The 108,738-nt window shown below is 33.2% G+C and overlaps 1 protein-coding gene across 2 annotated transcripts; it reads right to left on the bottom strand.

Annotated features, from left to right (window-relative positions):
- Positions 1-46,799: 46,799 nt before the first annotated feature.
- LOC126884101 (zinc finger protein 678-like) lies at positions 46,800-101,890 on the bottom strand. Of its 2 annotated transcripts, XM_050649890.1 has the most exons (3): positions 101,080-101,211; positions 75,038-75,150; positions 46,800-51,501 (listed from the first exon to the last, which is right to left on the bottom strand). In XM_050649890.1, exon 3 carries the CDS (start codon positions 51,212-51,214, stop codon positions 50,177-50,179), a length of 1,038 nt encoding a protein of 345 aa, XP_050505847.1. In that variant the 5' UTR covers positions 51,215-51,501; positions 75,038-75,150; positions 101,080-101,211; the 3' UTR covers positions 46,800-50,176. The 2 variants fall into 2 exon arrangements, with proteins under 2 accessions (XP_050505847.1, XP_050505848.1); XM_050649891.1 differs by lacking the exons at positions 46,800-51,501; positions 75,038-75,150 and adding an exon at positions 91,312-92,018 and having other exon boundaries at positions 101,080-101,890.
- Positions 101,891-108,738: the final 6,848 nt, after the last annotated feature.

Raw genomic sequence — 108,738 nt, forward strand, 5'->3', positions numbered from 1 at the left:
TTTAACCGTAACTTTTTATTTTTTATCTGAGAAAGTTCGTTAAACAGAAATTTCTTAGTTTTTACAAGATCTATAAGGCAATTAATATTAAATCTTTTTAAAATTCTCAGTCACAAAAAGAGGTGGCATTGAAAGAGTTGGTAAAGGTGGTTTTTGCATGATATTACAAGCTTTAATTGTCAATAGCTTACTCAATTTTTGCTATAAAAAAAATTTTTACAAACCGAGTCCTTGGGAATTAAGTAAGCTACAATTTTAAATTTAAATATTTTTTCGTATCTCTGATGCTACTCTTTCTATTCTGAAGAAAAAGGCATTTTTTACCAAACTACAAAAACTCGTTATTCGCTTTTAACTCAATTTTTTTAAAAACTAATCATTCTAAGCCGATCAAACTTCTAGAACCTATTAACAATACATAAATCAAGAAAACCAAATCAGGTCAATGACAAATTTTAATTAGGGTGGTGATTAGGGGGTTGCTTACGATCACTTTTTTGCTGAAAAAAAAATAGGGACTGACATTCTTTTCATTATAAGTCACTTACATATTTTTAAATACTTTAAATTAGTTTCAACAGGTTATCCTCGAAAAATGCATAGTTTTCTCGAAAAATGCATACTTTAAATTAGTTTCAACAAGTTATCCTCGAAAAATGCATAGTTTTCCCGTCCTTTGACTTTGAAACTACAATATTTAGCATTTGACGAAGAAGAGTCAACATATAATAAAGTATAGCTACTATTGGTGTTAAAGAAAATAAAAAAACGGATTTGTTTATTTTTTCAATAGGTACATTTTTGTTAAGAAAAGTTGTTTTGATAAAACGAAAGCTTTTTGAGTTATTAGCAGAAAACTGATTAAAAACATTGATTTTTTCGATATAAAACTAACACTGTCAATAGCGAATAAATCGAAAACTATTAATTTTATCAAAAAAATGTATAGCACATTTTTTGCTTATAATGAATGTTTTTACCAACTCTTGCGGTCAAAATGTAATAAAAATTTTCACCCCCGAGATGGGGTGGCAACCACCCCCATGGTAAAAGCGCCTTTTGGCATGATATAGATTTTGATCCTTGGACTATCCACTACTTATTCTCAAATTTTCAAGCAAATTGATCCGTTCTGTAAAAATTGCGAGGTTTTGTCATATTTTAAGCTTCATTACATGGACTAGAACCAAAATTATTTACTGGTACTGCGATATACAGAGTGGGCCAAAGAAAACAGTCCACCTCGATATTTGGTAGTATTTATTAGATTTTAAGGAAATGACGAAACAGGTCGATTTTTGATCTAAGGTGGACACATTTTTACGGTACATACATATGTCATTTATGAACCCCCCATTTAAGTTCGGTAATAAAGAATTTTGTAGATTTTTACAATATCTATAAGGCTATTAATATTAAATCCTTTTAAAAACCTCAGTCGCAGAAAGAGGTGACTTTGAAAGGGTTAGTAAAGGTGGTTTTTGCATGTTGTTACAAGTTTTAATTGTCAATAGCTCACTCAATTTTTGCCGCAGAAAAAATTTCATATTTAAGCACTTTTTCGTATCTTTGATGCTAATCTTTCTATTTTAAAAAAAAAGGCATTTTTTACCAAACTACAAAAATTCTATATTCGCTTTTAACTCCGTTTTTTTTTAACTAATCATTCTAAGCCGATCAAACTTCTACAACCTATTAATATTACACAATTAAAGAAGACCAAACAAGGCCAATGACTAATTTTAATTTGGGTGGTGATTAGGAGATTGTTTCCGACCACTTTTTCGTTGAAAAAAAGTCACTTAATTTTTGGGCTATAATTTTTTTTTGTATTTCTGGTGATAGATATTTTTAAATGCTTTAAAATACACTGGGGTGCAAAATTAACCGGACACCTTAAAAATGGGTCATTTTTGATGTCTCGAATTTCCTAAACCTGTTGTCCGATTTAAGTGTTTTTTTAATATGTTATAACCCTATTCTTTATCAATATCGCTGTAATAATATTGTGGCTAAACAGGTAAATGTTCATTGCATACCGGGTTTACCAATGAAACTATGTTTTTTCTTAAACTTCGCATCACCCTGTGGAATATTCCAGCATTTATAAAATACTCAAATTAAAACCCAACTATAGCCTTATGTTTTCTCAACATTCTGTTTTTTTATTCATTCGCTTAAGTAGGACCATAAAAAAGTTAGGAAATTTAACAACTAGCCATGTTCTTTATCAATACAGGGTGTTTCTAAATAAGTGCGACAAACTTTAAGGGGTAATTCTACATGAAAAAATAATGACAGTTTGCTTTATAAACCTATGTTCGCAAATGCTTCATTTCTGAGATAGAGGGTGTTGAAATTTTTCTTACAAACTGACGACTTATTTATTGCTTAAAAACCAGTTTAGATATGCAAATGAAATTTGGTGTGTATTAAGACGTAGTTATTGTACATTTTTTGACATACAAGTAAGAATTTAATATTCACCATTGACGCGCATACGGGTAATATAAGCCCTCATATGCGCGCCAATGGTGAATATTAAATTCTTAATTGTATGTCAAAAAATGTACAATAACACTTCTTAAAACCTACCAAATTTCATTTGCATACATCAACCGGTTTTAAAGCAATAAATAAATCTTCAGTTTGTAAGAAAACTTTAAACATCCCTTATATCGGAACAAAGCATTTGCAGACATATCGTTGATAAAGCAAACTGTCATTATTTTTTCATGCAGAATTACCCCTTAAAGTTTGCCAATTATTCTTTAACGCTCTATATATGAAAAACATGGCTAGTTGTTAAAGTACCTAATTTTTTATTATCCAACGTAAGCGAATGAATCAAAAAATAAAATGTTGAGGAAACATGAGGCTATAGTTGGATTTTAATTTCAGTATTTTATAAATGCTAGAATATTCCACAGGGTGATACAAACTTTGAGAAAAAAACACAGTTTGATTGATACACCTGGTATACAATGAAAATTTAACTGTTTAGCAACAATACTATTACAGCGATATTGCTAAAGAATAAGGCTATAATGTATTAAAAAAATCACTTAAATCGGACAACAGGTTTAGGAAATTCGAGAGATGAAAAATGGCCGATTTTTAAGGTGTCCGGTTAATTTTGCACCCCAGGGTAGTTTCAAGAAGTTATCTTCGAAAAATACATAGTTTATCCGTCTTTTGACTTTGAAACTACGATATTTAGCATTTGATGAAGAAGAGCTAACATATAATAAAGTATAACTCGATTACTATTGGTCTTAAAGAAAATTTTATAAAATCGTTTTGTTTATTTTTTCAAAAGGTACATTTTTGTTAAGTACAGTTGTTTTGATAAAACGAAAACTTTTTGAGTTATTAGCAGAAAACTAATTAAAAACATTGATTTTTCGATATAAAACTAACACTTTCGATAGCGAATAAATCGAAAACTATTAATTTTATGAAAAAAATGTATAGAACATTGTTTACTTAGAATGAATGTTTTTAACAATTTTTGCAGTCAAAATAGAATAAAAATCATATAGATTTTGATCCTTGGACTATCCACTACTTATCCTAAAATTTTCAAGCAAATCGATCCATCCTGTAAAAATTGCGAGGTTTTGTCCTACTTTAAGCTTCATTACTTGGACTATAGAAAGGAGGAGGAATTATGGAGAAGGCTGGACTGATCAATACCAGTGCCGGATTAACCATTAGGCGGACTAGGCGGCCGCCTAGGGCCCGGGCACTTGATGGGGCCCGCATCTCACACAAATGCATTAATTAATATTTAATTATTTAAGCAGTTATTTAAAAAAAAATTTAAATGTTAAAAAACTCAAATAGGGCCAACTGAGACAAAAAAAAGAAAATGGTTAATTTATGATTTCCAATCAAACTCAGTTTTTTGCTTTGTCTTTTGTCAAATATCAGAAAAATACAACCGACTTCAAGACAAATTAAGCAGTTATCTTCAAAGGCATTTTTATATTCCATGTTCTACTCATTCCCTCAATTTGGTAATCAATTTTGCAAGCAAATTTTGATAAAAGCTAGTAATTATTTTGGTATGGTACGTTTTTTTTTTCAATTTCTACCCACCGATGTGCCTTATAGTCCATTCACTCACGGTAAAATATTGCAAAACCTCCGGATTTTAAAGAACCTTTGGATTTGAAACAAGAGCTTGGATTGACATGAAATTTGGTATTATAAGCATAGCTAACATGTCAAATAAAAAAGTGATATTGTGTCAATGTGTGTTTTTGCTCTACGGTTGAGTCCACCCCTTCTCGGAGGTGAAAAAATATACCGTCAAAATACGTCCGGAAGTGGATAAACTGACAAATTCTAAGCAACATTTGTTCAATAGAGTTTTTTCATCAAGTCAATACATTTCGAGTTATTTGCAAGTGAATATCTTCATTTTTTTAACAAAAAATAACACGTTTGTAGACGGTTTTTCGCAAATAACTCAAAAAGTAAGTATTTTATCAAAAAAATATTCTTAGCAAAAATCTAGCTTTTAAAAAATTGAAAAAATGGTGTATGTGTGCAGTCTGTAGACCCAATAGAAGCAGAGTTGTAGCTAATGAAAAGCAGGTTCTTATTCGTCAAATTCCAAATGGAATATTTTAACGTGAAATAATCAAAAAATCAAAAAATGAAGCACTTTTCATGGAAAACTCATCATAACTTGTTTAAATGTTTTAAAAAAGCATTATTCTCGTTTTTTAAAAAAAATTATTTCTATCATAAAAAGTAAGCAAGATACGCTCAGAATAAAGTTGATCCCATTTTTTGGGTAAAAAAAACTGGTGAAAATAACCCCCTAATTAGCATCCCAAATGAAATTAATCCTTACCGCTTCACAAGCTACTTTACTTATGTATTGTTTATATGCTCTGTAAGTTTTATCGGTATAAAAAGCTTATTTATAAAAGGCTGTAGTAAAAAGGGCTTGAACAAATCACTAATCACGAGTGTATGCAATTTTTTTATTTAGCATAATGCCTCGACAACTAATGGCCATTGGCATGGTACAGTGGATTTTTCCAATCAGGTACCTAGTGTAATGGGTAGTGTGTGTGTTGAGTAAATGTCTTGTTACTTAGCAAAGTCGTCATTGTTTTTGCAAAGAGACGCTAATTGTATCCGAACGTCTGCGGTCCCTCCGGTGAGTACCGATCCCACAAGGATAGAAACTATTTTCATTTATTAATTTTTAATAAATAAAAAATTCTCTACCCAGGGTATGCAAATTTTGAACAGTCATATCTTAACCAATTTTTATCTTCCAAAAAAGCAAAAATCTGAAATATTCAGAAAATCAAAACCTATATTTTTTACTCTTTAAGATTTTTGGTACCACTAATAATTTTTAAGTTATTAAAAAAAAGACATTTTTTTTTTCAAAATTTCAAAAAAGTTTTACTTTAAATCCCAATGTTTTGAAATATAAGCACTGTGAACCGGTGAAACTTACAGATCATATTATAAATAATATACATATAAGTTTTTTCAAGATTTTCATAAATTTTCAAGATTTTTGTGCCAAAAAAAAGGAATCAACATTATTTTAAGCTTTACTTGCTTAATTTTGATACTTGAAACTTGTTTAAAAAAAAAACAAAAATAAAACTTTTTTAACACTTTAAAAAAGTTGTGATGATTTTTCTCACCGAAAAGTGCTTAATTTTTTGGTAATTTACGTTGAAATATTTGATTTGGAATTTGTCGAATAAGAATCTACTTTTCATTAGCTAAAGTTCTGCTTATACTGGGTCTACATACTTCATACATACATTTTTTTAAATTTTGTATACGCTATATTTTTTCTAAGAATATTTTTTCGATAAAATACTTAATTTTGGAGTTATTTGCGAAAAACCTTTTAAAAGGGTGTTTTTTATTTGTTGAAAAATGAACATATTCACTCGTAAATAACTCAAAAAGTATTGATTTAGTGAAAAAACTCGATAGAACAAAAGTTACTTAGAATTAATCAGTTATCCATTATTTTGAATCAATGTTTTTTCACCCCCGAAGGGGTGGCACTCATACCCAGGGCAAAATCACATATCGACACAATATCCCTTTTTTTCTTTGGTATATTAGCTATGGAATATTAATGAGAAGTTGTTGCGAAATGTAAAAAAAAAGAAAAATGATCTTTTTTACATTGTCGTAATTTATTTTTGGAGTAACTATGTACTTCCCAAAACAACATAAATATCTGTAAATTTGTTTTAAGTAAATGGTCGATACAAAGGGGCCTACTTCTTATTGCCGCCTAGGGCCCCATGATGCCTTAAACCGTCACTGATCAATACAGTAAAATACAAACCACTAAAGAGTAAAAGAGGTACTGCCAACCATGCAAAAAGTAAGTACAGTCACATCTTCCATATCGGATGCCTCAATCCTGTAGGTATCAATCAGTCAATGAACATAGCCTGATTGCTTATTGAGAGGAAGAAAAACAATCGTAAAGTGCTCATTGATTATTATGCGATAAACATAAATATTCCTGAAGTAATAAATTCTTATTTGATTGCATTTAATTCATAACACAGTCAATGTTAAAAACGACAAGAACTGTCTCATAGTCAATTCCATATTTTTTAATCAAGATATTATTATCGACTATTTATTCTAATTGACAGTTTTAAAGAACCACTCAGGTATACTAACCATAATAAAAATACAAGTCCCCATCGTTTTGCATCTAATGAGAAAATGCATTAACATGATAATACAAACAACAAGAACTGCTCCGTTGTCTTTTAAAGTTGTATTTAGATTGGGCCAATGTACAGGAATATTTCCATGGAATTTGGAAAAAACAAAAATAGGCAACATTTTACAAATCATATTTGCTTTAATATTGTGTTTATTTGTTACTTCAATACACTACCAATTATATACGAATATTAGAATTTTTAACACAGCAGATGATTTCTTTTTGTACATATTTTGTGTCCAATTTGAGTTACTATCTCTCTCAATTCTATATTTCTTATTTAAACGAGGTGACTGGAAAGAATTATTAGCTCGAATTCATTGGGATCTAATGCAACAAAAGCAGAAGTTTGTTTGGAAATTCTTACAGTACTTCTTGCTAGTCATCATTCTTGGAAGAATAATAGGAAAGTTACATTTGGAGAAACTGAATTGGACGACTTGTATATACGCGAGTGTCCAAATGTTTGTATATTTCGAAGGAATTATTCCAATTGTTGCTTTTTTGGAGATGGTCGATATTATTAGTCTAAATCAGACATATTTGTTGATTGAACTTAAAAACCAACTTAAAAATCAGCTTCGTTTTAGTCGTTGCGATCTATATGCCACCATAAAACGAATCAAAGTTATTTACTGCGATATATATTTTGTGACTAAGAAATTAAATAGAATATTCGGGATATCTGTCTTGAATAATTATTCTGAAACTTTCTTCGATTGTATAGGAGACGCTAATTTTGCTTTAAATTGTTTATATCAGAGAAATGACGGAAGACCAATGGCGCAAGGTTTCCGAGATCAAGTTGAAATTGCTGCTTTATTCATGATGGTTAATTCTGTAAGTAATTCTCAGTTTTTATACAAACGCTACATTCACATTATTATAAACATTAACCCGTTAAAGTGCACGCTCGAGTTAACTCGAGCAATCTAAACTGTCCAAACTGTGCACACTCGAGATAATTCGAGCGGCGTTGTATTTTATGTTTCTATAATCTTTCACACTCGAATGAAATCGAGAATTGAATATACGAGTGTGAAGGCAAAAAAAAATATATCCTTTTTCTACATACACCGGCAAAATTAGCCGAACACCTTAAAAATGGGACATGTTTGATGTCTCTAATTTCATAAACCAGTGGTCCGATTTGAGTGATGCTTTTAGTATCTTATAGCCTTATTATTTAAGAACATCTTTGTAATAATATTGTTGCTAGACAGGTAAATATCATTTTATACCGGGTGTACCAATCATACTGTGTTTTTTCTTAAAGTTTGGAAGACCCTGTGGAATATTCTAGCATATTTAAAATATTAGAATTAATACTCGATTGTAGACTTAGGCTTGCTTAACATTTTCCTTTTTGATTCATTTACTTATGTGAGATAATAAAAAAGTAATGTGCGTTAACAACTATCCATGTTTTTCATCAATAAATCCTCATAGTAGGGGAGGAAAGTATACTAAATTTGCAGTTACTCGAGCGTTATGCGGACCTATTGGATTGTGAAGAGTATGTGCTAAAATCAGAAAAAGGTTAAGTTAAGTTTTCCATACAGTGGGGGACTTATTATTTTTTAATTTAATTTTCCATTTGAAACAATCATTTTTCTCCGATTATAGCGCTATCTATCCATAATTCGAAAAAATGTGTCTAATAAAAGTTGCTTATTTTTACGTAAAGAATCCAAATCTGCAATAAAAATTTGGGGCTCCTGTTTAAGATTTTAAATTAAATCCCCCACGGAGGTAGGGTGTAAATTAAAAATTATAAGTACGAACCCTGCGATATTTTGGGAAATGAACATCAGATCGTAAAACTGCAACATACACCTATTCAATATTTTTCAAAAATCTATCGAATGGCACCAAACACGACTCCCACGGAGGTGAGGTGGGGGGTTACTTTAAAATGTTAAATAGGAGCCCCCAATTTTTATTCCAGATTTGGATCCTTGACGTAAAATAAGCAACTTTTATTTGCAACATTTTTTCCTATTATGGATAGATGGCGGTACAATCGGAAAAAATGATTGGTGGAAATGGAAAATTAAATTAAAAAATGGAGAGTCCCACACTTTATGGAAAACTTAACTTAACTTTTTTTGCTTTTAGCACCCACTCTTCACAATCCAATAGGTCCCAATAACGCTCGAGTAATTGCAAATTTAGCATACTTTCCTCCCCTACTACGAGGATTTATTGATAAAAAACATGGCTAGTTGTTAAAGCACATAACTTTTTTATTTTCCAACATAAGCAAATGAATCAAAAAATAAAGTGTTAAGAAAGCATAAGTCTACAATCGAGTTTTAATTTTAATATTTTATATATGCTAGAATATTAGAAAACTAACTCTTGTCAAAGCAGCAATAAAAAACTCAAAATATATCCCTTTTTGCAAATGAAGTTTTTATGTTTAAATTGATTAATTCATGAATATGGTCAATCACCATTGATTAGCCCGAAGTTTATACATAATTAGTTTTGGTGTTAAGAAAGTTTGATGTGTATATAAATTTACACAATGTGCACATATGTGTAAAAAATTTAAAAAATTAAATTAATAGTGTGAATCTTCTTCTTTCATACATTTGTAAAATTGTCAAAAATGACTTATTTGAAATGTCACATATAAGTATTTAAATTGTAAAATTTCTTCTAAAAGTGGATAAAAACATTCAAAAAGTAATGATAATTCTCTTAGAAAAGGAAATCCCACCAGAAGAGTCCCATAGGAAGTGTTTTACCATACTTTCCTGAATTTTACGAGATATTTTTGTAGGTCCGATAAACAACATCTAAAAGTAACTAAATTGGTAAGAAGAGGAGCCCAAATTTGGAGACCAATGAACGAAAAAGACTTTATTTATTTGATTCCTTTTTGTAAATTTTAAAATTAATTAGTGTTTAATACTATCAAAATTTAACTCTCACGCACAAGTTGTATCTACAACTTCAGTGAGAAACTGAGTTTATTTTGTTATGTACAATTTATTTGCTAGGAATAAACTCCATTATTATTATTATTATTATTATTATATTCCACAGGGTGTTCCGAACTTTAAGAAAAAAACAGTATGATTGTTACACCCGGTATAAAATGACATTTACCTGTCTGGCAACAATATTATTACACCGATATTCTTAGATAATAAGGCTATAACATACTAAAAGAATCACTCAAATCGGACAACAGGTTTAGGAAATTCGAGACATTAAACATGTCCCATTTTTAAGGTGTTCGGCTAATTTTGCCGGTGTGTGTATTTATCACGTACTTGTGAGCCGCTTTCCGACAAATGTGCACAATGTGCACATATGTGTAAAAAATTTAAAAAATTAAATTAATAGTGTGAATCTTCTTCTTTCATAAACTATCCAAAGTATTACTGTAACCTCATAATTTTCTGACTTATATTATAGTGTTGCAAAAAAACATGAACTTGGGATAAACAAATTAAATAACTTTTAAACTATTTTACCAATTGCTTTGAAATTTAGGGTATGATTTAAGCACCAGAAGTCTCAGCATTCCGTGTAATAAGAAGGTTCTAAGTTAATTTTTACATAAGTTATGAATACATATTTATAAAAACTCAAAATTTATGATTTATTTTGCAATTTTTTATACGATTTATGAGTTTCTTACTTTCAAATTTGTTTAAAGTGCTTAACTTTTTGGTAATAGACGAAAAAAGCGAAAATTTACCGTTTTTTGATCTTCATTTGTTTATAACTATGTATATCATCAAAATCGGCTGCAGGAAACATATAGGTTATTAATATAGATGTCCATACTACTCAAAAAATTGGTTTCGGCCTGGAGGGGGATGTGTCACGAGAAAATCTTATTTCTCTGGACTATATAGGATATACGTGTAAAATTTCATAAAAATCGGCCACGCCGGCCGTTGCGGAGTAGTCTGGTAAGGAACATTGGTACAGGAGAATTTTATCTATATAGAACAGGGGTGGGCAAAGAGCGGCCCGCGGGCCGCATGCGGCCCTTTAGACATTTTTTTGCGGCCCGAGGAGAAAAAGTGAATTATTTTCATTTCAAGATTTTTTTCTAATTATTGCTAATATTGATAATTAAATATAGATAGATAATGCAGATATTAATATTATCACTTTTGCAGCGGGTGATTTTTCCGCAAATTGTCAACATAACGCGGGCAAATTTGGGATTTGGCACAAAGATTTATCGGCTCCCTCAATGAAATCCATGAAATTTCAACAAATGAAAATGATATTTTCGAAGTAGTCAGGAACTGTGTGGAAAATTTTGAATTAACCCGTAACCACCTAGTAAGAGTAACAAATGACGGATCACCAAATTTAAGAGGAGCAAATATTGTAACGTTGAAAAAACTTAAAGATTACGTTCAACAGTTACCAAAACATGATTTATTATTCTTCACTGCATAATCCATCATCAGATATTGTGCAAAAATGTTTTGCAAGTGGACAACGTCATTTCAATTATAACTAATATTGTTAACTGTATTAGTTCAATAGGATTAAATCATCGTGAATTCAAAGCTTTTGGAAGAGTTAGAGACAGAACATACTGATGTCTTATACCACAATCAACAATCATATTCGATAATTAAGTTTAGAAAAGGTTCTTAAAAGATGCTGTGAATTAGGGGAGAAAATTATTTAAAAATTAAACACTGCTACTTTGCTAAATTTATAAGTGTTGATCGCAAAATGAAACTTTTGTAATGAAATTCAAACTATTCATTGATCATATAAAAAAGAAAGAATTAGTCCAATTATTTCCCAATAATTTTGTTTAGTCCGGATCTGGATTATTCTTGTGATTAGAAGTTGGGTGGTTTGGATTTTAAATCAGAGGTATCTATGTCAAATATCAAAAAATAATACAAGGTGGTTCTAAAGTTATGCTTCCAGAAAAACATGGGCAAAATCGATAAAACACCCTGTAACTCAATTATAAAAATCATAGAGGTAATAATTGTAGTATATCTAGAACCACCTTAGTGACCTCTATTCACAATTTAAGTATTCCCGTTTCTCAATGAAACACTCTGTATATTTGCGGCAAATACCGTGCTTAAATAAGTGCGAATGTGGTATAGGGGGTAGGGATATGGTTTGAAAATTTTGAAATTTTCGATTTTTTTTTATTATTTTGTATGAAAATACATAATTTCAAAAATATTCTCGGAAAATTTCAGTTTGACCGTAGGAAAACTACCAGAAATACAGCATATTTAATATCCCTACCTTCGATTCGCTTTGCAGCGGCTTGTTGAGCGTAGCGAGAAACGTTCAACAGCTGTTCCATTTTCTTTTGTAAATTACTCTGCGATTTAAAAACATATTCCGGTGTACATCACTTTACGATTTGACAGACAGAAGAAATTGAAAATAAAAGTTGTCAAAACTAAACGTGTTTTTCTCAAAACTGCTCAACTGCTTTTTATAGGCAGTGGACATTGTAACTCAAAGGCTACTTGGCAGATCCACCTGAAATTTTTCATTTTAAAATTTTCTTTGATATTTCGTGAGGTAACAATAACAAATGTGTTGATTTTCACTATTTCGGTATTTTCACTTCTGAGAGATATCAAAAACGCAAAAATCGTCAAAACTAAAAAAAAAACTCAGCAGTGTTATGTCGAGAAACTCATAAGCTAATAAAATATTTTTGAATTTTTTATTTCATATGATCCAATAACGAGTTCTGATGTCTAGTGAAAAATTCATTTTTTTGTTTAGGTGTCGGTAAAAATTTGCAACCGTTTGCCTATTTTGCAATAGTTGATCTTGAAACATTTTTTTCGGATATTCTTTGAATTGTGCTGAATATGTTTATTTAATTTAAAAATAAAATAATTCCACCATAGTTGCTAAACATCCCCCCCCAAGTTAAAAATTTGAAAACATTGCGGCCCTTGGTAATAGACCAAAAACCTTTTGTGGCCCTTATTAAAAAAAAGTTTGCCCACCCCTGATATAGAAGTAACAGTGAATTAAATCATAAAAGTGGCTAACTTTGACCGGAATTAACCTAGGCAAAATTTTTTTTTGAAAATTTGTGTAAAAATACCAGCTTTTGAAATTCCAAAGTATATTTACTCTAAATTCAATATTAACAAAGCTATTCAAATTGTTTATAAGCCAAAAGTGACTACTTTAGTAAAATGTTTTCGGGGTGATAAAAATTACTTTTTAATGATTTTCTTCAATAATTTGAAAATATGACTAGTCTTCTTTCAGGTGGTTTTCACAGAATTGCTATATACTCTGGGCTAATTAGCAAAATTCATGGAAAAGTTATTTACCAGCAATTTTATTGCTGGAATCGAATTATAAGATCCTATATATTAATAATATAGGTATGCAAAGTCCGCAAATAGTGTGCTACTTTTTTATAAACAAAATGGCGCCGACAAATCGTATTTTTTTCAAATATTGCTCTATAACTCCGAAGATTTTAACTTTACAATAAAAACACCCAAATAAAAATTCACCGCAATTAAATTCTGCATAGAGATATGTTTCTCACGATTTGCTCCGACGAAAATTTTCCTCGAAAAATGCGGGTTTTCCTAACAAAAACTCTAATTTTCAAATAAAGTTTTAGGTAAGTAGTTATTAATCAATAATTAAATAACTTAGTGACATCAAAGCTTTCTTGGTATAGATTGTAATTCTAGAAGCCGGTGAAAATTAAACGAATATTTTAGCAACAATTAAATTGTTAATTAACAATTTATGATCGCAATAATAACCAAAATAATCATGATACATTGATCAAACTTATAAAGATTATAAAGATGAGATGCTTATTTAATATTTTATCGACAAAATATAAATTTTTCTTTTTTTTTGCATAATCTTTAAATTTTGAAAGAAAATAGTTATAATACGCTGGTCTAGTTAGTAAAGTACAAAGAAAGGTTATTTACCAGCAATTTTATTGCTGGAATCGAATTATAAGATCCTATATATTATTATTATAGGTATGCAAAGTCCGCAGATAGTGTGCTACTTTTTTTATAAACAAAATGGCGCCGACAAATCGTATTTTTTTCAATTATTGCTCTATAACTCCGAAGATTTTAACTTTACACCAAAAACACTCAAATGAAAATTCACCCCAATTTAATTCTACATAGAGGCATGTTTTTCCCGATTTGCTCCTACGAAAATTTTCCTCGAGAAAATGTGGGATTTCCCAACAAAATCTCGAATTTTCAAATAATTTTTTTGGGCCAGTAATTATTTATTAATAATTATATATCTTGGTGAAATAAAAGCTTTCTTGGTATAGATTATAAATTCAGAAGCCGGTGAAAATGAAACGAATACTTTAGCAACAATTCAATTGTTAATTAACAAATTACAGTCGCAATAACAACCAAAATAATCATGAGACATTGATCAAACTTAGAAAGATTATAAAGGTGTGATGCCTATTTAATATTTTGTCGACAAAATATAAATTTTTCATTTTTTTGCATAATCTTTAAATGTTTAAAAAGAATTGTTATAAACAAATTAACATTTCTCAGAAATTGTTTATTATATTCTACTTTTAAAAATACTTAAAATGCTTATTTCATAGGTCTTGAAAATGAATGCTTTAAAAAAAATTTCCAACCATTTGCAAAAAAGTTATGAAACAGCAAAGTAAATATACGATTTCTCCGTTGTTTACAAATTGTTTTAATTGTTTCAAAGCTTAAAAGTGAGTCTATGGTACAATCTAATTACTCACAAAGAATGTCAAAAATTAGTGCAATGGTTATATTTTAATCAAATATTAAAAATACTTTTCTTTGTAATTTTTAGCGCAAAAGTAGGCCTGATACAGAGTCGGAGCTAAAATGTTCACTCGAAGCGACTGACACGCAGCATACATTATTTATTAAAAGTGTACGTCGCGCGGCCGCCGGTCGTCGCTCCGAGTGAAAATTTTAGCTACAGTACTGTATTATTCTACTTTCGCGCGTGTAAATTACAAAAAAATATATTTATAATCTTTAATTAAAATATAACCATTAAACTTATAACCGATATTTTTTTGTAAATAATTAGCTTGTACTTTAAACTCACTTCTACGCTTTGAAGGAATTAAAAAAAATTATAAACGCCGTAGTAATCGTATCTTTACTTTGCTGTTTCATAACTTTTTTGCAAATGGTTGCAAAAAAGTTTTAAAGCATTCATTTTCAAGATATTTGAAATGCGCATTTTAGCTATCTTTTAAAATTATAATATAATAAAATCTTTCTGAGAAACGTTAATTTGTTTATAACTATTTTTTTTTAAACATTTAAAGATTATGCAAAAAAATTAAAAATTTAATTTTGTTGACAAAATGTTAAATAGGCATCTCATTTTTATAAGATTTCAAAGTTTAATCAGTGTATCATAATTATTTTGGTTATTATTGCGACCATAAATTATTAATTAACAATTAAATTGTGGCTAAAATATTCGTTTAATTTTCACCAGCTTCTGGAACTAAGATCTAAACCAAGAAGGCTTTTAAGTCACCAAATTATTTAATTATTGGTAGATAATTACTTATCTAAAACTTTATTTGAAAATTAAAGATTTTGTTGGGAAAATCCGCATTTTCCGAGGAAAATTTTCATCAAAGCAGATCGGAAAAACACGTCTCTATGCAAAATTTAATCACGGTGAATTTTTATTTGAGTGTTTTTGTTGTAAAGTTAAAATCATCGGAGTTATAGAGCAATAATTGAAAAAAAAACACGATTTTCGTGCGCTATTTTGTTTATAAAAAAAGTAGCACACTATCTGAGGACTTTGCATAACTATATTATTAATGCATAGGATCTTATAATTCGATTCAAGCAATAATATTGCTGGTAAATAACTTTTCCCAAAAATGGCCTATTCTCCGATAATCAGCCCAGACTAATATCATTATTATTTTCTGAACAATAACATTGCGAAAAAAAGCTCTTAGGGATAAACAAACTGAATAAAATTTAAACAAATTGACGAATCGTCTTAAAATTTTTTGTGCATTATATGGACTGTTTAACTCAACTTTTTGTCCAATATAAAAGTCTTAAGGTCATTTTCGCAAAAGTTATAGCAAATTTTTTATTTTCGAAATTTTAGTCTTATTTTGCAATTTCCTGAGCAACAAATGATCGGACGAAAATTAAAAAATTGCCATTTTAAACATTGGCTTATCTACTAAAAGAAGAAAACTCTAAATAAGATATTTAATTACCCTATTTTTAGCTGTAGCGATTTAAACGAAAACACTGCCATTTTTGACCCTTACTTGTTAATAACTAAAATTCTCGTCCGAACTGTGACGGGCATTTTTGTATGTATAATTTATTAGGTATATTATGGTACCCAAAAAACCCATTTGCAACCTGGCTGCTCAAGTGTCCCGACAAAAACCTTATTTCGCTGGACTAATAAGTTTGGTTGTGTATTTATATAGATACAGTACTTGACACTACCTCCCGGGCTATAAATATCTACCTACATAAACAAATGATATAGCGATGTTTACTCGTTCGGTGTCTAATTAAATTAGGCATGATGAGAGTGTCTCATAATTAATTCAACAGTTAAGTTATTATTATTGACTATTTTAACTGACCGTTTTAGACAACTATTCAGTTGTAAAAAATGTAATAAAAATATATGTCTCCCTCCACTTTTCATAGCTAAACAGGAAATAATATTATGTTGGTACAACGAACAAGAACTGCTCCGTTATCTTTTAAAGTTGTATTTAAATTGGGCCAATGTACAGGAATATTTCCATGGAGTTTGGAAAAATCAAAAATGGGCAACATTTTACAAATCATATTTGCTTTAATCTTGTGTTTATTTTCTGCTACAATATATTACATATTCCATAAAGATACTACAATGTATAACATGGCAGATAATTTCTTTTTGTGCGTATTCTGTGTCCAAATTGAGTTAATACCTCTTTCAATTCTGTATTCCTTAAATAAACGAGGAGACTGGAGAGAATTATTAGCTCGAATTCATTGGGATCTAATGCAACAAAAGCAGAAGCTTGTTTGGAAATTCCTAAAGTACTTCCTGCCTGTCATCATTCTTGTAATAATAGTTAGGAACTTACATTTGGAGAAGGAGAATTGGAGGACTTGTATATGCGATAGTGTCCAAATTTTTGTATATTTGGAAGGATTTATTCAGATTATAGCTTTTTGGGAGATGGTCGACAGTATTAATCTAAATCAGGAATATTTGTTTAGTGAACTTACAAACCATCTTAAAAATCAGCTTCGTTTTAGTCGTTATGGTTTATATGCTACAATAAAACAAACTAAAGTTATATACTCTGATATGTATTTTGTGACTAAGAAATTAAACAAAATATTCGGGATATCGGTCTGGAATATTTGTTTTGGAACTTTCTTTGATTTTATCGGAGATGCTAATTTTGCTTTGAATTGTTTATATCAGAAAAATGATGAAATAGCAAAAGATTTTCAAAGTGAAGTTGAAATTGCTCTTTTATCATTGATGGTTAATTCTGTAAGTTATTCTCACCTTTTCTACAAACCTATTTAACACATTAAAGCACACTGATTTATTAGGAGATTAATCCTTTTTCTTCTCATTCATTTTGGTTTGCCCATCCTGTTTGCTTCCTCTGTTTCTTCGATATTCTACCTTTCCTTATACTCCCAACAGTTCCATAGTCCCCGTTCATCTAATTATCTGGCCGAACTAGTTTAAGTATGCTCGGTTTACTTTTTATACTTCTTTGAAAACTAAAGTAACGTTTACACGTATCCAGTAACTGGCGCCAGTCTCAATGGAATGCGAGTGCTTGACTAAGACAGCGCTGGATAGGTTCGTTTACACGTATTCAGTAACTGGCGCCAATCTCACTGGCACTCTTATTAAAAATCCTAATACTGCCACTGAAACCAGAGGTACGACAGCGCCAGCGACTGGAACGCTGTGTTTACACGTGTCTACAACCACTGGCACGACGTTAAAGAGGACGCGGACGAGGACCACTGGCATGAAAAATAGACCAGCTTTCTATTCGAGACAGCGCTGGCAGACAGCGCTGGACTTGAGCAAAAAAGCGTTTACATGATGCCACTACCATGCCAGCACTGTCGTTCCAGTGCGACTGGCACCAGTTACTGGATACATGTAAACCTGCCTTATGTATTCAACATTCATTCAAATTTTTCGCATATAAAGAATATTTAGGCGGACATTAAACGTTGAAGGCACCACGGGTATTACGGATAATAACGCTTTCAGCCAAAGTATATCCCATTCACCTCAAGCGTACACACCATTGATCTCAAGCGTTAGGTATTATCCTTATAATATTAATAATAATAATAACAATTTATTCAACAATAATAGGTACAATCTTTTTAGATATTTACAGCTAAAGTGAATAAATTAACCCGAAGGTCTCCGAGAGGTGTGGATACACCTGTTTCGGTAAATATGATATAAAATAATAAATAATAACATATTAACGTAAATAACATAAATAACATAAATAGCAACATAATACAATATAATATAATACAATAAATAGATAGGTACGTTTTTTTAATTGTAAATACACAGTTATGTTTTAGTAAATATGATACGTAGAATAAATAATATAATGAAAACAATCAAATAAATACTTAGTTTAACAATAAAGCACGAATAATTAATTTTTTTTAAACAATTATGTATGGCTCAATTAGTTAGTAATATTAAATTTTTGAAGAATGGTGTATATACGCATGTTTTATTAAATATGATAAAAATAATAAGCGAAATAAATCAGTTTAAAACAATATAAAATTTGAAATATAGGTATAAAAATTGGTAGTGACTCTAGAGTTTCATTTATTTTTTTTTTTTTAATGTATGTAAATTTAAGCTACTATAATGATGTCACAAAAATTTCTTGTTTGTTCCATCAGAAATGATTTTAATTTCTTTTTAAATAGAAGAAAATTCTTAGTATTTTTGATATCATTGGGGATATGATTATATATTTTTGGGGCTAGAAATAGAAAACTTCTTTGACAGAAGGACTTTGTCATTTTCGGAATCATATAAAGGTGTTTGCCTCTTGTATCATGCTCATGTGATGGTAAATTGTTATCCGTTTTCATGGTCTGATATTTTAAAGACACACAAAGAAAGTATAACTGTTTCACGTCAAATATATTACTATCCTTATATAATCTATCTGTAGAGTAGGTGTATGGTTTAGACATAATAATTTTCAGAAATCTTCTTTGTATGATTTCCAGTGGGAGAATGTGTGTTTTTAGGGCGCTTCCCCAAGCCAGTATACCATAACGGAGATGACTTTCTACTAGTCCGTAATATAGTGTGCGAAGGTATATATTAGGTATGTGTTTTTTAAGATGTTTAAACTTATACAGGATAAATTGTAGCTTTTTAATGATATATTTAATGTGAAAGTCCCATTTTAGATGTGTATCTATAAAAACTCCTAGATATTTAACATTTGTTACGGGTTTAATATAAAAATTTTGTTTATTATGTGATATTTGAAGGGGTTTGAAAAGATCAGTGGTCAAGTTAGAGTTAAATATTGGTAGATAAACAGTTTTCTTAAAATTGATTGTTAGTATTTTGTAGTCAAACCATTCTTTTATTAGTTGTAGATCACATTCTGCTTTTGTTTTTAATTCACACCAATTCTCAGCATCATAAATAATAGCTGTATCATCAGCAAACCCAATTATGTGCCCTGTACTCTGTAATTAAAATAATCCATTTATATATAGATTAAACAGGACAGGACCTTATACTGTTCCCTGTGGCACTCCATATGTTATACTTCTTTGTCCGCTTATTACTTTGGAGACCCTTACTACCTGTTGTCTCTCAGAGAGGTAACTTCTAAATAATTGTAAACAGTTGTCTCTTATACCAATTTTCTTGTCTTCTCTAAGGTTTGTAAGAGGTTATTGTGACTAACAGTGTCAAAAGCTTTATTTTTGTATGGTGAAATTGTTTTCAAACATTCTGCATTAATGTCGTCAATACCAGTTGCCTTTTTACACTTTAGTTTATTTATTATTGTTTCTATTTCAAATGTATTTGTAGGTAATAAAATCATTGAGTTTGTTAAGACAGTATTTTCATATATTTGGCGGGGATTAGTACTAATTTTTTCAGCCAAACTTTTGCCCATCTCTGAAAATGTCTTATTAAATTCATTTGTAATATCAGAGGGCTCAGTCAACATATCTCCCATTTGGTTTTTAAGACTCTCAATAGGTACTTTTCCTTTTTTTGGTCCACTTAAATCTTGTACTACACTTCATAATTCTTTATTGTTATTTGAACTGTCTAGGATCTTATTTTTATAAAAATTCCGTTTTGTTTTGTCGATAAGTGAATGCAGTTTATTTCTATATGTTTTATATTTTTGTAATAAATCGTGATCATTTGGATGAAGCCTTGTAAGTCGATATAGTCTGTCTTTTTCACTAGTGGATTTTACTAGAGCTTGTGTAATCCATGGTGTAATTTTTGTGTTTTTTCTATTTCTTGCTTTATAATAAGTACATTTGGCAATATTTTGTTGTATAATTGTTATTAATTGATCTGTTGCTAAATCTGGATTGTTGTATTTCAGAATACAGTCCCATGTTTGTTTAGATATATCATCCACAAGTTTCTTGTAGTTAATGCCTTTAGTATAATATTATATTTATTTATTTATAATTTAGTATAATACCCTTGGTACCTTAATAACTAGATATATTAAATTAATTATTGATAATGTGCTGATTAAATATACCAACCATCACAATATTAGAATTGTATTGTTATTTTCTTTGTTTTTTAAATGTGATCGATACAAAATCACAAAAATTTAAAAACAATATTGATTAAGAAACACAGGGACTGGATAAGTCCGGAATTGGATGAACTAACTAATTCTAGGCAACTTTTTTTCTATACCGTTTTTTCACTTAGTCAATACTTTTCGAGTTATTTGCGAGTAAAAATGTTTATTTTTTAGGCGGGTTTTTCGAAAATCACTCAAAAAATAAGTATTTTATCAAAAAAATATTATTAGCAAAAATATAGCTTATAAAAAAGTGAGAAAAATGGTGTATGTATGAGCGAGCTCGCATACCGAAGCGATATCCTACATCGCATGTGGCATGCATTGCGAAAAGATACGCACTGAGTGTCACATCTGGTTTTCGGTGAATCTTGGGTGACTTTCGTTGGAATTTCGTTCACTGAAAACCAGATGTGACACTCACAGCGTATCTTTCCGCAATGTATGTTATGCGATGAGATGTAGGGATATTGCTTTGGTTTGCGAGCTCCCTAAGGTCTGTAGACCCAGTAGAAGCGCAGTTGTAGCTAATGAAAAGTGAGTTCTTACTAGTCAAATTCCAAATCGAATATTTCAACGTGAAATATCCAAAAAATCAAGCACTCTTCGGGGAAACTCAAATTTTTTAAAGTATTCGAAAAAAGCTTTTTTTAAGTTTCTAACATCAAAAATAAGTAACTTACGATCAAAAAAATGTTGGTACATTTTTTTTTGTTGGTAAAAAAAATCGTGAAAATCACTCCCAATTAGCATCAAAAATTAAATTAATCGTTACCGCTTCAGAAATTACTTTTTATTTTTTAATAAACATTAAATTTTAATGTTTATTAAAAACTTTGATATACAATGTGTGTTTTATTGGGCGAGCGGGTCCGCATCCCAACTGGAACCAGGGCCCGCTGATCTATCAGTACGCCACTGGCAGTAGCAGGCATTCTAGCTATTATTCCAAATTCCCTTAATCTGTTTCTAACGGAATTGACACTTTTTCGAACATGGAAATATCATTTCGCAGTTGTCTAGCCTAGCTACAACATGACGCGAACGCAAAGTCTGCAGACGTAAATAACGGTCATCTGGAAGGTTCGTGCACCTGGGATGTCCTGGAGCTGGTCTTCTTGTGTAAGCACCCATTTCTCTATACTTTCTTAAAGCTCTTGAAATACTGAATTGGTGGATTCCCATAACATCAGCAACATATTGCTGCGTTTGTTCATCTCCAATTAAAGCTACGTTTGGGCTGTTTGTTCTGACATTTAACTACTCATTTTTTGTAGGAATGCACCTCAATAAAAAATCAAGCAGACTTAGTGCACAGATCAAATTCTCAAACACATATTATGTCCAAAATAAATTAATAGGTACCCTCTCTTATCAACGTTTTATTTACTTTTTTCGACTGAACCCGCTTTAACTTGAAATGTTACGGGTGTTCGAGCCATTTTAAATATCATGTTAAGTTTTGCTTGTTTTGTGTGCACCCTGTATACAAAACCGTTAGTTATTGAGAATTGTTAAAAGCGCTGGGTAGTGAATATTTTCGTAATATGGGCACATCAACATTCTTCCACTTGTATTGGGATACACTGCATCTCAGTAATCATCTTATTAAGACAAATTCTTTAATAATTAAATGTCTTTGGTAAAACAAATACGTTTGTTTATAATAAATACGATTGACCTACATTACCACACCAATGCATGCGGTTTGGATACAAGGTCAGTTTGAAATAATAATTAGTATACGTTATTTATAATCTAGTCGATTCAGCAGTTTTAGTATCAATCTCACTTTTTGTTTATATAAAAACAATAAACACGGCGATCCACTTTTAGTTATACTTTCACGGAGAAAATATTAGTCAATTAGTATTTGAGATCCCAGCGGGCAACATCACATCTATTAAATATTATACCACCAGCTCCTTACCGTTATTACTCCAACGTACAAATAAATGTATTCACAGTGAGTATTGTTACTTCATCAACCCTTATGGTAGGGGGTAACCACCCCTTAATTATCTGAGGTGGCTCAGAAGCTAGGAGCCACCATATGGCGATCTAAGACCAGGGAAGAACACAGGACTGGTAAACGGGACGAGTATGGAGAAAAACGTCAATGTTCTGGCACCTCGACCACCCTAGATAACAGTGTGGTACTTATATAAAAAGAATGGAGACATCAGGCCGACGCGGAGCTGAGGATGGAATGGTATGGAGATGGAACTTCGTGTGGACAATGGAAAATGGACAATGGTATGGGACGTGCAGCGAGGACTCTTGGTGATACGAACACAGACGTGTAAAAGTGGTAAGTCCATATTGTCTGTTCTTATGCTATTTCCACGATATTAGTCCTGATTCGTATAATCATATAATAACGTAATATAATCGTAATTTAAGATGCACATAATCTTTTAAGTTTTACCTATTTTTATCTACCTATTCTATTTTAATTACCTTATTGGTATTATAGGGAATTTTTTTTTCACAAATATTATGGTTGTTTATAGGACGCAATGATACATTTTTATATGATTTTTATATACATATTTACTAGCATATATTTTTATCTTTACCGACTTTTTATCCAATTATTATTTTACCTACTGATTTTTATTACATTTTGATTGGTTTACTGATTTTTATGGTGATTTATATTGATTGATATAATGATTTTTTATTGCAATTTACTATATTTTTACTATTTTTGACATAATATTATATATATATTTACTATACCTCGTAAGACTGTCAAATGTATGCGTTCGTTACGAGTACAGGAATAAGGATAGGAAAATTATGAATAAATGAGTAGCAACAAAGTTACTTGGGAAGACTTCGTCAAAATAGTTGAGGAGATTACGCAAGAAGTAACAAGACAAAGTAGAAGGGTCTTGAAGAAGAAAGTACCTAAATCTAAGGATATAAAGAAGAAGTAACGACACAGTTAATTAAATTCTATAACCAATTCACACACTTAACGAAGAAAAATTGGGAAGCGCTATCGGACAGACAAAGTGAAGCGTGCAACAAATATTTCGGAAGACTAAGAGACAAAGTTATACGCTCATTTCAAGCTGGAAACTTAAGAACAGTAGTTCCAAGTTCAATACATCAGCCAATCGACAAGGAAGTAGAAGAAGAACAAAGTGACGAAGAAGTAGAAGAGGAAAAAAGTGACGAAGAGATAGAGGAAAAAATTAACGAGGAAATAGAAAAGGGAAAAGGCGACGTAAAACAAGATATAAAAATATTAAACATGGCTCTGACAATTAACGAATTTTTGAATATTGCAAGCAAGGTATTGCCGAACGAGTTTGATGGAAGCGCAGGTAAACTACAACCATTTTTAGACGCATTAGAACTACTAGGAAAAATAGCAGAAAGACATGAAGAAACAGCGATAACATTAATAATAACAAGATTGACCAATAAGGCTAGAAACCTGATAACTACAGAGGATACGATCCCACTTATAGCCGCGGCACTGAAGAAAGAATTAAGAGGCGACAATCCGAAAACGATAATAGACAAGTTAGCAAAGAAAAGGCAAGGAAACAAAGATGCAGCAGTGTACGCATCTGAAGTAGAGGAACTAGCGGAACAGTTGAAGGTAGCATACATAGCAGAAGGAATGCCATTGGAATTAGCGAAAAAATACACAACGGAAACAGTTGTAGCAACAATGAAACCAAACGTTAATACGGATAGAGCTAAGTTAATACTGGAGGCAGGTAACTTCACAACACCGCAGGAAGTAGTATCTAAATTTTTATCGATTGATACGACAGAGGAGAACACACAGGGAAGAGTGTTCAATTATAGGACGAATTATGAAAATAGGAGAGGACAACAGCAATACCGAAGAGGATACCATAACAAATACAATAGAGGAAGAAGAAATAACTTCGGACAACGGAATGAGGGAGAAGCAACAGAAAACCAACGGAATTATTCGAACAGAGGATATAGACAATTTAACAACCAAACTTACAGAGGGAACCAGAGAGGAGGACGTAACAGAAACGTAAGGCTACTGGAGTTAGAGGACAGCCAAGAGGAACCAGAAAACCAGCAGTTGGGGTTTTGAATGAACGAAACAAGGAAAGTACACAGTCAGAAGTGGAATATAATATTTACAACTTCGACTTAAACCTAACGAATTTTGTACGAATGAAAACAGGAATCCTAGAAAACACAAATACCTTTATCATAGACACAGGAGCTGATATTTCAATACTGAAATGTTCACAAGATTTTATGAAGGAACATGTGAAACCAAACACAAAGGCGAAAATAAAACGAGTAACTAAAGGAGAATTACAAACAATGGGAGAAGTTGAAACAACACTAGAAGTAAAAGGATCTCGATTTGAGCATATCTTTCAATTAGTTGAACCTAGCTTTCCTATTCCAACCGACGGAATCATTGGGAGAGACTTTATTTCAAACTTTCAATGCATACTAGACTACGCTAACCTTAAAATGCACATTAAAGAGGACAACGATTGTTACATTAGTACGAACATTTTGGATAATATAGATAATGACACGATAATAATACCGCCCAGGTGTGAAATTTACAGAGTCGTAAAAATTTTTCAAACGCTGAAGAATGACAGGATAGTGGAACAACAGGAAATACAACCAGGAATATTCATAGCGAGAGCAATTATTTTAAGTAATAATCCGTACATCAAAATTTTGAACACAACCTACGAAACAGTAAAAGTAGAGACAAACGCAATCAAAACATTAGACATTAAATTATTCAACATATATAGACTAACCAACGACAGCAAGGACAGGAAAAAGGAATTACGGGAATCATTGAAGTTAGACATTCCAGAATACATACGCGATAAGTTAGTATCTTTATGCGAAGATTATTCAAATATATTCGCCCTAAGGCATGACATGCTAACATGTAACAACTTCTACGAGCAGAAACTGAGAGTTAAAGACCAAACTCCGGTATATATTAAAAACTATAGGACACCTCATGCACAAACAGAGGAATTAAACCGACAAGTACAAAAACTGAGAGACCAAGGAATAATAGAACCGTCCACATCAGAATACAACAGCCCAGTAGTGCTGGTACCGAAAAAAGCGATAGATGGAAATAAAGCATGGAGATTATGCATAGATTTTAGACAACTGAACAAGAAAATAGTCACAGACAAATTTCCTTTACCAAGGATAGACTCGATATTAGATCAACTAGGAAGAGCAAAATGGTTTTCAGTTATAGACTTAATGTCAGGTTTTCACCAGATACCATTAGAAAAATCATCGAGAAAATACACATCGTTTAGCACGGAAAATGGAGCATTTCAATTTACCAGATTACCTTTTGGATTAAATGTAAGCCCAAATAGCTTTTCAAGGATGATGTCAATAGCATTTTCAGGATTAACACCGGACAAAGCATTTCTTTACATGGACGATATAGTAGTAATAGGAATATCTGAAAAACATCACCTAAACAACCTGAAAAAGACATTCGAGACATGTCGAAAATTCAATCTGAAACTTAACCCAGGAAAATGTCAATTTTTTAGAAGAGAAGTAACATATTTAGGTCATGATCTTTCCCATGAAGGAGTATCACCAGACAAAGCGAAATATGCAACGATTGAACAATACCCGACACATAAGACAGCGGAAGAAACAAAAAGATTCGTAGCATTGTGTAACTATTATAGACGTTTTATTCAAAATTTTGCTGAAATATGCAGACCACTCAACAGATTATCAAGAAAAGGAGTAGAATTTTTTTGGTCAGAAGAATGTGAAAAAGCATTCAATAAGCTTAAATCATCTCTGATGAAGCCACCGATCCTAAAATATCCAGATTTCAATAAACAATTCATCCTAACAACAGACGCATCCAACGAGATTTGTTCAGCAATTTTAAGTCAAGATTATAACGGAATAGACCTACCAATAGCATACGCATCAAGAAGTTTCAATAAAGGAGAATGTAATAAACCTATAATCGTTAAGGAATTACTAGCGATTCATTGGGGAATTAATCATTTCAAATGTTATTTATATAGAGCACCAACATTTTTAGTTAAAACGGATCATAAACCACTAACACATTTATTCGCAATGAAAGAACCAACTTCGAAACTTACAAGAATCAGATTAGATTTAGAGGAATACGATTTCGAAATAAAGTATATAACAGGGAAAAATAACTATGCAGACAGTCTTTCAAGAATAACATTACATCAACTAAAGAACCTATACATAGACAATACCCATATATTAGCTATAACACGAGCTCAAGCAAGAGAAAAGAAGAAGGAAGCAAGGCAAACGAAGGCAGAAAGTGAACTCACACTACAGCCAGAAGCCCCCAAACAGACAGTAAGAAAGGTACTAAATAATTTAGAGGCGCATAGACTACCAATTTTGTCTTTTGGAGCAGAACTAATCTCACCAAGACTGAGCATTAGGGTCAAAAACAAAATAAAGTGCAGCAAGAGCATAGCCACAGGATTCAATCATTTTGATTTAAACCAAATGTTGGCACAGCTTGATAAACTGGCGGTAGAGAATGCAGTACGTAAAGTAAAAATATACGTAAACGATATTATTTTTAAAGTGTGCACAATTGAGGAATTTATTAAACAAGGAAACGAAATATTGAAGAATGTAGAAATATACATATGTGAAGTACCAGAAACAATAGAAGATGACAAAGAAAAACAAAGGTTAATAGAAGAATATCATAATCATCCGATGTTCGGAGGACACTTAAGGAAAAATAGACTAATAAAGATTCTAAAAGCAAGATTCAGATGGAAAAATTTGGAAAAAGACGTAAGAAAATACGTTAAACAATGTCATGAATGTTAAAGTAACAAACCGAAAAGAACACATGTCGAAGAATTCGTGATATCGGGACACTTCTTCCAAACCATGGGACATAGTATACATAGATACGATAGGTCCATTCACTAAAAGTAACGAAGGTAATAGATACTGTATAACAATGTTATGTGAACTTACTAAATACGCGGTCAGTATACCCGTGTGCAATAAAGAAGCAGAGACAATAGCCCGAGGAATTTTTGATCATTTTATACCAACATACGGACTCATGAAGCAAATAAGAACAGACCAAGGCACAGAATATAAAAATGAAGTAATGCAGGAACTAACAAAGCTACTAAAAATAGAGCACAACTTCTCAACGGCATACCATCCACAGTCCATTGGAAGTTGCGAAAAACTGAACAGAACATTAAACGAGTACGTAAGAGCATTCATAGACGAAGACAGAGAAAATTGGGATGTGTGTTGCAGGATGTTCACATACTGCTACAATACAACCCCTAACGCGTATCATGGTTACACACCGTTTGAACTGTTATATGGCAGGAAGGTTAACCTACCAGAAGACCTTACACAGGAGATTCAACCATGTTACAATATAGATGCTTACTACAATGAGTTACGCTACAAACTACAAAGCGCACACGAGAGAGCTAGAACCTTCTCACTAAAACACAAAAAAAGAGCGACAAGAAAATAACAAGCTCAAAGCAACACCACAAGACTTTAAAATAGGAGACCTAGTCCTGGTAAAAAGGAAAGAGAATGGTAAGTTTGATAGTCTTTATGTAGGCCCCTTCACAATAACAGAGGTAAATAACGTTAATTGTAAGATCAGATTGGAAAACAATAAAATCAGGGAAATACATAAGAATAGATTATATGCTTACAATCCGAGAACACAGTGAGTGACAAGTGGAACGGGAACAATGTTGATAACGAACATTTTTATTTTTTTTTTTGTATTTAATTATTATTTATAGGAAATAAAAAATGTATATATTGTATTTATTAAAACGCAGTAAGCAGTTGGTGGTACTATTCGAAAATTTTCTTCCTTTTCCGTAGTCAGAAAATTTTCGGAAGGAAAGGAAGATGTATTGGGATACACTGCATCTCAGTAATCATCTTATTAAGACAAATTCTTTAATAATTAAATGTCTTTGGTAAAACAAATACGTTTGTTTATAATAAATACGATTGACCTACATTACCACATCAATGCATGCGGTTTGGATACAAGGTCAGTTTGAAATAATAATTAGTATACGTTATTTATAATCTAGTCGATTCAGCAGTTTTAGTATCACTCTCACTTTTTGTTTATATAAAAACAATAAACACGGCAATCCACTTTTAGTTATACTTTCACGGAGAAAAGATTAGTCAATTAGTATTTGAGATCCCAGCGGGCAACGTCATATCTATTAAATATTATACCACCAGCTCCTTACCGTTATTACTCCAACGTACAAATAAATGTATTCACAGTGAGTATTGTTACTTCATCAACCCTTATGGTAGGGGGTAACCACCCCTTAATTATCTGAGGTGGCTCAGAAGCTAGGAGCCACCATACACTTAACGGTTTGTTTTGATAATAATTACGTCAGATACATATCATATTGTTTTGTTCAATCAGCAGAATCGCTTATATGATGGGAAGAATTTACCCTTGAAATTTTTAACGAGAATTTCGAAAAGTTAGTGACATATGAGCATGCCCCGGAATCTCATATGGAAGAATTGGGGAATTTCCCCCACCACTTCCACACCGGTCAGCTAAATAAACAGAAATGACAGCCTTTCTCGCTCACGAAGACTTTAACCAATCATTTATGTTAAAACACCATGCCTGAATGTCACAAATAAAATAATCAAACGAGGCTTAACTCGACAATGTCAATTCTGTCCTGCCAAAAGTAATGACAGTTAGAGTTAGTGGTTAGTGCAAATAGAAATAATTTTTTATTAGTTTACAGTTTTTATTGTATTATCTTTAGCGATTTATTCTTAGTAATTTCAATTTCAGTTGGTTCCTTATCCTTCGTTTATAAAGTGTAGTTTTGTTTTAGTTGCGAAAGAACTTTGGTGTTGTGTTAATAAAAAAATAAACATGGTTTATTATTGTTGTGTACAAATCATAGAAAAGTTAGAAAAATGCATAGGTAAATATTAATTAGTTTATAACTGTTTTATCTGAAACAACAAATAAATACACGTACCTATATTTAGAAAAAAATTGTCTAACTTTTTTATATCCCTTTTCCTTACCAAATTTGACAGCAAAAATAACATACATATTTTGCAACTTGAGAATTCCGAATAATTTATGAGTATTACTTAGATATTATTTAAATAAAATACTTTAACAAGCTTAGTAAGTTTTGGTATTTTATTTTAATAATATAGGTGAGATTATTTCTTGTAAAATAACAAGATATTTTAATTAGTAACGAAATTGCCCGCAAGAGGCGCTAAACGGATAAAATTAATGCTTGTCCATTTGAATTTCCCGCCAAATGGTGATTAGTTAACACATCGGTCGCAAATGGCGTAAGGAACCAAATTTTTACAGTGAGTTGCCTATCTATCCGGTAATACCATATAATATATATTATATAGTATATTATTTATCTATGTCGTATGAGTATGTGAACAGACAAGACAAGATACCGAACGAAGAGTATCACAGATCACCTACCTCCTCTAGATGTTTCACGATAACGCTTTGGTTAAATATGAAAAACAGCGCTCCATGCCGCTTGTATCGGAACTAATGCAAGCGGGAATTTCAAAATGTATTTTTGGTGGGAAGAAAATGTTAGGTTAAAATATTTGTATAGTTGAAAAAATGTTGATGTAATATTTTTACTCACATTAACAAAGTATTCATTTAGATTTTCAGGGTCTGGAAGGGAAAATGTTTGAGCAGTGTGGGTTTTATTTCGAAGATCGTTTATTATGGACCAAGTTTCTTTTGCAACACTTTTGGAGCTTCCCAGACGGTTCTGGTAGTAGACTTTTTTAGCTGATTTTATAAGTTTAAGATAGGTTGCCCTATACTTGGTGATATATTCAGTGATAGAGACGTTGGTAGTAAATTTCTTGATATAGAGAAGAGAACGCATATTCTTGGAAGATATTCGGATACCTTTAGTAGTCCAGGGTTTGTGATGTTTTGGCTTAATTGCAATTAAAGGAAATGCTTTAATGAAGATACAAATAAGCTTATCTAAGAATTCACTGAAATTGTTATTCACGTCCATGGCAGGAAAGCGCCACTCAGAGGTTAAGCATAAATTTTGGAATTTACGAAAGTTCCGGGTGGAAAAAATCCTGCCTAAACGTCGGGTTTTCGAGGAGGGTTTGCTGGAGATATTAAACTTCGTATAAACTGCTTCATGATCAGATAGTACAGCATTAATAATTGTAGAGTGGACATCAAGTGGTGAGAAATCTGAGACTGTATAATCAATTATGGTAGATCAAGTTTTTGTAATCCTTGTAGGAGAATCAACGTGCATTGTTAGACCATACGATTCAAATATGTTGACCAAGGATATTCGTGTAGCACAAGCAGCAGCATAATCAATGTTAAAGTCCCCGCATAAAATTTTTCTACTTTTATGGGGCAGGTCATCTAACAAATTTATCAGGTTCTGAAAAAATAGTTCCACGGAAGAAGCAGGTGATCTATAAATGCAAATAATATAAAGATTAAGATTCTTATTGTAAACTAAGGAAAACTCAAAGGAGGCTTCACTTAACAGAAAGTCATATTTTGTTACCAAAGAAAAATCATTACTCGTAGACAAAATTAGTGTCCCCCCATAAGCTGAGCTTGGACGATCATACCTAGCAATTGTGGTGTATTTATCTATAAACAAAGGCTCGTTGACTTCAAGCCAGTGCTCTGTAACCGCAACTACCGGGGGAAACCCTAATTCCTCTAGGAACAAAAACAATTCATCAGTTTTGTATCTTATAGAACGAATGTTAATCAGAACCATGCTAAAGTTGTTATCACTAAAACAATTTGAGGATTCTAGTCCCTCAGAACACGTCGTGATGTTTAAAAATTTCGTTTTGGAGAGGCAGCGGAATAGTAATTCCGGTGACATTCCCTTGATTTTTGCAGGTGGATAATTCTTTCAGAAATGAGAAAGGACCTATAAGCATTAAGATCAGCTTCCACCTCATCTGGACCAATTCCATAGGCATTGTTGAAGTCTAGCAGAATTTGTCGTAGATCTTCTGTCTTAGTGGGAAGTCCCTCGGAAGCCAAAAAGAGTTTAACGCTTGTGTTGGTAAATCCATCGTAAAACACTGAAGCTGGTTGGTCATGTAGATAAGAAAGATGAAGTTTAATGGCTTTTAAGATATCCGGTTCCCTTAATCTGGCTAGAAGATATCGACTATTAGAGTTATTGGTTAATCGAACTCTTGGTGGGGTCAAAGGATCCAGATTTATCGATGGTTCTAAAGTATCCTTCTTAACGAAATTTATTGGCGAATGGAACGGATTCTTAGATTTACAAACTTCGATGGCTTGCTTGTCTGTACGTATGTTTGTGTTTTCTACTTCATCTTTGTTCTTGCGAGAATTGGTAATTGGATTTTCCAAGGTGACAGGGCTTCTGAGATTCTTCGGATTCTTATGTGACTGAGATGAAAGCGTTGGTTCAGAATAGGAAGATTCTATAGACCATTTAATGTTAACACCATGTGGCCAAATTTCCTTATTAAATAATAAGTTAATAGATGTTTTAGATTTTATACCTATTTTGAACGAAGAGCCAGTTGTTTTGTCGGCATCTTTAAGGAGTGCGTAACATCTAATATATTCCTTAATGCCTAGCCTCTCTTTAATATAGTGCACCACTTGTATAGGGGTGCACGTTGGGGACAAGTTACTAATAACTACAAAGTGACATTTATCTTCTGTACTTTTTAGCTTTTGCTCTGGACTTGGTTCTAAATGTCGGGACTCTTCAGTTTGGGTACTTGCGGTGGTATAAAATATATTTTTCTTCAATATCTCTTTTTTAGTTGGTATAGTATTTTTGAATCCATTTTATCTAAATCAGGATTTTTTATTATTGCTAACAATCAGATAAACATTTTTACTGACATAAAGATAAAAGTGATAAAAGATAAAGGCATACTGACAATGATGACAATTGACAAATTATAATGACACTCAGACTCAGTGATATAGAAGAAATCTTCACTCCAGGTGCATGGCGACATCTCAAAAAACGTATCATTACTAAAAATGACATTTAGTTTAGTATTACCTTGGGATACCTGCGTGAAACATCTAAAGAGAGTTAAGTGATCTGTGAAGAGTATTGGAAATATTTCCGTGTCGGCCAGTAAAATATAAGTAAGTTCCGAAGATACTGTAATACACGCCGAAATTCCGGATTACGGTACAAACACTTTAATTATACGCAGTGTGTTATAATTATCCATTTTAGAGATATACTGTTTATTTTTTCGCTTTAATATTTTGCAAGCTGTTAACTCTTTTGACTTAAAGCTAATTATAGAAGATAGAAGTACAAAGGCTTTTATTTAATTTCGAATCTCGGGGGTTTGTCTTAAGATCGGCTGGATTTTTAGAGGCTCCCCACAACGGGTTTATAGACACCTAAAGGAGACCATAGACGAGTATTACCTATAACTTTCTGCTAAAAATTAATAATTACTTTTAATTTTTTTTCTGTTTGAAAATTATGTAATACTAATTGTGATTAGTGTATATATGTATTTATTTTTAATTTTTTTTTTTTTTTGTTTTAGATACTGACAATTATCACAGCTATGTCCTGCGATAAAGCAGAGAAGGGTGCAATACGTCTCGCAAAATTATGTAGTACCTTACAGGCAGATGTCCAGGATCCAATTTTAATCGAAGAACTTAATGGACTTTCGGAATTTATCATGGAACTAAGGCCTAAGTTTACTGTTTATGGATTTTTTAACGTAAACCAACAAACTATACCAATATTTATATCGGCTCTTACTACATATCTGATAATTTTGATTCAATTTAAGGTGCAAAAATAATATATTTCTGAAATGTATTTAGAGCGCTTAAATCTTCATTTTGTCCCATGTACAGGTGAACCAAAATAGGAATATACGTTGCGCGCTATGGTACATTCATTCAAGCAATTCATCTCGCAATTCTAAAGGCCTTCATGGATTTGGTTGAAATTTTGACAGTAGCTCAAAAATGATGCAAATAACAAACCTGGCCTGGTGCCAATGTATGCTTCCATGACACCGGGAATCGATAGAGAATTGAATTTTATGAAGAAAATGTAGAATATAATTTTTTACTTAACTTAATAATTTCTGAGTTATTCGCGATTGAAGATTCCAAAAAAACACGTTTTTCAATAGTCCTTCGCGAATAACTTGAAAATTACGCATTTTCAGGAAAAAATTATGCTTATTAAAATTTAAGCTTATAAAAAAACAAAGAAACTAGTCAGTTTTAGTTAAATTTTTTAGATAATATTAAGCAACTTATGAGTCATTGAAAACGAATTTTTTGTTTTTCGTAAATTTATACAAAGATTTGAGCTCAAATAACCGAAAAAATGATAAATTTTTCATAGAAAATGGTAATGTAAACATTTTTAAAGTGCTTTTTTAGACCTTCAAAATAAGCTTTGATAAAAGCCTCTAGCATGAAAATTCAGGCCGTTATGAAGAAAATTAGTCAAATACCTCGAATTTATAAAAGAAAAAATGACGGTAAAAGTATACCATGTGCGGCAAAATTAATATTAATCGTAGGCCATGTAAAATTAACTTTATTTATGTTTCGACAACACGCTCATCATCTTATAGCTTATGAAATTCCCTACAAAATGATGTGAGAGTGAATGCAAAAAGCTTAAAGGGAAGCCGAGTTATTGTTAAAAAACCAAATACATTTTTCTAGAGATAATGTTTGAAAATTACGGAGCGTCTAAATTTTGATGTTTTTGGAGTATTAATTAATTCAGGCAGTGCCTGCTTTGTATTTGCATATCGGGCAAAAAAACTTTCAATTTTGCTGATTGGGGATGGACAAAAGTGAATGGCACCTTGGTACCAAACAAAATGACGCGATATTTCTGCACCAGAAGATTACTTAAAATGATATTTTGCAATTGCAAAAAAGGATGTGGCTTAACTTTTGAGCAAACTTGGATTATATTGCAATCAATCTTGCGGTTCTTGCTCTTGTGATAGCTGCCAAAATTGTCCTCCTGTCGACCAAGAAGAAAAGGAAGTTGATGCAGAAGAAATAGACGAATTTGGAATTTGAAGTTAAATTATTGATATATACTTTAAAAATCATAATAATTTTATACTTAATTTAATGTTGTAAAATAAATATTTTTCATTATCATTAAAATGTGAAGTTTAAAAAGTTTAATTTCCCTCAAACGTATATTTTTATGGGATACAAATTTTATAAATACATATATCATTATATCATAAGAAACAATTAATTTTCATTGTCTTAACGAATTCCATTACTTCAAGCTTTCAACAAGATTGTTTCCCTAGTTTTTATGATAAGGGGTAGTTTTTAGGGGTTGAAGCAAATTAAAAACTTCTAGGTATGTATCAGGTTTCTTATATTTAAATAATAGATATATATTTTCCTATTTAAGATCGAGAATAAAATGATTTCATAATCTTAGCCATTTTTAAATAACTGTATGAGGGGTAGTTTTTAAGGGTAGTTACATATAAAAATATCGAACTATTAGTTACATTGTAAAAAAACAACAAAAATGTAATATGTTTAAACATATTGATGTGTCTATAACTGCTTCCATTTATTAAATTTCAATTTCTTCCTAAGTTTCATTCTTAGGGGTGGTTTTTGGTGGTTGCATTATTAAAAAAAATTAAGTGTCAGATTTCTTGTACTTGAAGGAAAGAAATTCTCCTATTACGATCCAAAATAAAAAAATGTCATGTTTCTTGACCACATTTTTGAAATAATCTTTGTATGAGGGGTTATTTTTAAGGGTTGGTGAGCTGTAAAATATCAAAATATTAAAGTCATGATTCAAAACAATCAACACTTAACATATTTGAACATATAGCCCAGTAAATAATGAAGGGGAAATACGGCGATACCGTGTAATTTTCAGGGGCAACTCCGCATTGCATGAAAATTTGGATATAGGTTCTACTTACCCTCCACTTCAAAGTTGAAATTGTGCCGTTGGTTTCTTTTACTTGGGGGGTGACAGTCACCCCTTCTCGGAGGTGAAAAAATATATATTCAAGATAAGACCGGAAATGGATAAATTTAATGATTTTAAGCAACTTTTGTTCTATAGAGTTTTTTATGTAAGTCGATACTTTTCGAGATATTTTCGATTGAAAATGTTTATTTTTCGACAAAAAAACTACGTTTTCGGACGGTTTTTTGCAAATAACTCAAAAAGTAAATACTTGATCGAAAAAAATATCCTTAGCAAAAGTGTAGCTTATAAAAAACTGAAAAAAAAATGTGTATCAGTAAAGTCTATCAATCGAGTAAAAACAAAGTTGTAGCTCATGAAAAATACATACGGTCTTGTGCATCTAATTCCAAATCGAATATTTCAAGGTGAAATCACCGAAAAATTAAGCACTTTTTGGGAAAAACCTATTAAAACTTTTTTAAAGTGTTTATAAAAAGCTTTACTAGAATTGTTCATAAAAAAGTTTCTAGCATTAAAAATAAGCGAGTTACGCTCAAAATAAAGTTGGCCCTCTTTTTTTGTAAAGAAATCATGCAAATCGCCCCGTGTTTAGCTCCTCAAATGAAATTAATCGCTACCGCTTTACGAACAATTTACTTACTTATCTATTTTTTATATGATCTGCCAGTCTGATCGGTTTAAAGTGCTTATTTTTGAAAGGGTTATAGTTAAAAAAGCTTGAACGGGTCACTAATCACGAGTGTATGCAAATTTTGAACAGCCATATATTAACCAATTTTTGTCTTGCGGAATAACAAAATGAAACTAGCACATTTATAATAACAAAACCTATATTTTTTTACTCTTTAAGATTTTTCTTATCACTAATACTTTTTAAGGTATTTTGAAAAAAGGAAATTTTTCAAAAATTTTTAGAAAATTTTGTTTTACTATAAAACCAATTTTTTTCAAAAATAAGCACTTCAAGCCAATCAAACTTACAGATCATATAAACAATATATATACAGTTTAAATAAATTGTAAAGCGGTAACGATTAATTTTATTTAGGGTGCTAAATAGAGGGAGGTTTTCACAATTTTCTTTACCAAAAAAGGGGCCAACTTTTTTTTCAGTGTAACTCGTTTATTTTTGGTGCTAGAAACTTTTGTAGAAAACAAGTATAAATCTTTTTTAGGTACTTTAGGTACTTTAAAAATGTTAATAAGCTTTTCCCGAAAAGTGCTTAATTTTTCGGTAATTTCGCGTTGACTTATTCGATTTGGAATTAGATGAATAAGAACGTATTTTTCATGAGCTACAACTTTGCTTTTTCTCAATTTATATACTTTACTGATACACCAATTTTTTTGTTTTTTTATAAGCTACACTTTTGCTTAGAATATTTTTTTCGATAAAATATTTACTTTTTGAGTTATTTGCGAAAAACGGTCTGAAAACGTAGTTTTTTTGTCTAAAAATCAACATTTTCAATTGCAAATAACGTGAAAAGTATTGACTTACGTAAAAAACTTTATAGAACTAAAGTTGCTTATAATCGGTCAATTTATCCATTGCCGGGCTTATTTTAAACACGCGTTTTTCACCCCCTGAGAAGGAGTGACTGTCACCCCCCAAGTAAAAGCAACCAATGGGACAAATTCAACTTTTAAGTGGAGGGTAAGTAGAACCTAAATCCAAATTTTCATGCAATTCGGAGTTGCCCCTGAAAATTACACTCCAAAACGGTCATTTATTGGGCTAATAATTATAGCCCATTACCGCTTTAATTCATTAGTTTTCAATTTATTGGAGTAGGGGGTAGATTTCGCTCCTTAAAAATAAAAAACATACTTTGCGACCAAGTCAGGTTTGAAGAGGAGGGTAAAATGAACTCAATTCCAAATTTTCAAGAAGATCGATGAAGGCAATTGGAATTGCGAGGTTTGGATTTATTTTAAGCTTGAATGATTGTACTACATATTCTTGTTCTCATGATCATTTTTCAGTGCGTCACAGTTTTTCGATTTCTCTCAATGCATTAAGTTAGATGAGACGGAAAAAGCGGTAGCTCCGTGATTAAACACAAAAATAATGCAGCATTACAATGGTTATATACATAAGATGTCTATTCCTAACCTACGTTTGATTCGTTGATATTTAGAATGCGCGTTTTTTCTAGCCAATCAAATACACGTATTACGAACATTTGACGAAAACTTCGTCCATTTGGGCCATTTTTTAGAAGTGTCAAAGAGTCAAGTGACGGTTATTATTCAGGTCAGTATTTTGTGTACCTGTCATTTTGAAATTTCGAATTCGACTTCACTTGTGTTTCACACAGTTCATTGGTTTCACAACGTCTTTGTGCATTATTTTGTGTTTTGGTTTAGAATTTAGTTCGTTAAAAGTTAGTCATTGACGTGAGGAGACTAGAGACATTCGAGATGTACCGAAGAGTGCTAAATATCTCATGAATAGATAGAATAGCCAACGTGGAGGTAATGAGACTTACGCATAAGGAACGAGAACTAACAAATAAGAAGAAAACTGAGATATATGGGACATGTGATGAGAGATGTATAATACTCCAGGTCATTATACAAGAAAAAGATCCATAGTAAGGAGACGTAACTCATGGCTGAAGAACCTTAGGAACTGGTTTGGATGTAATAACAATGAATTATTTAGAGCCGCTGTTTCAGAAATAAAGATCTCTCTGATGATTGCTAACTTTTGAAGCAGAGACAGCACCTAGAGAAGAAGATAAAAACACAGTTTATGGATAGTTTTGTGTCATTTTTTAATGTGTCCATATTTATAAATTTAATTAACAATATTGTTTACTTTTTAATTCTATTCCCCTTTATAAAAAATACCTACATGTTAACATATTGTGTAAAAATCAAATCTACTAAATTACTAATTCTACAAGCTTTTCACCTATGGCTAAGTACGATTGTGGCATCTGTCAGATTTGTCAATAATTACATGAAATAAGTCTCGACACAGCCAATACAGTATATGACGTCATAATTAATGACGCACTGAAAAATGATCATGAGAACAAGAATACTAGTAAAATTTCAAATTATGGCAGGGAGCGTTCATAGGCGAGCGGCAGCAATCCCTAAAATTACATTATACCGGCTACGAAAATAAACTTTAAGGTGAATGACCAATTTTAGTCATTCTTTATGTTTTCGAGGTCGCTGAATCCGAATATGAAGTCTATTTTTATCTAGAATTGGTGGAACATGTTCAAAAATCAAATTTTATGCAAAAATGCGAAAAATCAATTTTGATCATTTTTCAGCTTTACCTCAATGTATCTTTGGCCGCTGTCAATATTTCCTTTTGAAAATTTTACTGGGTTATCTTTGAAGTATTTAGATAATAAAGACATTTGTCCACAATGATTAATCACATTAAAAGAGGAGTTGTTAATTTTTAAACATTTTGTCGTTAGATTTCGTTAGTTTCATGTTTACTTAAAAAAGTTTAGTGACAAACTTTTTAGTTTATAATTTTAACCAACACATCAATAAAACATAATTATTCATGAGGAAGTTTTCTGGAAAATTTTAAGTCAAAATATACAATAGGAAAAAAGTTATGTGACTTTATAGACGAGTGGCACACCCGAAAAAACGCTTATTTCTCGAGATACTGACCACGGTGTGGTGAATGGCTAATTTTGATCATACTTTATGTATTTGATAGTACTGAAAACGAAAATTAGGTTAATTTTAAATTTTACGTGGGGGAACATTGTCAAAATCGCAATCTTACCCTAAAAATAAACAAAATGAAATCACGCTTTTTTCCGTTTAACTCGCTACAACTCTGTTCCATTTTAATATTTTTTCTGAAATTTTTATAGTATATATTTCTTACCTTTTTGAAGACAATGGGACCTGTTTGAATCTTTTTTGTCTTAATATAATAAAAGTTATGTATTGTTTAAAGTAAAAGGTGCAGATTCCTGAATTGCAAAGTTTAATCGCAAAAGTTGAGTGACAAAATTTGAAATTTAGCTTTTTAATCAAGTTTATGTTAAAACATAGAGTACAAAGAACAAAACTTTTTATAGAAAAATAAAAATGGTGCAACTTTTAATTTTAAGAAAAACGTGATTTAATTTTTTTTTATTTTTAGGGTAAAATTGCTATTTTGACAATGTTTCCCCATCTAAAATTCAAAATAAACCTGATTTTCGTTTTCAGCACCATCAAAAACATAAAGTATGATCAAAATTAGCCATTCACCACACCGTGGTCAGTATCTTGAAAAATAAGCGTTTTTTTTTGTGGAGTGCCACTCGTCTATAAAGTCACATAACTTTTTTTCTATTGCGTATTTTGACTTGAAATTTTCCAGAAAACTTCAATCATATAACTTATGTTTTAATGTTGTCTTGATTAAAATTATAAACTAAAAAGTTTGTCAGCCAACTTTTTTACGTAAACATGAAACTAACGAAATCTGATGACAAATTGTTTAAAAATTAACAACTTCTCTTTTAATTTGTTTAAACATCTCGGACAAATCTCATTAATATTTAAATTATTCAAGAATGATACAGTAAGATTTTCAAAAGGAAATATTTACAGCGACCAAAGATACAGCGAGGTAAATATGAAAAATTATCAAAATTGATTTTTGGCATTTTTGCATAAAATTTGATTTTTGAACATGTTCCACCAATTATAGATAAAAATAAACTTCATATTCAGATTCAGCGACCTCGAAAATATAAAGAATGACCAAAATTTGCCATTCACCTATCATGGTCAAATATGAGTCACCTGTGAGTCAAATATGGACAACTTTGGATCAAAATGGTTTGAATGGATTAATTGAGAGTATGCCTAATAGAGTAAGAAGTTTAACTCGTTCCCGAGGAGGTCCAACAAAATATTAGATACATACCTACATACATAATACATATAGTTCGTCCGCCATAACTTTTCCCATGCGTCACGATTCATTTTCAAACAAATTAAGTCAAAACAAAGTGAAACGTACGCCGATGTGTGTAGTATATAGTATACAGCAGAGCAGGGGTCACCAATTAGCGGACCGCGGTCCGCATCCGGACCGTATGCTAGTTTTGTGCGGACCGTGATTAAATTCAGAATATAGTGTTTTCCAATTTTGAAAATGTTTGGCCGTGAAATTGTGTACTATGTTTGGCTCAACTTATATGTGCGAAGCCGCTTTTTCAAGAATAAACTTTATTAAAAATCGGTGCAGATCTCAGCTAACAGCTAAATATCAACTCCCTAATGAAAATCAGTTGCACTGTTGTACTAAACTCATTCCGGACTTGAGACAGGTTGTACATTTTTTTACATAGGAAACAACTTTTTTAAATAAATTTAAAATTATCTTTTTGTCCCGAAAATGTATTTATTGGTTATTTGGGTGATTTTAAACAAAAAAGGCCTCTAGTCATTTTTATAAGAAGTTAATAGTTTTCGAGTTATAAGCTATTTAAAATGTGAAAAATGCGAAAATCGCATAGGTACGCATTTTCGAGGCTTGAAAACGCATGTGTAAATTATTAGTGCTCCGGTTGATAAGTGCCTAAAGTTAAGCTTATACATTATATTTCAAGATTCACGGCTTATTTCAATATAGACCGTTGTTTTTTAATTGTTAATTGTCGGGCGTCGCACTTTATGATTCTCTGTCGCATGTATACATTGATGTACTTATTCGAAAAATTCCCAACAAATATTTGACATTTATTAAAATTTTATGATATATTATTAACATAATTTTTTTTATAATTTATTTATTTATTCAATTAATTATTGCCAATGTGCTAATTAAATACGCCAATCGTGTAGTGCGATACGCACCACACAGTGCGACGCGCCACCGCGGTAGATTAAGGGTCCAGGACGCGCATTAGTAACAATTAAAACAACGGTCTAAATTGAAATATACCCTGATTACTCAGCAGAATCTTGAAATTGAATGTTTAAGCTTCAATTTAGGCACTTGACAACCTCAAAAATATTAATTTACACATGAGTTTTCAAGCTTCAAAAATGCTTATTTTTGCATTTTGCAGATTTTAAATAAATCGCTTAAACTCAAAATCTATCAACTTTTGAGAAAAAAAGATGATTTTTGTTTAAGATGGCCCAAAAATGCTAAAAACATGGGTATTTTCGGGGGCAAAAACGTGATATTTTGAATTTGTTAAAAAAGAATGTTAAACAATTTCTCCCTAAAAATTTCGCCCGGTACCCTTTTGATTTGTTATTATGGTGGGATGATATTTTTTAACAAGAATCCGCAAAGAAACCGAATCAGCACAATCGGACACAGGTAGCAGTAAGTCCGGACCCCGGAAGTGTCATAGGTTTTCGAAACGGACCCTCAGGGAATATAATTGGTGACCCCTGGTATACAGTATACAAAATGTATATACACATCGACGTTCGTTTCATTTTATGTTTTGACTTAATTTGTTTGAAAATGAATCGTGACGCATGGGAAAAGTTATAGCGGACGAACAATAATCGGAAACCTCTTATACCCGTCGGTGTCGAGGTGTACACGCTCTCTTAAATTTTGTCTACTTTACGCCACTCTTTTCTGTCTCTAGCTAGTTCCTTTGGCTCACTCCATGTGTTCCCTTTTTTCGAGATTCTCGTTTATGCTTTTGTTCCATGTTTTTCTTGGTCGTCCTCTACGGTTTTTCCCTATTTTTCTCGCTTCCCATATCTTTTTGGCCTGTCTAGTTTCGTTCATTCTGATCATGTGTCCCCACCATTTCAGTGTCTCTTCTTCTGCTTTAACCTTTAGCAATTTCGTTCCTAGTTCTTGTCTAATATCTTCGTTTCTTCTTCTGTCTGTTCTTTTAACACCCAGCACTTTCCTCAAGTATTTCATTTCGCTTGCTTGCAGTCGCTTTGTTTGTCTTTCGTCAAGTAGGGGAAAGGTAGGTAAAGTGGAATAATTACCGATTCAAGCTTGTATCCCGGTAGAAGTATTCGTCTTAAAAGTTTGAGTTTATGGAAGAAGCCACTTACGTTATAGCCCTACGTAGTACTGTTAAGAAATTAAACTAATATATCACCACTTCGGAGAAAAACGTCAAAAGTAAAAGTGGTGTAATATTCCACTTTACCCGCCATATTGGAGGTAAAGCGGAATACAAAAACTTAAAATGAATTAATATTATTTATTCAACTAAGCATATAAACAGAGCTCAGGAACATTGAAAAACCCTCGTCTTAACTGTTTTGGTTCATTAATAATCATTTTAATGTCCTTAATGTTGTAATCTAATACATCATCTTTATTAGGCCATTTGAAATATTTTTGCGTCCTTTCCATACACTTTACAGACGCTGATTCACCTGATTTTGAAATTACTAAACCGGGAAATGTTTGTCCGTTGTACTCTACAGCTACATATATCCTTTCCTTAATATCTTCTGTTTTTATGGTAGGAATTTGAACTGGTAGGTCCAACTCTGAACCGCTGTCGGTGTCACTATAAATGCTGATGTTTGCATCATCTTCTTCTTCGCTGTCGCTTTGAAATAGTTGCTTCGTAACTTTTTTGGTTAGATTTTTTGGGGTCGGAGCCTTCAAATTCTTTAACTCTTCAATAAAAGGGGTAGAAGTTGCTACTACAATTTTTCCTGATCGAGCCCTTTTCTTCGTTGGATTTTCGATATTTGAAGCGACCCGTGGGATAGGTAAAATATCCGCAGGACTAACAATAGTCTTATGGAGGAGAATGTCATTTGACACTGGAGTGGACGCTGATGGCAGGTTAGATGTAGCGAGTAGAGGCCCAGGACGATCAGTTGTATCTGCAGCCACGAAAACGTTTGGATCAGGTCTCTCAAACGGCCAAATACCCGTCTTCTTAAATCCTGAGATAGCTGTTGCCATACTAGCTGCCTTCAAGTAAGCTTCTCCGAAGAGAGGACCGACATCATGAATCGTCACAACTTTCCCCGGGTGGGTTCGCAGCCAAACTCGCACTGCCTGTTCATAGAAGGTCGACATGGGATACATAAATGATACGTCCAGTGGCTGAAGTCGATGTGTGCAATGTGGTGGTAGCACCAGGATGTCTACAAAGTTTTTCTTAGCAAGCTCTAAGACTTCAATGTTTTTTATGTGGGTTGAATGGCCATCTAAAATTAGTAAAACCCTGTCCTCGGAGGTAGGCTTCGCAAATTTAATAAAATGGTGAAACCAAGCCGTAAAGATTTCGGTCTGCATCCATCCAGAAGCATGCGTGAAAATTTTGGTATTCAGAGGAACTCCAATGTCGAATGTCAAGTGATGTCTCACCCGTGAAAAAATAAGAGCAGGGGGGATGTATTCCCCTGCAGCGTTGAAGCAAATTTCTGCAGTTGTAAGCGTACCTCTTTCAGCTGATGATAAAACTCCTACTTGCTTTTTCCCCTTTTTTGAAATAATCTTTGAAGGCTTATTTGGCACGGTAGAGATTCCGGTTTCGTCACAATTATAGATGCGGTTAGGTTTGTAGTTGTGTTTTTGGTATAAGTCTTCCAATAAATCAAAGAACTTTCCGACACTAACTGCGTTAAATGCTGACGCTCGCGCAGCTGACGTTTTTTCTGGAAGTCGAAGTGAAAGAACTGGGTGCCGTTTCATGAAACCAAGCAACCATACTTTACCAGCTTCTTTCTTCTCATTATTGAATCTATGTTCAATGTTATTTCGTATGGCAAACTCGTAGGTAAGATATTTTAAGTCAGAATTTAGCCCAAACAGGCGTTCTTCCATTTTAAGAATATAGTCTACAACATCATCTCTTGATCTACCGTGAACACGCAACGGAATCGTCCAAGTTGCTTCACTAAACGTTCTTCTGGTGGTCGCTTTAATCTTCTAAAAAGAGTTGTCGATGGAATGTTATATTGTTTTGCAGAAGAATGAATTGATAAACCACCTTGACATGCAGTTGAGAGCCTCAGCCATTGCCTTCTCGTCCCAACTCTGCTGCGAAGTCTTTCGTTTGTAAAAATTAGGCATGCTAAAAAAATGTTGTCACTTAATAACATTGTTAAACTTTTAGGAGGTAAAGTGGAACGTCATTCCGCTTTACCCGCATACGTTTCATTCCACTTTACCCGCATCAACATTTTTTCTGTACAAACACGATAGCTACTAACCAAACGTGCTAATAAGTTAAAGAAAGAGTATTTATGTCCACAAATAACCATTTTATACAATAGATAATAAATACGGTTAGAAAAACTTACCTGTTGCTGATAAGAAATTTCGTCTTAGTCACCAAATATTACAACTTTTTGTTAAAAAACAATGATCTTGTTTAACTCACATGAACATATCAATGAAAGTGCGCCATATTGAAGTAAATATTGCCAAATGTCAAAAGGTATATTGTGGTAGGAGTTACAACAAAAACCGCCAATTTTGAAATTAAATTTTAAGCTTATTCCGCTTTACCCACCCATTCCACTTTACCTACCTTTCCCCTAGGTACCCAGTTTTCTGCCCCACAGGTTAATACAGGTTGGTACACTGTTTGGTATACGATCATTTTAGTTTTTGTTGTTATTTCTTGTCGGTTCAAGAAGTTTTTGTATAGTGAATGATATATTCTAGTTGCCGAGTTTATTCTGGCACCAATCTCGTCTTCTTGTGACCCTTTATTATTCAAACTTATCCCTAAGTACCTACTTAAATACTTCTATCTGTTCGATTACAATTCCTTCAATGTTAATGTTTATTTTTGTGTTGGTTTTTGTTACTACCATCACTTTAGTTTTCTCGGTGTTTACTCTTAAGTTGTATGATTTTAATTCGTCTGTCCGCATTGTCATGTTCTTTTTAAGGTCTTTTTCTGTTTTTGCTATAAGCACTATGTCATCTGCAAATACGCATGCTTCTACTTTGACTACTTGCACGTTTCTGTATCCTGTAATATGTATATTTTTTTTTTTTTTTTGTTTTTGGCCAGCAAGCTTTTATTACTTCGTCCATAACGCTTATAAACAATAATGGACTCAATACACCACCCTGTCTGACTCCATCGATATTTTTGAAGATTTTTGAACTCAACAAAATATTAGAAATTTTTATTAAGTTTTGAAGGCCAATTATCTCGTTATGTTGAATTTTGTAGAACACAATTTTATGTTATTTTATTTAAATAAATTGTTTTTCTTGTTAAATTATTATGTTTGTGTTATTGATTATTTATATTTAAAAAATATATCTTTTTTAACTATAACCAAGGAAAAAATACTATGACGTCAACAAACTTTTAACATTTTTGAAATAATAATTATGATCCTTATCAATTGTCAAGCAGTGTATTTAGAATACTTAAAAAATTATCTCACAATAAAAACGTTCATTCTTTATTTTACAAATTGACCGTTCTACATTGGGAAAGAAAAAACCGGAGACGATCACCTTCTATAACAGCAAACGGCACTAAAGCGGGTGTTGATGAACTATGTGCTACTTATGATGTTTCGAGGAATACAAAAAGATGGCCTATGGTGGTGTTCTATGCCATGCTAAATAACTGCCATCAATGGGAACATTATCTATCGCTCAAATAAACAAAACACAAATAGAACAGCGTTCATTACACAACTTGGATTGAGTTTGATAAATGAACAAATATAAAGGAAGAAAAATGTGAAACTGCTTAGAAACTTGCGTAAAATAATAAACGAGCACCTTGGAGAACCACCGTTCAACCACCACCTAAACCTAAGATACCAAGGTACAACTAGGTGTAAGGATTGCCCATCAAACAAAGACAGAAAAACGAAACGTACCTGTTTATCTTGTAACAAGACGATCTGCATGGAGCGCTCCAAATTCAGCTGCCATGATTGTGCAGAGTTAGTTAAGCTAAATGTATGCATATTTAAATTTTTAAAAAGTTATGCCCAGTTTCAGAAATAATTCTCTTCCGTTTTTTATTACTATTTCTCTTAAAAAGGACATTTTTGATAAAAAGTTTCTTGTATCCATTACTATTATAAAATATAATCTCATATTTTTTACAACTTTCTGTATTTTATATAAATGATTAGGTAATAAATGCAAGTATTAACAAAAATACAAATATTTATGTAAGTAATCGATTTTTATTTAATTTGTAAAATAAACGTATATAATAGGTATCTTCGGGTGCAAGATATTCGTCTAGGCAGGTGACGTCAGTTTTTTCACCAGGCATGCGCCGGGTTAACATCGAAATTATTACTAAGTCAGTTCCACACAAATTCTCTTATATACCAGTATGCCTCTGATCTGGAACCTTCGATTTGGTGGCGACGATCTGGCTGGTACGGGTTCCAGTATTTTCAATCCTGTTTCATTCGAACGCTGAATATTACGGAACAGCTATAGAGAAATTCACATCGAAAGTGCAGTACAGCTAAGATAGGGCAATACATTTCTTATGAGCAATAAACGTACAGGGTTGTCGTTCTTCACCAGTTGTTGATTGCTCTCTCAAGAGCTTCGCACAGGACTGGCTTGGATAAAATGCATCTCCCGGCAGTACGAGTATAATATTTTATATTATCTATACAGTAGAATAAAAAAAAGGAAATCCACGAAATGTATAAATAGCTTGGGAAGTACTATTTTTTTTATTAGTTTGTACTTGCAGTAGCGATTCTTTTATATAAAGCTTGAAAAATTTCGAAATAGATTTTTGAAATCTGAGCTATTAGAAACAGTGCGTGCTTTTAAAGATCAACACGATCAGTATAATCTTGATGAATATGTTTTACAATGTAATCATTTATAATGTATCATTGCAACTTAAATCCTATAGAAATGGTGTGGAACAAACTTAAGCGATATGTAGCTACCCATAATACTATTTTTAAAAATGAAGAGGTGCGCCAGTTGATCCAAGACTGTTTCGCACAAGTAACAAAGCAAAAATAGGTGAAAGTAGCGAAAGCGAATCCGACATCTTGGATGCAGAGGGCGACATTAGTATAATTGATTACCTGTGACTAACCTCGATTATTCTACAACCAATGAAATGCATTTATCAGTCCAATCACAGTACGAGCTTTTCGGGTATTGGGCTGAGTGCAAAGAACTTGAGTGGGTATTAGGTATATTGGCTGTTGGAAAGCTTTTCGGTAGCTTATGAAAAGTTTAAATAGGAACGTGCAAACCGTTTCGATCTAAGTCAAACCGTTTTGATGTCATAACTGTCCAAAATGTGAAAATGGCCACTTTTCAAACGTTAATAACTACAAAACAATTGAACTTGGATATAGGATATGGTACACGAAATGAGCCCATCAAAATCAAACCCTGCTAAATCCAAAAGTTTTCGTTTTCTCTTTTTTTACACATTTGTAATGTTATATTAAGTATATAAGTATATATTAATCTACAGGAATAAGGTTTCGGCTCAGAACCTTCTAAATCCGCTTTAAAATACCCGTGGAATGTTGACACGTTAGAATCAAATCCTGCTATGTCCATTACTTTATGAACAATAAAGCAACGGCGTAACCAGGATTATCCTAAGGGGGGTTACAACTACTGGAGGATTTCTGGGGGTATAGAATACCGCCAATTTAAGCTCAAAGTACATTCCAATGGGGTGAGGGGAGTTGTAACCCTCAAACCCCCCTGGGTATGTCACTGCGAATAAAGTACTTCGTTTTCTTGTATATTTTGTATGCTTTCCTGTCAAAATGGTTCAATACCCACTTTTAGTGCATTAATTGCCCCTAAAAGCAGTTGAAAATGAGGAATTTGGACAATATTATGTGGGCTTAGAATCAAAATCTGCTAAGTCCAAACAAAAAGAACAAATTTCTGAAAATGTAAGCGGCATGCAGAAAAATGACTCTATACCAAATTAGTGTGCCATTTTATAACATTTATTGATGCCCCTTTGATTGAGCCATGCCGGATACTTTTTGGAAAATTTACATTTTTAATGTTTTTTTAGTCTCCTGAAAATTTTCAAAACATGGATCTAGTAGGTTTTGATTCTATAGGCAAATATATTATGTATATACCTAAAATATCGAAATTTTACTAACCATAATTTTTCCATAATCGATTGATGCAGTTATCAGAGGTCCCACCTTGTATCCTGTATAGTCATCAAAAATGGTATTTTAAAATATATTTGTTAGTTCATCAAAGTAGGTAGGTATACAATTTTAAAATAAATTTCTCGCTAAAAACTTCTTTTTTGTTTTTATTAAATTATTTTATCATTAAAAAAAAGTCTTTTTATTAAAATGCATGCTTCTTATTTGATCCCACCTTGTATCCTGTATAGCCATCGAAAATGGTATTTTAAAACATATTTTAGTTCAATAAAGTTGGTAGGTATACAATTTTAAAATAAAATTCTCGCTAAAAACTTCTCTTTTGTTTTTATTAAATTATTTTATTATTACAAAAGTCTTTTTATTAAAATTCATGCTTCTTGTTTGATCCCACCTTGTATCATGTATAGCCATCGAAAATGGTATTTTAAAATATATTTGTTAGTTCAACAAAGTAGGTAGGTATACAATTTTAAAATAAAATTCTCGCTAAAAACTTCTTTTTTCTTTTTATTAAATTATTTTATTATTAAAAAAAGTCTTTTCAATAAAATTCATGCCTCTTATTTGACTTCTTGAAGATAATTATTTGTAAATATCTAATAATAATCTTATAATAAATATCTAATGTCTCTGTGTTTTATTCTAATTTGCAATATAAATTAAAATCAAAACAAGATAGTTTTACCCATAATACAGCCCCGCCGTAAAACCCTTTGTACGGTTCTGTACGTGATTAGTACTTCGACCTGTTTGTGCTGCCAGTCGCATGGCGTGAAATTCGGCAAATGCGCATTCCTATCTTAACCGTACTGTACACCCAGTGTGAATTTCACAGTAGAACCTAGTAGTACCTGAAAACCTCTAGGTCGACGGTGTGTTTACAAGAGGGTTCGATCTAGGTCATTTAAGGTGTAACCATAAATGCTGTTTCAAATGTCCATACCGACTAAAATGCTTAGAACAAATTTTGCACTTGTAAGGCATTTCTCCAGTGTGTACCATTGAATGCCTTTTCAAATCTCTATTTCGACTAAATTGCTTAGAACAGACTTCACACTTGTAAGATTTTTCTCCAGTGTGTACTCTTAAATGGTTTTTCAAATATTTATTTTGACTAAAGTGCTTAGAACAAATTTCACACGTATAAGGCTTTTCTTCAGTGTGTATCCTTAAATGCCTTTTCAAATCTCCATTTCGACTAAATTGCTTAGAACAGACTTCACACTTGTAAGGTTTTTCTCCAGTGTGTACTCTTAAATGGTATTTCAAATGTTGATCTTGACTAAAGTGCTTAGAACAAATTTCACACGTATAAGGCTTTTCTTCAGTGTGTATCCTTAAATGCATTTTCAAATTTCCATCCCGATTAAATTGTTTAGAACAAATTTAACACTTATAAGGCTATTGTCCCGTGTGTATCCTTAAATGCATTTTCAAACTTCCATCCTGATTAAATTGTTTAGAACAAATTTCACACTTGTATGGCTTTTCACCAGTGTGTATCCTTAAATGCATTTTCAAACGTCCATCCCGATTAAATTGCTTAGAACAAATTACACACTTGTATGGCTTAACTCCAGTGTGTATCCTTAAATGCTGTTTCAAATTTCCCTCCTGATTAAATTGCTTAGAACAAATTTCACACTTGTATGGCTTTTCTCCCGTGTGTATCCTTAAATGCATTTTCAAACTTCCATCCTGATTAAATTGTTTAGAACAAATTTCACACTTGTATGGATTTTCGCCAGTGTGTATCCTTAAATGCATTTTCAAACTTCCATTCCGATTAAATTGTTTAGAACAAATTTCACACTTGTATGGCTTTTCGCCAGTGTGTATCCTTAAATGCATTTTCAAACTTTCATTCCGATTAAATTGTTTAGAACAAATTTCACACTTGTATGGCTTTTCACCAGTGTGTATCCATAAATGGCGTTTCAAATGTTCATCATGACTAAATTGCTTAGAACAAATTTCACACTTGTATGGCTTTTCTCCAGTGTGTATCCTTAAATGCTGTTTCAAATTTCCCTCCTGATTAAATTGCTTAGAACAAATTTCACACTCGTATGGCTTTTCTCCAGTGTGTATCCTTAAATGCCGTTTCAAAATTCCACCCTGATTAAATTGTTTAGAACAAATTTCACACTCGTATGGCTTTTCTCCAGTGTGTATCCTTAAATGCTTTTTCAAACTTCTATCCTGATTAAATTGTTTAGAACAAATTTCACACTTGTATGGCTTTTCACCAGTGTGTATCCTTAAATGCATTTTCAAACTTCTACCGTGATTAAATTGGTTAGAACAAATTTCACACTTGTATGGCTTTTCTCCCGTGTGCATCCTTAAATGCGTTTTCAAATTTCCCTCCTGATTAAATTGCTTAGAACAAATTTCACACTCGTATGGCTTTTCACCAGTGTGTATCCTTAAATGCATTTTCAAACTTCTATCCTGATTAAATTGTTTAGAACAAATTTCACACTTGTATGGCTTTACACCAGTGTGTATCCTTAAATGCTTTTTCAAATTTCCACCCTGATTAAATTGTTTAGAACAAATTTCACACTTGTATGGCTTTTCACCAGTGTGTATCCTTAAATGGTTTTTCAAATGTTCATCCTGACTAAATTGCTTAGAACAAATTTTGCACTTGTAACGCTTTTCTCCAGTGTGTGTTAATAACTTTCTTTCGGATATAGTTTTAATCTCGTTCTGGCGTAAACCTAAAACAAAAACCAAACTATAAAACTTTGCATGCAGAAACGGCAGATCATAAACAAAAGCAACAACTCTATAATAAATGAACCAAGTAAAAAACCAAACTAAGACAAGAGATCAGGTGATGGTGATATCAAATTGGGGTATTCCCATCTCGGCCCACTATAATCCTTTAATCCTTTATGATACCCCAGGTACATTTTAAAAACCCCCCCAGGTCGGCTCGAAGATTAACAGGTAGGTATTAGGGGGTATTCCCATCTCGGCCCACAAATTTATCTTGGAATTATAGATTAGGGAAAATATACTGTTTGGGTATCTGCTACGCCGCTGCTCATGTATCCAAATTAATTAGAAAAGAATTCAATACTGACAATAATTTAACCAATTTGACAACAAATGATTTACATTGTGCAAAAAAAATCTGTATTATGCTCATCGGAAGTCTCAACCAGCTTTACCAAAATCAATTTTTGAAGTTCATGAAATTTTAAGAAAATTAGAACCAAAAACAAATAGAGGGGAGAACTTTTTGTTAGTGAATGACTCGATCGAAAATTTAGTGATATTTTCATGTGATAGTAATTTAAAATTTTTATGTGAATCGAAAATTATTTATATGGATGGTACATTTTCGTACTGTACAAAGTTTTTTAAACAAATGTTTACAGTTCACAGCTATTTTAAGGGTCATTATATTCCGTTAGTATTTTGTTTACTGAAAGACAAAAGCGAAAATTCTTATAGACAATGCATTATGAACATTTATCAATATTGCGTGAGTAGAAGTTTAACATTTTCGCCACAAGAAGTAGTCATTGATTTTGAAATTGCTATTCATAATGCTGTAGTAAAAATTTGGCCAAATTGTAAAATTACCGGTTGTCGATTTCATTTAACACAAGCTTGGTTTAGAAAAATCCAAAGCTTGGGTTTGGTTAGTTAATGAATATAAAGATAAAAGTTCAGATATAGGAAAATGGCTGCGTTACTGTTTTGGCCTTTTATTTTTAAATCCCGAAGAAATTGATGATTTTTATTTTTTTTAACTTTATGAAATTAAACCTGAACATCCTAAATTGGAAGAATTTTCTGACTACCTTTTACAAAACTACTTAATATCTGATTCAAAATTTCCGCCAAAAATATGGGCAGATGCTTCCGCGGCTTTAAATAAAACTACAAATGCATGTGAATCTTTCCATTCCCATTTCAATAATTCAATGTATCAAACTCATCCTTCATTATTTATATTTTTAAATTCAATTTTAAATATACAAGCTGAAGTTCATGTTAAGGGTCGTGTCATATTATAATGCACGTTGCGTTTTCGGCACGTAGCGTAGCGTTTCGAAAAAATATAAAAACCTGATTTAACAAAGTGTATGACACGATACGCTCCGTACAGTATGAATTGTTCATATTTAAAACCATAAAAACAATATTTTTCGGAAACGCTACGCTACGTGCCGAAAACGCAACGTGCATTATAATATGACACGACCCTAAGTGTAACAGTATAAATACACCCCATAAATTTATAAATATACATTCAAAAAAGCGCCATGATTTTATTAACACAAAAGTTAATGAATAAACAATTAGCTTTTATTTTTATTGGACTATGGATATTTATATATATCTATTTAATAAAGTTATTCTATAAATGTGTTTTTTTCCATTGAGATGTAAAATTATTTGATTGTAACAATTAATATCTCATCTCATGAGCCGAGCTGGGTATATTTTATATCGGGCAGTTTTAATCTTTGCGCCGACTTGGGACATTTTTAAAAGACCTACCTGTTTCTTGGGCCGAGATGGGCACTGCCCATCAAATTATATCAGTTTATAGCGGACGGCGTATTCTTCACCAGACAGCAGCGATATCTGCACTAAAGACTTATATATTTACGAGGAAAACGAAAAGCCCCAGATACAAAGTTTACTACCTTTTAAACAATTAAATAATTGAAATAAAAATGTAATAAACAATATTTTAAATCCAAGACTTTTCGTTAATAAACTGCTTTCTGGCTGCATCCCATATCACCGGATTTCACAATATATAATCACAGAGACGACGAAAATAGGAGAAAGCAAATAGAGGACACTTAGGCCACGCATTTACCTTCTCTTCGTCTAGGAAAAGGACCGAAAGACAGTTTCTAAATACTCAAAAACTGAGTAAAAATGAAAAAGATGAAAAAGATCAAGGCAGGTTTTGTTTATATTCGATTCAGAGTTGGACCACCATCTCCATATAGCCATTTCAGCATCCTTATGCGTCATCAGTGAAGCTTATGCAGTCACAACTCTGAAAGGAACATAAACAATCTGCCTATTTAAGGCAAACCATCGCAATGCAATGAACCCACCTTTTGAGACGCAATACAGCGACATCTCTCGTATTACGAGGAAAACGAAAAGCCCCAGATACAAAGTTTACTACCTTTTATCTGGGGCTTTTCGTTTTCCTCGTAATACGAGAGATGTCGCTGTATTGCGTCTCAAAAGGTGGGTTCATTGCATTGCGATGGTTTGCCTTAAATAGGCAGATTGTTTATGTTCCTTTCAGAGTTGTGACTGCATAAGCTTCACTGATGATGCATAAGGATGCTGAAATGGCTATATGGAGATGGTGGTCCAACACTGAATCGAATATAAACAAAACCTGCCTTGATCTTTTTCAACTTATATATTTATACAGATAGGCCTGGATCCCGCTTGCCAAAAAAGTTGATTAATAGCAAGCTGAACATTTGTTAATAGCTTAAGGGCAGCTAAAGTCCGAAAATTGAATTTTTTAAGTTTTTTGGGTTATGATTGAAAATTATTCTCTGAAATCTTTTCTTTCCAACGATATATAACACATTATAGTATAAAATATCCATGGTTACAAAACTATTTGTTTTCTGAACGTCTGCACTCAACTTACCGTGTACCAGTAGCTTTATAGCCTATCAGAGTGTTTTATGTTTTTGCAATTTCCCGAATACAGTGGAACCCCGATAAGTCGGCCTCCGATAACCCGGAACAATTTTCATGAGACAAAACAAACATTTTTTCACTTTGACGGAGTTTTTTACCAAGAAATAAACAATACTGTATACAACTCTACGTAATTTAGATATACTGTGCATATGTATTTCATGTTTTTGCAATTATAATGTGTATTTGTTTATTATATGTATGTATTTTATTAATTTTTACCATATTCTCCGGTTAACCCGGATTTTCGATAAGCCGGATCGACCGCGGTCCCGATTAATCCGACTTATCGAGGTTCCACTGTACTAGGTTTTTAAGATATCTCTGGATTCTTAGATGATATAAGGTCCAAATGTTTACAGTAGTTGTAGATAGATAATATCTAGTCCCGCGTTAAGTTTTATTGAAAAATGTACAAAAACAAGTAAAATAAAAAATAAAATCTAAACTTTTTTCGGTTTTTTTGTAAGAGTACCTATTTTAAAAAAAATTAAAAGAAATGTTTCTTTCACTTTAACTTTACAAAAATCTACGCGGGACTAAACAATGCATGTAGTTTCAAAATAAAACAAAAATTAGGTCTCTAAGTGCTTTGGTTACAGAGTACAGAGATATGTGACATAATGTTAACATTGTCGATAAATGGGACTTTGGGTGCCCTTAACGGTGTCTAGTCAGACAAACTTTGATGTGTGGGAACACTGGAACAGGGGAAGTTTTAATTGTGGAACGTGTCATCCTGACAAGTTTATGACTGTGAAAACTAGCATGTTCTTTTTTAGTTTATTCAATAGCAAACTTTATATAATATATGAAAAAATGTTTGTCCGACAAAAATGTTGGGCATTTTAATAAGTCCGACACGCAGAACATGTCAAATGCCAGGAATTATATTGGTGGTAAATAGCAGTCTGATTTTTGCATGAGAGTTTAATGAAAGGGTAACAAATCAATTGGAAGTTCTGTCCGACAAAATACATGGGACGTTTTCGTAGTCGAAACGTTCGACTAATATAATAAAATAACGTTCGAAACCTGTAACCTTTTCCACAATTCAAACTTCCCCTGTTACAGTGTTCCCGTACATCAAAGTTTGTCCGACTAGACACCATTATACTATTAACAAATTTTCAGCTTGCTATTAATAAACTTTTTTTGGTACGCGGGATCCAGGCCTAAGACAGAGTGTCATGTTGAGCAAAGTGACATCATTATTTTTTTGGATCAGTGCTGTTTGACTCTTACACATAAAGCTGCGACACTAGTCTTCCTCTACCGTGCCTATACCCCTACTTAGTTTCGTGTTAGTTTCTCGACACAATAGACTAGTATGGTAGTAATAAGAGTGAAGTACCCTGGTAATGGGGTTGATTAACTTCAACACACTATATACTCATAACTACTTTATTTTGGTGAACTAATTGAAACGGGCTGTTCTATTCTAATTTCTTGGGGTTGAGAGCGGACTGTATTTCTAATCGGTTGGAACAGCCACGGTGAGCAGACCTAGAATCACTATTCGGTGTAGGTATCTGCTCGTTTGGGGTAGAATTAAAAGGATGGCTAAATATTATGCCGTTTAATCAAGCGAAGAAAAATTATGACAATCAAATCCATTTACACCGCGTCGGCCAAGGTTTTTGTTTTTTATTGAGCGTTGCTATGGGACTAAAGCCGCGTTCGCTCAGCATGTAGGGACAACGCATTAACCATACCGCCGCCTTGAAATAATCTTGGATTATTTCAATACATTAAGTTATTAAAATAATAGATTGGACAAAGTCTTGGCCGAGGCTATGCATATCAACTATAAAATAAATAGAACAAATTGGTTATAAGCATAAAAACAAGGTACGTTTACAAAGGAAACAAAAATGAATAAAATGAATAAAAAAGTTCGTTTGATATAATTTAGTTATTAGAGAGTTTTAGTGTCCATTTCGATGGGTAGAGGACAAACTTTAGTTACACTGCGTTTAACTATTCCATTTAAAGTTAATACACTAACAACGCGCACAACACCGTCCTTGCCAGGATGAAGTTCACAAATACGGCCTCGAGTCCATTGATATACAGGAGAATGTTCGTCTTTTAGAAGAACCATGTTGCCTAGCAGATTGGGTGTGTCTTTCTCAAAGCGCCATTTGTAGCGTTGCTGTAGTGTATGTAGGTACTCTGTTTTCCATCTAGACCAGAAGTTCTGGAGCATGAGCTGCAAGTGCTGGTAGCGGGATAATCGGTTTATGGATCCTTCTAACTTTAGATCAGAGACCATGTTTATAGGATGCCCAATTAAAAAATGTCCGGGCGTCAAGGCTTCCATATCGTTAGGATCATTGCTCAGAGAAAACAGAGGCCGGGAGTTCAGTACTCCTTCAATTTGCACCAACAAGGTATACAATTCCTCGTAAGACAATGGATTAGTATCAGTTAGGATTCTACGTAAATGAGTTTTTATTGACTTTACAGCACTTTCCCATATACCGCCAAAATGAGGAGATTTTGGGGGAATGAAGTGCCAATTAATTTTGCTTTCTTGGGAGAAGTTTTTAATATTGGAATTTGTTAAAATATCATGAATGTTTAGTAGCTCGTTGTTGGCTCCAACAAAATTACTACCGTTATCAGAATAAATATCAGTGCAAAACCCGCGTCTAGAAGTAAAACGCCTTAGAACACTAATGAAACATTCAGAGGTTAATTCGCTAGCTAGCTCGATGTGCACCGCTTTTGTAGCCATGCACACGAACACACAAATATATGCTTTACTCAAGCGACGATTACGAAACTTTGATTCTCTCAAGAGAAAGGGTCCAGCGTAGTCTACGCCAGAGCGGGTAAAGGGATGAGACATAGTGATGCGAGAAGGGGGTAAATCTCCCATTAGGTTTTTGATAGTTTTAGGGCTGGACTTAAAACAAGGAATGCATTTATGTAAAACCTTTCGAACGGCATTTCTTCCATTCAGGGGCCAAAATTTTTGACGAACAAATGATAACGTTGCTTGAGCTCCTGAATGAAGGTTTCGTTTATGCTCTTGGGAAATAATGAGTTCAGTAAAGTGGGATTTGTCCGGAAGTAAAATCGGGTGTTTGGAATAGTATTGTAGATCGGCATTTCGCAATCTACCACCAACTCTTATAATATCATTTTTGTCTATAAAAACATGCAAGGAGCTAAGTTTACTGGAAGGCATCACTTGACCTTGCTTTTTTAGGATTTGAATATCTTCAAGAAAATTGCGAGATTGAATGTGCTTTATAAGAAGTATTTTTCCCTTTTCGATTTCATGCTCGGTCAGATCACCAAACATTCTAGACTCTTTGGCAACCTTGAGGTTTGATATAAATCTTAGACAATATGCGGTTACATTGATAAGTCTAGAATAGCTGGAGATTCTTTCGATAAGCAGGGAAACTATATCAGATTTGATTTCCTGGGTGGACAATATAATAGATTTTGGATTTATTTCTGGTAAATCCTGATCTAAATTTTTTGTAAAGTTAGAAATGTGATTAATTGTGGACCAGGTCTCATTTGGTTGAGATAAGAACGTGGGACCATGCCACCATAATTCAGAATTATGTAAATCAGTGGGAGTGGCTCCTCTGGATAAGATATCAGCGGGATTAGAATCGGAGCGTGTATGATACCAATTGTCAATGCTTGATAATTGTTGTATCTCCGATACACGGTTACAGACAAAGGTTTTTAAAATACGAGGTTCAAGAGATAACCAATTTAAAACAATTGTGGAGTCGGTATAAAGGTAAGTTCTTTGAATATTGAAATCCAAAAGATCAGTTATCTTTTTAGCAAGACGAGCAAGAACAAGAGCGCCACAAAGCTCAAGTCGAGGTAATGAAATCGCCTTTAAAGGAGCTACGCGTGATTTAGCGCAGAGTAAATTGCTGAGTATATAGCCTTGTGGACTAACGGATCTTATGTAGATGCAAGCGCCATATGCGTTAATCGAACTATCTGAAAACCCATGAAGCTCAAAGTTTGAGGAATTTTTTGAAACAACTTGTCTTGGAATATTATATGCATTTACAAGTGAAAGATTATCGATAAAATGTTTCCAAGTCTTATAAATCTCTGAGGGAACCGGATCGTCCCATGCAATTTTAAGGATCCATAATTTTTGCATTAAAACTTTTACTTGGATAATCATGGGTCCAAGGAACCCCAGAGGATCAAAAATTGATGAAATGGTTGATAAAATCGTTCTTTTTGTTACTAGAGTTGAAGGAGGTTTTATTTTAGATTTAAAATTAAACGAATCGGCTTGAGAGTTCCAAGATATGCCAAGAGCCTTATTATTGGGTGAGTCTGATATAATATATTCAGCGTTAGAGTTTTCTAACTTTAGATTGGGCAATATAGCGTCACTATTTGAGACAAATTTCCGTAAAACGAAACCAAATGAACCTAAAATGGAGGTTAGATTTTTACGAATTAAGATTAATTCCTCCTCGGTGGAGGCACCAGTCACTACATCGTCAACATAAGTATCGAGTTCTAATATGTTACTTTCAATTGGAAAATCGTCTTTTACCAAAATTGATATTTCTTTGAGACACCTTGTTGATAGGTAGGATGAACATGCCATGCCGTAAGTTACGGTATTTAGCTGATAAGTGGAAAGTGTTTCCGTAGGAGTATTTCGCCATATTATGCGTTGAAGATTACGTTGTTCAGGATCAATCAGTATTTGGCGATACATTTTCTCAATATCGCTTGTTAAAACAAAATTATGTTGTCTAAAACGCAGTATTATAGAAAATAGATCGCTTTGTACAGTAGGTCCTATCTTGAGTACATTGTTCAAAGACAACCCTGTTGAGGTGGGAGATGATGCGTCAAACACGATACGGGTTTTGGTAGTTATACTTTCTTGCTTCTCGACAGCATGATGTGGTAAATAATAAGATATTATCGAACTCGATTTGTCCGTCTGTAGACCAATGGGAGACATATGTCCCAAAGTGATGTATTCTGACATAAAATCGTTATATGCTTTATTTAGCAAAGGCTTTCTTTGAAGTTTCCTTTCAATTGACAAAAATCGTTTTACAGCGGAATTATAAGATTCACCAAGTTGAGTAATTTGAGGTTTAGTGGGCAGGCTCACTTGAAAACGACCCGTGTTGTCACGTATTGTGGTAGATTTGAAGTAAGTTTCACACTCTTCCTCTTCCTGAGTATACTTAGAAGAAGAAGACAAGTTATAATTTTCTTCTATTTTCCAGAAGTTTTCAATGCTAGATTGGAGCTGGTCATTAGAAGATGTTAATAAGCAAGAGTCAATAGTTGTGTTCAAAGAACAAGCACTCGGAGGGACGGGACCGCTAACAATCCATCCCAATTTAGTTTGTTGCAAAATTGGTTGATTTTTATTACCCCTGATTTGACTTGAGCTTAAGATATTAAAAAACAATCCTGCTCCTATGAGAATATGTACTTCAGAGGGGTCATAAAAATTGGGATCAGCAAGAACAATATTGTCAGGTATATTTAAATGAGTAGTGTTGATATAATGTTGAGGCGTTAAATCGGTAATACGATCGATAACAAGAGCAGGCATTTTAAATGTATAATCACCGCTTAAGGATTTTACTTCTAAATTTACTCTTTTGGTTAAGGAAGTAGTTGATAAATTAATTCCCGAGATTGGCAAGTCAACATGTTCGAAAGTAAGATTTAATTTTTCAAAAAGTTCCTGCGTTATAAAGTTGGATTGACTACCACTATCTAGAACTGCTCTGGTTAGTATAGGTTGACGATTTTTGTTAAGTGTTTTCACAACGGCGGTTGATAACAATATAAACGAATTAGGGCTTTGATTGGTTGAGTGCAAGTTACAAGAGGATTGGGAGGATGTGGAATTATTTGGTTGGAGAATTGCATTTTGCGAGGTGGATGCAGAACCATTAAAATTGTGGGTTGGCGAGGTTTCACTCGTGCTACTGATGACTTTATTTCTATGCAATAGGCTGTGATGTTTACCCTGGCAGGTTTTACAAAGGTGGGTAGATTTGCATTCACTAGATTTATGAGAAGATCGTAAACAGTTGGTACATAAAAAAGCCTTTTTGGCCTCAGAAAATCGATCAGGTACAGACATGCTATGAAACTTGGTGCAAGAATAAATGAAATGGTTGTCGGCACATAAAGGACATTTATTTTTGTTTTGAGCTAAAAGTGAATGGCTATTCGATTTAAATGATTGTTTAGGAATTTGATCGTATCTTTTATCATTTCCCCTTGAGTTTAGCTTACATTCAATAGACTCCAAAAATTTACATCTATCACTTAAAAATTCAGTGAATTGACTAATAGTAGGTGATTGAATATTTTTGGTAACCTTTTCCCATTCTTTACGAGAGGTTAAATCTAGCTTTGAGGTTAAAAGGTAAATCAAAATAGCATTCCATTCGGAGACTTTTTCTCCTAGGTTCTCTAATGATTTGTAGTGATTTATAAACGTGTCTGCCAATTTTCTTAGAGCGTGAGATGATTCATTCTTAACAAGGCTTAATTCAACAATGGCCTTGATATGAGCATGAGTAATGGCTTTCTTGTTCTCGTAGCGCTCAGTTAGTAATTTCCAAGCGACATCGTAGTTTTCTGCAGTAGCAGAAAGGGACTTTATGATTTGAGCTGCTTCGCCTTTTAAACTACCTTTGAGATAATAGAATTTTTCAATATTCTGAATATTAGAATTTTTATCGATTAATGCTTCAAAGGTTTGTTTATAGGTTACCCAAGTTTCATAGCTTCCTTGAAATTCAGGTAAAGGAATTGGGGGTAAATAGGTATTTACATGATGATTAGGAGGAGTGATTGAAGAAGGCTGTGCTAATGGTGGAGCTGGGGGCTCAAGAATGAATTTTGCTTTGGCCATAGAGGCATAATATCTGGTTTCGAATTCATTTCTTTCATCTTCTTGAAGATTAATTTCAGGAAGATCACTTGTTAAACAAAGCTGTTCAATATCACCTTGTATTTTTTCAAATTCTAGAGGAAGGTTTTTTAGAGTATCCAAACGAATTTGTAAGTCAATACGACTGGTGCATGATAACGGAGTAACGCATTTTTTTACAAAGTTATCAAATCTGGTTAAGGAGGCTTTAATTATACCACGACGAGCTACTAAATATTTAAGCTTATCTTTAACGTCTTCTTCTGCCATGGTTTGACTAATTTAAAAACGTTAAACAGTAAGCGTTAAGTCGTAATATATAACTTGATGACCCTGTTTATACAAATCAGGTACGCCAATGGCAATCAAATGTTAATTTAATATTACAGTTTTTATTAGAATGGTTTGGAATTAAAATTAAAATATTTTTACTAACCTTGGGAAAGTTTGGTTGCGCCTATGGCGAGGCAAAATGAATTAAAATACTTTAATCAATTTTAAAGGAGGTTGGTTGCGCCTATGGTGAGGCAAAATAAAATTTAAATATTTTAATTAGCTTTAAAAGCGTTTGGGTGCGCCTATGGTGAGGCAAACTAAATTTAAAATATTTTAATTAATTTAAAATAATTTGGTTGCGCCTATGGTGAGGCAAAATAAAATTAAATATTTTAATTAGCTTTAAAAGCGTTTGGGTGCGCCTATGGTGAGGCAAACTAAATGTAAAATATTTTAATTAACTTTAAAATAATTTAGTTGCGCCTATGGTGAGGCAAAATAAAATTAAAATATTTTAATTAGCTTTAAAGCGTTTGGCTGCGCCTATGGGAAGGCAAAATAATATTTAAAATATTTTAATTAGTTTTAAATGAAATTGGTCGCGCCTATGGTAAGGCAAAATTAGATATTTTAATTATTTTTAAAGAATTTGGTTGCGCCTATGGTGAGGCAAATGAATGTTTAAACGAGTTGTAACTTTAAAATTATGTTATCCACGCCAATGGTAGGCTTCAAAAGCTTAAGTATAAGCTCAGAATGGGTAAAAAAGGCTTTATTGAAATTTGACGATTATTTTTCAGTTAAAATGTATGTCAGGAACCCGAACTGTCATCCATTGACTTTAAAAAATGTGTATCTCACGCTAATGCAAATTAAAGTTATACAATGTGAGGAACTGACCTGTATTCTTCGCTCTGAGTTTACCTGACGTGGTGCTAACTGGGTATCCTCCTCGTAGTCTAATGGACTAGCAATCCGGCTCGAAGATGACCATGAAACGGGCTGTTCTATTCTAATTTCTTGGGGTTGAGAGCGGACTGTATTTCTAATCGGTTGGAACAGCCACGGTGAGCAGACCTAGAATCACTATTCGGTGTAGGTATCTGCTCGTTTGGGGTAGAATTAAAAGGATGGCTAAATATTATGCCGTTTAATCAAGCGAAGAAAAATTATGACAATCAAATCCATTTACACCGCGTCGGCCAAGGTTTTTGTTTTTTATTGAGCGTTGCTATGGGACTAAAGCCGCGTTCGCTCAGCATGTAGGGACAACGCATTAACCACTAATAACATATAAATGTGTTCAGTTGATAGGTGATTACATTATTCGGTAGCAAATCCCCAAACCTAACTAACTAACTCGTCTGACCCGCTATTGACTCAAATCTGATCTCGAATCTAATCGTGTTCATATTTATCAAATACTTCGTTATGTAAATATGTTTGTATAAACAAATTGTCGAAACCCAAAAGACTCCATTTTCAAACAAATAAATGTTTAAAAATAATAAAATCTTTGGAATTCTTAGTTCGGAAACAGATTCTCTCTTATACCTATTCCCCATCCTTCTAAAATTTGCAAGGAATAAAGGGTGATGAATGCAGAGACATGGGTAGTCTATATAGTTGCACTCCACAACACATCAATTCACCGAGGCAAAGATCAACAAATCTGTCTCCTAGTACTCAATACGTGAGTAAGAACGTAGGTAGATAAAGGCATTATTTTTATTTTCGATTCAGAGATCATTACCATCTTTCTATGGACCATTTCGATCTCCTTAGTTCTCATCAGGAAAGCTACCGTAATGATGCTCTATCATCTAATGATGATACCGTAATGTCCAGAGCATCATTACGGTAGCTTTCCTGATGAGAACTAAGGAGTTCGAAATGGTCCATAGAAAGATGGTAATGATCTCTGAATCGAAAATAAAAATAATGCCTTTATGTTTGTATAAATTTTTCGTTACTGTGTCAAATGAATAAACAACTTTGTTGATGTAAGCAAAACGTGCACTTTAACTACGGTGTTCTACTTATGCAATTATAACATGTGCCTGATATTTCTTCTTCTTCTTCTTTTGCCCTTTAATTCGTCCAATTTTGAACATAGGCTTCCCCCAGTTTCCTCCATTCGCTTCTATTTAGTGCTTTCTGTTTCCAGTGCGTTCCTCCTATATTTTTAATGTCGTCTCCCTATCTCATCTGGGGTCGTCCCCTTTTTTTTCCTCTGGAAGCCGTCCGTGCATGCACCCCGGTGGCACTGCAGCTTTTCAGCTTATTGTGCTTTCTTCCAATTGTTCTCATGACACCCAATCCAATATAGCAGTGCCCTTTACTAGCCTGTAAAGGTCCATTGGGTTAGTGCCATACACTGTCGGACTTGGTTTGCAGTCTCCATATATTGCTTGTCTCTTACGATCCAGCGCCTCGCAATCGCACAATAAATGTCTGACTGTCTCGGTCTCTCTATTGCATAGTCTGCAGCTGAGATCTCCGTTATATAGTCCTATCGTGTGTAGGTGTCCTTTTACTGGAGAGTGTCCAGTTAAGAAACCTGTAGTGATTTTGAGCTGATTCCTGTTCATTTTGAACAGTTCTTCAGCTCTTTTTGCGCATGTCTGAGATATAAATCTCTTCGCATGCTTTTGCGTGGGAATTTCTTCCCAGTATTCTTTGTGCTGTCTTCGTATCCAGCCTCTTAATCGGTCTCTGATTGTGCTTTTGGGCACTCCCAGTGCCGGTTCTGGACCGAAGTATCTTGTTGCTGATCCTCGTCTAGCAAGTTCGTCAGCTTTTTCATTACCAGCGATCCCTTGATGTCCAGGCACCCAAATGAGTTTTACCTCATTATGTTCCGCCAGGGTGTCAAGTTCTTCGCGGCATTCCCATACAAGCCTTGAGGTTATCCTTAGGTTCTTTAAAGCCCTCAAGGCCGCTTGGCTGTCTGAACAGATATTGATTCTCTTATTAGTATAAGTCCTCAATCTGTTTATCCATGCACAGTGCAGGATTGCATATACCTCCGCCTGAAATACAGAGGTATATTCTCCTAGTGGGATGGAACCGTTATAGTTCCTATCCTCACTATATACTCCTGATCTCGAACCATCTTCTGTCTTGGACCCATCTGTATACCAGGTGTGGCCCTCATACTTCAGATGTCTGCCAGGATCTTCCCATACCTCTCTGGAGTGTATTTCCTCTTCGTCCTCTTGCTCTCTTTCCTGTCCATGGTCTCCATTGTTGTGTCGTGCTATTCCACCTATTGTCCGTTTGTCTAGCGTTATGACCTGCGAAGCTCCATTTTAGCCTGGCTATATGTTGGCCTGCGTCTTTGACTTTTGTTCTATTTCTGACCCAGTTGTTTTGCTTTTTGTCTGTCAATTTTACTCCTAGCATTGCTCTCTTCATGGCTCTTTGTGTCTTCATTATTTTATCCATGTTTGCCTTAGTCAAGGTCCATGTATGGCATGCGTATGTGAGAATTGGGAGAATGCACTGGTCAAACACTCTTGTTTTTAAGTATTGTTGTATTTTTTTATTCTTTAGGACCCATTTTAATTTTCCAAATCCTGCCCAGGCTAATCTGACCCTTCTTTTTACCTCCGCTGTTTGGTTTTCCTTATTTATTTTTATCATCTGTCCCAAATATATATGTTATATCCGTTTTTACCAACTAACCTTAATAATGAAGTACCTACTTATTTCCCATCAGGATATATCAGGTGTCAGCCATCTGAATCGACGCATCCAGTTTCAATGCCAATGTCAGCGAGAACTACTACGTCCAGGCTTTCTCACAACCTCAGCATTTTGTAAATCATATAAAACCATTTGCCGGTGTTTAATATTTGTTCGTAATAATTTAGATTTCATTCATGTAACTTTAATTCTTGATTTTCAAAATAAAATATTTTTTAAAAAGTCTAAAAAGTTTTAAGTGATATAAAAATTGGCGCAGTCAGTAGGATCTGGAAACGTTGTTAGAACACGGAAAGGCCTAACTAACAACGGTGGATTCCAATCCTTTGATTCAGAAACGAACCATCCAAAAGGCAGAGCCGTCATCACTTTGCAGATATCTACGGATTAGGAACACCTGGTGAAGCCCCTGGTAGAGACGCTGTCGAGAACAAGACGACTAGATGTTTTTGGATTTAGTGTAAGTCTAATATTGAATCATCTCGTATATTATTATTACATTATTTTACAATATTATTATTATTATTATTATTATTACTGAATACTGTTCGATATTCCAATATTGATTATACTGAAAATCAATAAAGACAACTACATATTTATTCTCATTACTTGACGTTTATACTGTAAATCGTCAATTTTTATTTATTTATTGTTGTTATAAAACGCCGGAAACACGCACTTTTCGCTCATCGGGCGGTTATTATAAGAACATTTTTTTTAAATATTAAATACAACCACTAAATATTTTCTGATTATCTTTTAACTATTTGACGTTTATTCTGTTAATCGTCATTCCTTTATTTTCACTATTGTTCTTATATACACGTCTGAAACACGCACATTTCGCTAATCGGACAGTTGTTATAAAAACATTTTCTGATATTTTTTATTATTTCTGATTATTATTTGATATTTAAATTGATTTATTTGACCATTTTTATTTTTACTATTTGATATATTGACTATTCCATATTTAAATTGTTTTATTTGACCATTTTTATTTTTATTATTTGATATTTTGATTATTTCATATTTAAATTGTTTTATTTGACCATTTTTTATTTTTGATATATTGATTACCTGTTTTATTTAAATTTATTTGATCATCATGACTGACAACAGTAATACTTCTCGTCCCGCAGTCCCCGTATCTCATATCGAGAATGAACCCGAAGTAGAACCTTATAAACTATCCGAAATATTTTCGATCGTACCCGAATTCGAAGGCGATCAAATATTTTTACAAACCTTTCTAAATGCTTGTGACTATGCCTACAATATGTCTACGCGTGATCAAAAACAACTATTAGTAATTCACATAAAAAATAAACTTCGCGGAAGAGCAGCGCAACTCATAAGCTCTAGAAATCCCTTATCATATGTAGAAATTAAGCAACTTCTTAATTCCCACTTTGGAGACACTAGAGACCTATCTTCTCTCATACAAGATTTACAGAGAGTCAAACAACTTCCAAATGAATCGGCTCTTATATTCCTCAATCGTGTCCAAGTCTTTAATGCAAAAATGCATGCCAATATCCAGAAATCTGGCCTCACTCCTGAAGAGAAACAAGCCCAAATCGTACTAATCGAATCAATGGCGCTCAATACATTATTGACCGGCCTCGATCCAAAAATTGCACATATTGTTCGTGCTAGTAATCCAAAAGACCTTCTTCAAGCTCAGATCCGCATCAGACGAGAGCTACAATTATCCTATTTCGAAATACAGAAAACCAATCGCCCCAATCCTCCCAGACCCAATCAAAATAATCAACCCATTAGAAGACCAAACTTTCAACCACCTAGATGCACCTTTTGTGGACGCATTGGCCACTCAAATAACGAATGTCGTTCTAGACAGAATTCCCAAAACAATCCCCAGAATTTTAATGATACTCGAAATTTCAGTAGCTATCAAAACTTCAATACCGCCCAAAACAATGGCTTTCTGAGGCCAAACTTCAGCCCAAATAATAATTACCAAAACACTAGACCTAATGAACAACAAAGATCTCAATTCACACCCAATCAAAATAATTCACAAATACGCCCTTCTGTAATCCATAAAAACCCCAATTATTCGAACGATAGACACAGAGCTCATTTCGTTAACTTTGAACCTGACCATGTTAATGAATATACCCCGGTTCCAATACCCGGAAAACTATCAGTATGACGATTTTTTCGAAAATAATTATCCACCTCCTGATTATTACCATTCATTCGATCAATCAACCGATTTAATTAATAGCCAAGACTATCAGGATTTTCTCACAGTTCCAAATCAGAACCACCCACCAGACAATGCCATTTCAATAAACGAACCTTTGTCTCAAATAAAAAATCAGATTCAAACTCTAAATTTGGACGACATGAACCCGTCTCTAAATTTTCCAGAACAGAAATTTTTCTAAGCCCTCCTCTTGCTGTAAACTCTAAAAATCCTTATTATATAACAGACGCATCAAACAAGTTTAAACTAATTATCGATACCGGTGTTTGTATCTCTATCTTTAATGAAAATACCGCGAAAAATTTCAAACCACGTTTTCCTGAAAATATGACCATACAGTTTAATACAGACCAAACAATTCATATCAACGAATCTACTTTATTCCCTTTCCAAATGGGGAACCCCCATAAAGTATTTATCTATAATCTAGATACAGATTTTGATGGAATCTTAGGCCTCGATTTTTTTGAACATTACGAATGTGCAATAGATTTCAAGAACAAACAACTAATCACAAATTTTCAAACATTACCTCTCTACAAAGTAGAAACTGATTCGCTTAACAATGAATCTCCTAATCAAATTAAAATAGATCCCAGATCCGAGCAAATATTTAATCTAACATGTCATCTGTCGAATACAGATGCAATTTTGCACAAAAATGATAATGATAAAGTCCATACTCCCAACGCATTAGTACACGTGAATGAAAAAGAAAAATTTCTGACATCTATTATAGTAAACTCAAACACAATCCCCAAAATTACCGATTTTTCTGATACCGCAATAATTGAACCCTATTCAAACTACACGATTCTAAATTTCCAGTCAAACGATAACTTAATAAATTATTGCTATGATAAAATATACCGAAACGACAACATCAAGTCTCGACTTCCAATATTAACAAGGAAGAACGAGAACTAGTAAAAAATCTTTGCTTAAAATATAAAAACAAAAGAGCTAATCAATCTGAAAATTTCGATGAACATCCTTTCAATATCCTGCCTTATGCAATTATTTGTCCTAATAACACAAAAAACAAAACTAACGAATTTACACCGTACAAACTTATTTTTGGATATACTTCTATTAGACCACCCGAAATATTTTATAATGCGAAAACTCACGGATTTATGCCCTACGAACTCATTTTTGGATATACTTCCATTAGACCACCCGAAATATTTTATAATGCTAAAACTCACGGATTTATACCGTACGAACTCATGTTTGGGTATACTTCTGTTAGACCACCCGAAACATTTTATAATGTAAATTTGCTTATATCAAAATACTTTAGGAACTTAGGTAATCCTAAAGGAAAACCCAAATTAAAATTATTGTCCCTTTCGAAACCCAAGAAACCCACGTAAAGTTTGTTACTTTATTAAATACCAAATCCAATAGAACAATCAAAGTAAATTTTGAAAATTCATCTATCATGAATTCTCTTTCAAATTCCTTAGACTCATTTCAGTCATCCACTCCCAGTATATGTTAACCCTAATCAACAACACCATTGGAATCTACTTTGATGAAGAATTTATTTTATTTATTAAGCTCAAGAACCCTTGAATGCATAGAGCTGAGAAATTTAATTTTCCCCACAATTAGTATTAAGTTATTAAGTACATAATAATATTACACTGTACTACTATAATATAGACTATAGACAATATTACATTTACTTTTATTAAATACTTAATATTAAATATTTACAATGTACAAATTTTATTATAGTCTTTCCATACATCTTTTCTTAACTACTTGTTTCCATTGCTTTCTGTCTAAAGCTTTTTATTACTTTTTCGCAAGTCTTCATATACTCTGACATTTAATATCCTTCCTGTTCTATCTTTTCTTCTTGATGTATTGATTTTCGTGATAGTACCATCTTCAACATTCTTTCCTTTCCCATTCTTTCAATTTGTCCTAAATATCATATTCCATATGCTCTGATTGACATCATTATTTTTGACTCGTTATTTAAGTCTCTTATTCCATACAAAAAAAAAAAACAAATAGTCTGGCTAATTGACAAGCCAAAGCCAAAGCCATTATAAAATAAAAAAAGTCTCTTATTATTCTTTCTACTTTATTAATAATTTATTTTCACACCTCTGTATATTGCTTTTGTATTTTCTCTCCCATCTCTCTAAAAAGTCTATTTCTGATTTTTGTACCCATGTTTCAGATGCATATGTAGCTGTATGCCTGATAACTGTTTTGTAGATTATAATTTTTGTTTTTCTTGAGACATATTCGAATTTCATTAATGATCGCCACACTCCATACTTTTTGTTTGCTTTTGCTATTTTTGTTTTATCTTTCCTTCCCCGTGTCCCTTTTCACATAATTTCAGACTCACCTGAGTAAAATTTGAAACTCATTCGAATAGGCATTTTTCGCATTCTGTCTAAGGAGAAATTATCTTCCTTTTTATCTCTTTCTCCCATTATCATGCATTTTGTCTTTTCCTTATGTATTACTATTTCCTTATTTATTAGAAGACTAAACCTTTACCTCATTTCTAATATTCTTGATTAATCCTCTTAGTTCTTTCTTACTTCTCAGTAATAGTGTTAAATCTATGCATTGCCATACATTGATGGCCATGTTAAAAGGAAATATTTCCTGCACCTTTATTTCACTTTTTCTGATTATTCCTTATAGTATTAGATTAAAAAAAAGAGTCATTGATAATTTTTACCCTTACTGTAATCCTTCGTTTGTTTCAAAATTGCTTGGTTTATGCCCCTTGTTTGCTATTTCGTTTATTTTGTTATCTATAGGCATTTTTTTTTTCATCATGACGATTTTAATTAGTAGGCTTATCTCTTTCATTAGATCGTATATCTGTTGCCACTTTACCTTATCTTAGTCGTACTTGAAAAGTCAACGAACAGGACATAATACTGATGTTTATATTCGTAGCACGTAGTGCGGATTCCTTTTAGCGCAAACTTTTGGTCTGCCGTCGACCTATTATTTCTAAATTCTGCCTGATATTCGACCAACATATTTTCCTTATATTGATTTAGCTTTTCTTATGATTTGTGTCAAGATTGTCTAAACTAACTACTTATAACAGCGCGATATCTCTATTATAGTTGTCTCTACTATAATAGTCTTCACCTTTCATTTCGTCAGATTTTGTGTATAGGACATACCCCTGCTATCGCACACTCTGTTGACATTTTTCTGTTTCCCATGTGCTTTTATCAAGTTATGTATCTCTTTGGGTAGCCTTTTCTCTCCTACTTTTATCATTTCCGCCGATATTTCTGTTATTAGTTGAAAGACTGATAAATTTTCTGCTATTTTATTTTCGTTCAAATTTCCTAGACTTTTATTGTTTTCTCCCTTTATATCATTTTCTATTTCTTCCTTTGTAGAAGTTTCTATTACTATAAGGTCATATTCAATTTCATGGATTATTCTCCTTTCTTCTTCATTTTCGTATAACAGTTGCATAAAGTAAATTTGCCAATTTCTCATTAACTCCCTGGTTCATTTATTAATGTACCTACCTTCATCATTTTTCATAATATGGGATATTTTTCTTATATCCTTTTTCCATTGTTCTTGTTTCCTGGTAAAAGGATTTAATGCCTTTTGTTTGGAATCTTTCTTCGACCTCTTTTGAGTTCATCTTCATTGTATTTTTTTTGCCTTTCACATTATTTTAATCATTGTCCTCAATTCTCTGTATTCTTATCTACTACAGTCACTATTATTGATTACCTTTTTATTCTTATTTTTCCAATTGCTTCTACCATTTTTAGCATTTCTCCATCACATCATTCTTTTGTTTTTGTTATCCATTTTTAACTATTAACTAATTAATTTAACTAAGATAACTTAACTAATGTTTAACACTGCTTCCTGTATGTTTCCACTAAATCTTTTCAATCTCAAAATTTCAAACGACAAATGGACCCTCCTGGTATACAAAGACATGCTTCAATATTCAATCAGAGATGTTATCGACAAAAACGACAGAATCTTAGACAATTTATTAGATACCACTAAATAAAATATACCTCGAATCATTCAAATCTGAATTCCAAACTCACATAAGTCTCCTCAAACCTCTAGTTCCGTTAATCTTAAAAATACAGAAATAATGGCTGATACGAAACAATACGCTTTCCGAGAAAAACTTGAACTTATTAACGGTATAGGTTCAATATGGAAATCAATAACAATAACCGGAAACTCAGATTCGTCAGATGGCGAATATTTCAGTGAATGTATAAATTTAATAAGATACCTCGCGATGAGTATCAGATCGAAAACCTATTAAAAATTCAAATATCGGTTACCACCTCTTTCATTAAGAGTTTCAACGCGACAATCCGAAAATTACAAATAGATGAGGAAACCTTCAACAATAATATTAAAGAAATTAGAAAATCAATAATGAATATCTCTGACCAATTCAAATTCTATAAATCTCAAATCGATATGCTGAACTTTTGTGAATTGCTAATGGAAAGCTATTCATTTATCGAAGATTCGTTAAATGATATAGTAAATGCTATAACTTTTGCTAGATTAAAAATATTACATAGTTCAATTATTACCCCGTTTGATTTAATTGAATCGCTTAGGCATATATCACAAGCATTACAGAAAAATAATCTTCCCCTATCAATCTATACTTCAAATCTCCCTCAATATCTCGATATTATCGAATTACAGGCCTATCAATTAGACACAAGAATTGTGTTTGTCTTAAATATTCCTTTAAATGATGCAGAACAATATACTTTATATAGTCTCTATCCAATACCAATACTGGATAATCGAACAGGTTTACATTCAATTTTAACAAAAACACATAAATATATTGCGCGAAACGATGATTCTTTGTTATACCCTACAATAAATGGTCTTGAGTCATGCAAAACACTTCGAGCCAGAACCAAGATCTGTTATCCAATCGACAGCGACGCCAAATGCTAAGCCCAACTTCTGAAGCGACAAGAACGCCTTCCTAGAACATGCCAGACTTCCGTAATATTTGCCAAAGACTACACCGTTCAGAAGATCAGCTTGAATTTTTGTAATGAGCCCATTACAATCAAATGCTAATTCAGAGAAGTCAAGTCAGAAATCATCAAAACTAACCACGTGCTCAAACTACAACCCACGTGCGATGCCCTTATTGGTAGTACAAGAGTACACTCCCAGAAATTGATCGACGCTTACGACAATGTTACATACTAAAGTCATCCAGTTCAAATACCATTCAGTTGCTGCAATCACTTCTCAGACAAAATCTTTCCAAGACAAAAACCCAGTATCCATCTAAGCGACTCCATAGACGAAGAAGAGCAAATCGCACTGAATACCAATAAACAGACACTCTGGAAGTTGCTGCCACGCGTCAACTTCCTTCTAACAAGGGGAGCTGTTATATCCGTTTTTACCAACTAACCTTAATAATGAAGTACCTACTTATTTCCCATCAGGATATATCAGGTGTCAGCCATCTGAATCGACGCATCCAGTTTCAATGCCAATGTCAGCGAGAACTACTACGTCCAGGCTTTCTCACAACCTCAGCATTTTGTAAATCATATAAAACCATTTGCCGGTGTTTAATATTTGTTCGTAATAATTTAGATTTCATTCATGTAACTTTAATTCTTGTATTTTCAAAATAAAATATTTTTTAAAAAGTCTAAAAAGTTTTAAGTGATATAAAATATATAATCATTAACCGCTTCTATTGTGGTGTCGTTTAGTATTACGTTTCTATTATCTTGTGTGTTTGTCATTGTTTTTGTTTTGGCAAAATTCATTTTTAGACCTATTTGTTCGGATTCATTTGCTAGTTCGGTTAGCATGGTTTGTAGTTCTTCAAAACTTGATGCTATGACTACTACACCGTCTGCATATCTTGGGTGGTTTAGTTTCTTTCCATTTATGTTTATTCCCATGTTTGTCCATTCCATTGTTTTGAAAACATCTTCCAGTGCTAATGTAAATAGTTTAGGAGAAATAACATCTCCCTGTCGCACTCCTCTGTTAATTGGTATGGGTTTTGTGGTTTCTTCCAATTGTACTGTCATTGTTGCTTTCTTATATATATTATGTATTAGCATTCTGTATCTGGAATCTATTCTACAGTTGTTTATAGCTTTTTCTATTGCCCACATTTCCACGCTGTCAAATGCTTTTTCGTAGTCAACGAACGCTAAGTGCAGATCTATATGGTATTCGTTAGCTTTTTCTATTAGTGTCCTAATTGTTAGAAGATGGTCAGTGGTGCTATATCCCTTTCGAAATCCTGCCTGCTCTACTGGTTGATACGAATCCAATTTGTGTGTTAGCCTGTTGTTGATAATCCTCATGAATAGTTTATACGTTTGCGACAGCAGTGAGATGGGTCTGTAATTTTTTATGTCCTTTCTGTCGCCTTTCTTAAATAGCAGGATTGTAAGACTTTCGTTCCATTCGTCGGGTATTTCTCCTTTATGTAGACACTGATTAAACAGATTTCTTAATGTTTGTAAGATTTCTTCTTTCCCTTCTTTCAACATTTCAGCAAGAATTCCATCTGGTCCTGGTGCTTTGTTGTTCTTTAATTGTGATAGTGCTGCTTCTATTTCATAATTTTCTATTTTTGGTAATGTTTCTGAGTTTACATTCGTGATTGTTTTCGTGATATATTCCTGAGTGTTGAAGTTTGCGTCTTTCTTTGAGGTGTATAGTTCTTTAGAAAACCTTTCTACTTCTTCTGATATCTTATCTTTTCTCCTCTCTTCCCGTCCTGTTTCATCCTTTATTGAAATGAGTAGTGGTTTCCCTAAATGGTCGTAAGCATTTTAGGCCCTTATTTCTCTCAATTACTGTTTACTCATTTATTGTTTTATAAATAGTCGAGAGTTTGAGTCGATAAGCCAAGGAGTACGGACGTGTGTGGCCCAAGACAGCGGCGATATATAAATTTCGTGTATCGGAAAATATCACGTTTTGTCGAGGTCAAATGTAATTAGTGATTTGGATATCGGAAACAAAAACGATAAATCGATTGTTTACAAACTTAAATAAATTGAACTAGTTAAAAAATATATTTGGGGAATAGTGTAATATAAATAGTATTATTATAGTATAGTGAATAAATAGTAATAATTATAGTGAACAACGTAAGTAACAAAATTAACAAAAAAGGACTAAGGTAAGATTTCTAGTATAACTGCACAGTTCAGTAAAAGTCTCTGAGAAAAGTTTAGGCCTCTGCAGGGTGGCCCTGGGAATAAGCTTTTAACGCGGAGACTGTTGAATAAAATTAATTTCAGAAATGAAGGAAGTAACGAAAATACTGGAAGATATGAGAAAGGACATAAAAGAAGATATAAAAGAAATAAGACAGGGGCAGGAAGAGTACCTGCAAGTAATTCTCTCTCTCCTATGGCGCTACAGCCCAAGTCGGGCCCTGGCCTCCCCTAGCATCCGCCTCCAAGTATCTCTGTCCCTGGCTGCTCTCCTCCAGTTGTCAACCTGCAAGTAATTATGCATTACCTGCAAGTAATTATGGAACTGAAAAGAGAAAACTCAAGCTTAAAGAAAGAAATATTGAAACTGAATGAACACGTCAAACAATTAGAGAAAGATAAAAGGAAAAATAAGTCTACAAAGCACAAATCAAAAAGACATGAAAACTGAAATAAAGAATTTCATAAGAAATGAACTAGAAGTGGAACCAGAAATCAATCAATAATCTTTATTTCATCTGACTTTTAGAAGTATTGAAATGCGTCAAATACAATCTATCAGTAAAAAACTATAAGTACATAAAAACAGTTAACATAAATACATATAAAATATACACAAAAGCATACAAATTGTTAAAATAAAATTGTGATAGTGCTGCTTCTATTTCATAATTTTCTATTTTTGGTAATGTTTCTGAGTTTACATTCGTGATTGTTTTCGTGATATATTCCTGAGTGTTGAAGTTTGCGTCTTTCTTTGAGGTGTATAGTTCTTTAGAAAACCTTTCTACTTCTTCTGATATCTTATCTTTTCTCCTCTCTTCCCGTCCTGTTTCATCCTTTATTGAAATGAGTAGTGGTTTCCCTAAATGGTCGTAAGCATTTTAGGCCCTTATTTCTCTCAATTACTGTTTACTCATTTATTGTTTTATAAATAGTCGAGAGTTTGAGTCGATAAGCCAAGGAGTACGGACGTGTGTGGCCCAAGACAGCGGCGATATATAAATTTCGTGTATCGGAAAATATCACGTTTTGTCGAGGTCAAATGTAATTAGTGATAATAGAAATAAAAGAAGTTAAGAAAATCAGCGAAAACAAATGCCTAGTGGAATTGTTAGATACAGAAGGAAAAACGAAAGTAATAGAAAATAAACATAAATTAAAGAAAAAGAGAAATCTAGTCTATATTAGCAATGATCTCACCGCAAAAGAAAGGGAAATAGAGAAAGAGAGAAAGGGAAAGAGAAAGGAGAACTCGAAGTCAGAAATATGAAAAATTCAAAAAACTGATATATGATAATACGACGGAAATAGTGAAGACGAAAATGGCAGGAATAAGGACAAAGAAAACAAACAACGATAATAAAATAAAAAATATTAAAGGAAAACAGCAAGGGCGTGAACTAATAAATAACGAAACGATAGAAATAGGTATTTGGAACACAAGAGGAATAAATGGTAAAGAAGAGGAAATAGTCGAAGAAATGAAAAAACTGAAAATTGACATATTAGGAGTCACAGAAACAAAGAAAAAAGGAACAGGAATGAAAGAAATAAAAGACGGATACAATATATGGTGGTCAGGAGTGGACCAAAGTAGCACAGCGAAAGCAGGAGTAGCAGTAATTGTAACTCCATCCTACATGAAAAACATCATCGATGTCCAATTTACAAACGAGAGGATTTTAACAGTTGAACTAAAGATTAAACAAGAAAAGTATAGTTACATCATAACATATGCACCAACTGATAATACAAACACGAATGAAAAAAATGAGTATTTTGAAAAACTTCAAGAAATAATAGACAAGACAGAGAATAACAATTTAATAATAATGGGCGACATGAATGGAAGAGTGGGAAAACAAAATGCTGGTATAGAAAAATGGCTAGGAAAAGAGGGAGAAGACACGAGAAACGATAATGGAACAAGGACTATAAATGTATGCATCGAAAAGGATCTGATAATAGGGAATTCAAAGTTTACACACAAAGACGTCCACAAATACACAAGGTGAGAGAGGGGTAGAGGCGAGAGATTAATAATTGATTATTTCCTAATTAACTCCGAGATATGGAAAGCAGTAAAAAATATTAAGGTAAAAAGAAGCGCAGAGATTGGAAGTGACCACTATCTAGTCAAAATGAGCTTTAGAATAATACAAGACATACAAAATAACAAAAAGAGAAAAATAATAAAAGAAAAAATCAGAAGCTACAAACTGAAAGAAATAGAAGTTAAAAAGAGATACCAGAAATGTCTAGAGGAACATAGGAAAAGAGAAAATAAGTACCAAAATATAGAAGAAAGATGGAAAGATTATAAACATAGTGTATTAGTAGCTGCAAAAGAGAGCTGTAGAGTAGCAAAAATAAGTAATAACCCCAAAAAACGCACGGCATGGTGGACAAAAGACTTAGAAAAAATAGTACAAGAAAAGAAACAACTGTGGAAAAAATACTTAACAGACAGAAAGCAAGAAAGCTATGACAAGTACAAAGAGAAAAGAACAGAAGTTAAACAAATGGTTAAAAATAACAAAGACAGAACGTGGGTAGAATTTGGAAATAAATTAAAAGAAGCATTCGGTGAAAACCAGAAATTGTTCTATAACACACTTAAGAGCTTGAGAAAACCAAAGCCAAATATATTGAAAAACATGAAGGATAAGAATGGAACCATACTCACAGAAGAAAATGAGATTATGGAGAGGTAGAGAGAATACTTTGAAGAACTGTTGGAAGTGGAACAAGTAGAAGGAAATAAGTTAGAACAAAACAAAAATCAACACACCCACAAGAGCAACAGGAACAGATAGAAAATATAACACAAAAAGAATTAACAAATGCAATCAACAAAATCAAGCTGGGAAAAGCACCAGGACATGACGATATAACTGCAGAAATGGTCAAATAAATGAATGAAAAAAGACAACAAGAATTATTAAACATCATGAACCAAGCTAAGAAAGAAAAGAAAGTACCACTAGACTGGCAGATAGGCATTATAACACCATTGTATAAAAAAGGAGATAGCAAACAATGCTCAAACTATAGAGGAATAACACTAGGAAGCACAGTAGGAAAACTTTATGCTAGTATACTAGAAAACAGGCTAAGAGAAAAACTAGAGAACACCTTTGAGGAGAGCCAGAGTGGTTTCAGAAAAGAAAGAGGGACGAACGATCAGATTTTCATAATCAGAAAAATAATAGAAAAAGCTCTTAAAACAGAAAAAGAAATACATGCATGTTTCATAGATATGGAAAAAGCTTTCGACAGAATTAAAAGAGAAGATATTTGGAAAATACTAGAGAAGAGAAAAATTGAACAAGGTCTAATAGGATGCATCCAGAGTTTATATGAAAAAACGAAAAGCTATGTAAGGACAAGAAATGAAAAATCAAAAGTATTCAACAGCAACATTGGATTAAAACAGGGTTGTGTCCTGAGCCCACTACTCTTTAACCTAATACTAGATGACGTAATAAAAAACTGCAAACACAAATGGAGAAAATATAATGTAGGATATTGGAAGTTGAGAATGATACAAATGACAGAACTATGCTACGCAGACGACCTGGTGATCATTGGGGAGTCAGAAAAACAATTACAAGAAAATATAAACATATTGTGACGCCTCACAACCCGGCCTAATTATTCTCGATGCTTCCCGGGGTTACGAGTAAAGGCCAGACCTTCCACGGCGATTCGAGGCGACCGCTGTCAGAGTATTTAAGAACAGGAATTCGAGCACAGGCCAGTCAGTCAATGAACGAGCCGCGACGCGTGATATAATTGTATTCGACTCGGATTTAGTGAAATGTATTTATTAGTTATCGTAATTATTATGTTGAGTTAATTAAATCATAAATTTGAGTTTGTAAATAAATTAAATGTGTTAGTTGGTGTTATTTGTAATTATTAAAATAAATAAGTGATGTAAATAAAATAATATAAGTAAGTCTTCCTTTATTTAAACTAAACTTAGTGCCTAAAGATATAAATAAATAAAATAGTAGAGTCAACCGCGTAAAAAGACAATTACACCACAAGTGGTCAGAAGTGGATAAAAAATAAATAAGTAAATAAGCTCGGTTTAATACAGTGTGGAATCTTTAATAATAACTAAATATAAATCGTAATAAATAAAGTGTGTGATCATGCCTTCCTTGTGTAAGCTAACAATTGCAGACCTGAGACTTGAATTGGAAGAAAGGGACCTGAGTTCTACTGGCAAAAAGGCTGATCTAGGTGAACGTCTGAAGAACGCACTAAAAGAAGAGGGTCATGATCCAGAAACTTACGTGTTTGAAGACAAGCATGCTGCTTTAATTTCGTCAATAACATCGTTAGAGAGCAAAGTTTCTAGTGAAATCTCCCAAGTTTCCTCGGATGTTTTGAAAGTTTCTACAGACATTACATCGTTAGAGAGCAAAGTTTCTAGTGAAATCTCCCAAGTTTCCTCGGATGTTTTGAAAGTTTCGACAGACATTACGTCGTTAGAGAGCAAAGTTTCTAGTGAAATCTCCCAAGTTTCCTCGGATGTTTTGAAAGTTTCGACAGACATTACATCGTTAGAGAACAAAGTCTCGACAGACATTACATCGTTAGAACACAGAGTTTCTAGTGATATTTTGAAAGTTTCGGGTGATATTTCATCCCTTGAAAGCAAGATGACTGACAAGATCTCTAAAGTCACTTCGGATTTTGACGACAAGATATCGTCCATAAAATCTACTTTTGAAGAAAAGATCAAGGAAATAGAAAAGAAAATGGAGGAAACTGAAAAAGTAGACAAAGGGATGGAACCCATCTTAACAGACATTAAAGATGATGAAACCAAATACAAACTGGAGCCACGGTCGATAGTTGAAGGGAGTGTAGGTCATGCCCGTGTTAAGGTGCCAAATTTCGACGGAAAGTCATCATGGAACAACTATATGAAACAGTTCGAATCGGCGGCCAGAGCGAACGGATGGTCCGAAAAAGAAAAAGCTGTAAACCTCACTATTGCTCTTCGAGGCGACGCTTTGGATGTCCTCCAGACCATAGCCGTAGAGGAGACAGATGACTTCGAGCAGCTTAAAAAGAGACTGAATATGCGATACGGGCACGAACATTTAGAGCATGTTTATCAGTCGCAGTTTAAAAATCGAAGACAAAAGAAAGATGAAGCTCTTGAAGAATACGAGGTCGATATTGCCAGGTTGGTACGATATGCATATCCAACAGCTGCCGAAGACATGATGGAAAAGTTGGCTGTTCAAACATTTATTGATGGCCTTCGTGATCATGAAATGCAAAGAACACTGCGATTAGCTCGTCACAAGACGCTGGTCGATGTCTTGTCTGCCGCCCTCGAATACGAATCAGCTACCCAGGCCTCTGGTGGGTACAGTAAAGTGAGGACTGTGAAAGAGGAACAGGATGAGGACAAACTTGACCAGCTTGTTAATATGATGAAAGACATTGCATCCAAGAAAACGAAGACCATAAGGTGCTGGAACTGTGGGGAAATGGGACACGTACGGAGTTCATGTAAGTACCCTAGGTACAATAACAATAAAGAGACTCACCAGCAGGAAAACTAGAACGGGTCGGCCTTAGGGGGGCAGCTTCGACCCGCAACTTTTCCAAAGACCCTCTCATACTAATAGCTTCTTTGAAATGTCGTGAAGATAGTGTATATGTGGATGGAGAAATAAATGGTAAAAAGTATACGTTGTTGGTGGATACCGGAGCGACCAGGACCATTATACGACCGTCAGTTTTAAACAGCCGTAAGAAACTCTTACCAACGAGGTTGCGACTGCGGACTGCCACAGGTGAAAACGCCAACACCCATGGAGAAATCCAGATACAATTAGGGATTGGAGCAGAAAAGTTCGTCCATACTGTCATAGTTGCAGACATCGAAGAAGATGTTATATTAGGAATGGACGTAATGAATTTGCATGGATTTCAATTGGATTTTAAGAATAGGGTAATCAAAGTTGGCAACGAGGAGGTATTTCTTCATCCACATGATGACAGAACTGTGCTAGCAGCCATTAAAGAAGATACAGTTGTGCCTGCGAGGAGTGAAACGATCATCGTAGCGCGGCTACAGGGAACTGTAGAAGAAGGAACGCCTGTTATGATGGAGCCATGGAACCACGACGAGGAGGTTGGCCGAGGAATCATAATTGGAAAGGAATTGGTTACTTCTGCTAAAGAAATTCCCGTGAGATTGATTAATGTCAATGACTACCCGGTGACCATCAAGAAGGAGACAAAAGTAGGAACTTGTGTACCCGTGACGTCCATAATCCGTCAGACAACAACATCAGATAATTCCAACGACAAGTTCGACCAAATGGTTGCAATTGCAGGCCAATCTCTGAATCAAGTGGAGAAAAGGAAATTAAGGGAATTTCTTAGGCAATATCGTGACATATTCGTACCGAAAGGAGGAAAGACAGGAAGAACGACAGTTGTCAAACATAAAATTGACACTGGTACCGCTAGGCCAATTCGTCAATCAGCTCGACGATTACCACAGGCGAAGAGAGAGGAAGCTGAAAGGATTGTTCAAGAAATGAAGAAAGACGGGGTGATAGAAACTTCTACGAGCCCATGGGTCTCTCCGGTGGTCCTGGTCAAGAAGAAAGATGGAACTACGAGGTTCTGTGTGGACTACCGTTTGTTGAACAATGTTACCAAGAAAGATAGTTATCCTCTGCCTCGGATCGACGACACGTTGGACACATTAGCTGGAAGTAAATTGTTTTCTACGTTGGACTTGAAGTCTGGATATTGGCAGGTAGAAATGGATCCAGTGGACAAAGAGAAGACGGCCTTTACGACAGGATCTGGATTATGGGAATTCAACGTTATGCCGTTTGGACTCTGTAATGCTCCTGCGACATTTGAGAGGCTGATGGAAAATGTGTTGAGAGGGTTATCTTGGAAAACATGCCTGGTGTATTTAGACGACATAATCGTTTTGTGGGAGACGTTTGAAGACCACCTGAAGAATTTAGAAGACGTTTTTAATCGACTTAAAGCTGCCCAGTTAATGTTAAATCCCAAGAAATGCCAGCTATTTCAAAGTAAAGTCAATTATTTAGGCCATATAGTCAGTAAAGAAGGAGTGGCCGTGGACAAAGGAAAAATCGATTCCATTAAGGAATGGCCTGAACCAACTGATAAACATCAAGTAAGAAGTTTTCTGGGACTATGTACTTACTACCGGAGATTCATTAAGAAGTTTGCAGATATCGCTAAGCCATTAACGCGACTTACAGAGGAAGCAAGGGATTATTGCTGGGATGGAGACTGCCAAACGGCCTTTGAAACTTTGAAGAGGCATTTAATTACAGCGCCAATATTAGGGTATCCACTGCCAGAAGGAGAGTTCATCTTGGATACGGATGCAAGCAATGTGGGAATTGGAGGAGTGCTGTCGCAGATCCAAGGAGGACAGGAATGAGTCCTTGGATATTTTAGTAAAGTGCTTTCAAAACCTGAACGAAATTATTGCGTCACGAGAAGAGAACTTCTAGTAGTAGTAAAATCAGTGGAACACTTCTATCAATACCTCTACGGAAGGAAGTTTCTAATCCGAACCGACCATGCCGCCCTTAAATGGTTAATGCAGTTTAAGAATCCAGAGGGTCAGATAGCCAGATGGATTGAACGACTTCTAGAATATGATTTCAAGATCGAGCATCGGGCCGGAGTTAGCCACAGGAACGCTGATTCTCTATCTAGAAGACCGTGTCCAGCAGAATGTTCCCATTGCAACAAAACAGAGTCAAAGGAAGCAGCAGTACTAAGAACAACAGTGGTCAACGACGAGTGGACGCCTACCAAGATCAAGGAAGAACAAGAAAAAGATCCAGTTTTACAGAAGATTCGAAAATGGAAAGAAGAAAATCGTCGACCATCTTGGCAAGAAATATCAAGCCTAGGCTCACTAGTTAAGACGTATGGGGCCCAGTGGGACTCATTTATCTTGGAAGACAGCTTGCTTAAACGAATAATAGAAAATAATGATGGTTCGGTGAGGAGAACACAGTTGGTCATTCCAAAGAGCAGAGTAGCCGAAGTACTTCCGTCAGTTACACGACAGTCCATCAGGAGGGCATTTTGGTGTAAAGAAGACCCTTCAGAGAATTCGGGAACGATTTTATTGGATGAATAGTTCCGACGATGTGAAGGACTGGTGTAAGAAATGTACTACCTGTGCTACAAGTAACGGGCCCTACCGGAAAAGAAAGGCTCCTATGAGACAGTACAATGTTGGAAGTCCGTTTGAAAGAATAGCTTTGGATATTGCCGGGCCATTTCCAGAAAGTGACAATGGATGCAAATATATGTTGGTGATAATGGATTACTTCACGAAGTGGGTGGAGATCTACGCAATTCCAGACCAGAAGGCCGCCACTATTGCAGATGTGTTAATCAAAGACTGCATCAGCCGATTTGGAGTACCTCTGTAGATCCATAGTGACCAAGGAAGGAACTTTGAGAGCGATCTATTTCAAGGAATCTGTGATAAACCAGGCATGAAGAAGACAAGGACCACGGCCTATCACCCGCAATCGGATGGAATGGTGGAGCGTATGAATAGGACAGTCGGCAAGTATTTGACAAAGATGGTGTCCAATCATCAACAAGACTGGGACCAGTACCTTCCGTTCTTCGCAATGGCCTATAGATCTGCTGTTAATGAATCAACTGGCCAAACACCAGCAAAAGTCCTATTTGGACGTGAGATGCGTCTACCCTGTGATCTAGAGTTTGGATGTCGACCTGGAGAAGATGTTGCTGGTGAGGATTACGTGAATGAATTACGAAGAAGAAGAAGAATGGACGATATACATGAGTTGGTCCGGTCTAACCTTCAGATCGCTAGCGACCGCATGAAGAAACGATACGATACCCAAGCCGAGAAGGGATGTTTTAAGGAGAACGACAAAGTCTGGCTTTACAATCCAAAGAAGCGAACAGGTTGTTCTCCCAAGTTGCAGCAGTTCTGGGAGGGTCCGTACCTCATTGTCAAAAAAATCAATGACGTTATCTACCGAATAAGCAAGATTCCTAAGGGAAAGCCGATGATAGTCCACCATAACCGGTTGGCGCCGTACGAGGGAGACCACGACGTAGATGAAGAAGTGGAAGTCAACCAAATTCGAGGAATACCTGACCTTACCTTTGAAGAGTTCATGGGTGCCTACGGAGGTACCGGTAAAGCAAGACATGGTGTTACCACTGAAGAAAAGCGAGATCTTCTCGCACTTCCCGATGACTATTCGCTGGCCCATACCATCCCGGCCAGTATCAAAGACGCACGAGGGTTGGCATCCGCCTTCCGAAGGAAGTTTGGTCGAGTTGCAGAACTTCAATGCCAACTGCCAGCTCCTGGCAAAGCATTGAAACTCCAAGATGCATCACGTTACCTATTCTATCTGGTAACAAAAGACACTGTCCGTGACCAACCTACCTACCAAGATGTATGGGATGCATTAATTCAATTGAGAGAGCACGTGTTGGAGTCCGACGTGCAAAAGTTAGCCATGCCAAAGTTAGAATGCAGCCAATTAGACTGGAGAGTTATCCGAAATATGGTAGAAGAAATTTTCCAAGACACCGAGGTCCAGGTGTTAGTCTGTTGCAATCTGCATGGTTACTGATGCGGAGAGAAGACGATACCTTGCCACTTTTATACAACTAGGAGTTGTACAAGAGGGTTCAGTTGCTGATACCAGCATCCAGTTCCAGTCCAGACAAGGTTCCAGGAGGAACCATATTTTAAGGAGGGGGCAATGTGACGCCTCACAACCCGGCCTAATTATTCTCGATGCTTCCCGGGGTTACGAGTAAAGGCCAGACCTTCCACGGCGATTCGAGGTGACCGCTGTCAGAGTATTTAAGAACAGGAATTCGAGCACAGGCCAGTCAGTCAATGAACGAGCCGCGACGCGTGATATAATTGTATTCGACTCGGATTTAGTGAAGTGTATTTATTAGTTATCGTAATTATTATGTTGAGTTAATTAAATCATAAATTTGAGTTTGTAAATAAATTAGATGTGTTAGTTGGTGTTATTTGTAATTATTAAAATAAATAAGTGATGTAAATAAAATAATATAAGTAAGTCTTCCTTTATTTAAACTAAACTTAGTGCCTAAAGATATAAATAAATAAAATAGTAGAGTCAACCGCGTAAAAAGACAATTACACCACAATATTGTATGAAGAGCTAAAAATCAGGAAACATGAAAATAAACAAAGAAAAATCAAAAACAATGATAATTGGAAGACAAAACGGAAAACACAAAATAGAAGTAGATGGCAAGCAACTTGAACAGGTAGACAGATATAAGTATTTGGGGGCAATCATAAGCCGGAATGGAAAATTAGAAGATGAGATAAATGAAAGAATTGGAAAGACTGGTAAGCTGTACAACAGTATTAAGAGTAACTTTTTAAAAAAGAAAGAAATACCTAAGAATATAAAGACCGAAATAGTAAAAAAGATTGTGAAACCCACTCTAACCTATGCCTGTGAATCTTGGGCATTAACAAAAAGGCAAAAGAATAGACTAATAAGCACAGAACTGAGATTTTTGAGAACAATAGAGGGAAAAACAAGGAAAGATAAAATTAGAAATCAAACCTTTAGACAAAATCTGAAAATACACCCAGTTACAACAACAATCGAACAAGGACAACTTAGATGGCTCGGACATGTACTGAGAAGAGGAGAAGAAAAAATAGTAAGACAGATATATGAAGCGAGAGATATGGGAAGAAAGAAGAGAGGAAGGCCAAGAAAGACGTGGACAGAAGAAGTGAGGGAAGCGGCCACAAAAGAGGAATAAAATGGGAGGAAACAAAAGCACTGGCCATGGATAGAAGGAAATGGAAGGAAATGTGGAAGAAAACGACGGAGAACCTAACTCCGTAACAACTCACACCGAAAGGTAGACGAGTTCTGGATTAAGTAAGTAAGTAGTATAAATAAATATCTAACGAATACTTTAGTTAATTTAAGGACCTTTAAAAAATCTTAATAATGAGATAAATCCCATTACACTAGAAAGAGATAGTTATTCCACTCTATCTTTGCCCATGCATGAAATTATTCACGAATTACTTTTTATACTAGGTCTCTTTTTTACTCACAGAAACTAGTATCGCAAAATTAAGCCACTTGTCCATAGAAACATCAATAAGTTTCACAAGGATAAACAATATGGCATGTCGTTGATACCTTGTTTATTATGAATATTAACGTTTATGATTTTAAATGACAGTGACATTAGCGCATTTGTTGGTTATTATTTGAATTTATTGTTTATTTGGATTTTCAAATTATTTAACTTTTAGTCTTTAGATATATAATGTTACTGTAATTTTTATTTTCAAACATAATTATTGTTAAAACGACTAACTACTGTCCTCTCTTAATTTGATTACTTCCTGTAAGTACCTATTTTTTTTTACTCAATAAACGATAAACGTGACAAGTAATATTTATGAAATCCACAAGGAAAAGAAAAATTTTCCTGTAGTTGGGCTGTATACCAAAAATCGGAAAAAAATCCTTTGTAAAAGGTATAAAATTTTTTATTAAAAATCTCTTTAAGGGCCGCATCACAAAACGTTTTCGATTTCATAGAAAAATCATCATCAGTGCTAAAACCTAAAAGTAAGTATAACCGTTTTAATGAATGCAAAGTTGATATTTAAACTTTGACTAAGGTTAAAAATTTAATGCAACTATACAGGGTGTCCCGAAAAGATTGGTCATAAATTATATCACAGATTCTGGGGTCAAAAATAGGTTGATTGAACCTCACTTACCTATATAAAATAGTGCACACAAAAAAAGTTACAGCCCTTTGAAATTACAAAATGAAAATCGATTTTTTTTTATATATCGAAAACTCTTGGAGATTTTTTATCGAAAATAGACATGGCATTTTTATGGCAGAAATATCTTAAAAAAAAATTAAAGTGAAATTTGTGCACCCCATAAAAATTTTATGGGGGTTTTGTTCACTTAAACCCCCCGAACTTTTGTGTACAATGCCAATTAAATTACTATTGTGGTACCATTCGTTAAATACAGTGTTTTTAAAACATTTTTGCCTACTAGTATTTTTTCGATAAGCCAGTGTTTATCGAGATATTTTGAATATTTGTCGAATCCACCACATATTTGTATATTGTTAAGTACGATTATAGAGACCTGTTAATAATATGAAAATTTATTTATAATTTACAGTTTTAGTGAACTATTTTAAATGGGAAATAAGCCACAATTTTATCAAAAAAATGAATTTATTAACGTTTCGACGCCCAAGTCGGGTGTCATTGTCAAAATACAAAATAATACTAAATAAACAAAAATGTTGTTGCTTAGTAAAAAATTCTTCTAATAATTTATTTAATCTGACTCATTTATATCGGCAATTCAGGCATGTATTATACATTTTAAAGTAGAAGACTTTAAAATGATATTGCCAATATTGATGAGTTGCGTTCCTGGGACGACTTTACTAAAAGATAGTTCATTCGATTACATGAAATCAACCCCAACTTAAGAATATAACTCAAGATATTACAATTTTTCTTCTACCCTTTGACTATTTTCTTCTAATTTTTGTTCTACTTTTTGACTATTTTCTTGTAATTTCTGCTCTAATGATTTATTATGTTCTTCTGTTTTTTGACTAGTCTCATCTAATTTTATTCTCATTTTCTTGTTGTTTTCATCTAAGTGAATTAATTTTCTTTCTATTTTATTATTATTTTCTTCCATCTTTGTTAATATTAATTCCATGAATCTTTCAAGCTCAGATTTTTCTTCTTTCTGTTCTTCTTCTTCCTTTGTCGTCTTCGAAACAGATCTACGTCCATCTGCCATTTTGTATTATATATCAGACTCAAAATTTTAATATGTATTATTTAATATGTGACAATTTTGCCCTATATTTATCTTATCGCCCCACGTTGGTTGTGCCAATTATTATATATTTTTATATGTTAATTACAATTATTTATTTTATTTTAAATTTTATTATTTTTTTATTTTTAATATGTTACTTATAATTTATTTAATTTATTATTATTTATTTATTATATTGAATTATAATATTTATTATTATTGATTTATAAGATTTTAATATTGATTTTGCCCGGCGCCATCTATTAATCACTTACCTAACTAGCTCAGATTTAATGTAAAAACCTGCATGAAATCTCCTATCTGTGGAGGTGTGGGGGAAAAGATTTCTGAAATTCTAATTGAACAAGACGACACAAAAAATAAAGTCATCATCTGAGATATGTTCCAATCTCTACTGCAAAATGGTGGATAAAACAAAACACTGTCAAATATGTACGCAAAATCTTGAAAATACATATATTGAAAATTGAAAAGGCTTTGTTATGCAACATCAAAAATACAAGGTAATTATACAATAATATAGATCAGATCAATATGATATCAACTTAAATATATATGTTGATCTATCTAACGCTAAATTATTTATTTTAGGTTATCTCGTCGAAAATCTGAATAAAGAAATACGATGCAATGAATTTGACTATGAAATAAACTAGAGTATTTGACAAAAAACTAAGTCTAAGATAACCCAAAAATTATCTTGAATATTCAAAATTTGTTATACTAAAGCTAGAAAATGAAAAACATTGATTTTGATCATGATCGATTAAAAAATCTGTTCAGTACAACCTTTCACGACGAAATATGAAGAAAAACCAACGAATACTGCTATGAAGTCTCTTCGGATCCAAGAAGAAACCAATCCATTCTCCTTCACAGGAACAATGTTCTAAATTCTATGGTAGATACCGGCATATGCAGAATACTTTTTCACTTTTCTTATTAAATTGAGTGTCATTTTTGAATAATTTTGTTTCACTATGAAGATTACTTATACAGGTTAGTAGAATAAAAGTTTTTGAACTTAATTTTTATGATTTACCGCATTTTTCTCCAAAATTTGCGGAGCTACTTGCAACAAGCTGTTGCCTGTTCAAAGGTCTGCAACACTCTCCTTAAAATGGATTCTTTTTGGCTTGGCGTCCCTTCACAGCCAATGGAAATTAATTATTAATAACAATCCTTGCTATGAAAATTTGAATCCACCAATAAAATAATTCCAATAAATTTGACATTTCATCAAAATGATAATTTTGATGAAAATTTTGGAAATATGAACCCAAATTGTGATTCTATTCTAATATTTGGGTATAATCTAATTTGGGAATTGAATAGATTAAACTTTCTATTTTATTTTGATATAATGTCCTTCTTCCTAGGTGCCCTTATTAAAGTTCTATTAGGGTTCACTTCAACGTCCGACACTTCATTTTTAGTTTCTTTAACACTTACACTCACATATTAAAATTCAAATATTTACACAATTACTACAAACAAAGGATTGAAATAACTTTCAATTTACACAAAATTAAATCAGCAATTGAATATGCATAAGACACTTGTCAAAGCTATGATTCTATTGAACTACTTTCCACATTTTTGGTAAAATTTCTACTAATAATATTAATATTGAACTAACTATTGTTCTCAAATTTTAAATTGATGTCTATTTCAACATAATTTCATAAATCCACACATGCAGCTAAGTGATGCAAGACATATCACCTTAACGAAGTTCCTTTCAAAATGAGTTTTGGAAAAATGGAACCTTTTGATGATTCTTACAAATAAATAAGGCTATTGTGTGATACAACTACAGTGGAACCTCGATTATCCGTCAGGGCACAGGACCAAGGGTATGACGGATAATCGAAAAGACGGTTAACAGAACATTAAAAAAATTCATAGTATTATGGTGACACACTGAATTATGGTGATATACAGATATCGACTAATTAATGCTTATAATTATTGTGCTGTGCGTTTTCATTTTCGGCTTGCGATTCAAAAAATAGAACTCTAAAAGCACGGTATCATTTATCCTTACCTATTTAAATTGCAATTTAATCCAGAGCCCTGGATAACAACAAAAATTATTTACATAAAAAAATGCGGTGGTGGCATAACTGTACATGTACATTTCAACGAATTTCGTTTGGCATATCGCAATGCTCAAACAAAATGAATTGATGACTAAATTTTTACTTATGTATACAGTGGTACCTCGATATACGAGCGCCCCAATATAGGAGTGTTTTGAGATACGAGCCGCCGAGCGAGCGATGTTTTGCTTTGAGATGAGAGCAAAATTTGAGAAACGAGGAACCGCTTTTTATTAAAATTCATGCCTCTTTTTGACTACCTACTTCTAACTTGAAGGAGGTGATAAAGGGTATAATGCCAGCTAAGGGCGTTACAATAATTTCCAAGCTCCGGACTTCTCTCCATGAAAAGATGGAGAAACTACTGAATGTATGGGTGACAGAGAAGCAGCTTCAAGGAGGAACCTTGACACAAAGCATCATATGTGAGAAGGCACGAGCGATTTATGAAAGGGAGGAAGAAACAAACCTCTTTGGACAGTTTTTTTAAACGAGCTGCAGATGAAAATGAGCAAAGTGTGACGAAGAAAGCGAAGACCACTGACGAAAATTAAGCGCTTCCGTAAGCACCTCACTTTTTCTTTTGTTTTTACAGAATATGTATGTATTTTTTGTTACTTATAAATAAATGTTTCTTCTTGTAAAAACATTTTTCTTATTTAAAAACACTTAACAAAAACAACTAAGGTGGTTTTTTGGGAATGGAACGGATTAATGACATTTCGGTTAATTTCAATGGGGAAAATTGCTTTGACATACGAGCAATTTGACATACGAGCAAGGTTACGGAACGAATTACCCTCGTATGTCGAGGTACCACTGTACAATATAACTTATATATGGATCCTGACGGTTAACAGAGGTGACGGTTAATAGAGAGACGGATAATCGAGGTTCCACTGTATAAGCAATTCTCTGGTAAAACTCAAATTTCAAATTATTATAGGTTCTAGTAACAAATTTCTATTTTATATGTCATTCAAATATCATCTTTGATATGGGATTACCTATTTTGATTTCTTATGTAATTCTACCTTTATAATCTTAAATAAAATCATCTTATAACTATTTAATTATTACTAAGTGCTCTCATAACTTTAGTTCTTTTTATAATTCTTATTCTTCTCAACCTTCCAATCAACGATACCCCTCAAAAGTGGCAATAATAAAAATGATTATCCATATACTTTGGGCTGTACTAAAATTACTAAATTATCTATTATTTTAACTATTCTATGGTTTGGGTATCTTAAAAATCATAATAAGTATTTAAAATCATGACAATATATTATATAAAATTTATATAAATTCATAACCAAAATTTATATATAGGTATATATACTATTTAACACATTGACGGACAACAACGTCTATAGACGTCTAATCTCCATTAATGTAGCTTATACATTTGACGCAGTGTCTTTCAATGTGTTAAGTAATATTGATTGGCCGTAATTTTTTTTAAATAATTTATTTAAGTAGGTAATATTGATGAACCATTTGCCTTGGCTCTAATTCTGATCTTAGGATCACGATAAACAACAACTGATTGTAAATTCATTTCATTTGTGAAAACAAAAATTTCTTATTTTCATTTAATACAATTAATTTTTAAACTGTTTGCCATATAAACAATTAAGAAATAATTTAGTCTAATAGTAGGTACACATCGTAAATTTTATTAATTAATAAATCTAACAGTATTTTTTCTTCCTATAGATACATACATATTATTTTTTAAAATAGTTTAAAAGTACTATCAATTATATAATATAAACTTTCATCAATAATTGCAGGACTTACAAGTATGTATTAAGCATAATATGGGTTAAGAATATTTTTGGTAAAGGTTTATTCGAAGAATAAACTTTTACGAATATTCCAAGACGCTATGTACACGAATGTGTTTAGTATAATTAGTCCAAGAATGCAAAGAACATGAAATTTAGAATGTTTTTATGGTACATCTTATGCTTCTACCAGCAGTGGCGTGCTGGCCATATAAATGAATCGGTGCAATCACCGAGAGGCCGCGGCCTCTTGAGGCCGGTCAGATAGGTTTTTTTCACAAACATTTTTAGATGTACCTAACAAAAAAAATATTTTTTAATTTCAAATCGAATTTTAATTTTGCTAATAATATTAATAAAACATTTCAAAAAAATTTAAATTTTTTTAATGTTAAAATGTTACGTATACATTGTACTATACTATGGAGTGGAATCATGGACGTTAAATGTAGAGACAATGAGACGACTTAACGCCTTTGAAATGTGGACCTATAGAAGAATTATTATGAGGGTTTCCTGGGTAGATAGAGTTACGAACAACGAAGTACTGAGAAGAATAGGTAAAGAGAAGGAAGTTGAACTTACAATTAAAGAAAGAAAACTACAGTATCTCGGACATGTGATGAGGGGCGAGAATTATGGCATCCTGCGACTCATAATGCAAAGAAAGATAGATGGCAGAAGAAGCATCGGAAGAAGACGAATTTCATGGCTGAAGAACCTGAGCGAATGGTTTGGATGCAGCTCAAAATAACTATTTAGAGCTACTGCCTCAAAAATTAAAATAGGTATGATGATTGCCAACCTCTGTAGCGGAGATGGCACCTGAAGAAGAAGAAGAATGGTAAAATACAGTTATTTAAATAAATACAGTAAGTAAATGAATAAGACTCTATATACATAAATATATTGCTACAGATAATATTTATTTTCATACATACATATTTATGGTTTTCCAATTTCCTTAAAACATGTATGTACTCTTCAGAATAAAAAAATGTCTTGCACATTTTTTCCGAATTATTGGAAGTATTAAAAAACGATTTGATCAAGACAAATCGTTTTATGATGTTATAAGCACTCTACATCATAGAAATTTGCTGAAAATCATTTACTGAAAAATTAAGAAATTTTTATCCTACCATATCTGCGACTGCAATTAAAAAAAGAAGTCGTGGATTGTGCTGATAAATGGATTGTATTAAAAAATAGGATTTTGCAAAATACTGAAATTATGTATGGTAGGGGAGCAAAGTACGCTAAATGTGCAGTCACTCGAGCGCTTTGGGGACGTATTGGGTTGTGAAGAGTAGATCCTAAAACCAAAAAAAGTTAAGTAAAGTTTTCCATTTTAGTGGGGACTTTCCATTTTTTAATTTAATTTTCCATTTCTAACAATAGTTTTTTTAGATTATAGCGCCAGCTATCCATAATTCGAAAAAATGTCTCGAATAAATGTTACTTATTTTTACGTAAGGAATCCAAATCTGCAATAAAAATGGGGCTCCCATTTAAAATTTTAAATTAAACCCCCACCCCACCTCCGTGGGAGATCATTCTGCACTGCACTCAGTGTTTGGTGCCATTCGATAGATTTTTCAAAAATATTGAATAAATTTATTTTTCAGATTTTCGATCTGATGTTCATTTCGCGAAATATCGCGGGATTCGTATTTAAAATATTAAATTTACCCCCCACCCTCTCCGAGGGAAGTCGTGTTTGGTATAGTTCGATAGATTTTTGAAAAATATTGAGTACATATTTTTTATTTTTTCGATCTCTCATTCATTTCACGAAATATTCGCTTTTTTCTTGTGAAACTTTGGGATTCACCCATTTCCTTACGCCCCGCTCAAATCGTCAGATTTTTGAAATATACACTGTTTTTCATGTATTTTTTCATACTTAACTTACCTTATCTTAATCTGAAGATTTCGAGATTTTCTAAGGATAGATTTTTTTTTCGGCCTCCCCTTAACGAACTCCCCTGTATTAAGAGCCAATATATGGTAGAGCTACAGGTACATTTTCAGGGTACGAGGTTTCTCCCCATGTAATAATCTTATGCGCTCGAGTAACTGCAAAAATCCCCGCTTGGGCTCTCTTACCAATAATAGATCGAGTTAATGACGAATATGTTCAGTCTACAGAAATTATGAAGGATGATATTATTAATCTAAGTGATAATGAACATGAAGTAACAAATGACAATTTTGTTGATAGCGTGAAAACTTCACCTCCGTGTGGTATTAAAAAGTACATATAAAGATTGTATAGCTTGCTGTTACGCTGTTTTGCATAAGTGCATACAACCTATATCAGTGTACTTATCCAAATTTAAATATAGTATATAAGCATTTATTAACTCTTTCCGTGACACAGAAATCTTGCGAAAGAAGCTTTTCAACGTTGAAATACATAAAAAATCAGTTAAGAAGTACTTTACCACAAGATCACTTGGAAACATTTATGCTAATGGCTATAGAACAAGAAGCTTTGTATGAGCTTAAAAATGATGAAATAATCGACGAATTTGCTCAAAAATCTACTTTAATGCGGAAATTATTGGTCGAGAGTTCTGTTATTATTTTATAAAATAATTGCAAACGAATGTCTAGATTATTGCGTTGTATTAACATTTTAAATATTGTTGAATTAAAGTATTTGCACTGTACTTGTATTTGTACTCTCTTGTATAATCGATTTACTAAAATTCAACTTAATACATGATTGAAGAATTCTCAAAATTTTATTTTATTCAGGAAATCATGATTTCTGCCTTACTGCATACACTATTGGCATGTTATTTATTATTTGTAAACATGCCATTTATTATTTGTAAAATTATTGCTAATTCTTAAATAAAAAATATAGCAAATTAAAAAAATCATTGAGTTTAAAGTTGTATGTTTGATTTAAAAATAATTTATATATTTTTTTTATTATTTTATAAATAATGAATAAAACATCCTGATAATAGAAGGTAAAATTATGGGAGGCCGCTTTTCTATAAAATCACCGGCACGCCACTGTCTACCAGTAGTAGTATCTGCTTCGAACATGATGTGAACATCATTGGGCGCGTTCATCAGATGCAAACGTTGGCAATCAGTTTGCGCTTTATGCTTCTGAACGACTTGCTAACGTCAAACATGTTTGGAAAGCGGTCGCCATTTTTGCAAACATAAAATATTGAAGTTGAACTTTGCAAACGTGTTGAATATTGAAAAAATATGGCGGGAATTTAAATTGTATATATTGTAGAATATATTGATAAGGCTTATATATTAAATAAAGGCTACTGAAGACATTCTGCTACGTTATTATCTATTAAATACATTTTCTTTTTTCCTTTAATAAAGAAAATAAATTCAAAAACGTATTTATTGAGAAAATTTATTTTAGGTTACATTCAAACCAAGCAAGCAAAATGTCAAATTTTAACCTAAAGAACCAACCGTTCAGCTCGCTGTCAACAAGTTTAGAATCAAAGCGCAAACATTTGTGAATGTGTTTGCATCTGGTGAACGCAGTCATTGTTATGTAGGTTAATGTTGATATAATCTGTTTTTATAATTTTATTTTATTGGATTGCAGTTTGTTAATAAATTTATAAATAAATAGGTATACAGTGGAACCTCGATAAGTCAGATTAATCAGGACCGCGGCTGATCAAGGGTATCGAAAATCCGGGCTAATTGGGGAATATGGTAAAAATTAATAAAATACGGTATATTTACAGATAAACTCCATTATATTTGCAAAAAATGAAATACATATGCACAGTACATCCAAATTATGTACAGTTGTATACATACAGTATTGTTTATTTCTTGGTAAAAAAACTCGGTCAAAGTGAAAAAATGTTTGTTTTGTCCGATGAAAATCGGTCCGAGTTAGCTGGACTTACGGGTTATTGGAGGCCGACTTATCGGGGGTTCTACTGTATTATATTGGTGACAGATGTTAAGTATTTTATTATTATTAGCAGTTTTTTAATAAATTTATAAATACATACATGATATTGGTGTTTGATTTTAAGTAGGTATCCTTTAAAATTTATTGTATCTCATTCTCTTAACACATTCACGGACACGCTTCAGATGTAAACACATCTTATGGAGTAAGTGACTTCATATGCAGTCATGTCTGTGAATGTGTTAAAAGGACTTTCACAGCTAGCAAAAATGTATGAACAACCAATTATTTTAAAAGACAAAAATAAAAACAGGAAAATAGTTAGCTTTATGGTGTTTTTTTTATTAATTTCCTTGACAGTATATTTAAATAAAACAAATACTGATGGCACGAAAATGAAAGTATAATATTTTTGGTTAAAAACTTTATAGATTCTATCTAATACATAGGATTAAAATTTCAAAAACCCTTGTTTCATTGTATTAACCTGTTTATATTGTTAATACCATATATTATGTTAATATATCTGTTAAACTGAAGTGTACTTTTGAATCCAGAATTTTAACAAATCCTAAACTTTTCCACAATTTCTCAAGCATGATATTTGTGCATTCAAATTAATTGAAATTACATCTTATATATCTATACTTACTAAAAATATTTATTTCTAAACAAAAATGTCTGGAGACTAAATGAGTTATAAAGAAAATTTATGTTTGATTATTGTAACTAATTATTACATTGTTAATTGTTACAATTTAAAATTAGTTACAAATTATAATATTTAAATTCCTTTTTTTCAAACTTTTTTCAAAAGTTATTACAAACTTTTTGTAATAACTCCAGCTTCAATAAATGTCCTTTTTTCATATTGATTTGGGCCAAAACATTAATAAAGAATATCTAAACAAAGATGTGACAAAAATACAAAATACAAGTGAAGTTAGACACCTTTCTTGTTTCAGTTGTTTCTTAACCTAATTTGACAAATTTGTCCTTCAAACTATCTAGGATATGGCAACATTGGAGTTGAGAACACGCATGCGCAAAACAGGGAGCAAAGTTGTAACTCTAGCCGCTCCTGGCGAAACGTGGTAATGTAGAATATATTTTTAAAATATTTACGGTGAAGGGCTATTATTAATTATTATAAACCCTGATTTTTGCATCCGTAAGAAGGACCATGAACGCAGTAGGGCTTCTAATCGTCCAAGTGTGGCTTACTGGTACAGAAAACAATCGTCTGTTTTCTCAGATGGATTTTCTGTGGTTACTTCGATAGTGGTATATTTCCATAGGTAGAGGTTCAATTTTATTACGTAATGAGTCAAAACACTGCTAGTACTTCAATATGAGTATATTATATTACTACCAAAAACATTATTCGAATGGTATGTCGATGTTAAACGGTTGAAATCATTTATTTGCTCTGAATCGTAATGAAAACGTACAACTTACAGTTTTTGAAATCGTGTGTGTATGCTCTGCAAGTCTGCAATCGACCACTTCGGTCGGCGGTTGAAAGTGTAAGAGGGCAAGTTTTGAGTGTGCAGGGCTATCGTAGATTTAAAAGTTGGCCAAAAACAGGTCAAGATAGTGGCGCTACGAGGGGAGAGAGGTATGAGCGTTGTTGCCAAGATCGATGGTTGATTAAATTCAAACAATTTTTAACTCTTTAGTTATATTAATTACCATTTAATAAATGAATAACGTATCTTCACATGTAGGTACCTATGTGCGGCAGATTCGTGCAAATAATAATATAAGAATTATTGTGCTTTTAATGGTAGAAGCATATAATTTGGACCACACATACTACACATACAAAGATTCAAATTTAAATATGAGGCCATATCAGATTTTGTCTTTTACAAAAATGGCGGGCATTCAAAATGAATCTGCCGCCCATAGGTACATGTGAACATACTTTATGCATTTATTAAATGGTAATTAACATAACTAAAAAGTTTAAAATATTTCCTAAAAAATATTTTTACTCTTTTCAATGGCGGTATTATCTTTTTGAAAAATGAATATATACAGGGTGAAAGAATTGAAAAAGCAACAACATATTTTTACATAAAAAAAACAGTAAAAACACAACTTCCGGTAAACCGATTCTTCCGGTTCAAGACCTTGATCTTATTTATCAAAAAAAAGAACCTTGATGCCAAATTTGGCTGAAATCAGACTTTTAGTTCAAAAGTTATCGTGCTATTAGTCATATATGTATAGTCGCCATTTTGAATGTCCGCCATTTTTGTAAAAGAACAAAAATTAAGATGGCCTCATATCTAAATTTGAATCTTTATATGTGTAGTAAATGTTTATGCATTTATTAAATGGTAATTAACATAACTAAAAAGTTCAAAATATTTCCTAAAAAATATTTTTACGCTCTTTTCAATGGCGGTATTAACTTTTTGAAAAATTAATACATACAGGGTGAAAGAATTGAAAAAAAAACAATAAGTATATTTTTTACATAAAAACCAGGAAAAACACAGCTTTTGGTAAACCGGTTCTTCCCGTTCAAGACCTCGATCTTATACATCAAAAAAGGAACCTATATACCAAATTTGGTTGAAGTCTGACGTCTTGTTCAAAAGTTATAGTGCTATTAGTCACATATGTATAGTCGCCATTTTGAATGCCCGCCATTTTTGTAAAAGGGAAAATCTGAGATGGCCTCATATCTAAATTTGAACCTTTATATTGTGTAGTATATGTGGTTCAAATTATATACTTCTATCATTAAATGCACAATTGTTTCACATATCGGCTGCACTATAAGATTAGATTTAGGAATTCAAATGTTAACATAATAATAGAAATAGGATGGGTGGTGAAAATATTGGTAGTATAGGTAGTATTAGTAGTAGTAGTAATAACTAGTGAAAAATCAAATACTAATTTTGTAAACGATGAATCAGAACAAATAGGAATAGTGACATGGAACTTGACCTCTCTAAATGGAAAGGAAATATAAATAACTGACGAAACGAAACAATGGGTATCCAAATAATGGGTATAAGTGAAACAAAATGGGTAGGAGGTGGGCACATAAATCTAAATACGGAATATACATAGTCTTTATTATTCAGGATAACCACAGGGATAAAGAGCAATGGAAGGAGTTGGTATAATAGTAAATAAGATCTTAGAACCAAGAATAACAGACTATGAAGAATCATCATCCAGAATTATAAAAATCCAAATAGACCTAAAAGACAAAATTGGATTCATACAATTATAATATGGACCAACTGAAGGAAGAGATGAAGAAACGATAACAGAATTCTACAATGAACTATAAAGGGCACTAGACAAAAATAAAGACAATCGAGAGAGAACATTACAAAAAAGAAACAAATAGAAGATTAAGACAACTAGAAAACCAAAAATAGGCATGGACACTGGAGGAAAGATGGAATGCCTTTAAAGTAGTCATAAAGTCTACAGCAATAGAAATAAGTGGAATCAGAAAACAACAAACTCCATAAAAGGATGAGGTGGTGGAACAATGAAGTTAAGACAGCAGTGAAGAAAAAAAAATAGCATGGAAAAAATACACTGAAACAGAGCTGGAAGAAGATAAAGAAGGATACAAAAGGCTGAGATAATTAGCGAAAGACACCATAAGAAAATCAAAAACAAGGATGTGGGAAGAGTTTGGAGAAGAATTACAGGAAAACTATGTAACAAATAATAGAAGCTTTTGGACAACAATCAGACATATGAAGAAAGGAAAACATAAATAAATAACAACTGTAGGGGATACGACAAACCAAATACAGAGCAGATAGCTAAAGTATGGAGAGAATACTACGAAAATAAATTTAGAAATAATGAAACAATAGACAATAGAAATGAAACATCAAGATAATGAGAACAAAGAATTGGAGCAAATAAGTAGAGAAGAAGTAATACGGTAAAAGTATCAAACATAAAAACGGGTAAAGCTGGAGGGGATGATGACATAGAACCGGAAATGGTCAAGTACATGGGAGAAGAAGGGATAAACTGGTTACTGAAAATATACAAAGAGGCGTGGGAAAAGCAGCAAATCCCAAAAGACTGGCAAAGTAACCTTATAGTGCCAATATACAAAAAAGGAGAACACGTCAACTGCGAAAATTATAGAGCAATATATTTATCATCTGTATGTTTTAAAATCAGTCACACCTTGTTCAGCTTGTTCCTCCACCTCGTCCTTCTATGGTTTTTGTTGTTTTCTGACTCCACCTATTTCTATTGCTGTAGACTTTATGACTACTTTAAAGACGTTTCATCTTTCCTCCAGTGTCCATGTCTCTTTTTGGTTTTCTAGTTGGAATCTTCCATTTGTTTCTTTTTTGTAATGTTCTCACACCTGTTCTAATTTGAGCTTATTTACTTTTACTCTTTGGTAATTTTTTCTTTCTTCTTCTTTAAGTTCCATCTTCTATCGAAGGTTGGAAATCATCATGGCAATGCAGACCCTGTTGACTGCTGCTCTAAATAGCTCTGCACTACTGCATTCGAACCATTCCCGTAAGTTCTTAAGCCAGGATGTTCTTCGTCTTCCCACATTTCGCTTTCCTCGGATTTTGCCTTGCATAATAAGTTGTAATAATGAGTATTTTTGCCCTCTCATCACATGTCCCAAGTACTCAATTTTTTCTTTATACCTCCTTTTCATCCCCTGTGCTGCATAGCCTATGAGTTTTAAATGCCAATAGTGTCAAAATTGCATAAACATCAATAGTGTCAAAATTTCAAATTCAGTGGAGTAAACTTGCCTGCAGTTGAACCAACTACAAGAAAGCATTACAGTGTGGTAAATTTTAATTACTCCTCTTAGTTTAAAAACAATGTATGGAATTGTAAAAATACAGTAATTGTATGCACAAAACTTGCTAAAATGCAACATATAAAAATGTTTGTAAATGAACCAAAATAGGATAGTGGAAGTTGAAACATCAAATAAATCTAATTTCAAATTCAAATTGTGGCTGATTCCCAATCACAATATTATAATTGATATACATTTTACATTCACTCTGGCTGCATCAGCACATCATCAATATTAATTCGAGAGATAGTTAGCCATACTGTTATTCGAAAGTTCTGCGAACCTTTTGCAACAGTGCGTCAGTAGTACTAAACGTTGCCAAATCAGTCAGTTAAGTTTGATTTCTTGTTATAGATAATTGATTTTAGTAGTTCCAATGTAACATGAGGTCTAGGCATGTGACAAAAAAGTTCATTTGAAGAAAGTGTATTTTTTTGTTCTTTTTAATGGTGATACTAACATACTTCTCAAATTGGGCTCTATATCGCTACTCTTTACTATATTATGTACATGTGTGCCAAATAACTCAACAAAAACATGTTTTCTATCTTGATGACGTGCTGATGTAGCCTCTTAACTGCATACATAGACTAAAACCTACTTACTTTCTTTGCCAATGTTGGGCAGTAATTTTGAAGTTTTCGTAATTCTATAATGTTTTGCATGAACTATCTCAGTTGAAGCTCCTACCATATTCATACTTTTAAATCGAGTTTCACGCCCATGGTGTACTTGTAAATTATGTTCATCCAGTTCTTTTTCGATTTCTGTCTCAACTTCTTGCTTGGTAATGAGGGGAAATGGGCTACTTGTTTCATATTGTAACATATGTTCTTCTATTTTAATATCGTCGGAACAATATGAGTCTGACAAAGAATCCTCTGTGTAATTACTTTGAAATGTACATTCTTCCAGTTCTGATTTAATTTGAACATTGACCTGTTGCTTCCGAGAATTTCCATCTTTGTCACATATTAAAACATTTTGCGTTCCTTTTATAGAATCTTCACTTAACTCCATTTCGAATTTAAGCTAAATTATTGGTTATCGGTTCCAATATGCAAACATGTATTAAATACAATTATTATACTCTTTCCAGCAACTTTTATTTTTTATTTATTTGTTGAATACCATTAAATGTTGAGTTGAACATCTTAACCCGCTTGCTTATCTATGATGATGATGATAACACAGTACACAGTCACAGTATATAGGTTTATTATACAACAATTCGTATAAGCAAAAAAACTGTGATGATAATAAGATCAGGCAGATCAGGGTTTGGTTTCCAGAACTAGCGCTAGCGTCCACAGTAAATATAACGAGACTACAGTAAAATGCCTTAGAATATAAAAAAACAGGAAGGACTCTTTCCTATATCAACAACACCTTAAATTTCTAGCGGAACCGGCCATCTTGAACGTCTGTGGATGACTCATAAGTTTTTGTCAATGAGGTAGAAGGTGTTTGTGTATTGGATCAGCTGTGTGCATAGGCGTACCATCTGGTAAAGCTCCTGTATATGCAATCAATTAACTGAAGTTATTAGTATAATAAAATGTTATTTAACTGACTTTTCAACAAAATATTATATTAATACGTATTTTCTCTTGATCTGTAGCTGTTTGTTTAACATCAAAGATGTAATAAAATCGTTAAGAATTTCTTTTCTTCCCTCTTTCAAAGGTACGTCACTGGAGATAGAAAGCAAATCTGACAGCTGATCGTCATTTGCAACCTCCTTCCTGGCTCGTAGTCATTTCGCATTGTACATGCCCTGCGAACTCAATGGAAAAAATTGGTTCCATATATATAGTGAGCTTCCGGAATTAGAGATGGCGACACATAATGTGGATCGCTAATATATGTGGTACAAGGCTAATTGAAAAGAAGAAGAATATTTGACAATTGAATGTCGAGTTGGACAGTTGTGTTTATTTGGTAACAGCGTTGCCACATTCAGCAGATTTCTACTTTTTTGATACATTTTTGATATATTTTTTTTTTAATTCTAGTAGGCAATATTTTTTAGTAGGTTTTTGGTATACAGTGATAAGCACGCTAATAACCGGCAAAAAAGCTCAAAAGATGGAAAACATAATACATTGCGAAACAAAAAGAGATGAAACTAGTGGAGGTGGAAATTATCGTTATAAACGTACTATTAATTAACATTACATTACATAGTTTTCCAACTGTAGACGTCTGTGACAGCTGTGACAGGAGTATTTTATAAAATTCTACTGTCACAGTGACAGTTGTCATACCTCTGATACGTCTAAAGGTGGGAAACTATGTAATGTAATGGTATTTTAGACGTTTATAACGATAATTTCCACCTCCACTAGTTTCATCTCTTTTTGTTTCGCAATGTATTATGTTTTCCATCTTTTGAGCTATTTTGCCGGTTATTAGCGCGCTCATCACTGTATAATATCAACATTTTCTGTGCTATGCATTATGACTAAAATGAAATTAACTCTTTAATAGTATTTACATTTGACATTTTGCTACAATTTCCTAATGTCATTACCGAAAATAAGATTCAGGACGTAGGTATGAATACAGAGATTAGAGAAATAAATGAAACTGGTGTCTGATACCAAACTTTCTTGTTTCAAGCAGCAGTGCAGTAGTGTTTCGGGTAATATTTATATAACAAAGAGTTTTGACATTCGGTGAGGCTATTAAAATTAAACTAACGACGGAAAACTAAAATATGTATGTAAAATGTAACTTTGCAAAAATAATGTGTTTACCCGTTTCTATTAACGTAAAATGAAAAAGATTTTTTTCCGTTTTTAACCGTATTACAACTGATGATCGCAATAAACTTTTGAATAAATAGTTATTTATGATATAAATGTTAAAAGTACACGTTTAAGGCAAGCATGTGAAAGTTTGCAGAATGAGCGAAGCGAGTTCTGCAATTCACATGAGTGCTTTAAAAATGTACTTTTTAACACGCATATCATACAATATTTTTTCTACAAACGTAATTACAGGACAATATCTACAAAAACTTTTACTTGAACTTGACTGACATTCCATTTTTATATTTTTTTGACATTACATCAAATTGCCTATACGGTCAATACGAACTGCAGTGCCTTAAAAATTTTAAAGCACTAGTGCCTTGAAGTAACATTTTTAACGCTCGTATGGAGTGCTAAAAATTGCATTTTTAACACGGTTGTAGAAAAAATGTATTTTCATGATTATTTGTCAAAGAAGGTATGAATGAGGTTGGGAATTGTACCAAATTTGATCCAGACATGCATAATATGTTAAAATCAATGGATGACAAAATATTATATAAAAATATTAAATATAAAACTGATAAAAATTAATTAAGTACCTAGGTCATTTTGTTTCCCTGTTAAAATGTAAAAAAAGTTTGGTTTTTTTACATTCACGTTATATTTATTTCTAGTTAAGTTAGCTGCTGTTTTTATTATAAAAAAACCTAAATTATACTTAAATAAGTTAATAAAGTTTTAGTTCTTGATTTAGTAGATTTTAGCCAAACATGCAATGTATTTCCTAAATAAAATATGGCAACGTTGTCTTGTATTGAATTAAGTGCGTCATTTTGTAATTTTTGTGTTGTGTATTCGTTTTATATCAATTTTATATTTGTGTATTAAGTTTTTATCCCGTACCCAAGTGATTAGTGAAGTGAATGTTTCATATTTTAGTTATTAATAGACATTTTTTCAGTGTATAAATTATTTTTCTTCCCTCAGCTGTACCTAGTTGTTTCCAGGTAATGTGAATAATTCCTAATGTAGAAAGACATTTTACATTATGTTATGAAAACAATGAATTCATGTCAAGATTTATATAAATAATAATTATTACTGTCATTTGTTGGTTTCATTATTGTTCTTACATTGTCCATACATACATACTTATCATTTTTTAAATATAATCGCTGCTCATGCTAAATTCTATGCTTGTGCATGTTATTAATTTTTTGTTTTTGCAATAATTATTTTTATTTTTATGGTTTCTGTAATAAAAATATTTTATTGCAAAAACTAAAAATTAATAACGTGCACATTATAGAATTTGGTATGCCTAGCGAAGCTTCCAAAACGGTACAGATATCTTCCAAAACGTTACAGAGATCTTCCAAATCGTTACAGAAATCTTCCAATTTAAAACGCTTAGTTGGCTTCCAAAAATATCGATGGTGTTGGAATACGGGACCAGTTCTGCCTATAGAGTTCCCTTTCTACCCCACCCACTCTTCTATGGCATTGTACTCCTTCCTGATTTATTTTATATTCTAAGTAAAATGCACACCGCCAAACTCTTCTTCTTTTTTATAATCTTGTTTAAGGTAGGTAATACAACATCCCCCCTCAAGATGATACATCTTCAACTACTGACTAATCTGCACGACAGCGTAAAGGTCTGACAACCGCTCTCCCAGAGCGCGTTGTATTACTCTGCTCAATATTAAGTGGTCCATCAGTTTTCGTTGGCGTTGGAAGTCGTACAGGCGTTTTGGGTTGAGTTGGGTGACTTTCCACTTCCTGACTACCTTTCTCAATGTTTGTTGGTCTTTGGGATGTTAGTTGTTGAGTAGTCGGTGTAGTTTCTGGAGTCGAATTTGTTTGTTGAATCCCTGGCAGTTGTTTCAATACTCCATCGGGGATACTGCTTAAATATGGAGCAGGGATCAGATGAAAACGGTTTCTCCTTATGGTGCTTATGGCGGTCTTAACTATGTATGATCTTGGATTAACTTCGTTAATGATTTCACCATGTCGTTTCAGGTCTGTGATCCATACAAAATCACCAATTTGAAGTCGACTCAAATTCTTCGGTCCATGTTTTCCATCATATAATTTTTTATATTTCGAGCGGTACTTCCTCTCCGCGCTTACTAGCTTCTTTGATGATTTAAATTCAGCCAATGCGATTGATGGTAGATTATCTCCCAATTTTCTTCCAAACATCATTTCGGATGGACTGAATCCGTTCTCTAGTGGTGTGTTTCGATAGGACAGAGGTGCCATCTCTATGTTGGTCTTATTCTTCTTTATTAAGGTTTTTGCGACTTTTACAGCAGCTTCTGCTGCGCCATTTGCTTGGTGGAATTGTGGGCTACTTCTCGATGTAGAGAACCCCCATTCTCTTACGAACTGTTGGAACTCTGATGTTTCAACAGCATGAAATTGTGTTCCAGTGTCAGAACAAACCAACTGCGTGGTATACCATATCTTGCAAATATTGTTTTGCAGATGTTTATTACTTCCTGTGATCTCATTTTCTGAACAGGAAGTACTTCAAAAAATCTGGAATAGTTATCAGTTACGACGATATACCATTTTCCTTCAGTTTTAAAAAGGTCCATTGATATCACTTGCCATGGATAATCTGGAAATTTAGCTGGCAATAAAGGTTCATGATGGTTTGTCGAGTTTTGAATACAGATAGGACAAGATCTTACTTTGGCTTCTATCTCTTGAGAAATTCCTGGCCACCACATCGTTCCCAGAGCACGACGACGAGTCTTAGTTATTCCAAAGTGGCCAGCGTGCAATTTTTCCAACATCATTGCCCTGAGCTCACATGGAATGATCATACGGTTTCCTCTAAGAAGGATACCATCCACAACTGATAGTTCATGACGTACTGGGTAGTATAGTTTAACATCACCTGATAATACAGACTTGTGAGACCAGTCTCCCATTATGTAGTTCTTCAGTTGATTACAGGTTTGATCATTGCTTTGTGAGTTAGCAACTCGTGTTACATTCTCGTCAGATGTGTGAATACCTGCAAGAGTGACTCCATGAATGAAGGCATCGATTTCTTCTTCTAATTCTTTGTCATCTTCTGAAGGTATGGGTTTACGAGATAAAGTATCAGCAATATATAAATTTTTCCCTGGGGTATATACAATATTGTAGTCATAACGCATCATGCGCATTCTAAACCTTTGATTTTCTGCTTACAGAATTCAGTTTTGCCCTTATTCAAGGTTATATGTGCTTTTTTGATTCTCTCGAGCACTTCTCTTAGGCGGTCATCGTGTGCCTCTTTTGTGTTTCCCCAAACCAGCACATCATCCATATGGACTAGAGTATTTTTTGCTCCTTCAAGGACTCGTGACATTCTTTTCTGGAATTCCTCTGGTGCCGATGTAATGCCGAAAGGTAATTTCTGGAATTTAAATCTTCCAAATGGGGTTAAAAAGGTTGTGTAGTCTCTTGATTCTTCGGCTAAATTAAGTTGCCAGAATCCATGATTTGCATCAAGTTTGCTAAAGTATTTAGCCCCTCTAATCTCTGCAAGTTGTAGCTCTACTACGGGAATTGGGTGGAACTGACGTTTGACACTTTTATTTAATCTTGACAGATCGACACAGATACGGACCCCTTTTCCTCCTTTCTTTATGTTTACTACCATTGGGGCACACCATTCGGTCGCATGATCTACAGGAACAATGACACCATTTCTCTGCATTTCTTCCAAGGCTTCCTTTACTTGGTCTCTCAATGGAACTGGAACAGTTCTTGGTACAGAAATAGCATATGGTTCAGCATTTTCCTTTATTTCAATTTTGTATTCCCCCTCCATATTGCCTAGTCCTTGGAATAATGAGGAGTATTCTGCGACCCAATTTGTCTCAGTGCTTATAGAATAAATTATTTTTACTAAATATAAGCCTTGGCATGCTTTCCTACTCAACAATGGGACATCAATCTCTTCAGAGATAAATACATTTTCTGTAATTTCCCTATTTTTATATTTTAGTTTTAATTTTACTGTACCTAGTATTTTGAATCTTTCTTGCTTTTTGCACTAAATACTTTATTCGAAGATTCATTTAGAGGTAGTTCATTTATTACGTTACTCAGCACTTGGACAGGTACCATTGTTACATCAGCAGCAATATCCAGTTTGAATGTAATAGGTTCAAGCATTCTCTCTTTGCAGCTTACTTGTAGTTTTTGTGTCCACACATTCCTGTCATCACTCGCTTTAATTTCAAAGAGTTTTCGTCACTATCAGGCTCTGAATCTTGCTGAATGGCATGTACATTTTTGTTTTTGGACTTTTCATTTTTATAACACATCTTGCTGTAATGTCCTTCATTTTTGCATGTACCACATTTAGCATTTTTTGCAGGACAGTTTGCTAATTTATCATGCCAATCATATCCACATCTAGGGCATTTTTTCGTTTTCTCACCTTTACTTGACTGTCTGTTGGCAATTTTGGGGCTTCTGTGATTTTTTGTAAGTTGATTGTTTTCTTATAGCAGAAACATTTGATTCATTTAGGTTTTGTTTTTGACGGATCAGCTCTTCATGTTGTCTTAGACAGGTTACAGCTTTTTCGAGAGTAAGTGCAGCATCAAGTTGCAGTTTGTCACTTATGCTTGTATCTCTCATTCCGATAATCAACACTAATAAAACCATATCATTGTTTAAAGTCCCCCAATCACATGTTTTTGATAGACTATGTAAGTCAGTAATAAATTTCTCTGCAGTATCACTCCCTTGCTTATGATTTAGGAATTTGGCCCTTTCATAGATAATATTTCTACGGGGTATAAAATAATCTTCAAATTGTTTTAATGTCTCATCATATGTAGTTGGAACAGGTGAAAATGATGAGAATATTTCTTCAGCTCTTACCCCCATATTATAAATTAACACATCAATTTGTTTTCCATCAGATGCTTTATCAAGGCCACACCCTCGTCTAAATCGTTGAAAGCGGTTTTTCCATTGTGCCCAATCACTTGGATGGAAATTAAATGATTCGGGAGGTGATAAAGTGAGGTTTATCGACGGTGATTCTTGAACTGGAGCGTTATCAGGCATTTTTTTCCCAATTGATGCTTAACTGTGCTGTTTTCGTACTTTGTATTTTTGTACTAACCAACCTCTAAATTTTTCGAGTTTTCTCATCCGTATTTTTACAAATCAGCTGCCACCATGTTTTATTCGTTCTCTGGATTAACTCTTTATAGAAGTTAAGACTAATTTTAATAGTTTTATTTTAATTAAAATACAAATGTATTGTTACAAACTTGTCCGTCATTCAAACGTCATAACATCTTATTAAAAGTCAATAGTCAAAAGGAATTCTTCTTCTTTTTTATAATCTTGTTTAAGGTAGGTAATACAACAAAAAATAATATTGAAAATTATCGAGCTATGTATAACATATTTATATATTTTGAAAACTATACCTATTTTGATGTTATGACATTCAGGTAAAGAAACATATTCTAACTA

This window comes from Diabrotica virgifera, chromosome 4, assembly GCF_917563875.1.
Source record: "Diabrotica virgifera virgifera chromosome 4, PGI_DIABVI_V3a".
In the NCBI taxonomy this organism is placed as follows: domain Eukaryota; kingdom Metazoa; phylum Arthropoda; class Insecta; order Coleoptera; family Chrysomelidae; genus Diabrotica; species Diabrotica virgifera.

Bases quoted from the DNA above. Each gene is read 5' to 3' on its own strand.
- LOC126884101 (XM_050649890.1), bottom strand. From the start codon at position 51,214: ATGCATTTAAGGATACACACTGGTGAAAAGCCATACGAGTGTGAAATT.